Source organism: Lepidochelys kempii, chromosome 1, assembly GCF_965140265.1.
Source record: "Lepidochelys kempii isolate rLepKem1 chromosome 1, rLepKem1.hap2, whole genome shotgun sequence".
NCBI classification, from domain to species: Eukaryota; Metazoa; Chordata; order Testudines; family Cheloniidae; genus Lepidochelys; species Lepidochelys kempii.
This window is the reverse complement of record NC_133256.1, coordinates 124,133,802-124,247,056: the sequence shown is the minus strand read 5'-3', so window position 1 is coordinate 124,247,056 and position 113,255 is coordinate 124,133,802. Positions and strand designations below refer to the sequence as shown.

General features: G+C 44.0%; 2 protein-coding genes and 1 long non-coding RNA gene across 5 annotated transcripts; 2 read left to right on the top strand and 1 right to left on the bottom strand.

Annotated features, from left to right (window-relative positions):
- The first annotated feature begins 29,853 nt into the window (after positions 1 to 29,853).
- Positions 29,854 to 81,032, top strand: ASMTL (acetylserotonin O-methyltransferase like). 2 transcript variants are annotated; one of them, XM_073353970.1, is made up of 14 exons: positions 29,855 to 30,068; positions 33,310 to 33,441; positions 36,106 to 36,153; positions 36,903 to 36,967; positions 40,106 to 40,167; positions 45,156 to 45,264; positions 55,415 to 55,841; positions 59,498 to 59,660; positions 61,878 to 62,062; positions 67,048 to 67,180; positions 68,584 to 68,727; positions 69,603 to 69,725; positions 72,505 to 72,734; positions 80,781 to 81,032. In XM_073353970.1, exons 1-13 carry the CDS (start codon positions 29,976 to 29,978, stop codon positions 72,720 to 72,722), a joined length of 1,902 nt encoding a protein of 633 aa, XP_073210071.1. In that variant the 5' UTR covers positions 29,855 to 29,975; the 3' UTR covers positions 72,723 to 72,734; positions 80,781 to 81,032. The 2 variants fall into 2 exon arrangements, with proteins under 2 accessions (XP_073210080.1, XP_073210071.1); XM_073353979.1 differs by lacking the exon at positions 68,584 to 68,727 and having other exon boundaries at positions 29,854 to 30,068.
- Positions 81,033 to 82,563: 1,531 nt separating this feature from the next.
- LOC140914945 (uncharacterized) lies at positions 82,564 to 94,869 on the bottom strand. 2 transcript variants are annotated; one of them, XR_012160049.1, is made up of 5 exons: positions 94,024 to 94,869; positions 85,682 to 86,344; positions 85,352 to 85,473; positions 84,917 to 85,158; positions 82,564 to 82,967 (listed from the first exon to the last, which is right to left on the bottom strand). It is a non-coding gene; the product is annotated as an uncharacterized lncRNA (long non-coding RNA). The 2 variants fall into 2 exon arrangements; XR_012160048.1 differs by having other exon boundaries at positions 85,352 to 86,344.
- Positions 94,870 to 95,705: 836 nt separating this feature from the next.
- SLC25A6 (solute carrier family 25 member 6) lies at positions 95,706 to 101,020 on the top strand. Its single transcript, XM_073353943.1, has 4 exons — positions 95,706 to 95,903; positions 98,294 to 98,780; positions 99,711 to 99,851; positions 100,354 to 101,020. Exons 1-4 carry the CDS (start codon positions 95,793 to 95,795, stop codon positions 100,509 to 100,511), a joined length of 897 nt encoding a protein of 298 aa, XP_073210044.1. The 5' UTR covers positions 95,706 to 95,792; the 3' UTR covers positions 100,512 to 101,020.
- Positions 101,021 to 113,255: the final 12,235 nt, after the last annotated feature.

Below are 113,255 nucleotides of genomic sequence, written 5' to 3'. Positions count from 1 at the left end.
CAGTCAATGGGACTATTGCTTTATGTAGTTTATGGACAGTATTTTTGCTTTCCTCTAGGAGCTAGTTCAGATAATGGTTCAGAGTCTCATCTGGTGTAAAGGGGAGTAATCCCATTTATCTCAATTGCATTACGCCAATATAACAAGCTGAAGATTTGTCTCCTAAATCTTGGCATTACCTCATTTGCTTTTGATACTTTACATATCTGGACTACAGGTTTTACAGACAGACAGACAGAAAGGCAGGCACTGGGCAGTTGAAATTTACCAACCTTCCTGCAGCTAGCTCATGTATTATTAGTGCAGTGGCATGTTCAGACCCTCAGTATCCTGTCCCAATGTATTGCATCATACCATGCTTCTCCTCATATCCCAGCAATTGAATGGTTGCTTAGAAATACAATAAAACAGCATCTACATTTTTCTTTTTAATCTCAAAACACTTTTTTTCCTATTTTTTTATTTGAAATTCTGCATAATTTCAACACTCATTAAAATGAGGAGCTAATGACACTTGTTAGAGCCAAGCAAGAGTTTGGCCCTCACCACTGGGCCAAAAACCTCAACAATACTTCTAATATCCTAGAGCTTGATCTAACTCTCAGTGAACTCAGCAGGAAACTTACCACTGACATTGATATGACATCGGATCAGGCCTCAAGAAATTGGCCAGCCTGGAGGAGTGACGGCCAGCTATGTGAACTGTGTGGTAGCTCCGTAACATGGACAAAAATATTTAAAAGGTACTAGATTAGACCACAAAAATTTATCTGCCTTTTCATCTAAAGTATGATTCAAACTCAGCAATCCAAATGTTATTAGTTCCATACATTAGCCTTGTGCACCATCTACCTTCTAGCCTGTGCTTTGTTACAGTCACTGGATAACCAAAAAATATGTTTGAGAATTTATAAGGATTTTTCCTACCTATTATCCTCCCTGTCAAATAGTCAAGTACTGATGGAGATTACAACCAAGATGAAAAGCAATGCATATTAGTGATTTATGGTGGAACCTCAGAGTTAGGAAAACCTTGGGAATGGAAGTTGTTTGTAACTCTGAAATGTTTGTAACTGTAAACAAAACATTATGGTTGTTCTTTCAAAAGTTTACAACTGAACACTGACTTAATACAGTTTTGAAACTTTACTATGCAGAAGAAATAAGCTGCTTTTAACCATCTTAATTTAAATGAAACAAGCATAGAAAGAGTTTTCTTACCTTGTCAAATCTTTTTTTTAAACTTTCCCTTTATCTTTTTAGTAGTTTATGTTTAACACAGTACTGTACTCTATTTGTTTGGGGGGGGGGGTTTGTTTTTTGTTTGGTTGGTTGGTTTTGGTTTTTTGTGTGTGTCTTTGCTGGTGCCTGATTGCCTACTTCTGGTTCCAAGGAGGTCTTTGCTTGACTGATCAGTTCATAACCCTGGTGTTCGTAACTCTGAGGTTCTACTATAGTTCTAAAGTTAACTGAAGTGTTTTATGTCACTTCTCAGTAATATTTTTAAGCAGTCCATGAAAACTCTGCTTATCTTTAAAAAATACACTGCACATTAACTTTCTTTAAGCACATGGGAACTTATCTGATATGGAACCCACTGAAAGAAAGAAAGAAAGAAAGAAAGAAAGAAAGAAAGAAAGAAAGAAAGAAAGAAAGAAAGAAAGAAAGAAGATAAAAGTACTAATTTTTACTAATAAAGTACACAATGAAAGCACAATATTTTTTAAAAATTAATACTCAAAAAAGGGAGGACACACATTATGTGAATTTGAGGCATTTGGATACGTACTCTATTTACTTACAGTGTCTGAGAAGATTTTCAGAGCAGATTCTCTTTAACCCATCCCACATTCATCATCTAGAAATTCAGTGAGTTTATTTATGTCTTGCAAATGTGCTTAAGGTTTATTAGCACATGGTTTCACTTTGCTATTTGAGTTATTCAGCCATCAGCTTTTAAGAATTCCAGCATTCTTGTTACCAAATTGGTGTTCTATACTTAAGATGCCAGCAATTTTGCTCTGGATTACATATTTAAATATTCAGGGGGTTTTAAATGCAAATATTGTCCAATTAAAAATTGGTAATTTCCCCTAGCTCTAGGGCAGATTTTTTGATGTGCTTTAGTTAGGGCCCAATCCTGTCAGAGACTGAATGCTCTCAACTGTCACTCACTTCAAAAGGAGTTTGACGGTGCAGAAACTTTGCAGGATCAGACCCTCACAGATTTATGGTTTCAGAAATGCTGAAATGGTCTTTCTGAAATAAAAAAGGTCAGTCCCAAGTGACTGAAAATGCTCTGTCCCTCATCCCCACACAGCCCTGCAGACCATTCCATCTTTCTTCTGGTGCTACCTGACAATAAATCAGAAGGATGTCTCAGTCAGGTGCCAGGACAGTTGATTGTTCACCACATTATCTATTAAATAACCACTATGGGCTAGATCTTGGACTCCCTGTTCAGACAAAACTCCCATCAAAGTCAGTGCGGCTGTTGCCTGACTGAAGAACATTGCATCTGGCTCTATGTACATAGTCTTTAGGGCTTGGTAGTGCATGTTGTGAAGGTAATTTGCTATGAAATGTATTTCTGTTTTCATAAAGAGCAGTCTGGGGAGTTGTTCTTTGAACCATTGAAAATATTCTCTTGCCACAAAGTTTTACCTTGTCACCCTTCATGTTCAACATGAATACAGGGCCATTTAGGAGGTTTGTGAGGAGCCATGGGATACATCTACGTTTTGAGCTAGAGGTGTAATTTCCAGCTCAGGTAAACATATACATGCTATCTTTGATTGAGCTAGCACACTAAAAACAGAAGCACAGTGGTGGTGGCGGCAAGGGCAGCAGGATAACTTAGTTATGTTAAGTACCATACCACTTGAGACCCTAGGTATGTGCTTGGGGTGACTAGCCCATCCCACCTTAGCTACACTGATATTTTCAGCTTGCTAACTCAATCACAGCTAGTGTGCATACATCTACACAAGCTCAACATGACATCTGTAGTCTGAAGTGCGGAGGTAGCCCTTGTGTACAGTGCTTTCACTGTGGGGGAATGTAGACTTCTAAGTTGGACCTTTTGTTTATTAATTGTTTGGATAGTTGATTACATTTTGGGATGACTGTATAGGGTTCTAATTTTTTTGTATTTGCTTTATGATATTGCTGTGAAGATGCTTAGGGTAGTTAATAAAATAAAGGCAAACATTTTAAGAATTATTCCTGTGTGTGTGTTTACAATGTAGGAGTTGCTCCCAAACTTGTAACAGGGCAGCTAAATATGAACTAACAGGAGTTTGTTTTCCATTTCTATTATGTTTTTAGGTTATTTTTTCCTTTAAAGCCTTCTCTGTTTTCCCAAGCGCCTTAAAAGCTGAATATTTTGCATTTCTGGTCACTTCTTTTTTCCTTACAGAAACCAGGGCCAGTATTAACATTCACACTTTCCTCAATCAAACTTGTAAAGCAGATTTTAAAAATACCACAAAACTTGACCCTTGCAAAGGCCTGGGCAGTCTCTGCACACCCTCAGTGTGGCACTGCAGGTGCGCCCTACCTTAATTTCCCCTAACTGGCAACACTGCATTCACTATAACAGACTGGGGCAAGGAGAAGCCAATGCATATGAACAAATAGCACCTCCCCTTTTTAATAAGGCTTCAGAACAGGAGCTATTAAAACAATTCATAAGGTCCTCACCTCAGGACTTTGGTTCAGAGTACCCAAGCTTAAGATCCATAAAACAAAGTCTCTGAGCCTGCTCTGCTAGAGCATGAGAGACACACTTCCCACCCCCTCTCCCCCATGCATAACTTCTACTCTCTTCTCCCTAACTTGGCTTCCTCTGCCTATTTATATAGCCCAGGCCTTCTTGATTACACCCCAGGCTGTCCCAGCTATAGGCTCCTGTCTGTTCCTTAAAGGGGTAGTATTCTCTTGCGCAAACCTACATTCAGATTTTCCTCACTTGTATGGAAGCAACGCTCCGGTATCTTTTTTCTTCATTTCATTGCAGTTTGCAAATAAATATTAATGTTCAGTATCTGTGAGTTTTTGATGTTCCTTAGTGGTCAAGAGTCATCAAAAATACATTCAGCTATATGTGTTAATTTATATTGTATACATTGTTCAATGTATCAAATGCAAAAAGGCTTTATAGATGACACTGTTGCAACCTGGTCTAGTCCCATTCTCCAAACCAATACCAACCTTGTGAGTGAAACCACTCAATCCCTAAGCCCCCCGGGTCTGGGCAGTGACTGGTCACTCTTCCTAGGTGAGGGTCACGCAGGTGCACACTACAGGTGCAGATTACGTGTCTGACATCCTTCTTGGCAGCAGGACCCTGCTGATCAGCCACCTAAACCCTGGAACCAGTGCCACAGCCCCCCGTCCCCAGTTACTTAGACATGTGCCCCACGAAGTCCACCTAGCTGGGTGATCCCTAGTTTCTCAAGTTACTCTGTTCAAGGACCACATGGCAGGTAAAGTAAGGGACACAGCCTTAGTTTCTTAAACCCACATTTTACTCTTAGACTGCACAAAGCAAAAGATCTAAGCAAAACAACAAACACCTGAATGCAGTCCCCCACCAGACTGATTTAATCTCTGCTCTTGGTCCAAGGTCTGTCCATGTTCTGGCTAGGAGAGACTCCCTTTTCTCCCCTGCAGCAGTGGTCACTCCCTTTGCTTTACTTTTAAAAGCAATTTCTGACACCTTTTCCTGCTTCACTTCTTATGCTAGGCTTTTCCATTCTCCAACCCGCTTCTCTGGGCTGCTGTGCATAAACATTGCTAACAGTTAATGGTTCCGCTAGTAGCCCCCTATTGCTCCTCCAGGGTAGGGCTATTCAAGATAGATGGCACTGTTTCAGCTTCTCAGACATCAGCCTGGTCTACACATACATTTTGCTGGCATAGCTATCTTGGTCAGGTATGTGATTTCTCCCCCACCTCTGACTGATGTAGTACACCAGAAAAAGCCCAACTGTAGATGCAGTCATGCCAGTAAAAAAGTCAATTTGCTAGTATTGCTTACTTTTTCGGGGAACTGGTATTAAAGAATTCTTTATCCAGTATAAGTTAAATCTCCACTAGGGAGATTTGTTGGTATAGCTTTACTGGCAAATTCTTTCAAGTGTAGCCAATTCTATAATCTGTGTTCTGTCCCAAAATGGAAGTTCTAATTCACAGTGACTGTCACAGCTCCAACTAGTGTTCATAAAACCAAATGGCATTCATAACTGGACACAGACATATTCCCCAAACAGTCAAAGACACCCTTTGATAATTGATGTCAAAAGAGAGACTAAGCATTGTAAGGTTCTCAGACTTGCTGAACAACTTTGTCCAACCTCCCCCTCCCTCCCCCACAAAAAAAACCCCAAACAAAAGTGATGGTAGCCCATGAAGTAATTTTGTGACCATACATTAAATATGATGTCATTTTTATAATGGTCAGGAAAGCAAAGCTTCTGCAACTCTCAGATAATTCAGATTTAATGTCACCCTGCCATAATGAATATGACCACAGAGCTCCCATTTGTTCGACTTGCCACCTCAGAAAGCAGAGATTTGGGTTAATATTTTAAAAAGTCCAAGATGGAGTGGGAAAGGTTCTGAAAGATAATTGGAACATTTTGTGCACATCCACACTGATAAACAATAGGATGTTCTCATACCACAATTATGCTGCAGATACCGGGCCTTCCAGGGGTAACTCTGGATTTATGCCAATGTAAGCAAGAGCAGAACATGACCCACACTATACACTTCCATGTATTCACAAAGTGACAAAGTGGATTTTGAACTTCACCTTGCCAAATGCTGCCAAACTCTGCTGCCAAACCTAATTAACAAGTCTTTAAACTATATATCAGTAAATATTTGATGAGTAAATATAGTTCCACTTTGTATTGTGGCTGACATCAGGTGAACAAACACTAAAGCAGACATAATTATTATCAGAGTCCCCTATCTGGTATCCCTCAATGTTGCCAAATTTTGTGATTTTATTTTTTGTGATGTTCAGTGTTTTTCTTAAAGCCCCCAGAATTATGCTGAATTATGCTACTACCCAAAAATCTTCAACTGTCATTTAAAATTCTTTTAGCTCTTCTGGTAGAAGAGAAAACCTTGAAAATGTGAAGGATGAAAAACCAGAAGGCAAAGAAAAAAAACCCAACATTTATTATTTCAAACAATCTCATGATTTTTGAACATTTTTGATTGTCTGCTGTTATCTGTAAGGCCTGTACATTACCATAGCTGGTATTCAAAATGGGACCTTCATGGTCCACAAGCAGTTCTGATAGGTGAGCCAAAGAAATCCGCACTTTGGTTAATCTAATTAAAACTGTCCAAAGTTTGTCTGGCCAGCCATTAGCATTAAGACTCGCTTTCTAAATTTGGGGGAAGAAAATTATACTCTGGTTCAGAAGGAGCTGCTGGCAATTGTGTTCAGTTCTCACATCATAGTTAGAAACAAGCCAATTGTGGTGAAGCAGAGGAACCACCCACCAGCATGGAAGGGGTTAAGAAGAGCCTTTGGGCCCAGCTAGCCCTGCTCCGTTATATCTGCAGCCAGTGTCAGGCCTGGATGGGAGCTTGGGACTGACTGGTGAAAAGGCAGGAGCCATCTGCCACCCTGCCTGAGGAAAGTATCACAAGCTTGCGGACTGAGGCAGCCACCAGGGATGAAGCACTGTCATCTTGGCTGAAAGAGACAGAGAAAGAGGCCTAGGAGCACCCGGCCTGAGAGGAACTAGGGTGACCGAAACACAGAGACCTTGTGGGGGGGTTCGCACCCCACCAAACTTATGGCTGCCCTGCCTGGAGAAATCTGGGGACCACAGCAGGATACCACCCAGGGTCCATGAGGCGACATTACTAAGAGACAAACCATAAGGACCATGCCCCAAACAAAAGGGAAACAGTAGGAAGTAGCCCTGGGCAGTGAATGTTGACTCCCTGCTGTAGACTCAATAGTCAGAGTGAAATAAACAGGGCCTTGAGCTGGGACCATAGGCATAGTTTGACTTCTGTATTTGGAGCGGCAGCTTCAGTCAGGCCAACTGCGTGGGCGGGGGAGGGCACAAATTCTGTACCTGCCGGACATTTGCAGTTTGGGGGGAGCAATGCCTCCCCTGCCCCGCAAACTATGTCCATGGCTGGGACCTGGTAGAGTGAGAGGGCCTTAAAGATTGAGGCACCTTGATCACAAAAGCAGGGGAAGGAAGCCAGGTACTCCAACCACTAGACCGGTTGGCCCTCCAAGCCCCACATTATGCCACTGAAATGACTTGGTCTCTTAGACCCACTGAAAATCTAAAGTATGATGAGTAAAGCTGGTCCAACAATTCTGAACTTCAAAGTTTTTCAACTAAACGAGGGAATATGGTTTTCACAAAAAGAATTTGTGACAAGTTTTCTCATTTTTGGAGCTGGTTGAAAATGTCAGACTTTGAAGTTTTTCAGTGAAAAAAGGGACACTTCTGGAAGTGCTGTCTCTTATTTCAACCATCCCAGTTCCTTTTATACCTACGCCAGCCCCATCTCCCTTGCACTCCAGCCACTCTATCAGCCTCCATTCCTGATTCCCAGCCAACCTCCAGCCAGCACATCATCCCAATTTCTGCTTAAGTGCCTCATTCTGCTGCCGCCTCCCACTAACTGGCCCAGGACTGCAGGACAAGGTCACCAGCCTGCCAGCTTTGCCAGTTTGAGAAGATGCCTGTCCAGTGATGCTAGGAGTTCCACTGTCAACATAAATTTTGCCTCAGTTTTTTTCCTGGCCCCTAATTGCTGTTGCTGGGCCAGAGATGAGTGAGGAGGTAGGATTCTGTGGTTAGTGGATGTCCTAAGACCAATTGGGAGGCCTGATCAGCCTGGCATTCTCTTCAGCAGGACTGTGGAAGGAGAAGAGCAATGCACGTGAGGGAGGTATGAAGGGATCCAAGGTGAAGGGCTGGAACCATGGAGCAGGGCAGACTGTGCAGTGGTCAAGGCAGGGAGCTGTGATCAGCTGAGGGGCTGGACATGGACATTGGAGACTGCCTGGGGCAAAGGAGCTAGCTGGCATTACTTTATCTATTGGCTTCCTTTGCATAAACAGAAAGTTAAACAGTACTGATGAATAATGCAATTTGTCTATATTTTCACCTTGAATACCAGTGTGCATGGGATTTTGTGGGGAGATAAATGTATCTAAAGTTTTCAAGGTCAAAACCAAGCCATTTGTATATTAGAGGGATACAGAAATAAAATGTTAGACAGCAGGTGACATATTTTTTTAAAAAGAATTTTTTAACTCCTTCATATGGATAAGATACTGAACAGATTTACTACTAACTTAGAAGACTGTCTGTGCACTAAGAGTACGTAGTGTACGTTTTGTTTTTAATCTTCATATCTAATAAAGGGATTTAGCCCTTGATATGGGACTACTCAGATACTTAAAAGTTATGCACATGCTTAAGTGCTTTGCTTGATTATGTCCTTAATCCTTGTTACAGCTACAAATCTCAACACAGCCTAAATATGAAGCTATTAACTATGCCCCTTTATGTCCTTCATCCTGCAAACACTTACATACATGCTTAACTTCTCATATGTTTAAAGTCAAGCATGTGTATAAATGTTTGCAAGAATGGGGCCTTAAACTTTAAAGAGAAATGAACAAGAAATTATAGTTATGCCACGATTGTTACTTGAAAGCTAAGCCGCTTGGGGGATATAGAGAAAAGTGAAGTAATTGACTGCCATCTTGTGGCTAACTGAATGAGTAGATATTTAGAAAAAACAAAAGAACATATTGGTGGTATGCATAAGTGTAGGAAACTATTGAGTTAGGGCTAATAATTAATTTTACATTAGTGTTAATATTTTGCCTGAACTGACAAACGTTTCGTCACCAATATCCTTTGCAGAAGACCTTTACTGGAGTTACACTATTTTTCTTCCTATGACCATCACAGCGTGCAAGGTAAAAGTCTTTGAGGAACTTGAGGAATTCTTTTAAAATTTAAATAACTTCTTTGTTTCACAAAATACCGAATCTAGACTGTTTTATGGACTAATTGCTGTGCAAATTTTAAGTTTAAACAATGTTTGTTTCATTGGTTATACAGACAATAATTTGATTTTGCCAAATTATTAATTTAATTTGTTTCTGAGTAGGAGCTGTATTTTTTCCTCATAGTTCATGGTTTTCATTCTGGAAAACACAAAGTTACATTTATAACAATTAATCTGATAAGAAGAAAAGAAAAAATCTGAGTCATTTTGTTTTAAGGTTTACACTATTTTAGTGACTAATGCTGGAATCCTTTGTCCTTGAAGACTAGAAAGATGAGTCACTAAAACAAGAAATATATTTAAAAACATTGGGCTAGTTTCAGCTCTTAGTTTTACCTGTGTAAAGCTATTAACTTCAGTGTGGTTGCAGAGGTCTAACTGAGAAAACAGAATTTGGCCTATTTTCCTGATGTCTGCAGAATTAAAGGCTTGTTGATGGTTTGGTTTGGTTTTTGGTTTGGGGTTTTTTTCTTTACAGAAATCAGTGTAACTCTGCAAGTACAGTTAAAGTATTGCAACATTTGTGGTTACAAATGTCACAAACAAACTGCTTTGTAGTTTCATGAAAAAAATACCTCCAGCACTTAAAAAAAGATATTTGTAACATACTTTCTCCATTGTTCATAGTCGACATTCCCAGGTACACTGCAAAATGACCATCTGAAGCCCTCCTGAGTACATTTTATAACATTAACAGGACAAACAAGAAAAAAAGTATAGATCTGTTAGCTTAGCTGCCACTCACCAATGCTATTTTCTCCTTACATTACTATATTTCTATGGCTAACCAGAATATTAACTGGACCTTCAGATAAAATGTATTTGGTCTGTCTTGCAAAAGACCCATAACATGATTGAAACCCTGTCAGAATTAGCATGAGCGTGAGGGTTTATCTTCATTGCAGAGTTAACTGAAGTTACTGTTAACTTAAATGTTGTAGTCTAGCTTGAGTGAGAGCAGTCACACTGCAAAGTATGTAAAGTATTGGATTAGCAGCACAGAGCAGCGTTAGCATCTCCACTGCAATACTAGCCCAATATCAGCATCCTGCAAGCTTTAACCCATACAAATGCTAGAGATTTTGTGTGTGCGCAGCCGTCAGGTTGGGGCAACACTTGAGTTATTATATAATTCAAGCTAACAATGGAGTGAAGACAAGTCCTGAACGTGACTATCAAACAGATGTTGGAAGACTTGGGAGAAAAAATACAGGGGTGTGGGGAATACAGATATATTTACACAAAGAACAATTTGGAGGAATTTCCAAATAGGGGAACTAAAACATTCCCACCAATAGGGATGAAAGTAGTGGAAACTAACTCTTTAAGGCGAAATGTCTGTCACAGAGAAGTGGGAGAGAGTTGAGATAATATTTCTCCTTCCTGCCAACCCATCAGCAGCCTTGTGCACACAATATGCAGTTGAGCTTCCCTGTCAGTTTGGGAGGAGTGGATTGGTGGGGCGGGAGGGCAGAGAAAGAGGTGGTAGAGCTGAGGTAGAGTCCCTCACCGTAACCTCTCAGCCCCTGGAAATCTGGGGGAATTTTCCCTAAGTAAGTTAATGTTGACAGTATTGCCCCAGAAAGAAAACACAACACACTGTCAACTTGTGGAACTTGTTGCCAGGGGATATTGTGAAGGCCAAAACTATAACTGGGTTAAAAAAATTAAATAAGTTCATGGAGGATAGGTCCATCAATGGCTATTAGCCAAGATGGTCAGGGATGCAACCCACCCCATTCTCTGGATGTCCATAACCCACAGAGTACCAGAAGCTGGGACTGGATGACAGGGGATGGATCATTTGATAATTGCCCTATTCTGTTCATTCCCTCAGAAGACAGGATACTGGGCTAAATGGACCTTTGGTCTGACCCAGGATGGCCATTCTTATGTTATGTTCTAATATCATTGAGATAATGTGCTAGCCAAGGCAAGTCAGGCTTCCTAGCTACTTCCCACTGCAAGAAAGTGCTCACAAGCCTTGAAAGCTATAAAGGACTGTGACGGGGCAGCTACCCCACACTGGCTGGCAAAGGGTTAATAGCAGCCCTTGGAATGGCTGTGCAGAACCCAGCCAACCAGAGGAAGGCTTAGAAGCAGCCAATCAGGGCCAGGCTGGGTCCTATAAGAAGGGCTGCTAGGCAGAGAGGAGTTTAGTCTTTCCCTGGAGCTTGAGGGAGATGTACTGGCTGCTTGTAGAGAGAAATACCTGGGACAGAGCAGTTTTGGGCAGGTCAGGGGAGATAGCGGAGCCCCAGCCTGGCTGGCTCCCAGACTGTGGCCTTGATAAAGGGGCTGAGTAGGGGTCCTGGGGCTACGGGGAAGTGGCCCAGGAAAAGTAGGTAGCAGCAGAGGGGAAGGAGAGGCAGTGAGTGACTGTCAGCTATAGGGTCACTGGGTTGGGGCCAGAGTAGCAGGTGGGCCTTGACCCCCACCTTTGCCCCACTGGCTGCCAAGGGAAGTGGCCAGCCAAAGAATTGCAGTTTTCCCCTGAGCGAGGGCTGGACTAGGGGCTGCAGTTTGCCACTGTGGTGAGACGCTGGGAGAAGGACTGCCGATCCCCCTGGAAGGGGGGAAACAATTGAGTTGGGGCACAGCCAGTGGGCTGTGTCCTGAAGAGGATGCTGTGGTCCAGGAGCGACATGGGTCCCCACAGACAGTGGAGATGCTGGAGAAGCAGTGATGGAGAGTGAGACACCACAAGAGGAGGGCGCCCTGCTGATGGAGAGAGCTAATTCCCAGAGCAGCCAGTAGGAGGTGCCATGGTGGTGAGCACAACCTATTACAAGGACACTGAATGACTCTCTCACACATAGAGCATTCCCCTTGGACATTCACCAGGTGGTTGTGTTTGGGACCCGTATCACCAGGCTCCTGTGTGATCTTGAAGCTTCTTGAGCCTGAACAGAGTCCAGGCACTGCCCTGGCTAGGATCTCTAGGCATCTCTCAGGGTGTAGATCCTCTGTCTAGCACCTTCTGAGAACTGAGACCCAGTAGTTCAACTGCCCAGGCCCTGTGATTAGTGCTGACTCCTCCAGACTCCTCAGAAGTTTAAGCACACCACTGGCAAATCTTCACCCTTGTTGGTACCCTGGGTTTACACCTTACTACTTCAGGGGAATGTGACAGTGCAAGCCAGAAGATGCAAAGTCAGACTTTGCACAGGATTCTAAAACAATTACTCTTTACATTAACTAGCACAAGAAATACAGGGATCTAGACCTGCAGTTCTCAACCGGGGGTCTGCAGCCCGCTGGGGGGCTGTGATCAGGTTTCAGGGGGTCCACCAAAATAAACCAGAGAGAAGGGCTGGTGTTAGACTCGCTGAAGCCCGAGCCCCGCCCCCTGGGGCTGAAGCTGACCCATGATGAACACTGACCATGACATACACGTATGCTTGTTGAAGATACCCTCCATGTCTTCACAGAATTGTTGACCAGCACCAGCAAAAGTTTCTCACTAAGTAAAACAAAAATAATATTCAGTTTTCTATTTTTGTACCTATATATCCCTTTCTTTTTTATATTATATATATGTGTGTGCTTAACTGAATAACTATCCATTTAATACAGCTTTTAATCTATTGGATATAAAGAAAAACAGTTGTTGTGTCACAGGTTGGTCATGAAGTTGTTATATGTTGGTGGAGGCCTCAGAAAGAAAAAATTGAGAACCCCTGATCTAGACCAAATAAACACACCTGTACATATTTTTCTGCCTCAGTTTCCTCATAGCTCTTAAGCATTCTTTGGGCTTAGGGTAGAGACCTTTGAGGAGTCTGGGCACCCCCTCTGTCTGTGGCTCTCGTCCGAACCATAAAAAGAAAAGGAGTACTTGTGGCACCTTAGAGACTAACCAATTTATTTGAGCATAAGCTTTTGTGAGCTACAGCTCACTTCATCAGATGCATAAAGTGGAAAATGCAGTGAGGATGTTTTATACATACAGACCATGAAAAAATGGGTGTTTATCACTTCAAAAGCTTTTCTCTTGCCCCCCACCCCACTCTCCTGCTGGTAATAGCTTATCTACAGTGATCACTCTCCTTACAATGTGTATGATAATCAAGGTGGGCCATTTCCAGCACAAATCCAGGGTTTAACAAGAACATCTGAGGAACAGTGGGCAGGGAGGGGTAGGAAAAAAACAAGAGGAAATAGGTTACCTTTGCTTAATGACTTAACCATTCCCAGTCTCTATTCAAGCCTAAGTTAATTGTATCCAATTTGCAAATGAATTCCAATTCAGCAGTCTCTCGCTGGAGTCTGGTTTTGAAGTTTTTCTGTTGTAATATCGCAACTTTCATGTCTGTAATCGCATGATCAGGGAGATTGAAGTGTTCTCCGACTGGTTTATGAATGTTATAATTCTTGACATCTGATTTGTGTCCATTTATTCTTTTATGTAGAGACTGTCCAGTTTGACCAATGTACATGGCAGAGGGGCATTGCTTGCACATGATAGATGTGCAGGTGAACGAGCCTCTGATAGTGTGGCTGATGTTATTAGGCCCTGTGATGGTGTCCCTTGAATAGATATGTGGGCAAAGTTGACAACGGGCTTTGTTGCAAGGATAGGTTCCTGGGTTAGTGGTTCTGTTGTGTGGTATGTAGTTGCTGGTGAGTATTTGCTTCAGGTTGGAGGGCTGTCAGGAGACAGGCCAGTCCTTGCCTACAAAGATTTGTGAGTGATGGGTCGTCCTTCAGGATAGGTTGTAGATCCTTGATAATGCGCTGGAGAGGTTTTAGTTGGGGGCTGAAGGTGACGGCTAGTGGCATTCTGTTATTTTCTTTGTTAGGCCTGTCCTGTAGTAGGTGACTTCTGGATACTCTTCTGGCTCTGTCAATCTGTTTCTTCACTTCAACAGGTGGGTATTGTAGTTGTAAGAATGCTTGATAGAGATCTTGTAGGTGTTTGTCTCTGTCTGAGGGGTTGGAGCAAATGCGGTTGTATCGTAGAGCTTGGCTGTAGACAATGGACCGTGTGGTGTGGTCTGGGTGAAAGCTGGAGGCATGCAGGTAGGAATAGCGGTCAGTAGGTTTCTGGTATAGGGTGGTGGTTATGTGACCATTGCTTATTAGTACCGTAGTGTCCAGGAAGTGGATCTCTTGCGTGGACTGGTCCAGGCTGAGGTTGATGGTGGAATGGAAATTGTTGAAATCATGGTGGAATTCCTCAAGGGCTTCTTTTCCAAGAGTCCAGATGATGATGTCATCAATATAGCGCAAGTAGAGTAAGGGCATTAGGGGACGAGAGCTGAGGAAGCGTTGTTCTAAGTCAGACACAAAAATGTTGGCATACTGTGGGGCCATGCGGGTACCCATAGCAGTGCTGCTGATTTGAAGGTATACATTGTCTCCAAATGTGAAATAGTTATGGGTGAGGACTCCCTTTTCTTTTTGCGAATACAGACTAACACGGCTGCTACACCATCACAGGGCCTAATAACATCAGCCACACTATCAGAGGCTCGTTCACCAGCACATCTACCAATGTGATATATGCCATCATGTGCAAGCAATGTCCCTCCGCCATGTACATTGGTCAAACTGGACAGTCTCTATGTAAAAGAATAAATGGACACAAATCAGATGTCAAGAATTATAACGTTCATAAACCAGTCGGAGAACACTTCAACCTCCCTGGTCACGCGATTACAGACATGAAAGTTGCGATATTACAACAGAAAAACTTCAAAACCAGACTCCAGCGAGAGACTGCTGAATTGGAATTCATTTGCAAATTGGATACAATTAACTTAACCATTCCCAGTCTCTATTCAAGCCTATTTCCCCTTGTTTTTTCCTACCCCTCCCCCGCCCACTGTTCCTCAGATGTTCTTGTTAAACCCTGGATTTGTGCTGGAAATGGCCCACCTTGATTATCATACACATTGTAAGGAGAGTGATCACTTTAGATAAGCTATTACCAGCAGGAGAATGGGGTGGGGGGAGAGAACCTTTTGAAGTGATAAACACCCATTTTTTCATGGTCTGTATGTATAAAACATCCTCACTGCATTTTCCACTTTATGCATCCGATGAAGTGAGCTGTAGCTCACGAAAGCTTATGCTCAAATAAATTGGTTAGTCTCTAAGGTGCCACAAGTACTCCTTTTCTCTTTGAGAATAGACTAACATGGCTGCTACTCTGAAACCTCCGAATCATACACTCTCTCACTCTGACCTCTGCAATCAGTGCCCTTCCACTCTCCTGCCCAAGCTTTCTCTAACTCAGGGGCTGGCAACCTATGGCACGCGTGCCAAAGACTGCATGCAAGCCCATTTTTAATGGCATGCTGCTGCCTCCCGGGGCAGCAGCAGCATGCCATTAAAAATCCTGCCCTGCCCAGCCCGGCCCGCTCTTCTCCGCCCTTCTCCCCCCTCCCATGGGGGCAAGGGGCAGGTGGCAGAAGCTTGGTTCTGCTGGCTTCCCTGACTCGTCCCGCAGTGTGCTGGGTTCCTGCTTCTCCTCCTCTCCGTCCGTCCCTCCCTAGCGCCGATCAGCTGATGGCCCTTGCCAGGGGGCGGGGGAGGAGCAGGGTCAGCGTGCTTGCTGCTCCCGGTGGAGGCAGAAGTGGGGGCAGGGCCTTGGAGAAGGGGGGGGGGGGGTAGAAGCAGGGCATACCCCCTGCTGTGAGCACCCCATGGACCCCCACACACACACACACCCTGCCCTGAGCCCTGTACCCCCCTCACACACACACACAGCCCTCTGCTTGACTCTTTCACACACACACCCTGCCCTGAGCCCTGTACCCCCCTCACACACACACCCAGCCCTCTGCTTGACTCTTTCACACACACACCCAAACCCCAGTCCTGACTTTGGCACCCCCACATATACCCAGGTCCCCCACACCCCCAAACCCCAGTCCTGACTTTGGCACCCCCACATATACCCAGGTCCCCCACACCCCATGCCCTGACTCTTGCACCCCCCACAGCCCATGCACCCCCCACATCCTGACTCTTGCATCCCCCCCCCCCCTCACCAAATGGGAGCTCCTGCACCACCCACCCCACATTCCTACCTGCACCCCTCCCACCAAATGGGAGCTGCCCAGGTAAGCTCTCCATACCCAAACCTCCTGCCCCAACCCTGAGCCTCCTCCCTCATTCTAGCTCCTGGCCAGACCCTACACCCCAACCCCGGGCCTGCTTCTTCACCCCTCAGTTCAGTGCAGAGAGAGAGGAAGATAATGGGCCAGAACCAGGGAGAAGGTAGGTACCCACTGTATGTTGGCAGGGCTCGGACCCCAGACTGGCAGTGGGCTGAGCGGGTCCAGCAGCTGGGATCCCAGCTAGCAGGAGCTGGCAGATGGAACCCCTGAGAAGCAGCGGGCTGAGCCACTCAGCCCACTGCCAGTCTGGGGTCCCAGCCACCGGCCCCACTCAGCCCACTGCCAGTCTGGGGTCCCAGCCACCGGCCCCACTCAGCCCACTGCCGGTCTGGGGTCCCAGCCACCGGCCCCACTCAGCCCACTGCCGGTCTGGGGTCCCGGCCACCGGCCCCGCACAGCCTGCTGCTGGCCTAGGTGAATGGAACCCCAGACCAGCAGTGGGCTGAGCAGGCCGGCGGCATAAGATCAACATTTTAATTTAATTTTTAAATGAAGGTTCTTAAACATTTTGAAAACCTTGTTGTAGTGTCAAGAATCAGGGCTCTTCGTGCCTAGTGCCTAAGGTGCCCTCTCCAGTCTAGTCTCTATTTTAGCAAATAGAAGCTTGCAGGTTTCTAAGCCAGGCTCAACTAGGTAGGAGACAGTGCAGAGGGGCCTCCTGAGAGAGACACATACCAAGTTAGCCTGGCTTAGAAACCTGCAAGCTTCTATTTGCTAGAATAGAGACTAGACTGGAGAGGGCACCTTAGGCACGAAGAGCCCTGATTCTTGACAATACAACAATGGTTATATAATATATAGACTTTTATAGGGAAAGATCTTCTAAAAAACATTAAAATGTATTACCGTCATGTGAAACTTTTAAATTAAACTGAATAAATGAAGACTCGGCACACCACTTCTGAAAGGTTGCCAACCCCTGCTCTAACTCTTTGCAGGCTGAGTGCTACATGGGGGAGGAGAAGAACCAACCCCATTGCTCACAGCAGGGTAGGTGAGAGGTGGGAACAGAGCCACCCTGAGATGCTGCACTCTTTAGCTCCTTCCTCTCCTTTCCCCTCCTGTGAGAACGGCTTCAGGCTGCTGAGGGAAGGGAGACAGCTTTCTGTAACTCTAATTGGTTGCTCTGCCCCTGGAGGTGGGCAAGTGGGGCAGGTAATGAAGAGGGGATTTCCCCCCAAGTAGCACTCAAATTCACTAGTGGACCGGATGTTATTGTGTCACAGTGAGGCTGGCTCCAGCCACAGCCAAAATCCTGTCACTTGCAAAAAAATCAGGAGAGTTGGTAACATTGGCCCCATCAAGATTTCATGACCCCGTTAGCCCTGTGCCACCATTCCTTGGAGGTAAAAGAACAACAGAGAAGGCAGCAAGCCCCTCATTCAAAATTGAGTCTGCAGTCTGACACAGATACACATAAAGAGTCCCCCAATGTCAAACAGAATTCAGAAGTTGTACACAGACAGATCCCCCCCCAAATTATTGCTGTAAAGGAGATTGAACAGCCAATGCCCATGGCCGTGTCAAGATAAAATTTGCCTTCAAAAGCAAACCCAATGCTTAAAAAGATCCTTAAAAGAGAGTGACTATATTACCTTTTGTGAACAGATCTATTCTGGTGCACAACCTCAGCAGTTCAGCTGCATGGTTAAATGACTTTAGAGCAGACAGTATCAGACCATTCACAGAGAGTCACCTTTGGGATAAGAAAGGTAATAGATTAAGCACTATTCACCCAGAGCCTTTGGGGAGTACTGTTCTGAGCAGGGAAATCCAAGAAGAAAGGGCCTACAACTCTTCAGGCTGTAAGATCATACGCAATGATTTCCTTGGCTTTTTGGGAAACAGATTGTAGGCTATGAAAGGAATGATTGGCCCATCCATTGCAGTATGGGATTCTGAACCCTGTTTTTGAAACTTACCATAGGTCAAAAAATTCCAAATATGGGTGCCTAAAATTAGGCTCTCACATCCAGACCCTCAAGCTATTTAAGCACCTAACTCTCATTGGTCTCAATGGGAGTTAAGCCCCTAAATGCCTTTGAGGAGCTAGACCCTAAATCCATATTTAGGTACCTATTTATGGCCCCCATTCCCAAAGTATCTAAGCATTTCACAGTCTCTACTGTAGGGAAGTAGTATTGTGCTCATTGTACAGATGGGGAATTCACACACAGAGACTGAGACTTGTCCAAGATCACACAGGAAGTCTGTTGCAGAGTCAAAGGTTAACACCCTAATTATTTGACCATCCTTCCTCTTGGGGGCTTCTCCCCTAAGCGTGGAATGACTTTCAAATGTACTAACTTTAGGCACCCATCTAGGACCACATTTCTATATATACATGTGATCAACTGCAGCAACTAGGTAGGAGACAGTGCAGAGGGGCCTCCTGAGAGAGACACATACCAAGTGAGCCTGGCTTAGAAACCTGCAAGCTTCTATTTGCTAGAATAGAGACTAGACTGGAGAGGGCACCTTAGGCACTAGGCACGAAGAGCCCTGATTCTTGACTGGAATCCCACATGGACTCAAACAACCACCACTATTTTTCACCTTGAACTGTCACTGTTTAAATCTTTGTACCACTGTATTTGCAATCTTTCCCTTTCCTGCCAGCCCTAGTAAACTACCCTTTCCCTTAGCCCTGTATCTGAGTGGTTATGGGACCCACCAGGGCTGGATCCTACAACAAGGCCTAACTGCCAAAGCATCTACAGTGCGTGCCTGCAGGTGATGATACACCTGGCACACTACTGGTATCTTAGGGGTTTGGTGTTCTCTAGCACAAAGCAGTATAATAATCCCAAGAGAAATGGGAGCTGCCGCTTTGAGAATGCAGTAGGGTGAGCTCTTAAAAGAAGCTCTTACCAGGCAAACATTTGGATTCCCAGAATAAACAAAGTTCTCATTGCAAAGCTGAGTCTTGTGGTTAACAGTGTAACACATACAGTAGAACCTCAGAGTTATAAACACCTCAGGAATGGAAGCTGTTCGTAACTCTGAACAAAATGTTATGGCTGTTCTTTCAAAAGTTTACAGCTGAACATTGACTTAATACAGCTTTGAAACTTTACTGTGCAGAAGAAAAATGCTGTTTTTAACCATTTTAATTTAAATGAAACAAGCACAGAAACTGTTTCCTTACCTTGTCAAATCTTTTTGGTAAATGTTCCATTTATTTTTTTTAGTAGTTTACATTTAACACAGTACTGTAGTGTAGTTGCCTTTTGTTGTTCTCTGCCTGATTACATACTTCTGGATCCAAATGAAGCGTGTGGTTGATCATCAGTTTGTAACTCAGGTGTTCGTAACTCTGAGGTTCTACTGTATCTCCCCTTGTAGCACCTCCCTTGGCATCCTGCCATCTCTGTGTAGTGGAACTGCATAGTTCTCCTGATAAGGAAGTTTCAGTGTTTGCAGAGACACTGTACCCAAGTAAAGTAAATCCAGTAAATCTAAGTCAATGAGGTTACTCTGAATTTACACAGGTGGAAATGAGTGTAGAATTTGGCCCTTAAAACATTCTCTGATATTTCACAGTTACACAATGCTTATCATTGTGGTAAGAACACAGGCAAAAAGGAAGAGAGATAAAACTGCAATACCAATCTTACAGTATAGCAAAAGCCTTTACAATTCAGAACTTTCCATTCATCTCTAATTCTTACCTTGCTTTTTCCAAAATACAGTAGGTATTTGAAAAAGTTGACAGTTTCACAACTAACCTTGGATGAGCTAATCTTTGACCAGCATATCTAGAGTAGGCAGCCATGTTTCCAATAACTACTGCTGTCAATGTTCTTCATCTCAGTCAATTCACTAGAATCTCACACACTTATACCTTTTGATTTCTGAAAATCTGCAACTGAGTTTTTTTTAATGGTTACCTGTCAATAATAAATTTTCAGAAATCAAAAATGTAAGTGTGAGACTCATCTACTTCTCATCTCTGTGTTAGCTTATGTGACATCGCTTAGCTTGTTCTCATAGGGATATTTGAACTTTGCCACATATACACAATCATAAGTAACTATGGAGTCAGGTTGATTAGCAGTAGGGAGGAAAAGTCTTTCAAACTTTTGATTAATACAAGCACTATTTAAACAACTCCGCACTCTACAGCAGCACAGCACCGAAATACAATATCATATCCTGAAATCATATGGGGTATTGTGTGAAATAATGACTTTGGATCTGTAATTATTATGGTCCAAATCCCAAGAAGAACTGATTATTTGAATTCCATTAATTTCAATGGGGAGTTGCAGCAGCTCAGCAGATGCTATGCACTTATTAGGATTTGGTCTGATATTAATACTTATGGGCATGGGGATAGGGATAGAGTATTCTTTCAAAAGTATCTTGGTAGCAGCCTTGACAGGGCTCTTATCAGGTATAATTCTTTCATGTGATACCATTACAACTGCAAATTAAAAAACATTGTGCCTTCTATTTCTGCAACACCTCTTTCAAGTATTATTATTATTATTTTATTTGGAAGTGTGGGAAGAGGTGTCACACTCTACAATCCTGAAGTAGCAGCCATGGTTTTGGACCCAAAACTCATGGCTCTTACAAGATCTGTGTGGATTTCAGGAGATCTGTGGCAGGCACAGCACCTACGGCCTTCTTCCCCACATTTCTCAGACCTTCTCCAGTCCTTTGGCTTTATAGTTCCCATGGAACTGCCAGGGTCTCTTCCCAAAGCTAATACTCCCTAAATGCTTTTCTGTGGGGTAAGTTTGACAGAGCGAAAGGAGAATCCATTGCTTCCATTGCTTTTAGTAATGTAGGTCTAGGATAACAATTGAAGTGAGTCTGGGCATTTTCTGTCCTTTTTTAATTCAGTACAAGTTCCTTAGAGTGTTTTCTTTTAATTGCTGTTTTTATTTTAAGGTTTGAGCTAAAGCAGCTTTAAAGTCAAACACTAATCTTTCTAACTACAGTCATTTATCCTTTCTCAAACACAAGTCACTCATTGCTGTCATGAAAAGAAATCTCCCATTCCCATATTATTTTGTTCTGATGTTTAGAATTGCATTACCCACTGATAATTCTTAGCCCAGGAATACTGAGACACTGCTCTTGGTTATGAAACCCTTTCATAGTTACAGTACAAACTGATATTCTAATTTACTGCCTGGAGGGTGTATGAATTTTTTAAATAAAAGTGGAATATTTAACCCTATGACTCTTAATAAGCCCATTAAGAAAAAGGACACAGCATCGCTGCTTGAAAGTTATTGAGGATGAATCTGAACTTCAGTGCAAAACTTTCACCTACCTATGGGTATGTCTACACTACGAAATTAGGTCGAATTTATAGAAGTCGGTTTTTTAGAAATCGGTTTTATATATTCGAGTGTGTGTGTCCCCACAGAAAATGCTCTAAGTGCATTAAGTGCATTAACTCGGCGGAGTGCTTCCACAGTACCGAGGCAAGCGTCGACTTCCGGAGCGTTGCACTGTGGGTAGCTATCCCACAGTTCCCGCAGTCTCCGCTGCCCATTGGAATTCTGGGTTGAGATCCCAATACCTGATGGGGCTAAAACATTGTCGCGGGTGGTTCTGGGTACATATCGTCAGGCCCCCGTTCCCTCCCTCCCCCCGTGAAAGCAACGGCAGACAATCATTTCGCGCCTTTTTTCCTGAGTTACCTGTGCAGACGCCATACCACGGCAAGCATGGAGCCCGCTCAGGTAACTGTCACCCTAAATCTCCTGGGTGCTGGCAGACGCGGTACGGCATTGCTACACAGTAGCAGCAACCCCTTGCCTTGTGGCAGCAGACGGTACAGTACGACTGGTAGCCGTCATCGTCATGTCTGAGGTGCTCCTGGTCGCCTCTGTGAGGTCGATCAGGAGCGCCTGGGCAGACATGGGCGCAGGGACTAAATTTGGAGTGACTTGACCAGGTCATTCTCTTTAGTCCTGCAGTCAGTCCTATTGAACCGTCTTATGGTGAGCGGGCAGGCGATACGGACTGCTAGCAGTCGTACTGTACCATCTTCTGCCGAGCAGCCATGAGATGTGGATGGCATGCAGTCCTTCTGCACCGTCCGCTGCCAGCCAAAGATGTAAAAGATAGATGGAGTGGATCAAAACAAGAAATAGACCAGATTTGTTTTGTACTCATTTGCTTCCCCCCCTCCCCTGTCTAGGGGACTCATTCTTCTAGATCACACTGCAGTCACTTACAGAGAAGGTGCAGCGAGGTAAATCTAGCCATGTATCAATCAGAGGCCAGGCTAACCTCCTTGTTCCAATAAGGACAATAACTTAGGTGCACCATTTCTTATTGGAACCCTCCGTGAAGTCCTGCCTGAAATACTCCTTGATGTAAAGCCACCCCCTTTGTTGATTTTAGCTCCCTGAAGCCAACCCTGTAAGCGCCCCTCCCACCGTCAGAGCAATGGCAAACAATCGGGCATCTGAGAGTGCTGTCCAGAGCACTCACAATGGAGCACTCTGATGGGGCTAAAACATTGTCGCGGGTGGTTCTGGGTACATATCGTCAGGCCCCCGTTCCCTCCCTCCCCCCGTGAAAGCAACGGCAGACAATCATTTCGCGCCTTTTTTCCTGAGTTACCTGTGCAGACGCCATACCACGGCAAGCATGGAGCCCGCTCAGGTAACTGTCACCCTAAATCTCCTGGGTGCTGGCAGACGCGGTACGGCATTGCTACACAGTAGCAGCAACCCCTTGCCTTGTGGCAGCAGACGGTACAGTACGACTGGTAGCCGTCATCGTCATGTCTGAGGTGCTCCTGGTCGCCTCTGTGAGGTCGATCAGGAGCGCCTGGGCAGACATGGGCGCAGGGACTAAATTTGGAGTGACTTGACCAGGTCATTCTCTTTAGTCCTGCAGTCAGTCCTATTGAACCGTCTTATGGTGAGCGGGCAGGCGATACGGACTGCTAGCAGTCGTACTGTACCATCTTCTGCCGAGCAGCCATGAGATGTGGATGGCATGCAGTCCTTCTGCACCGTCCGCTGCCAGCCAAAGATGTAAAAGATAGATGGAGTGGATCAAAACAAGAAATAGACCAGATTTGTTTTGTACTCATTTGCTTCCCCCCCTCCCCTGTCTAGGGGACTCATTCTTCTAGATCACACTGCAGTCACTTACAGAGAAGGTGCAGCGAGGTAAATCTAGCCATGTATCAATCAGAGGCCAGGCTAACCTCCTTGTTCCAATAAGGACAATAACTTAGGTGCACCATTTCTTATTGGAACCCTCCGTGAAGTCCTGCCTGAAATACTCCTTGATGTAAAGCCACCCCCTTTGTTGATTTTAGCTCCCTGAAGCCAACCCTGTAAGCGCCCCTCCCACCGTCAGAGCAATGGCAAACAATCGGGCATCTGAGAGTGCTGTCCAGAGCACTCACAATGGAGCACTCTGATGGGGCTAAAACATTGTCGCGGGTGGTTCTGGGTACGTGTCGTCAGGCCCCCATTCCCTCCCTCCCTCCCTCCGTGAAAGCAAGGGCAGACAATCGTTTCGCGCCTTTTTTCATGAGTTACCTGTGCAGACACCATACCACGGCAAGCATGGAGCCAGCTCAGGTAACCGTCACCCTATGTCTCCTGGGTGCTGGCAGACGCAGTACGGCTTTGCTGCACAGTAGCAGCAACCCATTGCCTTCTGGCAGCAGACGGTGCAATACGATTGGTAGTCGTCCTCGTCGTGTCCGAGGTGCTCCTGGCCACGTCGGCTGGGAGCGCCTGGGCAGACATGGGCGCAGGGACTAAATTTGGAGTGACTTGACCAGGTCATTCTCTTTAGTCCTGCAGTCCTATTGAACCGTCTTATGGTGAGCGGGCAGGCGATACGGACTGCTAGCAGTCGTACTGTACCATCTTCTGCCAGGCAGGCAAGAGATGAGGATTGCTAGCAGTCGTATTGTACCATCTTATGCCAGGCAGGCAAGAGATGAAGATGGCTAGCAGTCGTACTGTACCATCTTCTGCCAAGCAGCCATGAGATGTGGATGGCATGCAGTCCTTCTGCACCGTCTGCTGCCAGCCAAAGATGTAAAAGATAGATGGAGTGGGTCAGAACAAGAAATAGACCAGATTTGTTTTGTACTCATTTGCCTCCTCCCCTGTCTAGATCACACTGCAGTCACTCACAGAGAAGGTGCAGCAAGGTAAATCTAGCCATGTATCAATCAGAGGCCAGGCTAACCTCCTTGTTCCAATAACAACGATAACTTAGGTGCACCATTTCTTATTGGAACCCTCTGTGCAGTCCTGCCTGAAATACTCCTTGATGTACAGGCACACCCTTTGTTGATTTTAGCTCCCTGAAGCCAACCCTGTAAGCCGTGTCGTCAGTCGCCCCTCCCTCCGTCAGAGCAACGGCAGACAATCGTTCCGCGCCTTTTTTCTGTGCGGACGCCATACCAAGGCAAGCATGGAGGCCGCTGAGCTCATTTTGGCAATTAGGAGCACATTAACCACCACACGCATTATCCAGCAGTATATGCAGCACCAGAACATGGCAACGCGATACCGGGCGAGGAGGCGACGTCAGCGCGGTTCCATGAGTGATCAGGACATGGACACAGATTTCTCTGAAAGCATGGGCCCTGACAATGCATGCATCATGGTGCTAATGGGGCAGGTTCATGCTGTGGAACGCCGATTCTGGGCTCGGGAAACAAGCACAGACTGGTGGGACCGCATAGTGTTGCAGGTCTGGGACGATTCCCAGTGGCTGCGAAACTTTCGCATGCGTAAGGGCACTTCCATGGAACTTTGTGACTTGCTTTCCCCTGCCCTGAAGCGCATGAATACCAGGATGAGAGCAGCCCTCACAGTTGAGAAGCGAGTGGCGATAGCCCTGCGGAAACTTGCAACGCCAGACAGCTACCGGTCAGTTGGGAATCAATTTGGAGTGGGCAAATCTACTGTGGGGGCTGCTGTTATGCAAGTAGCTCACGCAATCAAAGATCTGCTGATATCAAGGGTAGTGACCCTGGGAAATGTGCAGGTCATAGTGGATGGCTTTGCTGCAATGGGATTCCCTAACTGTGGTGGGGCTATAGACGGAACCCATATCCCTATCTTGGCACCGGAGCACCAAGCCGCCGAGTACATAAACCGCAAGGGGTACTTTTCGATAGTGCTGCAAGCTCTGGTGGATCACAAGGGACGTTTCACCAACATCAACGTGGGATGGCTGGGAAAGGTGCATGATGCTCGCATCTTCAGGAACTCTGGTCTGTTTCAAAAGCTGCAGGAAGGGACTTTATTCTCAGATCAGAAAATAACTGTTGGGGACGTTGAAATGCCTATATGTATCCTTGGGGACCCAGCCTACCCCTTAATGCCATGGCTCATGAAGCCGTACACAGGCAGCCTGGACAGTAGTCAGGAGCTGTTCAACTACAGGCTGAGCAAGTGCAGAATGGTGGTAGAATGTGCATTTGGACGTTTAAAGGCGCGCTGGCGCAGTTTACTGACTCGCTTAGACCTCAGCGAAACCAATATTCCCACTGTTATTACTGCTTGCTGTGTGCTCCACAATATCTGTGAGAGTAAGGGGGAGACGTTTATGGCGGGGTGGGAGGCTGAGGCAAATCGCCTAGCTGCTGGTTACGCGCAGCCAGACACCAGGGCGGTTAGAAGAGCACAGGAGGGCGCGGTACGCATCAGAGAAGCTTTGAAAACCAGTTTCATGACTGGCCAGGCTACGGTGTGAAAGTTCTGTTTGTTTCTCCTTGATGAAACCCCCCGCCCCTTGGTTCACTCTACTTCCCTGTAAGCTAACCACCCTCCCCTCCTCCCTTTAATCACCGCTTGCAGAGGCAATAAAGTTATTGCTGCTTCACAGTCATGCATTCGTTATTCATTCATCACACAAATAGGGAGATGACTACCAAGGTATCCCAGGAGGGGTGGTGGAGGAGGGAAGGAAAATGCCACACAGCACTTTAAGCACAGCACTTTAAAAGTTTACAACTTTAAAATTTATTGAATGACAGCCTTCTTTTTTTTGGGGCAATCCTCTGTGGTGGAGTGGCTTGTTGGCCGGAGGCCCCCCCACCGCGTTCTTGGGCGTCTGGGTGTGGAGGCTATGGAACTTGGGGAGGAGGGCGGTTGGTTACAGAGGGGCAGCAGTGGCAGTCTGTGCTCCAGCTGCCTTTGCTGCAGCTCAACCATACACTGGAGCATACCGGTTTGGTCCTGCAGCAGCCTCAGCATTGAATCCTGCCTCCTCTCATCACGCTGCCGCCACATTTGAGCTTCAGCCCTGTCTTCAGTCCGCCACTTACTCTCTTCAGCCCTCCACCTCTCCTCCCGGTCATTTTGTGCTTTCCTGCACTCTGACATTATTTGCCTCCACGCATTCGTCTGTGCTCTGTCAGTGTGAGAGGACAGCATGAGCTCGGAGAACATTTCATTGCGAGTGCGTTTTTTTTTTCTTTCTAAGCTTCACTAGCCTCTGGGAAGGAGAAGATCCTGTGATCATTGAAACACATGCAGCTGGTGGAGAAAAAAAAAGGGACAGCGGTATTTAAAAAGACACATTTTATAAAACAGTCGCTACACTCTTTCAGGGTAAACCTTGCTGTTAACATTACATACATAGCACATGTGCTTTCGTTACAAGGTCGCATTTTGCCTCCTCCCACCGCGTGACTACCCCCTCAACCTTCCCCTCTCCCTGTGGCTAACAGCGGGGAACATTTCTGTTTAGCCACAGGCAAACAGCCCAGCAGGAATGGGCTCCTCTGAGTGTCCCCTGAAGAAAAGCACTCTATTTCAACCAGGTGACCATGAATTATATCTCACTCTCCTGAGGATAACACAGAGAGATAAAGAACGGATTTTGGTTGAATGCCAGCAAACATACACTGCAATGCTTTGTTCTACAGTGATTCCCGAGTACGTGTTACTGGCCTGGAGTGGTAAAGTGTCCTACCATGAAGGACGAAATAAGGCTGCCCTCCCCAGAAACCTTTTGCAAAGGCTTTAGGACTACATCGAGGAGAACCGCAAATGCCAGGGCAAAGTAATCCTTTCACATGCTTGCTTTTAAACCATGTATAGCATTTTAAAAGGTACACTCACCAGAGGTCTCTTCTCTGCTTGCTGGGTCCAGGAGGCAGCCTTGGGTGGGTTCGGGGGGTACTGGCTCCAGGTCTAGGGTGAGAAACAGTTCCTGGCTGTCGGGAAAACCGGTTTCTCCGCTTGCTTGCTGTGAGCTATCTACAACCTCATCATCATCATCTTCTTCTTCGTCCCCAAAACCTACTTCCGTATTGCCTCCATCTCCATTGAAGGAGTCAAACAACACGGCTGGGGTAGTGGTGGCTGAACCCCCTAAAATGGCATGCAGCTCATCATAGAAGCGGCATGTTTGGGGCTCTGACCCAGAGCGGCTGTTTGCCTCTCTGGTTTTCTGGTAGGCTTGCCTCAGCTCCTTCAGTTTCACGCGGCACTGCTTCGGGTCCCTGTTATGGCCTCTGTCCTTCATGCCCTGGGAGATTTTCACAAAGGTTTTGGCATTTCGAAAACTGGAACGGAGTTCTGATAGCACGGATTCCTCTCCCCAAACAGCGATCAGATCCCGTACCTCCCGTTCGGTCCATGCTGGAGCTCTTTTGCGATTCTGGGACTCCATCATGGTCACCTGTGCTGATGAGCTCTGCATGGTCACCTGCAGCTTGCCATGCTGGCCAAACAGGAAATGAGATTCAAAAGTTTGCGGTTCTTTTCCTGTCTACCTGGCCAGTGCATCTGAGTTGAGAGTGCTGTTCAGAGCGGTCACAATGGAGCACTCTGGGATAGCTCCCGGAGGCCAATACCATCGAATTGTGTCCACAGTACCCCAAATTCGAGCTGGGAACGTCGATTTAAGCGCTAATCCACTTGTCAGGGGTGGAGTAAGGAAATCGATTTTAAGAGCCCTTTAAGTCGAAATAAAGGGCTTCACTGTGTGGACGGGTGCAGGTTTAAATCGATTTAACGCTGCTAAATTCGACCTAAAGTCCTAGTGTAGACCAGGGCTATAAGGCCTGATTGTGACTCCTCTGTTCCCACTGGTGAGAAACTGGTCAGACTAAATGATGATAATAAACCTTTCTGACTTCAAAAATCTGTGAAAGTACTCACATGGACAGTTCCATTCACTTTGGTGAGACTAATTGTATGAGGAATTGCTCATCAACAGGAGTGAAGAGCTCAAAATTTGGCCCTTAAGAAGACAGATGAGGGGCTGCGATATCTGGACTCCATCATTTACAGCTGTTTCAGTCTCACTTCTGGAAAACAAGGGATGCACATTTTATGGTTGAAGAAATTTTATCTTTTGTCTGAATTTCCTATAATTGTTGCCAAATGAAAATTCTACCACTTTTGTACTGATGCTTATTTTGAAAGCTATTTCCCTGCTTATTTATGCATACCTACAAGTGGTCTTCATTTGCAATTTTGATTAGTTTCCACCTGCATAAACCCTTTAATAATTTTCTATGATTATTTGTAACTGAGTTGGCATAAGGACAGATAATGAAAATATTAATCAGTTCCATGTCTAGAAATTTCTTGCAAATGTATGTTTAGGGGTTTTATTTTGAAAAAAAAATATATATATATAGGGTGTGCAAACCCTCACATTCAGCATCATGTGACATAAGAGTCAAGGATGAAGATAAAAAGAAAAGGAGTACTTGTGGCACCTTAGAGACTAACACATTTATCTGAGCACAAGCTTTCATGAGCTACAGCTCACTTCATGAAGATATTATCTAAAGATGTTAAATTCTACACCTTCTAAAGTACCCGAACACTGGAAATAAGTTGGGAAATGAAGAGTTAAAGATCAAACTAGTCCCTTACTGCCATGTATCTTGATCACCCCATGGGCCTCAGAGCAGGCTGATACTTAAGTGCTACAGCAGCTTTTTTAGTAAAGACACTCCTACGTGAACAGGACAGGAGAGCTTCTCCCATCAGTGTAATTAAGCCACCTTCCTTTTCAGGGTTGAGCAACATAGTTTTACTGAAGTGTGTAGTGTAGACCAGCTCAAAGGAAAACGTCCTGCAGACATTGCAGTATTGCTAACTCACAGTTTCATCAAAAGTCTCATGTGATTTGGCATTTTTCTGCAAGCCTCAGCAGCTGGAATCAAGAGTTTGCAGGTGAAGGTCAGCATTCATTAATAAATAAATAAATAAATACATAATAAATAAAATCTAGCCCTTGTGGTGTCAGAGAAAAGGCTGAAAATGCAAGGTGAGTGTACCCTAAGGGCTCCGAAACCAGAAAGCAACCCTGTATGTATTTTCCTTTTAATCGCACACGTTTTAAACCAGGCTCTTGATTTTGGGGCCTGAATAACGATTTTTAAGCACCTGAGGTTCCCAATACTGCAGGTGGAAGTTGAAAACTGCAGGACTGACGCCCCTGGACTAAATCCGCCCCCGTATCCAACTTTCCAGCCGTCTGTCTCTCCATTCCCGCCAGCTACCTGGCAGGAATATTTTGTGTAGCTAAGTGTCTGTCTGTCCGTCCGTCCGTCCCATTTCGAACGTGCCCAGCTCGCCAGGCCAGCTTCCCCCTGGGCCCCGCCAGGAGCAGCGCGCCGGGCCCGCCTTCGCGGGCCGGGGCGGGTCCCACCGCCCCGCTCCTCCCTGCTCGCCGCGCCGTATAAACGCGCCGCTCCTCGCTCTCCCGCCCCTGCCCCGGCGCTGCGGGTTTCCTGGCGCTGCTGAGCCTCGGGGCCGTGCGGGGGAGATCCCGGGCCTCGCCGCAGCCATGGCGCTGAAGCCGGTGATCGGGAAGCTGGTCAGCAAGAGGGTGGTGCTGGCCAGCGCCTCCCCCCGGCGGCAGGAGATCCTCGCCAACGTGGTGAGTCCGGGGCAGCGCCGCCCGGGCCCCCTGCCGCTAGCGGGCGATGGAGGGGCGAGGTCACTGGGGGTACGTCTACGCCGCAAAGTCCGCACGGCGCTCAGACACCGGCGCTGGCGCCGGGCAGGGGCTGTTTCATTGCCTGGGGCTGCACCCGGGGAGGTGGGAGGGTGCTAGAGCTGAAGTCTACACAGCAGCTGACCAGCCCCAGTCAGCTGGCCCCGTCGGCCAGCCCCGGTTGTCTAATTGCGGTGGAGACGTACACTTCCCAATGCTCGAGCCCCCCCCACCCCATCGCTCCGTGGAAATGCCCCTGCAGCAGCTGGACTCTCTGGGCACAGACAGGAGAGTGGTTTAACAGTCTGCCAAGGGGCCGCTATTCCCCCCTTCCCTGTTGTTGACGTCTTGACATTTTTAAAGTTGAAAGACGTGTTTGTGGGCTTATGTGACCAGAAGAACAATATTTTTAAAGGTTTCAGAATAGCAGCCGTGTTAGTCTGTATTCGCAAAAAGAAAAGGAGGACTTGTGGCACCTTGGAGACTAACCAATTTATTTGAGCATAAGCTCTCGTGAGCGCCAATTTATTTGAGCGTAGCTTACGAAAGCTTATGCTCAAATAAATTGGCTAGTCTCTAAGGTGCCACTAGTACTCCTTTTCTTTTTGCGAATATTTTTAAATAAATTGCACTTGAGCAGAGTCTTGGGGCGGGAGGTAGGTTATGCAGCTGGGAAGTAGCCTGCTGGTGTGGCTGGGGCAAGGAAGCTGAACAAAATGAAGTTCTTAGGAACATGCCATTGGGTGATGCCAATTCCCAGATATAGGATGTGAAACTTGTTAGGTCAAGCTATGAGGTGGTCTCAATACATGCAACAAAGGACAGGGGGGAGGGATGTTTGCGGTAGGGAATGCAGCTAAAATAGTAACATGCAGAGGTAAAAGTAAGCTGGTCCAGTCCGGTTCAGTGTACCGGCAAAAGCCAGTATGCCATGCTGGACCAGATCGGCTTCCCCAGGCTGGTGCTCTAACGGGCCGCTGCGGGGAGCCCCAGGCCCTTTAAAGTGCCATCCGAGCCCCGCCGCAAGAGCTCCCGAGGTAGCAGCAGTAGGGCTCCAGTGATGATTTAAAGAGCCTGGAGCTCCGCTGCGGTAGCGGCGGCCGGAGTCCAGGGCCTTTAAATTGCCCCCGAGCCCCGAAGCTCCCAGCCGCCTCTGCAGCTTGTAGCTCTGGGGGTGATTTAAAGGCCCCGGGGCTCCCAGCCGCAGCCCTGGGGCCTTTAAATCTTGATTTAAAGGGCCCGGCCCCGCCTCTTCCAGTCGAGGCCATTTCCCCACCCCAACCCCCCACCCCCTCCCAGGACTCTGGAGTACCAGTAAGTCCTTTAAGTTACTTTCACCTCTGGTAACATGTTTTATCTTGTTACTGTTGTCAGCTGTCAGTGAAAAGGGTGCATAAGGTGGGGAGAAAACATGGATTTGTGCTGGAAATGGCCCACCTTGATTATCATACACATTGTAAGGAGAGTGATCACTTTAGCTAAGCTATTACCAGCAGGAGAGTGGGGTGGGGGGAGAGAAAACCTTTTGAAGTGATAAACACCCATTTTTTCATGGTCTGTATGTATAAAAACATCTTCTGTATTTTCCACAGTATGCATCCGATGAAGTGAGCTGTAGCTCACGAAAGCTCATGCTCAAATAAATTGGTTAGTCTCTAAGGTGCCACAAGTACTCCTTTTCTTTTTGCGAATACAGACTAAAATGGCTGTTACTCTGAAACCTAAGAATAGACCAGTGCTTCTCAAGCTATCTGATGTGGGGGATCAACAATTTTTTTTTCCAATGTGCGTGCAGACCGGCAGCCGATGGCTCACGGACCGGCACCAGTCTGCAGACCACCACTTTGAGTAGCACTGGAATATAATACGCGGTGCCAGAGTCTCAGCTGTGTTAACTGGTGAATTTACAGTTGTGGCCCTGTGTATTGGTTTTGCATTGCTGCCCTTCAGGACTTTTGGAAAAACCCCATTAAGTGTTAATGTTAGTCATACGGTGTCATTGTATCCATGGGACTTATATTTTTTTATTTTTACACTTCATATAAAGAATTGTGTTACACACATTTTGATCAATACTTCACATTAATGGTGATTGGTAGAAGTAAAAACACAAACAATGCTAGTGTTTTATTTGCGGGGGAGGAGGGTATGTTTGCACTAGATCACATCACATAATCCAAAACAACTTTTTCACTTATGCTTTTTCTCAGCCACACTTTCTTCCCCTCTATCCAAACATACCATAGATTGTGTCCGAGGATGAAATCCTGCTTTCATTTAAGTCACTGGTGAAACAAGATTGAACCTGTAGTTTGGAGGCTGGAATTAGGGGAAAAAAATCCAGAAAGCTAACCAGGTTGCTGTGACAAATCTAATATGTATATTTCTGGCTACATGAGAATATTTACATCTAAGCATACATTTGATAGTTGTGTTTCATTTAAATGTAGTGTCGCAAAACTCATACCGATTTATCCACAGAGCAGCACAAGTAAATGCCAAGTCTATAGTCACTGAAGACTTCACCACACTGATCTAATTTACGTGAGAAGCCCACAGATACTACAATGATGGGTGTAATAGAAAACCCTAAAGGAGAGAGATGTCATGCATTTGTGGTTAGGTGGTTACATGCAAGAGTAAAATGGTGATAAGTACTCCAAGTGTAAAACTTGTTTTTCGTGGATAGATTTTCTTGCCTTTATTTTGAGATGTTTGCATATTAAGAGTAAATTCAAAACAATTCAGTGCAACAGGGTTTTTTCTTCTCAGATGAAATGCACACAATGGGAATTTAGGTTTGTTATTTGTTTCGGTTTTAATTTTGATTGCATATTGCTGATAGAATGAGTGAAGTCTGCAATATTTGGACTAGATTGTAATGTTTGCAATAGTTTTGTAATTCTACAGTTTGTTTATATGTTGTTATTAATATCTATCTTTTTCTTCCTCTCTTGAAGACACATGGCATTTTACAGTAGGTTAATTTTTAAAAATAAATAACTAGATAGTTTTCACTGATATTTCTCAGATTAGCTTCCATTCTATTCTGATTTACTTTTTGCATAATTAAATGTAATTTGTACTGTAGAGGAAATAGACCTAAAAAAAGAGCAAAATCCACTTTAATTTTCCAAAACATTTGATGATGCTCACTACATTGCCTTTCCTTTGTATATTTTAGGGTCTCCGATTTGAGGTAGTTCCATCCTGGTTTAAAGAGACACTTGAGAAGTCATCTTTTGCAGTCCCTTATGAGTATGCCATAGAAACAGCAAAGCAGAAGGCACTTGAAGTGGCAAATAGAATGCATCTAGTGAGTCTGTCAGCTATTTCAATAGTCAAATCTTGTGTTTGTGTGGTGTTCTCACTATTTATTACTGTTGCGTGCACTTGTAAGGTAGTAAATATACAGATGTATTTGCATCCTTTAAGCAAACAGACACATTTTCCCCTATGTCACTGTTGTGGCAACTATCAGTTGAAATGGGCTAGACTTGCTAAAAGGTGCTCCAGTGCCTTCAGTTTGTGAAAGGCCAAAACAGCGATTACAGACAGCTCTGACAGCAGGCAGAAGCTCTAAATTGAGGTATAATCGCCAAGTCCTGCCAACAGCTAACTTTCCAAATTGAGTCTGAGATAGTTAGACTTTGTCCAGGATTTCCAGGCACTTGGTGAGCAGAGATGCAATTCTATTTAGGTCCTATGAGGAGATACAGATCTGACTGTCATCAGCATGCCAATGATACTGTAACCCATAATGCCTTGCAATCTGTGAGTGGCTTCAGATATTGTGTGAACAAGAAGTGTGACTGGAGTGAGCAGTGTGAGCCTTCATAAATGAAGCAAAAAACCAGCTGCCCAGCAGACAGCCCTCTGACCTCTTTCTGAAAACAATGAACTAAGGCAGGGATCGGCAACCTTTGGCACGCGGCCAATCAGGAAAATCTGCTGGGGGCCGGGATAGTTTGTTTACCTGCAGCGTCCGCAGGTTCAGCTGATCGCAGCTCCCAGTGGCCGCGGTTCGCTGTTCCAGGCCAATGGGGTCTGCAGGAAGCGATGCGGGCCGAGGGATGTGCTGACCGCCGCTTCCCCCAGCCTGCATTGGCCTTGAGCAGTGAACCGTGGCCAGCGGGAGCTGCAATCGGCTGAACCTGTGGATGTGGCAGGTAAACAAACCGTCCTGACCCGACAGTGGATTTCCCTGACGGGCCGCGTGCCACAGGTTGCCAATCCCTGAACTAAGGCAACTTGGTCTGCCTCTCCACTAGTCTTATAGTCAAGCCAATAGAGCCTTGTGATCAATGTTGTCGAAATCCAGTATTAGATTTATCAGCATAGATATTAGACTTCTGCCTACTGCCCTAATGTGCTCCACCACAGTGATTAAGGCTGGTTCTGTGCCACAACCAAGCCTGAAGCCCAAATGATTAGGTTTTAAAAAAAATTCTTATAGGATGTCATTTGCTATTGGTGTAGATCTGCAAATATTTTCTTAATGACCTTCCTCTGGAAGGGAGGAATAGAGACTAATCCTTTTCTGAGATCGATTCACCTATACTGAATGCGCCATACCAACACCGTTGCCAAATGACACTGTCTGTCAGAGCAAATATTGAATTATATCCTATGTAAATGATTACACAGATTCATATCTGTTTCTGTCACTTTCTTCTTCAGACTATGGTGTAATATTAGGGCAGTGGATTTCAAACCTTAACAAGAATATAGTGGACTTTAATTGTGGAATACTATTAAAAATTTTCCTGCTACTTCATAGTTTTCTTAAGTCTATCCAGAAGGATTTTGAGTGCTTCCTATATACAGGATTTCGTTAGGTAGCATATGGATGTAGCTCAGTGGTTCTCAAACTTTTGTACTGGTGACCCCTTTCACATAGCAAGCCTCTGAGTGTGACCCCCACCCCTAAATTAAAAACACTTTTTTTGTATATTTAACACCATTATAAATGCTAGAGACAAAGCGCGATTTGGGATGGAGGCTGACAGCTCGTTACCCCCAAGGTAATAACCTTGCAACCCGCTGTAGGGTCCTGACCCCCAGTTTGAGAACCCCTGATGTAGCTGTACCATTTAAAACTAATCAGTATGTTAGCTCTGTCACTTTTTATTATGATATCAAATCTTACACTGTTTCCCAGTAGAGTTCCTCCTCTCATTTGCTGTATTAACTCTTACCTAATATATTAAGACTAGAGCCTTCTCTATTCATGAAAACAAGCTGCCGTAAGAAGTAAGTTTATATCAACAGTCATGTCTATCACGAACAATGAATAAATGTAAGTCTCAGCCATGTTACATCATTCAATGATAAACTGTAGGGTTAGGGTCAGAAAGCATCCAAATGAAATGTAGGCAAGCAAAAAATCCTGGACAATCAGAACACTTTGCAGTTTGAGAGCAGGGAGAGGGAAAAAGGAAAGGGCTGAGAGAATTCTATAAAACGAAACCTTAGAACTCCTATTAATGTCTGGATATGTTTAAATTCAGGTGGTTGAGGGGTATGCAAGTACACTTAAGGACATCTGAATAGTAACTCCATAAAAATGGCATTTTGGGACTCATTGTTAATGTGTTTCAATGATTTCCATATCCAATACACTTGGCTTATTACAAAAAAGGGGTTTTTTTGTAACTGGCAGCCTTGAAACTCAACCTGTGCTTGAGAGTTGAGTTGGGTTCTTTCCTGGGTGCACTTCATCATCAGTACAAGTTCTGCAGGCAAAATCATACCCTCAGTTATTTCTGCCCACAGTCCTTGCTTTCCTTGGTTTTTCACAGATGTAACTGATTACAATTCTGTTAAGGATGCATAGACTTCAACTCCTTTCTAGATATATTTGGATCAATACCTTCCAAGCGGTAAAGCTACAGTGTCTTGAGTTGGATATTTTGGGGGTTTTTGTTTGATGGTTTGTTTTTTACTTTTTTTCTTTTTTTTTGTCTCCTTATCTTTCCAGAAACACCTTAGAACTCCAGATATTGTTATAGGAGCAGACACTATTGTGGTAAGAATTTTCGTGTAGTTTAGCAGTAGTTTGAATCATGTTTGACCAGTGCTAAAACTCCCTTATTGGGGTCTAACTTCCTAGAAATTTAAAGATGGAAAAGGCCCGACTAGTCATCTAGTCCATCCTCCTGTCAGTGCAGAATTGTCCCTACGGTATATTTTCTAGTACTTAGTCTGGTTTGAAATATCTCAAGTGACAAGGTTTCCACCACTACCTTTATTTTATTTTTTGTATACATACTCCATATTCCATAATCCGTATCGGGCTCTCTAATATGGTGGAAGAGACACTCAGTTATTTGACAGCTGTGAGAATCAGGAAACATGCATCGCCTAAGCAATGCCATTTAAGACATTTTTAACAGCCAACACAAATGGCACTCTTACTGGTAGCCTCACAAAGAGGGCAAAGAATGAATTATGATAGACCCTGAATTAGCCACTCACCTCTGCAGTTTCTTCTAACAGCCACCAGGTGGAGGGGAAGCTTGCACTGATAGTATGTGCTCTCTTAATAAATAGACGGCTCATGTCTCCAAGGTTCTTATTTAGTGCTTTTTATCCATAGGTCTCAAAAAGCTTTACAGAGGAGGTCAGTATCATTATATGATACTTAACATGATACTTTTCAGTAGACTAATGTTGCTGGCAGGGCTGGCTAAAATCATGGTTTGAAAAGTCTGTTCCTGATCTCAATTTCAGCATATTAGAGATACACAGCAGAGTATTTTTCTCTTTCCATTTCAGACTGTGGGAAAACAGATTCTGGAGAAACCAGTTGATAAACAAGATGCATATAAGATGCTGTCAAGGTTCGTAGTTTTAAATAAGGTTAAATGAATTAATCAGGCAATTCTACAACCAGGCAATGTTTTCTGCAGCAATTGGAACTGCAAAATTCTATAACACTCACGCACAGAGTTGCATAAAAGATAACAACATATGCTCCATGGGGCAAGGACCGTCTTTTTGTACAGTGTGTAGCACAGTGGGGACTTGGTCCATAACTGGGACTCCTAGGCAGTACAATAATACAAGATTATAAATAAAATATTTTTACAAATTACTAATCTGTAGAAGGGATGTGAAATATGGTGTGTTTAGGATCCATTGCTTGGAATTTCCTGACTTGTGTCCTTCCAGAGTCTCAATCACAATGTTGCATTAGTATCATTAGGATAACTTCTTTTGCATTTGCATTGCAATTGTTTTATTATTAAGGAAGTCAATAATAAAAGTTCTTTAACTGTACAGGCATTTGGTATTGGTCCTTTGCCTCTCCTCAGGTGCGGTTTGCATGATGTGTGTATTAGGAGAAAACTAATCAGGAATTCCTTTTTTGGAGCCATATTGTGCTCTCCTTTACAGTATAATTTTTTTTTTTATAGAAGTACACTGAATTTACATTGGTGTAACCAAGAACAAAAGTTTTGCCTTTTTTTACTATCATATCTTATTCTCCTGTCATACATTGGGGTCCTTAAGTCATCTCAGGCTTCTATTTTTCTTCTTTGAAGGTGGCTCAACCAAGGGGGAGGGATAGCTCAGTGGTTTGAGCATTGGCCTGCTAAACCCAGGATTGTGAGTTCAATCCTTGAGGGGGCCATTTAGGGATCTGGGGCAAAAATTGGGGATTGGTCCTGCTTTGATTGAGCAGGGGGTTGGACTAGATGGTCTACTGAGGTCTCTTCCAACCCTGATATTCTATGATTTGAGCTTAATGATGTCCTCTTCCCCATGTTTCAGACTCATTCTGTTGCTTACCATATGTGAGCTATTTAATTAATGCAATTATTTCTTTCTGCAGCTCATCATTTTTAATAAGCGCCAATTACACAATACTGTAGCCTGTTACCAGGCTAGAACACTTGAACTGATTGTCACTCAATCTCCTAACTTTCTAATGCTGTTAGGCTGTTATCCTGTCCTGAGGCCTGAAGGAGAAATCAGATTGTATCTCAATCTGAAGAAACCACATTTGCCTTCTAGGGGCAACTCACTTACCTACCTTTTTTTCCCCTTAAAGGTTTGCAGTTCTGAGATCATGGCAATAAACATTTAAGTAACACAGTAGAAAAATGTCATCAAAGCAAATGTGTTTATGTGCCAGTTTTGTGGGATGTAAGCTTTTAGTGTAAGACAAATCTCAAGATAAGAAGTACATAGTAATAATTCATAAACTAAGAAATACTTGCCTACAGTAGTCATGTGTAGGAGGAATGCAGCTCTGGGTTATTCAGGTGGGACCATTAAGTAGGAGGTTACACTGTCACATTTTCTCAAGGCTACCATTGTACCACTTTTAAAATAAAATGGTGTCTTTGTTAAAGAATGATATGTGAAAAGTCTGCTGATCATTATTCTATTGTGTGGCAAACTGCCAGTGACATACAACTTATTGAATATGAGCTGATGAAAGAGACAAACTAATTTAGGAAAAATTCACTGGACAGAACACATTGCATATGGCTTTCTGGTTTTTTTGCTTTGTGGCTCTAATTTAGATTTTGTGCTGATGAATTAGGTTTCTCCATTTTGATGGAGCCATAAAAAGTAATGGTTGTTCAGAGCGAATGAGTAAGAGCAGAATGTGATATTTTCAGGAGACCAAACATATCCTGCCAAACTCACGAAGGAGTCTGACTGCAAAGGGTCTTCTCATTTAATACATAACTTTGCTTGAAATTGTACCATGGTTCGGTGACTTCCAGAAAATAGTCACTTTTGTACTAAATGTACAAAGATGTTTGTGGATCAGAATTAATATAAACTGTCTTGTGAGTTACATTACTCAAAAAAAAAAAAAAAAGGTCATCCCAAAACTTTTAAAACAAGATTTTGTTACACAATATTTTTCAGTCCTTAAACGATTAAAGCAACTAGAGTAATTATAAGCGACTTACAATTCTTAGGATATATTACTTGAGAATTTGGGAAGGAGGGGAGGGAATTTGAAATATTTCCCCCCCACCACCATTTTGCATCCAGTGCTAGCAATGTAAACTCTTGTCTCTTATCTCTGTGTTAATTATCGAATCAGCTACACAGACTTCCAAGGGGTCAGAATGGATGATTTATATTGAGTAGTTTAATGCTTCACAAGTAGTTTACTTCAATGGGACTACCTAGGGTGGGAGGTATTATCTGATATGAGTAAGGGTATTACAATTCAGGTTTAGGATCCTATTTCATAATCAGACTGTCTGATAAGTTAAGCTGTCTTGCCTCAACTTACACTGGTTCTGCTTACACACCTATGAACTGTACAGTTTTCTCTCTGTGCTCAATGTTCCATGCAAAGAGGGTAGTTAACTACTCAGGAGAGTAAAATCCGTTTCATGACAAAATAAGTAATAGCAATTCAAGCTTCCCCCACTTCCCCGCTGATATTTCTGAGCCATTCTTTGAAAGCACCAGTTGAAATGAATGGGAATACTGGTGTTGTGAAGTACCAATATTCCCATTCAGCATGAGGAAAGGAAAGGTACAACCTAGCCCTCCATGGATTATCCTTTTGCTGAAGCTTCCTATCACGGTACCATTTATTATGGTGATGTTCCTGTTTTGCTCATGAGACTGACACTTCTCCTCTAGTACAGTAAAATAAGAACACAAAACCAAAAAACCTAATTTTACTTCAATATAAATGAACATATTGTAGGCCACTGAGCAGCCAGCAGGTGTTACTATTTTGGGGACACTAAGCATTGAAAGATTCCGATGACTGTGCCAATCCTTCTGCACCATTTTGTGTTTTAGCTCTTCACCTTTGTGAAAGAAAAATCAAAACCCAATGTCTTGTGTGTAAGAATATGAACCAGAGCTGGTATTTTTCTGTGGTGTCCATTGGCTTATTTGTGGAACTCTGTAAACCTGTGAAATAGTAATGCAATGATGCATTAATTAAGAAGAAAGAGACTTTATAAAACTCTTCATTTTTTCCCTCCTAGTTTGAGTGGGAAGGAGCACAGTGTCTTTACGGGAGTGGCCATTGTTCACTGCAGCAGTAAAGGTAATTGCAGAGAACTGTACAGATACCTATGTGGTAAAGTCTTATGTTCTTATAGACGTATGTTATCTAATTTTACTCTAATTGTGAAGATGGAACCCTTTCATACAACATCTGATTCTGCCACCCTTTCCCATACTGAGGAGTGGATTATCTGTGTGGAAGCAGAAAGAGGAAAAAGGAGGATCTGGGGGTAAATGTCTTAGTCAGATTTAAGGGTAGAGTGACAGGAACCCTTACCCTAATAATGCGAGAGTTGTAAGAGATGCTGTTTTCGCCTTGTTTTTAGTTTTTAAAGATGGAATGCCGACTTAAGCAGAAACCTTGAGATATGGTAGTGTCTGGAGGGAATTTGCATAAACAAAGGATAACTGTTAGTCGTTGATGTATATAACAGGAAAGTATAAATACTTGTCTTACAGTGCTTGTAGGGGGAAGATCTGCCTAAGGTCAGGAGACCCCCCCATCCGACCGCAGTCTTCCTTTGCAGTTGGTCGTAATAAACTCTCTCTGACTTGTTGCTCAGAAATGCAGTGTCTTCCACACCTGTAATTAAATAAAATAAGCAAACATTCCTACAAACTAAACATTGTGCTGCACATAAAGGATGATGAGAGAATGAACCATGTGTGACAGATGTTAGTTGCATCACTTAATGCATTGCTGAAGGGTACTCAGAAATTAGTGTTAAGAGTGGTATAAGAGCCTATTAAGAATAGAATAGGCACTTCATTGAAATCAGTAGGGCTACTGAAAGAGAGCCTGATCCAGTCCCCACTGAAATCAATGGGAGTATCTCCCTGCTCACTTCAGCGGACATTGGATCAGGCCCAGAGTAAACATGAGAAAGGTGGCAGAATCCAATCCATACTCATTTTTTTTGCTGGGCTTTATTCAGGTGAGAATGAAGTGGCTATGCTGTTCAAGTATGGTGAAGATTATCACATGTATGGGTCCTACTTAGTTTCTTAATATCTAGGTTGTAAAGAGAATGGCTTTCTAGAAAATTACTTTTCCATTATTAATAGCGGTTCTAATAAATCTGTTGGGTGGTAAGTGAAAAAATGGTTTGTTCATTAACTTTTAACTGTGCAGTCCTGGGTTTGAGATTGACCTGGACCATATTTTGTTTCATAAATAATTCATTAAAATGTATGGGTTTCTGACCAGTAAGGGATTTCTCCGTCAAATTATGCTGACCAATATGGTCTCATTGTTTCCTTGTACTCCCCCATTGGTCTGTCTATATCCATCTGTTGTCTCACATCTTATACTTTAGATTGTAAGGTCTTTAGGGCAGGAACTGTCTTTGTTCTGTGTCTGTACAGCAACAAGCACAATAGCATCCTGGTTCATGACTAGGGCTCCTAGGTAGTATAACAGCAATAATAAATATTATGGTTTCCTACCATCATTCCACACATGGGGTAAAATCCCAGCACTCTTGAACTTGATGGCAAAGCTCCCACTGAGTTCAGTAAAGTCAGGATTTCACTCAGGGAACTCCCAGAAGTATCAGTTGTCTGAAATTTGTCCAAATCTCTTGCCCCTCTTTCTGTGTTTGCAGATGCCATACAACTCTCTGAAAAGCTTTTTTCAGAATAAATGCTTTTACCTTTAAAAACCAAACCAGTTGTCTCTGCAGCCTAGTACCCATATAAAAAATGTGCATATGCAGTGGTGGGAGAAACTACTGTAAAAAAGTTGTCCAGTGGTTTTCAAAGGGTAAACAGTAATTTAAAATGTATAGACTCTTCTTTTGACTTTTGCAAGCAAGTAAAGAGGAGCAATCCGGTACTATTGAGAGTGTGACAGCAGATTCCATTTTGAGTATATGCACTTAAGCCAAAGCAGCATTTGATGAATGAAAAGTATTCCCCAGAATATTGCAATTAACAGAAAAGTTCCTGGAGTGCACCATTTTTCTGTTAGCAGATCATTAAAAAGCCTGTTACCAAGCATCGTGTTACAGAATGACCACATTGTCATCTTGAAAGGACATTGTCAATTTATGTTTTAATCACTTATGCATAATTGTTTTTACTCACTGTTTGTAACCTTCTTGATGAAATCTGAAAGTTGCTTTATGAGAAATGTTAATGTTTTCCATCACTCACACTGTAGTATTTGGATAAAACTCTTTATCTCTGATCCATACTGCAGTTCTCTGAGTATTCTGCCAAGAAACTTCCACTGCTGTCAGAATATTAAGATGGAGGGAAACATAATGCTCTATCATTCATTTGGGCCTACTTATAGAGCATTACGTTTCCTTCCTTCTTCCCTACCAAACCAAGAGCAATATTCTCCTCTTATCTGCACGCAGATCACTAGTTAAAATATATATATATTTGACAGTATGCTTCAGATCCCTTGGAGCAACCCACATGGGCTCTAATTCCAGCACTCAAAGGCTTTTTTTCCATGCAGCGAAATCTGCACAACTCTGCATTGCAGGTTGCTCAAAACCAGCTTCGAGCTACAGAAACCAAAAGTGCTTGTGTCGGCTTAAATGGGATGTTACAGCTCAGCACTGCTCTCTACTGCTGCAGAGGAAATGTTAGGATAATAGGGATTGCTGGATGACACAGACTGCTGCTTGCAGCTATTGTATGTGCTTATATGCACTGCTGCAGTTTTATGCTGTGACACATTGCTAAATATAATGGCATTTACAATGTTAGGGGGTTGGCTACTGCATTTCTTTTACTCTGTTTTTGATTGCATGTCCACTGAATCTGATTTTGAGCTAGGCAGATTGCCTGCCAGTGCAGGCAATCAACCAGTAGTCATGCAATGACAGAATTAATTCTGGGAGCATTCCATAAAGGGGGAATAAGCTCTTCCTATTCAAATTTCATCCTACTATGATTCTCTCTCTCCCTCTCCACCTGGGTAGAGAGGTACATGCTGTGACTCTGCAGAATTAGACAATGTGGGGTTTTACTCACTTTGGCTTTCTTGAATAGATATTCCACTTGCACTTGGGAGTAAGCCCTTGTCTTGCTTACTTCTGGGGGAATTTTGCATCACAAAATTAAAAATTCTGAGCACAATATTTTAAAATTCTGCATAATTTTTGTCAAAATAACACAATATAATCAAGCTGGTTTCTGTTATTTTGGTAATTTATTTAAACTAGAATACAAAGAATGGAGAATGGTAGCGAGGAGCACTAGAGGAAATCGCCAAAACCCCTTTGTCTAATAGTATATTGCTAGTATTAATCCTTTACTTCTAGTTATTAGTCAACAAATATATGCAGCCGTATGCTGAGTGCTACATCATAGGCAACTGAAGAGGAAGTGAGGGCTGGGGACTCAAACTCACAATTTTTACTAGCTACTGACCATCTCCAAAAAGGTCAGTAGCAAAAAGTTAATGGAGCACATTTTGACAGGAAACTTTTTCAGTCCAAACATTTGGACCAGTTCTAATCACTAAAGCACTATATGGTCCTTTACAATACAGCTCCTTTAGACCACTCTGGCAATGTAAAGGAGCCTTAAAATTTTTACACCTATTTTATACTCCTGGGGGAATTCACTAAGCAGGCAGGCTTCTGCATTCTGCTCTGCCTGAGGGAACAGAGCCTGCTCCGCGCCTACCTCTTCAGAAACACCCCAGAGCCCTGCCCCTCCACACTGAGCATGCTGCAGTTGCAAGCAAGAGGGACAGAGTGTCTCTCTTGCACGCCACTGCCCAGCCCCCTACCCCCCGGTGGTGATTTATGTCTCTACCAGCTGCTCTAGGTGCCCAAACCAACCTGTCTGCATTACTGGGGATGGGTCGCATGACCTCTCTTGCAGCTTCCCTTTGCTTCCCCTTTTTCTGCGGGGAAGCAAAGAAATCTGCAGGGGCCATGAATTCTGCGCAAGCGCAGGGATGCAGAATTCCCCCAGGAGTAGCGTGTGTGTGTGTGTATGTATATGTATATACACACACACAAACACACATCTATCTATATATATATACACATACAGGAATCTGGACCTTTCAGTGACAAAGGCCATTAATAAGGGAGGCAAAGAAGTAGGTCAAATTTTTGAGCCCACTAACCTTAAAAGCATCTCTTAAATACATCTCTTCCTAAAATAGAATCAAAAGTCTGCCTGTATAACTGTTTTCTCGGGTGAACAATGTCAGTTGCAGAGTATTCAAAATGTAAACCATTTATCAAGATTTATTTTATCCTTTAGTGTCATTACTGGTTTGCCAAAGTCTCCCTGTAGAACGTGAAATTAAAGTGCCTGAAACCACTATGACTTATTGCTAAAAGCAGCCAAGTCAGTAGGCTGTAAATTGGCCATTCAGCAGTCTGTTTGACCAAGGCAGGAGGGGAGGGAGTTTTGGATGCCACAGAAAGGGCAGCTTGACCCCATGTCCTTCCTGATAAGAATTGTGTTGAAGTTGCTGATACATGCATTTTTAGAAGAGCAGGATGTGCCCCAGGAATGTCTATTGGGGCCTCAAGGCTGCAAACTGGAAAAACCCACACATGGTTAATCAATAATCAGAAGGAGCTTCTTGCTTGCTCATTGGAACTGCTTGCTTAACAAGTTTTCTTTAAGGGACATGTAATTCTATTACTAATGTGTAAATAAGGGGGAAAAGTTTGAGGTAGGGGGACTCTTCGGGACTGGACTCTCCCTCTGGATTCATCTTGTGTTCCCCCACTGGCAAATGGGCTGCCGCTGTGCCACTCGAGAGCCACACTCAGCTTCGGTAATTATCGAGGGTTGGGGGTGTTTTACTAACCTGTTGCGGAGGTGTGTAAGTGCTTGAGACTAAGTAAAGTGTAGCTTTAAAAGAAAGCACTGTTGTGTTGTCCTGTTTGTGCCAGCCATCTATCATTCGGATGGCCATGTCTCCCCTGATTTATTTCCTGACACCACCTCCCACAGAGTAAAAGTTACCGAGAGCCTTGGGTTGAAAAAACCCCAGGTAACAATGTTACAATTCTTTGTTTACAGTGGGATTTTTTGTTGTAGATAATCGTCTGGAGACTGAAGTCACTGATTTCTATGAAGAGACAAAAGTTAAATTTGCTGAACTATCTGAGGAGCTTTTGTGGGAGTATATTCACAGTGGTGAACCAATGTAAGTAGGCTGCTGAACGCAGCACATCTAACTTGAGTTTAGGCCTTAAGACATTGTTGGCCTCAAATACAAAGGAAGCAGTATGCCACATTTTGGGGGGAAATTGGCCATGTGTATATGCAGTTGTTGATGTGCTGTGTGAAACAAAAAGGAAGTTAATGTTGCATTCACAACATTGACTAGATTTGAATTCCCAGGGTGGAAACTCTGAACCCAATCTTTTTAAGCGTGCTAGCAGTCTTTTTCTCAATAGCCCCTTAATTTGAAAGTTCAGGCAATGGATGGCACAATGGAATTGTGCAGTATTCTGTTTTAGGCCCAATTTTAGTTTAATTATTGCCTGATCCCAATGAAGGTAATTGGAACCCATCTAGTGACTTCAGCAATGAAACAGATTGTTAGTGAGAAAAGAATTAGGCCCTCAATGGATATAGTATGGAAAGTTGGAAGAGCCTTAGCTTATCCTTACACTTACAATGAACTCTATTCTGTATTCTGTGAGGCACTTTCAACTCCTACTGACGTCAGTTGGTGTTTAGGACATGCAGCAGCTCACAGTAGTGAGGATATAGAGCCAGTTATCATTGCATGTTCCAGTTATGAGTGCACTACCTACAGCAGAACTCTTACAAAGTGGAGAAAACACTTGCATTTGTTTGGTATTAATCAGCACTAATAAATGTCCATGTTGATACTAACAGCTTAATCAAGATATACAGAGAGCTGGAAGGAGTCTTTGCTTAGATTTATCTATGAGTTGAGTCATTAACAGCTACAGGCTTCTACCTGTAAACCAATAATGGGGCAGCGGCTGCTGAAGGGACTGTAATGTTAAAGCTTCTCATCTCTATGGAAAACTGTGCAAATACATACAGAATCAATACAGAAGTGGCTGCACTGCCTTCAGTGGAAGACAGGCCTGGAATTAGCAGGGTTACTGTCCATAAGGGTTACAGTGTGCAAATTACATGGGGAAATTGACAGACTATGTTCCCACATTAGTTTGACTCTAGCCACTGCTACTGGGGAGGGATAGGTAATAAAAAAAAAACCCACTAGACTGTAAATCTAATTTAAAAAAAATACAGGAGAAGGTTTTATATTGCTACAGAGAAAGATGCAAGTTTTTCTGTTGTATGGATTTGTACTCCTCATGATTCATAGATTCCAAGCCCAGAGTGGACCATTGTGGTCATCCAGTCTGACCTCCTGTGTAACACAGGCCATAGAACTTCCCCAAAATAGAGCAGATCTTCTAGAAAAACATCCAATTTTGTTTTTGAAATTGCCAGTGATGGAAAATCTACCATGACCCTTATGTCTACACTACGAAATTAGGTCGAATTTATAGAAGTCGGTTTTTTAGAAATCGGTTTTATATATTCGAGTGTGTGTGTCCCCACAGAAAATGCTCTAAGTGCATTAAGTGCATTAACTCGGCGGAGCGCTTCCACAGTACCGAGGCAAGCGTCGACTTCCGGAGCGTTGCACTGTGGGTAGCTATCCCACAGTTCCCGCAGTCTCTGCTGCTCATTGGAATTCTGGGTTGAGATCCCAATGCCTGATGGGGCTAAAACATTGTCGCGGGTGGTTCTGGGTACATATCGTCAGGCCCCCGTTACCTCCCTCCCAGCCTACCCCTTAATGCCATGGCTCATGAAGCCGTACACAGGCAGCCTGGACAGTAGTCAGGAGCTGTTCAACTACAGGCTGAGCAAGTGCAGAATGGTGGTAGAATGTGCATTTGGATGTTTAAAGGCGCGCTGGCGCAGTTTACTGACTCGCTTAGACCTCAGCGAAACCAGTATTCCCACTGTTATTACTGCTTGCTGTGTGCTCCACAATATCTGTGAGAGTAAGGGGGAGACGTTTATGGCGGGGTGGAAGGCTGAGGCAAATCGCCTAGCTGCTGGTTACGCGCAACCAGACACCAGGGCGGTTAGAAGAGCACAGGAGGGCGCGGTACGCATCAGAGAAGCTTTGAAAACCAGTTTCATGACTGGCCAGGCTACGGTGTGAAAGTTCTGTTTGTTTCTCCTTGATGAAACCCCCCGGGCCCCTTGGTTCACTCTACTTCCCTGTAAGCTAACCACCCTCCCCTCCTCCCTTTAATCATTGCTTGCAGAGGCAATAAAGTCATTGCTGCTTCACAGTCATGCATTCGTTATTCATTCATCACACAAATAGGGAGATGACTACCAAGGTATCCCAGGAGGGGTGGTGGAGGAGGGAAGGAAAATGCCACACAGCACTTTAAGCACAGCACTTTAAAAGTTTACAACTTTAAAATTTATTGAATGCCAGCCTTCTTTTTTTTGGGCAATCCCCTGTGGTGGAGTGGCTGGTTGGCCGGAGGCCCCCCCACCGCATTCTTGGGCGTCTGGGTGTGGAGGCTATGGAACTTGGGGAGGAGGGCGGTTGGTTACAGAGGGGCAGCAGTGGCAGTCTGTGCTCCAGCTGCCTTTGCTGCAGCTCAACCATACACTGGAGCATACTGGTTTGGTCCTGCAGCAGCCTCAGCATTGAATCCTGCCTCCTCTCATCACGCTGCTGCCACATTTGAGCTTCAGCCCTCTCTTCAGCCCGCCACTTACTCTCTTCAGCCCGCCACTTACTCTCTTCAGCCCGCCACTTACTCTCTTCAGCCCGCCACTTACTCTCTTCAGCCCGCCACCTTTCCTCCCGGTCATTTTGTGCTTTCCTGCACTCTGACATTATTTGCCTCCACGCATTCGTCTGTGCTCTGTCAGTGTGGGAGGACAGCATGAGCTCGGAGAACATTTCATCGCGAGTGCATTTTTTTTTCTTTCTAAGCTTCACTAGCCTCTGGGAAGGAGAAGATCCTGTGATCATTGAAACACATGCAGCTGGTGGAGGAAAAAAAAGGGACAGCGGTATTTAAAAAGACACATTTTATAAAACAGTGGCTACACTCTTTCAGGGTAAACCTTGCTGTTAACATTACATACATAGCACATGTGCTTTCGTTACAAGGTCGCATTTTGCCTCCTCCCACCGCGTGACTACTCCCTCAACCTTCCCCCCTCCCTGTGGCTAACAGCGGGGAACATTTCTGTTTAGCCACAGGCAAACAGCCCAGCAGGAATGGGCTCCTCTGAGTGTCCCCTGAAGAAAAGCACTCTATTTCAACCAGGTGACCATGAATTATATCTCAGTCTCCTGAGGATAACACAGAGAGATAAAGAACGGATTTTGGTTGAATGCCAGCAAACATACACTGCAATGCTTTGTTCTACAGTGATTCCCGAGTACGTGTTACTGGCCTGGAGTGGTAAAGTGTCCTACCATGAAGGACGAAATAAGGCTGCCCTCCCCAGAAACCTTTTGCAAAGGCTTTAGGACTACATCTAGGAGAACCGCAAATGCCAGGGCAAAGTAATCCTTTCACATGCTTGCTTTTAAACCATGTATAGCATTTTAAAAGGTACACTCACCAGAGGTCCCTTCTCCGCCTGCTGGGTCCAGGAGGCAGCCTTGGGTAGGTTCGGGGGGTACTGACTCCAGGTCTAGGGTGAGAAACAGTTCCTGGCTGTCGGGAAAACCGGTTTCTCCACTTGCTTGCTGTGAGCTATCTACAACCTCATCATCATCATCTTCTTCTTCGTCCCCAAAACCTACTTCCGTATTGCCTCCATCTCCATTGAAGGAGTCAAACAACACGGCTGGGGTAGTGGTGGCTGAACCCCCTAAAATGGCATGCAGCTCATCATAGAAGCGGCATGTTTGGGGCTCTGACCCAGAGCGGCTGTTCGCCTCTCTGGTTTTCTGGTAGGCTTGCCTCAGCTCCTTCAGTTTCACGCGGCACTGCTTCGGGTCCCTGTTATGGCCTCTGTCCTTCATGCCCTGGGAGATTTTGACAAAGGTTTTGGCATTTTGAAAACTGGAACGGAGTTCTGATAGCACGGATTCCTCTCCCCAAACAGCGATCAGATCCCGTACCTCCCGTTCGGTCCATGCTGGAGCTCTTTTGCGATTCTGGGATTCCATCATGGTCACCTGTGCTGATGAGCTCTGCATGGTCACCTGCAGCTTGCCACGCTGGCCAAACAGGAAATGAGATTCAAAAGTTCGCGGTTCTTTTCCTGTCTACCTGGCCAGTGCATCTGAGTTGAGAGTGCTGTCCAGAGCGGTCAGAATGGAGCACTCTGGGATAGCTCCCGGAGGCCAATACCATCGAATTGTGTCCACAGTACCCCAAATTCGAGCCGGCAGCGTCGATTTAAGCACTGATCCACTTGTCAGGGGTGGAGTAAGGAAATTGATTTTAAGAGCCCTTTAAGTCGAAATAAAGGGCTTCACTGTGTGGACGGGTGCAGGTTTAAATCGATTTAACGCTGCTAAATTCGACCTAAAGTCCTAGTGTAGACCAGGGCTTAGTAAATTGTTCCAATGGTTGACTACCCTCACTGTTAAAAACATGCATCTTATTTCCAGTCTGAATTTGTTTAGTTTCAACTTCCAGCCCATGTTTCATGTTTTTCTGTTAGACTGAAGAGTCTATTATTAAATATTTATTCCCCATCTAGGTTCTTAAAGACTGTAATCAAGTCACCTCTTAACCTTCTCTTTGTTAAGCTGAAGAAATTGAGCTCCTTGAGTCTATCACTATAAGGCATGTTTTCCACTCCTTTTAATAATTCTCATGACTCTTCTCTAAACCCTCTCTAATTTATCAACATCCTTCTTGAATTGGGGACACCAACTCTGAAAACAGTATTCCAATAATGGTTACACCGATGCCAAATAATATAACCTCCCTGCTCCTACTTGAGATTCCCGTTCATCTATCTCAGGATTGCATTAGTCCTTTTGGCAGCTGATTATTCACCACAACCTCCAAATCTTTTCCAGAATCATGGCTTCTCAGGATAGCGTCCCCGACCCTGTAAGCATTGCCTACATTTTGTTCCTAGATGTATACATTTACATTTAACCATATTAAAATGCATATTTGTTTGTGCTCCACTTACAGAGTGATCTGGATCATTTGGTATCTGTGAACTGTCCTCCTTTGTTATTTACCAGTTCCCCCAATTTTTGTCATCTTCAAACTTTGAGTGATGATTTTATGTTTTCTTCTAGGACATTGATATAAATGTTAAAGAGCATAGGGTCAAGAACTGATCTCTGTGGAACCCTACTACAAATACACCTTGATAACAATTCCCCATTTGCAGTTACATTTTGACGCCTGTCAGTTAGCCAGCTTTTAATCTGTTTTAGTGTGCTCCATGTTCATTTTATATTGTTCTAAATATTTAATCAAAATGTCATGCAGTACTAAGTCAAACACCTTGCATCAACACTATTGTGTTTATCAACCAAACTTGTAATTCATTAACTTTGACATGGGTTGAGTAAAATCCTAAACAATTGCACTTAACTAGAGGTAGTTTTTTGTCTCAAAAATGTGATCTGTTTGTTTTTTATTCTTCTGGGGAAAGTCAGACCATTCAAGTAGTGCTTTCTTGGTGTTCTCAGTAAAATAAATGGTAATAATCATGCAGTGGATCAGAGTTTGAGACTAATGGAGTCTTTCATCTCCAAGTCAGCATTGGCTGAATCCTTTGGTGGTGTGGGGTTGAAAAGTCTTTCTGGTGCTGAGACCCTTCTGAGTCATGTAATAGGCTTATTGACAGCTCTGAAAAGAGCAGCATTGCTGTGCTGTGGAGGAAGTTTTTTCCAGCCATCTTGGGATACATGGAATATCGCACAATGTGGGATCTTATAGGATGTAAAAAACGGAAGGGAAATAAGAGATGAACCTTCTTGATTTGGAGAATAACCCTTCATATTTCTAAATCAATTAGGTCATTTTGTCTTATTCAGCTGATGTTTTAAAATTCATTTTAATCTGTGAATGCCATTAACATTCCCTCGAGAGAGAAGATGTTAAATAAAATTGAACCTAGCACAAATCCTTAGTCTTTACAGTCCATCAAGCACTATCAGGCCTTGTGTGTCCTCCCTTTTATCCAAGCCTACTTGAATGATGTTTTCAAGAAGATTTCAGGAGACACTTACAACTGAATTTTAATAAAGCATTTATTAGATTTGCCATGTTCCCTCTTATTCTCCCTCCACCCACCCCGGCCTCCACTAATTAGCCAGCATTCTCAGAATGTCATGAGCGTTCATGGAGACAGGTGGGTTTGTATAAAACTTAAGTAGCACTAATCAGTCCAAGGCTGGGGAAGTGAGAAATCTAAGGAAGCTATGGAACTTGCACATTATGTATCTTTAAAAGAATTGCCAGATCTGTCACATCGCCCAGTACTGCGTGATTTTGTAATCCATTATATTGCATATACTCTACACCCAGCTGTAGACCAGATCATTGGCCCCTGCTCCACCCTTCTTCAGCTACCTCTGCAGTACGATGCCCAGGAAACTGTGTAGTGCCAGATCTATACAACTAGCTCTACACAATCTATTCCAGCCGTCTTGTAGCATAGGAGCTGTGTTGAAGGTGAAAGGGTAAGTCTCCAGAGTGCCTTACTAACTAAGTAAGTTAGTGCAGCCTTAGACCTTGTGTTAGGAACTGAGCTGGCCTCCAGCTGACTCTGAGATCAGGAGAGTGCAAAGGTGATTTTGAACTATTTTTGTCCCAGTCCCCTAGGGTGCTGCAATAAACATAGCTCTGCTGGATCTGAAGATTTGGCTCCATAACTCTTAATTTCCTGTCATGTTTAAAACCTCAACCTTCATGTTCCATTGGCCTTGCTTTTGGCTAATAATAATATAATCACATTTAGTAGGATAAGAGGAACCAATGTAAATTCGACCCAAACAAGAATAATTAAATCTGGGGCAGGAGCAGTTTGTTACAAAGAATAAGGTGATCACTTGGGCTGTGTGGGGGAAAAAAATACTTTTTTTTTTTTTTTTTTTTAAGAGTACACATTAGCAGAGAAATTCCCAGTATGCTTTTGGGAACACTGATTTAGTGAACTAATCTCCCTCAAGTATGCAACTGATGAAAAAGATGAGATTTGAGGGGCAAACTATTGGGATTTTTAGATAGAATTTAAAGTTTAGCATGGGAAATCCAGGTGTTGTGATTATGGCCTCTGGAAGAGTGAGAGAGCATTGCTGAAGCACAGCTGCAGCAGAATCACAGTTGGGAGGAACTGGACAGCACATCTTAGCTGTTCTTTCTGCTACCAGACTGTTAATTAACAGCGAGAGACCTCTGGGGGTCAAAAGTTCACATAATCTATTCTGCCCCTGTCTGCGACAGATCAGACTGAAAACTGTATACCTGAGAGGAGGGGAAGCATCTGCCCTGGGTTGATGTGGGAGTAATTGAGAATACCAACCTACAAATTACATGCAAACCAATGTGTGCCCTGGGAAGAGGAATTATCCTTGCTTCACTGACTGCCCACCTTAATTATGCACATTGTAGGGAGAATGGTCACTTTGGATGAGCTATTACCAGCAGGATAGTGAGTTTGTGTGTGTGGTTTTTGGGAGGGGGGTGTGGGGGTGAGAGAACCTGGATTTGTGCAGGAAATGGCCCAACTTTATTATCATGCACATTATGTAAAGAGTTGTCACTTTGGATGGGCTATCACCAGCAGGAGAGTGAATTTGTGTGAGGGGGTGGAGGGTGAGAAAACCTGGATTTGTGCTGGAAATGGCCCACCTGATGATCACTTTAGATAAGCTATTACCAGCAGAACAGTGGGGTGGGAGGAGGTATTTTTTCATATTCTCTGTGTATAAATAAAGTCTGCTGCAGTTTCCACGGCATGCATCCGATGAAGTGAGCTGTAGCTCACGAAAGCTCATGCTCAAATAAATTGGTTAGTCTCTAAGGTGCCACAAGTACTCCTTTTCTTTTTGTTTATGTGGTTGTTCTCTCTTGGAACTGAGAGAGGCCAGACAGAAACCCATCTTCTCCTCCAACCCATCCTAATGCAAGTCTCCAATATTGCAACCAGTATAGGTAAGCCAGGCAAGGTGGATTAGTTTATCTTTTGTTTTATGTGAATTTTCCCTGTGTTAAGAGGGAGGTTTATTCCTGTTTTCTGTAACTTTAAGGTTTTGCCCAGAGGGGGATCCTCTGTGTTTTGAATCTGAATACCCTGTAAAGTATTTTCCATCCTGATTTTACAGAGATGATTTTTACCTTTCTTTTTTTTTTTTTTTAAATAAAATCCTTCTTTTAAGAACTTGACTGATTTTTTTCCCATTGTTCCAAGATCTAGGGGTTTGGGTCTTTGATGATTTTGTAAAAAATTGGTTAGGATATTATTCTGAGGCCTTCCCAGGAAAAGGGGTGTGTAGGGCTTGGGGGGATATTTTGAGGGGAAGACGTCTCCAAGTGGTCTCTTTCCCTGTTCTTTGTTTAAAATGCTTGGTGGTGGTAGCATACTGTTCAAGGACAAGGCAAAGTTTGTACCTTGGGAAGTTTTTAACCTAAGCTGGTAAGAATAAGCTTAGGGGGGTCTTTCATGCAGGTCCCCACATCTGTACCCTAGAGTTCAGAGTGGGGAAGGAACCCTGACAGGGGTTCTCTCCTGAATTCCAGTGCTGACTTTTTATCAGATCTTCCCTAGCAAAATAATGTGCTTGCTGTGGGTGGCCACAACATAGCTCATGCATGTCCCCTCAGTGAAAGTCAGAATGGCATTATGCTAGTGGAGTGTTAGTCTGCTTACTGAAAAAAATCTGTTTGTATTAATATATTCATACATAAATAATACTTAGTATTCATATAGCACCTCATGACTTCAAAGTGCTTTACAAACATTCACATTTTCAAAAAGGAATATTTTTGTTGAATATTGTCTCTTTAATAAAAAACAGTTATATACTGTTAAAGTCCAGATAAAATGCAAGATTTAGGAACCAGCATAATGCTATAATTCGTAATAACTGAAAATGGCATATCTGATTTCTCCCCTATTGTACTGGTGCAATAAGAAACTAGTGATTGTAGGAGTGGGGGCAATTCAGAAATCAAATGTTATGGGCTGTGAGAAGGAGTCTATTCTGATTAGACTTAAGGGCCAGATTCAACCAAGCTTACTCTTGTTGAGTAGTAACTTACTCTGCTGGAGGCCCCCAGGACATGTCTACACAGCTTTTTGGAGTGAGCCTCCCAGCATGGATTAACAGACTTGGCTAACGGGGCTCACACTAGCTCTCTAAAAGTAGCTATGTAGACAGCGCTCTGAAGTTGTGGCTGGGACTGGAGCTCAGGCTTTGGAGCCCATCCACCTCCATAGGCTCCAGAGCCCAAGCTCCAACCTGAGCTGCAACTTCAAAGCACTTGCTACACTGCTATTTTTAGAGCACTAGCACAAGCCTGAGTTTGTTGACGTGGGCTGGGAGGGTGTAGTCTTGCCCATTGACCCCAAAGGGTAGGGTAGTACTCCATGTAAGATTAGCAGAATCTGGCCCCATGGTTTTAAACCTTCAGTCTTCAATGGGCTTTGGGATCTGAAAGTTGTGAGGCTGTGATGTAGAAAATGTAGTTCCAAGCAATAGGTTAAACTTTTCCCTTAGACATGTACACAATTCTCATTGAAATCTTTGGCTGTAATTCACCCTGGTCCATGTGGGTAAAATTCCATTTGGCCCAGTGGAATTTGAACGTGTGTGTTTGAAGATATAATGATCCAAAGAAATTTGCAACAATACCCAGTGACTATTGAATCTGGATCTCCAAAATCAGTTTATTTAGGATATATGAAATAATTGCACCAAATTCTTAATTATTATTTATTTTTATATGACTGTAGCACCTAAGAGCACTAGTCTTGGACCAGGATCTCATTTATTTCTGTAGAGTTACACCAGCGTTGAATATGGACTAGTGGGTAAGGATGGCTTTCTCCTTTGAACTCAATTATCTAGAGTTATGTAGTGAAAGAGCAAGCGTTACTGTTGTGATTCAAAAGTTGCAGTGTTGAACCAGGACCGTCACAAATCGGTTTAATCCATCTTTAGCTTTAGCACACTAGTTCAATCAAGGCAAAGTTCTGCCATTTCCATTCTTATAAAACATGTTCATACTCCTGGATTTACAATCCGTACTAAGTGGTTACCACTTTCCTCCATCCCGATATTCACTCTTAACCATTGTCTTAACTAAATGTCTGTATTTTTCCCCCCGCAGGGACAAAGCGGGTGGTTATGGAATCCAGGCCCTTGGTGGAATGTTAGTGGAATATGTTCATGGAGACTTCCTGAACGTGGTCGGCTTTCCTCTGAATCACTTCTGCAAAAAGTTAGCAGAGTTGTATTATCCGCCCCTCAAGCATACTATACAGCATGTCAAGCATGACTCTATCCCCTCCGTCGAGACTTTTGAGAACCTCAGTGATGGAGAGAGTGACTCCTCAAATCCCATGCAGCATAAAAGTGCTAACAAATTAGAGAGGAATGGAGTGCCCCTCTCAGGAGCCATTCATACTCCAGTAAACAGTGGTAGCATCCAGCCTGTTTGTACAGTGGCTGTGGAAAATCAGAGTGGAGTGATGGAATATCCAGCTAAATTCCCATCAAAAATTGTAGAACTTATGGATGGCTTCAGAGCTTCAAAGGTAAAAAAAAAAAAAAAAATACTGCTCCTTGATCTAATCTTCTCTGCACTGGTGAGCTAATACAATTCAAATTTGTATTTTTAAACATTTCTGTGTAGTCTGGAGGTTCTAACAATAAAGGCAGTACAACAGCACTACGCATGTCTATGGGGAACAGCCCCATTCAAACAAATGATCAAATGCATTTATTTTACTCTAATGTTCATTCTGATTCTGTGTGTGTTATGCAAGAGAATGGCATCTCCCAGCCGCTGCACCAGTGACCCTGGGTGTAGTACCAGCGCACCTTCCAGTAAGAGGCTCCAAAACAACAGTAGCCTCGGGGATTTACTGCACTGGGCTAACAAGGGCACCAGAATGCCTAGGGCATTTTGAAAAGTACCTTTTAGTGATGCCAATACTGTCTGTGCATGTTTCCTCATGACCTTCCAAAGCAGCAGCCAGTCATGTGCGGAATAAATTTTGTTATGTGCACCAATGCGGAGGTGAGGTGTGACTCCCCACAGCTCTGTCTCCCCGCAGCAGCACCTGGGCTGGGGGAAATAAGCACCTCTTCCATTGGCAGCTCCGGGCCAGGGCTCGGTTGGGGCTGCGGGAGGGCCACCTCTCCCCCAGGCCATCTCTGCCCCCAGCCACACCAGGTCTGGGGCTGGGCTGGAGAGGGGCGCCTCTCCTGGTCATGGCAGGTCCAGGGCTGGCCCTGAGCGCCTGTGCGGCACTTAATAGGTTACTGCGCAGCTGTGCAGCTTAGTGGGAACCTAGGCAGCAGCATGGAGGGACATCTTCAGAAGTGCCCTTAATAACGAGCACCCTTAGATTTAAGGCAAGTGGCAATGCCCCACTGAAACATAGACCTAGAATGGCACTGAATAAATTCACTAGAGCATTTTACTTCAGATCTGATCCTAACAGGTGCTGAGCACCTGTATCTCCTGTTGATTTCAGAAAGTGGGGGAACAAAGGTGGGAGAGAGGAGGGGCAAGGATCAGGATGGGACAGGGACTGGTATATAAGAGGAAAGAGGTGATTACATAACTGTTAAAATATTATATGTATTTGTACCATTTATTGAGAGAGGATGTAAGACCATTCACAAAGTAACATTTATTTCATAGTAATCAGAAATATTATCTAAAACAACATGTAAATGGTGAGAGAAATATATATTATGGAAATGTCCATAGTGACTCATCTGTGTTGAGATTTGCACTTGAAGTAATATTAAAATTCTTTTTCATTGTAATTATTTGAATTTAACCTCCATGTTTGGCACAATAACACTTCAGAGGGAAACTGAACTTTCTACGTAACTTTTTTTAGTGAATGCTCCCTGTTAACTTCTGCAGAGGAAATACTTCAAAATGCCCCCATTTAAAACAAATATTTTTTATATATATGTATATGTAATGTCTATTGTGCTCTGCCTCAATCCTTTTTCCTTCCATGTATTTGTATTGTAGGTTCCTGTAAGAACCTCCTTCTCTTGATTGCTCAGATGTTGTGTTTTATCTCTACTTTTCACAGAAATACTCTAAGAATCTCTTGTGCGTGAACCAGGCCTGTAGCTTATGATCACAATGCAGTAGCTTGTATCAGAAGGGTAGCCGTATTAGTCTGGATCTGTAAAAGCGGCAAAGAGTCCTGTGGCACCTCCTAGACTAACAGACGTATTGGAGCATAAGCTTTCGTGGGTGAATACCCACTTCGTCAGATGCGTGTAGCTTGTGTTGGGCCTTCATGAAGACATGTACATAGAAGCTAATATTTATGTGCACTCTAGCAGTCAGCTGTGCCTGGAAACAGATAAATGGATAATTTTGAATCACTGCCAGGTTTCCTTCTCAGAGCCAGACTAGTGCAGCTAAAGAAAAGGTGACAGCAGTAAAGAAAGAGAAGATGAAATAAATGCCAAGTATTCTAACTAGAAACAGAGAGAGATGTGGTCTCTTCACAAAACTCTGAACCAGAAACTCCTGGGGTGAAATCCTGGCCCCACTGAAGACAATGGGAGGTTGCTGTTGACTTCACTGGGCACAGGATTGGATTGTTAAAGTCAAATCCCAATTTTGACTCTGACTCTGTGACCTTGGGCAAATCTCATCCTATGTCTGCCTGCACTGCCCCTTCTGTAAAATGGAGACAATAATGTTGTGAAGCTAGTTAGTTTGTAAAATGCTTCGAAGACTGAAAGTGTAAGATAAACTGTAATTAAATTCAATTTAATTTGACCTTTACGTAGGTTCAGAGCCCTCACAATGCAGGCTGAAATCAACTACAAGTGAGAAAAACCTAATAATCATCTTTATTAAAATGATGTCTAGGAACTTTTTGCTTGGTCCTGCACTCAGTGAGGTCAATGAAAGTTCAGGGTTAAATTTGGTTTGGTTTAGTTCCTCTGTGGCTGTACAGAACCCAGCACATCTTGAATGGGACCGTTGGGTGCTCTCATAATATAAATACTGGCTCTATTTGCTAATGTTATGCCAATGACCTAATTTTCAGTCCTGACTTACAACTCAGAGGCCTTGAGCTGGCCGTTAATCATCTTCCACTACTACAAAGAAACTGTTTAAACACCTGCTGTGAACCTTCCCTCTCTCTGGTTAAACCTAATAACTTTTTTACAAAACAGTGTACATTTTTGAATGCCGCAATGATTTGGAACATGCATTAAAAACAAGAATCATATTGTTAAATTTAGGCAGGCATGTTAATTTTTGTGGCATTTTGGAGACAGTCTCAATTGTATATACCACCTTCACCCCCAAAATAATAAACATTTTAAATATAAAAATCACGAATAGGAAGCCCCTAAATTTCAGCTGCAATTTTTCCATCTGATTTTTAACAGAATTTCAACTCTTTTCTTCCCTCTCCACTCTATGTTGATTTTTTTTTTTACTTTTATAATTCCTCAGAAACACTATTAATTGAAGGCACAGTATTGCAACCTAATCTCAGCTATGAAGGTGCATGTTGCATAATATGAAAATTCTTCTCCAATACAAGCATGTACTGTATAAGTTTAGTTAAGGTGTTCAAGGTACACAGATATATATGCTTGTGATTTTCTGTTTTTGTTTTGTTTTTAGAAAATTAGTATGGCATGAATTATAGCTATTAAAATAAAAAAGTACATTTTGAAGAAATTTCAAATTATTGTCTTAGGTAAATCAACTTAGATTTGATGTGTTTTCTCTATGGCCTCAATTCCGAAGCATACTTAAGCACACGCTGACTTCATGAAACATGCTTAAAGCTAGTCATGTGCTTAAGTATCCTGATGAATAAGAGTCTAAGACACAAAACCTGAAGTAAGCATTTCAGGTTCTTTCAACCAGTAATTTTTTTTGTTTTTCACGTAACATTGTTGGCAAAGATGCTGATATCTCTCGTTTGATGCCGGGAACAAACTGTCCCAGAAGTAGCAGGGCTGAACTGAAATTTTCTGCAGGAGAAAATTCAACAGACTCAAGCAATTCTTAAGTTCTTTGGCATGGGTTTGTCTTCACACAACTACTATATTCTGAACTTAATTCATACCTCTAGAAAGTTTTCCAGAATATTTGTACTTTTGTTTTAAAACAGACGTGTGTTATTTTTTTAGTTGTAGTAATTTTTAATTTAACTCACTAATGCATATTTCATATACACAGGCTTTGTTTGTGGCCTCTAAACTGAAAGTGTTTGATCTTCTGAAAGATAAATGTATACTGAAGCCTGTGGATGTTGCCAATAAGATAGAAGCCTCTGTGTGTGGAACAGAAAGACTGCTCGATGCTTGTGCTTCTCTTGGATTGCTGGAGAAAACCCATCAAGGTGACTTTTTACTGTAAAACAATTCATGTGTAGGGGGACTGGGAGAGATGGAAGAAGGAACTTCTAATGTATTATTGTCCATTGTGAAACTAAGCTGTTTGTACCTGTTCACTGGGGCTGTACAGGAAACTTCCATTACTAGTCCTTGGCAAATTAAACTGTTGTTAATTATTATTAATAATAATAATTTTGTTTATTATGATAGTACTTACGAGCTAGTGAAGATCGGGACCCCATTGCACTGTGCAAACACAAAGAAGTAACCTCAAAGCGCTTGAAATCTAAACAAACAAGACAGACCGTGTAGGAGAAGGGGTCTAACACAAAAGCAGTGTGAAGGCAGCAAATGGCATGTTCCATGACTTTTTTGGAGGGGTGTGTAGGTTTAGTTAGGAGGGGATCAAAGTCAAATCAAAATTTCCCCAAGCCAATGACTCGTTTTGCTGAGGGGATCAGCTCAGTGGAAAAGGGAAGGGGAGCTTAGGGGATGGAGCAGAGGAGAAGAGAGGCAAGTGTGGAGTGAAGTTGAGGTGAATAGACTGTTACGGAGTGGGAGGAGGAGAGGCCATGTTAGAGTAAACACCCAATCAGCACAGGGCAGAGACAGTCAAGTCAAAATGTAGAACTATCCTCTGCATGTCCAGAGATTCCTGCTGTAGCTGCTTCTGCCCCTGCCAGGTGGGGTGTCTGGCTGGCTTCTCTCTGCAGCTTTCCTCCAAAGCCATTTGCTCCCATAATGGGGGAAGAGAGGTTTCCGCTGCACAGTTATGGGTCCAGGAGGATGTTGGGAGGAGGGGTGGCCCTGGTTGTGTTGCATTTTGCCACCCTCACTCCCTTTGCCCCAGTTCCTGTTTTGGCTGCCTCTGCTCCTGCCTGCTGCTGTCTCAGTGTGGGTCAAACAACAAGGGACAAATTTTGCTCTGAGTTTACACTCTTGCAGAACCACTGATTTCTGTAGTGTAGCCATGGATGTGACGGAGAGAAGACTTTCAGAATGTGGCACTGAAACTGGACAAGAGTCAACTATTGCAGCTTATAATTGCCAATATTTTAAGATACAAACAGGTGATGGAACAATTAAGAAGTTCAGCCTTCCCTTTTCAATCTGCACTACATAATTTCAAGCTCCCAGATATACATCACTTAATAATAAACCTTTTAAAGATGATGAAAAGGTGCCTAGCAAAGGAAACCCTTGAGCAACTCAACAACTGATTTTTGTTAAGAACAAAGCCCTTAAGGAAGAATGCAGATGGAGAGAGGCTTAACTGCATATGAATGAAGAACAGTGTGGAAAGGGGAGGAATAAGATTCAAAGGCAAGTGTATCATGGGGACGGGAGAATCCCACGGGGGGCTTCTCCCGCTTCTGGGAGCCTGTGAGGCAGCTGCTCTCCAGGCAGGGAACTGCTAGTGGAGCTGACAGACAGGACCCTCAACCCACCCCATCAACTCCCCACACACATACTACCTGCCTTAGGTCGATGGAAGTGCTCCTGGCGAGGATACACACCACTGACCCAAGGAGGATAGTGTGGACATGCACCACCGCAGAAATCACTGCAGAGGCTGTAAATCGATCTAATATAGGTCATCTTAGGTTTGTAGTGTAGATATACCCTATGCTTGTACAGCCCCCAGTACAGTGACACTCCAATCCTGATTGGGGCCTTTGAGAGTTGCCATAAAATAAATATTCACTACTACACGTTACTTATTGGCTTTTAAAATCCAATTTAAAAAAGGGAGCACTTTTCATTTCACAATCAGAGACACATTACGAGCAGGGAGGTGGGCTTTTCTCAGTAATAACTTCTGGTTTGTGTCACATCTGTAACGTGAAAAGCAAGAACATCTAAATGTATTCTTTGGTATTTTAACTGCAAACTGCTGTTTTGTGTTGAACTTGCTGTGATGTAGATAACATATGACTATGCAAATCAACCGGACAGTGTGTACAGACTGAACAAAGCAAATGTAATTTGATTTTTTTTTAAAGTAAACATGTTGCAGATCAAGAGGCAGGTCTTCAGCTGGTGTAAATCTGCTAGAGTCAGTGGAGCTGTCCATCCTACACCAGTGGAGAATCTTACCGCAAACATTTAACTGAAAATCATACTCATTTGTATAGCAAAACTAGTCACTAGTTACATGGCTGCTGCTACAACACTGCAAAAAACTAGTTAACAGGTTTTGGGTTTTTTATTTGCCACTTAAGGTTACAGTAATACAGATTCAGCGAACACATATCTGGTGTCAGACAGAGAATATTCACTTCATGGCTACATTATCCACTCTAATGATCGCCTTTGGCATCTCTTTACACACCTGGAGGTTGCTGTCAAAGAGGGGACCATGCAGACCCATCAGGCTTTTGGAAAGGAAACAGAGGACTTGTTTCAGGTAATGCGGACTCTGGTCCTTATTTTGTCTTTATGCTACTTGTGCACTGAAGAACAGGAAATAATTATCAAGTTGGAAAAACCATAGGGCCCAGAAAAATTGACTAATGAGAATTGTAGATTGAGCATGTCATCACACAGATTATCATAATCTAGGAATGTAAATAAACTATCAGAACTGTCTCAAATACCAATGACAGGTTTCAGAGTAACAGCCGTGTTAGTCTGTATTCGCAAAAAGAAAAGGAGTACTTGTGGCACCTTAGAGATTAACCAATTTATCTGAGCATGAGTTTTTGTGAGCTACAGCTCACTTCATCGGATACATACTGTGGAAACTACAGAAGACATTATATACACAGAGACCATGAAACAATACCTCCTCCCACCCCACTCTCCTGCTGGTAATAGCTTATCTAAAGTGATCATCAAGTTGGGCCATTTCCAGCACAAATCCAGGTTTTCTCACCCTCCGCGCCCCCCCCCCCCCACACACAAACTCACTCTCCTGCTGGTGATAGCCCATCCAAAGTGACCACTCTCTTTAATATATTCGACTCTTTAAGGTCCTGCTCCCATTGAAGTCAATGGCAAAACTCATGAAGTGAGCTGTAGCTCACAAAAGCTTATGCTCAACTAAATTGGTTAGTCTCTTAGGTGCCACAAGTACTCGTTTTCTTTTTGCAAATACAGACTGACACGGCTGCTACTCTGAAATGTGCAGGATCGGGCCCTGGGGTGCTGAGGCAATTGGAATGTCACAGTACAGTTACCAAAACCCAGAATTAATATCTACAATGTATGTACTTCATCTCTCCTGAAAGCTTGTCATCCAAAACTGATTTCAGCAGAAAACCAAAAATATTTCAGCATTTTTATAGTTGAACTGAGATAAGAGCTTAATTTTGCTCCTGACCAGAATCTGCTTAGACACCAAACTTATTCTTCCTTTATCTGAGCATGTCTATAAATCTGCCTTGCTTTGATTCAAAGATTTTCACAATTCTCCATCCCTTGACTCTCCCTCTTAAGTATTTGTCTCATTTATTTCCATCTCATGTACAATTTGGGTCATATGTATCATGCCGTTTGTAGCTTTGCAAGGACTGCACAATTTACCCCTTTGCCAATATTCTCTTTGCACTACAAACATCCTAGAAAGGCCACTCCCCGGGCATATTTTCTCTCGCACTTTGTGCGCCTGTCACAGAAGGGGGCTGTAGTTGATGGGGGATGGGAAAGCAGAGTGCATGCAGCAGAATGGGTGGCAGAGGTCCAGGACCTAATGGATTGTCTGTGTAGAAGAAGCTTGGAGGAGTGTAGGGACTAGGAGATTCTTTCTGCAAGGAGCTGAGCTCCTCTTGGGAGGCGTTGGACACCCTCAACTCCCACAGACCTCAGGGTCCTGAGGTTGCGAGGGCCTAAAATGTATAGGGCCTTGCAATCAATGAACACCTGGATTTGAACCTAGAAATGAATAGGGGGCCAGAGTCTCTGGGAACAGGTGTAACACGTTAACACTGCTAAGCAAATGGGCTCATACATTCTTTGCTGGCTGTATAGTCCAAGCAGTTTTCGGCATAGCCCTATACAGAAGGTATTAAAGCAATCTGTTCTAGAGGTCACAGTGTCATGCGTAACTGTAGCAAGGGCCATATGAATGTGGGAGACAAACAGCTGCTTGCTCTAAGTGGCTCAAAAGCTACAAAAGTGGGAAGCAGGCACACTGTGCAGTCTCCTCAGCCAGTCCTATGTTGTGGTCTTCCTCTTCAAAGCCTTCAGCCAACCTCCTAAGGACTGCCCTGGATGGGAGAATATTGACCTGAAGACACTGAGCAGCCCAATCAGGTGCTTGCATGAACTTGGGAGATCAGAATGCACTTCTTCCCTGTGCACTGTGACAGCAGTAGAGATCAGTTGATGCACTGTCATTTCCAGGCTCTAGATTTGAATATTGGGAAGCCAGGGGCAGCTATTTCCATTGAAAAGCCCTCACCTCTGGAATGTGCTTCCTACATTCACCTGGTACACTGTGCCAAGGTCAGACTCTGATAAAGCCCAGCTGTTTGCTCAGGTTTCACCCATATGTTTGAAGGGTAAGACTGAGTCTGTTTGCTTTCACATCAGTCAGTTACTCTTGTTCTGTGTGTAACATTTATGTAGGTGTGCTTAGAGGGATGGTGAGAGGCTTAGTTCATGATTTTTAAAAATGTGCCAATCTCCTCTCACCCAAGAAACTTAGCGTTTTATAGGCATTAGCTAATTAATGCTGCCAGCGTCATTTAGGTAAGTATTCTCATTTTACAGTTGCACAAACTGTGGCATGCGTAGGGTAAGTGACTCAGTTCTGGTTTCACAATGAGTCAGTAGCAATGCCAAGACTAGCACTTCGATCTCGTCTGGTCTCTATCTACTAGGCATTTATTTATTTTTATTTCATTTCCCTATAATAGTCTTCCCAAATTCCTCTTTTCTAAACTTCAAGGAATCAGGAATGCTATAGCCAAACTTCTCTCTGCCTCAGGAAGGAGATCATATTCCTTCTTAGATGGCCTAGAATTCAACTGCAAACTGCCTTCCTGGTTTTCCAAACTCTTTGGGCTTTCTCCACACACTTTAGCTGCCTTTCTCTAGCCTGATCAGTAGTCTGCTTCTATCTACACTACCATCTTTTCTCTGTCTCTTCTCAGTTGAAAGGGTGGGACACACTCGCTTCTTCAACTGTCTGTCTGGGATTTCCCCGCCCCCCCTTTCGCTCAGAGCCAGTTAGCCTCTCTGAAATGATAGATTAATACCAAAATGTACTCTGTTCTGCTGGAGCCCAGGAAAGCAATCTGTTAAGAAGCCATTTCTTTTCTTTGTATGACTTCCAGTTACATAATGCCTGCTAAGAAGTTCCTGCTGACAAAGGATTATAGATATAAATAAATGTCAGCATTCAGTGAAAACAACTGGGAAACATAGCAGGAAAAATACAACCCAAAAACAATTTAGAAGCAAAGATTCACTCCTTTCTCTCAAAATAAGTTTACAGTATAAACAGACAACTAACTCTCTGGAATGGAGCTTAATTATTGTATAAATTCATATGCCACAGGTATAACTGGTTAAAGAAAGCATTTTGTTATCCCCTGATGGATTGCCTCTTTCTCTGCCATAGTGCCCTAGCTCCAGCCAGCAGGGGTGCTCAAGCTGGATTCCCATAGTTATAAAAGAGGGGGACGTTGGTGGATCATTTTTTGGACGGTCTCCAGGACTCTGAAGCTTGGTCCAAAATAATTAGCATTTGGTGAACTTCCTAGCATGCTAGAAAAGACCTTTGTTTGATCATGTTTTTGGAGTGGGCGAGGGTATGCTTCCCGCAATGATGAAGGGGTGGAAAGCACTTGTAGATGGCTGGCTGGCTAGTTCCTATTGAACTGATCATTTAAAATCTGCTTAGACTGAGTTATTAGAGAGACTGGCTGGGTGAGGTAATATCTTTTATTGGACAACTTCAGCTAGTGAAAGAGAGAAGCTTTTGAACAGCACAGAGCTCTTCTTCAGGTCTGGGAAAGGTACTCAGCGTGTCACAGCTAAATACAACATGTAACAGATGTTAACTACTTAAGCTAAACAATCTATTATTATTAAAGAGACCATTCAAAGTGAAGTGAACAGGTAATACCTCTGCAGTCATATGACAAAAAAGGGGGGTTACAAATTGTTGTAATAAGCCATATATCCAGTGTCTTATTAAGACAATGATTTTTAAGGTCTAGCAAAGTTACAAACTTAAGCTCCCAGGCTCATGGTTTTCAAGGTGTTGTGCAGGTCCCTTTTGAGGATGAGGGCTGAGAAGTCAGATATGGAGTGATTTCTTCTGTGAAAAGTCTTCGCCCACTGGTGTTAAGGTGTGTTTGGCTTTTTCCTGTGTAGGTTCATTTGAGAGCGTGGTGATTATCTGGTTTCACCCACAGAGGAGTTGTTGGAGCATTTGGTGCACTGGATGAGGTACACCACATGTTGTGATAGGCATGTATAGGACCCATGGATGTTGAAAGGCGTGTTGTGGGGGTACTGATCATCGTAGCAATGGAGGTATGGCTGCAGGTTTTGCACCTGTTCTGGAAGGATCTGGTGCCACTTTAAGTTTGTGGGTACTGGTCTATGGGGAGCTTGTTTCTGATGTTTAGCGTGGGTTGTAATTGATACCCCATACAAGTTCCAGTGTTTGGTGGTAGGTGACAACTAAGGGTGTGCGGTTAGAGGGTTTTTTCACTTCTGTATTGAAGCAGGTTCTCTTAGGGTATTTGGGTGGCCTCTTCGATGATGCAACTTACTTTCCTGGTGGAATGTCATTATTTGGTGAAGGTGGCTTTAAGTGTGCTAAGGTGTGTATCCCGGACTTTCTCCTCGGAGAACATTCTGTGGTATCTGAGTTCCTGGCTGTAGATAACCCATTTCTTGGTATGTTTGAGGTGGTTACTAAATATGTGAAGGTAGGTGCGGTGATTCATGGGTTTCTTGCGTGTAGCTGTCTGTAGGGTTCCATTGCTGAAGCTGATCGTGGTGTCCAGGAAGTTGATGCTGGTGTAGGAGTGTTCTAGAGAGAGTTTGATGGATGGGTGGTGGCTGCTGAAGTTGTGATGGAAATCTGTTGTCAGCAATGTGTTAACTAGTTTTGCGAAACAATCTGTTCCACCTTGTATTTAGCTGTGACACTCTGCATACGTTTCCCTGACCTGAAGAAGAGCTCTGTGTAACTCGAAAGCTTGTCTCTTTCACCAACGAAACTTGGTCCAATAAAAGATATCACTTCACCCATCTTGTCTCTCTCCTATTCTGGGACCAATGCAGCTACAACAACACTGGCAAACAACATAGATTGAGTTATGGTGTTAATGGTGTGGTAGAGCACCGAGACCCTTGGATAGGCATATTTTCCGTTGTTTAAATCGCAATAAATTAAGTGCATAAGTAAAATCTTTGTATTCTGTTTTTAAGGATTCCAGTTATCACAGTGTGGAGGCAAAGCAGCGTTTCATGACTGCCATGCACAGCATTGCCAAATTGACAGCAAGAGATGTGGCAACAGCTTTTGATCTTTCACAGTTTAGATCTGTCTGTGATTTGGGAGGTATTGCTACTACACTGACTTTTATGCAAGTTAATGACATTTATGTACATCATAGTTTTAAGAAAATCTAATCAAAAATTACAATTGTTGCTCTCTAACTGGTAAATTTTCTGCTGTTATTAGCTCTGATAAAAAGCTCAAATGAAGTTAAATGGAAGTACACTAGCTTAAAATATTGTTCATTTACTTTGAGTATGGCTGTTAAGACGGGGGAGGGGGGTCCCCCAGGAGAAGCAGTGTGGTTCAGTAGCTGGGACTGGGAATTCTGTTTCCAGCTCTTCCATTTCCAGCTCTGCCATGTGATCTTCACATATTAATTATGTCAAGATTTCAGAAATGATTATTGACATTTGGATGCTGCTATTTTTGGTGTAAAACTTGAGTCATTTTAAAGAGGCCTGCTTTACAGAGGATTTACAGAGCATTTTCTAAAATCCGGGGCCCTTTCAGGTGTCTTATATTGGACACCCAAAATCACAAATCACTCTTGAAAATTTTGACCTTGGTCACTTGTAAAATGCTTACCCACCCGTGTAAAGAACTTGGAAAAGCACTATGGAAGTGCTAAGTATTAAACTGATCAGAGTGAAAATTGTAATTGAATTCAGAAAATTTAAAAACTTTCAGTGACAAAATCTCTAGTGGGATAAAAATCCAAGATGGCCCCCACAAGTATTTGGTATTGTTTTGTAGCTTAGCACTGCAGTGTCCCAGTTACAGTCCTCAAGGGGATCCAAGTGGAGAACCGCGATTCTCCAGGGCTCGCTGTGTGTAGGAATCAGCGTGGGGTTAATGCTGTTCCTAGCTGTGCCTCCACCTCCACTGAGAGGGTGTGTAATGCAGGCGAAAGCTTGCCGAGAAGAGAGCTGCTGAGAGAACGGTGCTGCCCAGGGGGTGGGAGGGTGGACAGCGCATAGGGACCAGCACACTGCACGGTTGGAAATGCTTTTACCAGTGAACTTCCACAGAGTTTGGAGCTCCTACTCCTTTGCTTGCGTCCTTTGCCCCCCAACAGGAGCACTATTCAAACTATACAAGAATTACCTTGCAGTGGTAATAATGCCTAGCTCTTCTTATAGGACTCTTCATCCATAGATTACAAAGGAGGTTTGTAATATGCCATTAACCTTGGGGAAACTGAGGCACAGAGACAGGAAGTGACTTGCCCACATTCATCCAGCAGGCTAGTGGCAAAGACAAGAATAGAACCTAGGTCTCCTTAGTCCCACTCCAGACCTGTGTCCACTAGGCCACACTAGCTCCCAAGTCCCTTTATAGAGTCTCTTGGCTACCCCCATCCTTAACTGAGGGCTGTTGTGTTCAGGTAAGGTACAATATGAACTTGTAAAATGTCTGCAGATACAAAGGAAAAGGTTCACTTAGTTATTTTTTACTTACTACAGGTTGCACTGGAGTTCTGGCCCATGAGCTAGTACAAAAAAACCCAAACCTAAACGTCACTGTATTTGACCTTCCAGACGTTATTGCAAATGTCTCTTGCTTTCAGCCTTCAGGACAGCACATAACTCCAGTGGCGTTCACAGCAGGTAACTAACCATTAGGCTGCCAATCCTGGTTCACTGTGCAGCATGGAGGGAGCACACTGGTCTGCTCCAGCGAAAGTGTGAGCAGAAGCTATGTCTGGGGGCAAGCAAGGTTAAGCACAAGGCAGAATCCTCCATGTTGAGTGAAAGTCTTGGGTCTTTGCATGTTCCTTCATTTCCTCATAAGATGGCAGGGTAAAAAGAGACAGGGTGAGAGTGGAGAATAGTGGTGACTGAGGAGACATGGCTTAAGCAACACCAGTGAAGGGCCTGGCTGGACACTCCTCCCGTCTATGCCGGATTAATTTGCTTGAGGATACTTCCATTACCATCACAATTCCATTTCACTTCTTGACTCGGGCTTCTACACGGTTCACAAACTACAGCATTCTTGATATGAATTGTCCTTCTCTCACTATGTCTTCTGTAACTGCAGATCAAAATATTACATGTGTAGCACAGTGCATAACCTGTGCTGAAGTCTTTATTCATGACTTCATGTCTTCTTAACTATTGAAATTCCCTTTACTTTGGCTCATCAGTTCTGAGTTCTGAATTCCAGCAAATGTAGGAAGCTGCATACAGAAAAACCTGTCCCCATCACCTCTACTGGCTCCCTATTTATTTTAGGATGCAAGTTTTGGTTCCCCTCCTTGTTTCTAAAACGTTTCATGGACTTGCTAACTGGAGCAGAAGAAAGTTCAAAATCAAATGTACATTAAAACTAAACTGACACTGAAATGATCTTACGTGAAATTATCTTGTATGTTCTGCACCCTAAACTACATCCATGCTATAAATAAACATAAATTTCCCCCTAAATATCTTTCACTTTACTTCATAGAATTGTATCATACCAAATATACATTTTCTAACAGGTGATTTCTTCAAAGATAATCTTCCAGAAGCAGATCTTTACATCCTTTCACTAATTCTACATGACTTGAATGATGAAAAGATTCACATATTGTTAAGCAAAATATCAGCTATTTGCAAACCAGGTAAGGGTTTTTCATCTTGTGGGTTTTTTTTTTTTTTCCTTAGAGCATGTCTACACTGGCAAGTTTCTGATCGACAAGTTATACCACTTTTATTAAAGAGCTAGAATTAAACCATTGTTGTGTGTCCACGCTGTGCTCCTTGTGATGGTGGAGCGCATCCACATTAGCAGCTCTTGCAATGGCAAAGAGAGCAGTGCTTGTGGTAGCTATCCCACTGTGCAACTGGTATCAGGGTACTTTGGGAATGGTTTGCAATGCCTCATAGGGGCAGGCACAGCATGTGCATCCTACTACGTTGCCAGTTGCTTTTCAACTGAAGTGGGGAGGGGGGCAGAGTGTGTGACAGGGAGTGTGTGTGTGTATGGAGGGGGGGAGGGAGAGAGAGAGTGTGTTTTGGGAGACAGAGAGTGTCTCAGCATGCTGTCTTGTAAGTTCAGTCCTGAGGCAGGGGGAGGGGGAAACCCCCGCCTCCCTCCCCAGCTCTCTGCACAGCAACTGCCTCTGTTCAACAGCAGGAGCATTCCACATTAATGGTTTGCTTTGTGTCCCAGAGCAGATCAGAAAGGGAGCTTTGAAATGGGAGAGGCACATGTCTCCATTTCAAAACAGTGAGTAAAGCAGCCACTTGTGGGATTATGGGACACTTCCGGAGGCCAGTTGAGTGCTTTCTGCACAGTAATGTGTTTACACTGCCAATAACAGCGCTGGAGCCTTCTGCACTTTAAGGCTTATGACTCTCATGGAGGTGTGTTTTTTTTTTTTTGCAACGCTGCAACTGAGGAGTTTCTGCACACTAAGGGGCTTGGCAGTGTGTACACCTCAGGAGTTACACCGCAGAAAGCTGCTTTACTGCGCAGAAACTTGCCAGTGTAGACAAGGCCTTAGTGTTTACAGTATAGTGCTTAATAGCAGAAGGATTTTATGGGTAGTGGGTTACAATGTCTCCAATTAAAGATGAACATGTCTGTCATCAATTTTTTCTTCCCCATCTTAAAATAGAATCCTTTACAAATTGTGTTATGGCACAACTTACTAAGAAGTGTAAAGTTATCAAGGCTGTCATTGTACAAAGGAACCATCAATTCACTTATTTATATTTAACTTCTAAATCGATCATCTATATAAAAAATTATACCTATTTTGATGGTGTCTCTCTCCCACCCCCCCATGTTAGTGTTGCTTTCCATCATCGACCTGAGCCTGTAAACACTTACGCATATGCTTATATTAACTCATGAGCGTAGTGCCATTGAACTCAATGGGATTACTCATGTGCATAAAGTTAAATGTGCATAAATGTTTTCAGGATCAGGGCCTTTGATGGTAAACTCTTCAGGAGACAGGCTGTTTTTGGGGGAGGTGGGGGAGAGCTTGGGCAGTTGTGCTCTCGGAGTTTGGGGTGGCAAAAAACCTAGAGCCAGCCCTGTCCAGAAATAGGAATCTCACATATGCCCAGAGCTGTCCCTAGGGTACAGCAAATCGGGGCGACTGCCCCAGGGCCTGGGCTTTGGGGGCCGGGTGCTTCATGAGGAGGCAGGAGGGGTGATGATGCGGGGGGGCGAAGAAGAGCCCCCCTACCAACCTCTCCCTCCCCCAGTGTCTCCTGCTCACTGGCAGGCTCCGCCGATCAGCACCTCCCCCTCCCTCCCAGCACCTACCACCGATCAGCTGTTTTGCCATGACTGGAGGCGCTGAGGGGGAGGGCAGAGGAGCGAGGGCGCCACACACTCGGGGGAGGGGGCGGAACTGTGTGGGGAAGAGGCGGTGAGGGGGCAGGAAGAGGCGGGGCAGGGGTCGGAAGAGGTGTGGTGGGGTGGAGCCTTGGGGGAAGGGGTGGAGTGCGGGCAGGGCCATAGAAACTCAGCGCCTATGTCCTGGGCCCTGCACTCACCTAGGGACGGCCCTGCACTCCTGTAGGGATGGCCCTGCATATGCTGTACCATATCATACGCAAAATATAAAAATACCAAAGGAAGGAGGGAACTAGTAGTAGGACTGAGGTGGGGAAAGGTGATAACCAAATAACCTCATTTGTCAGTAACTCTTCATGTAGGATGGAGAACAGGAGACATGACAAAAAATCCTTGCAAGCAGTGGACATAGAGAGCAGTAAGAGAAGAGCAGGGCTGCTTGCTTCAAAGGGCAGTTCAGAATACCTTGTGGCTAAATGTTGCCGCAAAGGAGTCTCTGTGATTGGCTGATGACATTTATAGTGGGAGGTCTTAATGATATCATTAGCTGATAACTTTTACTTCAAGTAGTAAGGATGCTGTTTGCTGAAACACCCCTGAAAACCAAGGGAAGGAATGCCTGCCTTCTCGTATACTTTACTAACTTCCTAATCTAGCAGGAAATGGTCACTATATTGGCCTTGAACCCTTTTCTATGAAATAGAATTACATCTGGGCTGTATAAAATACTTTAAGACAATTCTCCAACACCTTCCTGTTTTATACCTTTAGAATAGTCTCTTGTTAGCTTGAAAGAAGTGCTTTGACCAGCGGATAAAACAATAGGTTATTTCACATAGAAATCAGAAAACGTAAGAAAACTCTCAAGGCTCTCATGTCCTCCTAGCATGAAATAACTACCTCTCTGCTTCAGGAGTGAGAAATGAAAGGGAAATGTTCTCCAAAGGCTCACACAGTAAACTCAGTAACACATCAATCTTAGGTACACATCTTCCCCATTTATAATAGCATTTGAACCAACAGCACTGCAGTTTGGAAGCTAAGAATATTTTATTGAACTATTTTTGGTTGTTGTTTTGGAAACACAGGAAGTGCCTTGCTACTGGCAGAAATTGTGCTTGATGAAGAGAAAACACACCCTCCTAGAGCAGTATTACAGTCCCTCAGCATGACTGAAGGCAAGCAGAGAAGTGGCTCAGAGTATAAGCAACTACTGGAGAAATATGGATTCACCAATGTGCAAATTAAGATTACAGGAAACGTTTTAGATGCGATTTTGGGCTTTAAGAAAACTTCTGCACATTAGTTTGCACTGCAAGTAAGTGTGGCACTGAGCTTTTGTAACTTAACTTTCATACAACCATCAACCAGCGATAGTATGGATTGCTTCGGTACAGTATGAACTGTATATAAAGTTCTCTGCAAAATGGTCTAAAGCTGCAGGAATTTTCTTGCTACTTAAGCAATTATTTAGTAGTTATTAATCATTGCATTTGTCTTTACAAAAATGCACTTTGTACAACTTTGGCAATTTTGGGGTGCTCTCTCCTTTTGCTCATTGGTCCTTAGTGCTTTGCTCAGAAGCAGAAGAAGGAAACAACCTTGAAATGCATGTTTTTGCAAACAGGAATAAAAAAGAAAAAGGTGGGATTTTTAGAAGGGTCTTAGGATCATAGGCAACTACCCCTTCGTCACTTAGGTGTTCGTGAAACTCCCACCCATAGCTGTCGTGTCACAAGGATCTTTACTACTGTAGACTCAGGTCCTACAGTGACCATAATTTCACTGCAGCCCCTCTAGAGGCTGTCTTACAAATGAATTGGCCACCCACATGCTCTCAGACTGGATCATACCGCTCAAATACAGCTGTTCTCGAGAGAAGAGTCCATGTGGTAAAGGGTTAGATGGTGACATCCTCTTTCTGTCTGTTACAGTAACTCCTTACTTAAAGTCGTCCTGGTTAACGTTGTTACGTTGCTGATCAATTAGGGAACATGCTCGTTTAAAGTTGTGCAATGCTCCCTTATAACATTGTTTGTCAGCTGCCTGCTTTGTCCACTGCTTGCAGGAAGAGCAGCCCGTTGCAGCTAGCTGGTGGGGCTTGGAACCAAGGTGGACTGGCAGCCCCCCTATCAGCTTCCCGTTCCCCTATGTTCCCTGTGCAGCAGCCACTTAGCAGACTATCAATTGCCAGGCAATTCCCTTCCACCCACTGCCCTGTACTGCTCCTGCCCTCTGCCTTGGAGCTGCTCCTAGGAGCCTCCTGCTTGCTGTGCAGAGGGAGGGGGGAAGAGGGATGCTAATGTTAGGGTGTTCCCCTCCCCCCGCTCCTGTACCCCATCTCCATAGAGCGGGACGGGGGGAGCTTGCTGGCAGCAGCTGCTGTCTCAACTTGCTGATCTACTTAAAAAGGCAGTGTACTTAGAGTGGGGTCAGCATACTTAAAGGGGCAATGTGTGTCTGTCTCTCTCTCACACACACTCACCACCACCACCAGTATGTCTCTGTCTCTCTCTGCCATGCTGTCTCCCCTCCCTTCATGCATGCTGCCTTGTAGAGTGTGAGGCTACATTAACAACAGTGTGTTAACGCTTGAGGGTTCATCCAAGTGCTAGTTCATTATTTAACAGAAAGGCATTCCCTGGGAAATATCCCACCCTCTTCCACCCTCTGACTTCACCACCTCACCCAAACTTCACAAGGTAGGGATAGCTCAGTGGTTTGAGCATTGGCCTGCTAAACTCAGGGTTGTGAGTTCAATCCTTGAGGGGGCCATTGAGGGATCTGGGGCAAAAATTGGGTTTGGTCCTGCTTTGAGCAGGGGGTTGGACTAGATGACCTCGGTCCCTTCTAACCCTGATATTCTACGATTCTATCATTGCTGTGTAGAGTATTAAATTGTTTGTTTAAAACTTATACTGTGTCTGTGTGTGTGTGTATATATATGTATGTATATATATATAGTCTTTTGTCTGATGAAAAAATTTCCCTGGAACCCTCCCCCCCCCTTTTAAATTAATTCTTATAGGGAAATTGGATTCACTTCACTTAACATCGTTTCGCTTAAATCAGCATTTTTCAGGAACATAACTACAACGTTAAGCGAGGAGTTACTGTATTTCCTTACATAAATACTAGTGCTCTTCCCTTCTTTCCAACTATGCTGATAGAAGAGGAATATAGAAATGTCAGTTTTTCATGCTGTGATTTTTAATTTGAGGGATAAGTATATATTGTATGTCCAGATTATCAACTAATTTGTCAATCTGGTTTTCCCACTATTTCATGCGATATTTTTTTCTGATAACTCTTCAGTCGTGACTTTTTTCATATAAAACATATTTTGCTAAAGCTGTAGTGGAACCCCTCCTGCCTGTAAATAAAGCTACTGTTTTTCATCTCTGGGAAGTTGAGTTTACTGGCTGCAGCAGATTTCCATAGCAATATCCCTCCACTCAGACAGGACAAAAGAGGAGAGGCTGTACTTACTTTCAGCTGCTGACATCAGCAACTTTCAAAGATACTATAGTTTTGTCGGGCAGAGTTTGTCTTCTCAAGTGCACCATAAATGTCTGTCATTAGCATAGGTTTCAGAGTAGCAGCCGTGTTAGTCTGTATCCGCAAAAAGAAAAGGAGGACTTGTGGCACCTTAGACACTAACCAATTTATTTGAGCATAAGCTTTCGGGAGCTACAGCTCACTTCAAATAAATTTGTTAGTCTCTAAGGTGCCACAAGTCCTCCTTTTCTTTTTGTCATTAGCATAATTACTTTTCTCTTTGAGCACTGAGAAGGGTAAAGGGGCCCTGATGAGTTAAATTATCAATGAGGGACATTTTTATTACAGTATGTTTCAACCATTCAAATTCATCATGAAAATTTGTCACCCTCTACTTACCCATGTTTTTTGCTATAATAATAATAATAATGATGACAATTTTTATTTACCTTTAGCAGTTTCTTGCCCTGGATGAGTAGAATTTGGTAAGATTGTATATCCAACTACTGAAAACTTAATAAACCAAAAATAAGTTTCTCTCTGTTTTGGTACAAAAAAAGGCCTCTTTCTACTTTTAACTGGTCTGCCTTATAAAAGAGAACATTATTATTTCAACAGATGGAAGTTTTGCTGTTTGATTCTGTCCCACCAAGCATGTGACAGATTTACATAAGCTGTAGAACTGTCATATTCTACCATACTGTCAAATTAATGTTATGCCCTCTGATTATTTTGTAGTCACTTATTGTTTGTAAATCTTATAGAACACAATTGGCTAAAACATAAACTCTGTGTCTTAAACTAGAAAAGCACAACATTATATATTTACTCCACCTTAGTCCCTGGAGCCTGGGTGTCTGCATTAACTTTAGCTTTGCAAACTTAGGTGTGTGTGGAGGGGGAAGCTTACCTTTTGAAAACTCCATATAAGACATGCATCTGAAGTAGCTGTTGAAACAAATAACATTCTTTGTGAACGGGGACAGCTAAAATCATTTTTTGCAAACTGGTTTTGAATGTCTCGCAAAGGGTGGCTAATGAGCTGCAGGAGAATGTGCTTTGCTCAACAGCGGGTGTCTGTGTGCTGTTCGCTTGTCTCCATACTATTTCAGAGAGATTTGCTGACATGCAGAAAAGATCAATGCTGTATGTCTTTCAGAGAGCAGAGGGGAAAGACATTTGCAATATTTTCACTTGCTGTTCACAGGTGTATTCCTTCCACTGCCAAGACTCCCACTGAGTTCAGTGAAAGTATAGCGTGTGCAAGGAATTCAGGGCTGGGTAGGGCAGGGAGAGGAGTTTATGATCATTTTAAATACTACAGAATACTGGAAGAGTGATAGACATTCCAAATACTAGATAGACCAATAATCTGATTTTTATAAAGGTACAAACATTAATATGCCACTTCCCTGGACAAAATTTGTTTCTATTCACTATTGTTATAATGACTGGGTCTTAAAGTTTCCTTATTGGAAAAAACTGTCTGTACAATGTTTTAAGTCAAGGATAATTTTGAGCCATTAAAATTAATTATCTAAATCTGCGTAATCTTTAATGAGGGATTATTTTGTATCCTCCAGATGTCTGAACTGTCACCAATACTAAAGCCCGCTTGTTCACTACTTGCTGTTTGGTGGTAGGCTGCTTCACATTAGTAGGAATGCCCGTGTTGATATGAGTAACTCCACCCACTGAAATAAATGTAACTATGTTTGCGTCTGCATATCTGATTTCATATGGATGAGATCAGTTCACTTATCAGAATTTCATCCAACACATTTATTTGAATGTGGGATCATTTGCAGATGTCTGTATAAATGGCATAGAGGAAGTCCAATGTGGACAAATCAGGTAATGGAACTGTTGTGTCTGAGTAGATCACCAAATGAATGGAGAAAAGGTGTAAAATATTGGGGATTAAAAGATCCGTAGACACAGGGTGGGAAATAAGAGAAAAGAGAGCTCAGATGCTCACTTACTGAATGATGAGTTGAATAAGAATCCTTGAGGGCTGGGGGGATGTCTGGTAAAACAAAGCAGAGGTTTGTTTGGATTTTTTCCCCTAGCCCAATAGTAAAATGACAACCCTAGTGCACTCACTACAGATATTAACCACTTTCTGTGCTTGGGAGAGCAAAGGGGCTGTGGTGTGGCTCAATATGAGCCCCAAGTGCAGGAGTTTAGGCAGTGTTGTCTAAAAGGCTGTGCCCCTCATCCCCTTCTTGGCTGCCAGTTCAGTTTTGGATCGGTTTGTCGTTGTGCTGGGTTGGAGCAGGGGGGCTTCCAGGCTCCCTCGTTGCATCCCCTGCTGTCTTTCCACCATGATGGGTTGTTAGGAGAGGCACCACCTCCTCCCTGACATTTCCCATGTCTCCAGCTGCCTGATTGGGGATGGAGTTAAGGACTCCCATTTCTGAGGCTAGGTGTTGGGGTTGGTCCACTACAGAGCAGGTTTGTGGCTGCAGCCCAGGCAAGCCTACCCATACACTTTCAAGCCCTGCCTGCTGAGACGCAGTCTAGCAATAGCAGCATCCCTGGCCTGCAAAACTTTTATCAATGGGCCTAAACCTAGTACCATGGAAGTCAATGGGAGTTTTGCCATGTTATACTTGAAGTGAGGATTAAATTAGTTGATGGAGGGAGTGGGGGGACACCAGGTAGCAGCAATAACTTCCCTCACTTTTGGAGTACTCCAACCACCAGGAGCCAAAGACAACGTTCATGGTTCCAATTTATCCCATTTGATGAAGAGAGAGAGAGAGAGAGAGAAAGTACAACATTGCACTTGCACAAAACCAGCCTATTAAAATATATGAGGATTAGGGGTAATCTGTAACAAGATTATATTCTCATTTCTAAGAATGGCAACTAATCTGCAGTGGCCCTGACACACAGATCATCGTCTTGTTGGATCATATTAAAGAAGTTCTGTATTAAAATCACAAATGAGTTTGATTCCCCAGAGTTTAAATTCCAGGGTATTACTAATTAAGAGGTCTCTTGGTTTTTGGTACTGTTTCTTTCCCTCTCTGTGTGAAACTTGCAAGCTGCTAATTGTGTTAGTACATTCTAAGACAGAGTCTGTTCTCAAAGCAATTCACAGAGAGAGAGACTCAAAGCAATACTCTATAACAACAGAAACAGCACCCAGAGACTCCCCGCCCTTTTGTTGTATTCATCTCGCTTTGTTAACAATTGTGATTAAAATAGAGAGAGAGGATGTATGTGGATGATGCTTGGTGTGGATAATAACTGAATGATCAGGGAGGTGCCAGCCTAAGAATCCAGTGTCCATCGGCTGAAGAAGGCATCAAGTGGAAATAATCAGAGGACCCCCCTCCCCCCCACCCCCGGAGGGCAGACTGGAATCCACCCAACAGCCTCAAGGATGGGAGAACTAAAGAACAAGATAACATCTGACAGCACGGAGCCGTCAGGAATGTGCCATCTGCTGATTGATTCAGCAACAGCATGATGAAGCAATTCCCATAGACTGGCATAGGAAGAAATTCCTATAAAAATGGACTCTAGAAAGTGAGAAGTTTGGGGTCTGATTCTGCAAACCAACTTCCAGGAGCATCAGATGAGCATCTGACAAGGCCCTGCTCCCTCCTTATGTCCAGGCCACCTGGCCAGTGGCTTGGCATGAGCAACTCTAAGGCTGGTAACTATGATAACAACCTTGCAGAACCTGTGTGTGTGTATGAATGAATGTGTGAATAAATATGAGATTGAATGGAATGTTATAGCTATAACTAACTGCTTACTATGATTTTTTCTGTATTCACAATAAATGTGGTATTTTACCTTTTTCCCTTTAATAAGATCCTGCTGGTTTTTATTTTATTGGTACAACAGTCTACTTTTACTTGAAGCATGTAAACTGTGCAACACCAGACTTACCTTTTTCTTTTTTCCCCCCGCCCCTGCCCTTGCGGTCACGGTGTAATATATGGGCCCATTGCTATTTTCCCATGTTCTTAAACTATTCTAAATGGAAGCCGTAATGTATTATTGCTTCCTTGCTGCAAGAACCTTTACAATTTATTTTTTATAGGGCTGTCCTATACACTCTGATTTCTCTCTGCAGCTTTCAAAACATACAATGCATGATCCACTGCTACGTCGCTCCTGTTTTATAGCAATGTAACTTAATTAATTTCATTTGAGTTACACCAGTGTAGAATTGGGCTAATGCAAGGACCATTACAATAGTTTCCTCCTGAACCTTCTGCAAAGAGATCAAATAATCTCCCCTAATATTTGCCGCTTCTATAAGGATAAGGCTGAAAAGCCTTGAACCCAAGTTAAATTCTGTCTAAGCCTTTCTCAAGAAGGATCTTTGTTCCTACTATAAAATACTAATTACCTGTTGTTGTTTTTTTTTTTCTTTTCTATGCTAATCATAACTTGCTCTCTGTAAAGTACATGGGCATCCTTCCCAGACTGGCAGTGTTTGATTCCCGTGCATATGTTTTGTCCATGTTGTGTTCATGTCATTCAGATGTCCCCAATGTTTGAGTGATTTTCTGTAGCGTATTAGTTGCCTTGCTGTTCATGTTTTCCCTTCAAAGTGTCCAGGAGGACCCTTCAACCATTGTGATACAAGGTTGGCTCGGTGGCCTAGAAGTGCTCACCTTGCTTTGCTCCACATAGCAACACTTGCAGTGTGATCAGGAGCAGCAGTTCTGCCTGTGCAGGTGGAGGAAAGTTGTTGGGATGTGAGGAGGAAAACCTTCTAATACAGAATCTGTCTGTATTCAGGCTGTATGACCAAATGAGCACACACGTATTTCAGAAGGTGTACATTTGCCTCTGTGTTCTACAGCTAAATTCTCTGCTGGTGAGAATGTGGCAGGCTGTATGTACACACTGTAAGGCAGGGTTTGGGACAGAGGACTTTATCCATTCCCAGCCAGAAGGAATTGCATGTCTCCAGATGATTTATGGTATTCTGTATTGAACTCCAGCAGCATGCTCAACCCCTGACAGAAAGGGGATTAGGTCCCTTAAACCCATACACCAGAGCCCTGGGCCATCCACAAAGAAGCTATATGCCTCTCAAAGCTTCTCATCTGCCAGTAGGAGCCATACTGTCATGAGTGCCTCTGAGGTAATCATCTCAAGGGACAGAACATAGCTATGAGATTCGATTCACTGTTGTTCTGCACCTTGTGCAGGCATTTATATCTGTACAAAATGAGTAAAATGTTACCCGTTGGTCTGATTCGTTAGCATTTTACACCCACTTTGCACTGATGTAAATGACTGTACACAGCAATGGAGAAGAGCAAGTAAAATAATGTTCATTTGATCAGCATTATCTTACTCTGATATTCCGTACTGGGTGGAAGAGGTAGGAAGATGCAGTGGAAAATTGCACCATCGTCTCTTCCCTCTATTCTCACACCTGGGCCTTCCTCACCACAAAGAAACCTATCCCCACAGAAGAATTGTGGAGGGGCTTCTGTAGGATTGTCATTTTCTATGTTTGGACAGTGTGGAGCACAATGCTCCCCCATCCTTAGTTCTCTGAAGATTACAGCAATATAAACGTAAATAATAGGTTTAAGAGAAGATAGGGACAATGAGTGACACTGAGATGGGATTACCTCTATTTCTTCCACGCACACACACGCCACCTCTCACAGAAAAAAAGGTGATCTAGCCCATGGGCATTGTATTTTCTACAAGGAGCTAATGTGTACAGTATGTATATAGTCATTTTGGTCTAGTAACTTGAGAGTACATCTGAAATGCAAAATTAGACCCTAGTATTATATTTTATGCATTTTTATATGGCAGCCGTAATTTTTATTAATCTGATTGCAGATTAGTATAATTTTTCTTTGTTTTAAATTAGGCTGTGGCATTTTCCTGGCTGAAATGGTGTTGGATAATGAGAAGAAAAGGAGTACAGCTTTGCTGCAGTCCTTGAACATGCTTGTCAGACACAGGGAAAGGAGAGGAGTAGCTCCGAATATAGATGTTTACTGGAACATCTTGGCTTCACAAATGTAGACATTAAACTGACAGGAAATGTGTTCGATGATGTCTTCTACACTAAGAAATAAAGAAATTGTATTTGGCAATAAAAACGAGAACACATCAGCAATCACATCTGATGATTTTTATTATAGGATTGGTTTCCCATCAGCCGCTTATGCAAGAGATATGTGACTTTGGAAGCTTTCTGAAACTACTTCAATAACTGAGAGAGATTATATCCGTTCCGAAATATGAGTAAAATGCCAGAAGCTACGCTCTTCGCTTGGCAGCAGTAATGCTCGGGCTGCATTGACTTGCTAGTACTTTTTAAAGTTACCTCATACTCAGAAAAAAGAAAAGGAGTACTTGTGGCACCTTAGAGACTAACCAAGACACATCAACAGTCATACAATAATGTTGGCATTGCTAATGAACTGCTTTGTTTCTTTGTGTTGGGTGCACCTAGGCTGGCCTTATTTCTAGACCAAAATACGCTGCCCTTTTCCCCCCCCACCCCCGACTCTATCCCTGGGATGTTAGTACGGCTCTCCGTGTTCAAGTGCTTGCTCAGGTCGAGTCCATTCCAGGGGTGTGCACGCCCATGTGCACAGTCGTTGGGGATTTTTGCCTTAGCAGTATCCATAGGGCCGCCAGTGGGGCCCTCTGGAGGGCCGCGCACACGCGCCCGTATACCAGTTGCCACTGGCCCTGCGCCCTGTCCGTTCCTTCTCACCACCCGTGACGGTTGGTCGAAGCGCCTTCTCTTGCATCGCAAGAGCGCTAACGTTTCTTAACAGCCCAATATCTATCCTCATTGGGTATAGTTCTTAGGAATTTACTTAGCCGTTAAGTGTTAGTTATTTCCCCATCCGAAAGCAAAAGGGGGCCCGCGACCTGTGTTCCATCTAAGGCGCGTGCCTGGGCGGCTGCGCAAGAGGGCATGGCTCCACTAATTAGGTGCCTGGACCCTGGAGAGGATGCACATGTAAGGTGAGGTGGTGGCCTTGGGGTGGGGGGCAGTGGGGTGAGGTAGGTGGGATGAGGTGGGGGGAGTTTAGGGCATACAGGGCTGCCGCTGCGGGGTAGACACACCCCACCCCTTCCCAGCCGCAGCCGCGGTGGAGGAAAGATATATCCCAGGACAAGCCAAATACAGCACCTAGGAGGTTCTGGCTTTAAAATAACTCTAAGGCCTGGTCTACACTGAGGGCAGGGGATCAATCTAAGTTACACAACTTCAGCTAGGTGAATAACGTAGCTGAAGTCGACATACTGAGACCTACACACCGCGGTGTCTTCACTGTGGTGAGTCAACTACTGCCGCTCCCCCGTCGACTCTGCCTGCACCTCTCATGGCGCTGGAGTACAGGAGTCGACAGGAGAGCGCTCAGGGGTCCATTTATCGTGTCTGGACTAGATAAATCGACCCCCACTGGATCAATCACTGCCCACCGATCCGGCGGGTAGTATAGACATACCCTAAGGAATGTAAATCAGATAACAATTTGGTAGACTTTTTAGCTACAATGTATGACTGGGGTTAATAGTTAATGCACAAAAAAGACACTGCTTAAATTTCAACCATAGAAACTTGGAAGACTTTGTCAAACTTCCAAAGTTCCTCTATATGCAGAAACAAATTCCATAAAACACGTGTATGGTGTATTATACATGCAATCGTTGTAGGTTTTATTTATACAGGGGGAGGTTGGAGTAATTATCAATTGAGGATGAAAAACAAAATAGCAAACCAAAAGGAAGGAAAGGGTCTGAGATGGCAGAACCCTCTCCCATCCTTCCCAGCCCCAGCTTGGTGGCTGCCGTAGTGGGGGAAAGACACCCCCTCCCCCCTTTTTCTCAGCTTCAGCTCTGGGATTGTGGTGGCCGGGGAGGGACGCCCCTTCTTCTCAGCCCTTCTGCTCCTAACATCCAGCCATATATTTGCCTTCCTGTTCCTGCCTTCTTCCTCCCTGTGTCCATGTCTTTGTTTTCCTCACAAAACAGAGTTCAGTGGATTTCCTGTACTTCTTCTCAGGCTGTTGTGACAACAATCAGGACCTCCCTCAAAATAAGGAAAGCAGTAGGGAATGAGACAAGAGCAATTACAGGCAGCCGGGGTCTTCTCTTGAAAATGGGCTTTAGGGCTCTGATGGGGAAGGCATGCAGCAGCTTCTGAGCTGTTTACCAACCCCTTGCACTTCAGTCTTTTCCTCCCATCCTCTGTGATTTGTCCAGAGATGCCTCTCCCCCAGCTCCAAGGCTGGGACAGTGCGGGAGAGGTGCCTCTCCCCCAAAAAATTCTAAAACAATGGAAATCACTTGTCCAGACAAATGATTCCCATTAAGTTTTAGAATTTGTTTGGGGAGAGGTATTGGAAACCATTAAGGCCAGATCCTTGCTATCTGGTATAGTTCTGGCTCTTCAGGTACTCCCATTGACTCATAAGTAGCAAGTAGCACTAGGTTTTTTGTAGGATAAAGACCTTATTTGCAAGCTCTTTGAAGCAGGGAAGTATCTGCAAACTCTGAAGCCATGTGTTAATGTGTAAAAACTTAATGAGTCTACTCTGAGTTTTTGAGTTGGTGACACACAATCTGAAACCAGGAGAACTTTGCCCGTTTCTACAGGGCTCTGTTGCACTTGCACAGCGTGGGTCCTAAACACTCATTTAAAATACCCATAACCAATCACTTGATGTTTTACTTCCCTTCATATTTTCAGTGTTCTCACTTGTTTGTTTGTTTGCTGTTTGTGTCACTGTATTACTTATTTTTACTGTTCTCTGTGTGTGAAGTATTAATTAAATTAAGAGCTGACATCCCAGAGAAATTGTGTAACCTGAGTGAATACCTTTTACTCTCCTTTTCAGTATCAGAAAATATTGTATTAATATTTGCGATGAGAGCATGACTATTTCTAGTTGACTCATAGATTTGTTTAGCATCTTAAAGCTGAGCTACAGGTGCAGATAATATGCATGCAAGAGGGACAGTTTTGTGACCTACAAAAGTCCGTAGCATGTTAGTGTTTTGGCAGATGCTTCATTTTTCAAGAGTAGCTTTCCCTGAAGATTTAGTGGTCTATGATAAAAGTAGGTTATTAAATGGGGACTCGGGTGCATATTTTGTATGCTTTCAATTAATGGCCATGATTTTGTTTTATTTATATAGCTGTTTTCACTATGCCACATTTTGGTGTGCTATATCTAGGTTTTTCATTTGTACTGGTTGTGCACATCCGCACATTCCCTTGATATTGGTGCTGCACATAACAAAATTCATTCTGCACATGGATGGAAAAAATTAGAGGGAACATTGCCTGAGACGCATCCTGGACCTGTGACACCTCAACAAGTATATCAAAAAGTTGATGTTCCGCATCATGTTCCGCATGATTTCCCTGGCCTCCATCATTCCCTCCCTGGATCCGGGAAACTGGTATACCACCCTCGACTTGAATGGTGCATATTTCCATATCTCCATCTTCCAAGGACATGCATGGTTCCTCCATTCCGTGTTGGGCCAGTGCCATTTCCAATTCATGGGATTACCCTTTGGCCTCTGTCATGGACTCACAGGTCGTGCCCACTCTTGGCCCCGTGCGGTCCCTGGGGGGAACCCCCTTCAATGAGACAACCCTTCTCGGGGGTCCACTCTCTCTTGGGGGTTAAGCCCCTCCACCTCCTAGAACCGCACCTCTCTGAGCCTTAGCGCACCTGTTTCTCGCCATGGGCCCCCTCAGGGAGTCCACTCGCTCTGGACCCCCAGGGCCTCCACTCTCAGAGGGAATAATGCAACCCTGATCTTTAGACCGAAGTGACTCTCAGCCAGCATAAAACAGGAGGGTTTAGTGAGTGTCTGAACCTAGCACAGGAAACTCTCAGACCCCCAGGCCTGGACTGCATCAGCACAGCATATCCAAGTCTCCCCTGCATTCAGGTGGGCTCTGCCTGCTCTCTCTCCCCTGCGCTTTCCAGCTGGGCATCTGATATCACCTCCCCCAAGCCTCACCTCTGTCTATTGTCTTCTCTCCAGGTAAACAGGGTTGCCTGGGCCTCCTTTCCTCTCTTCTGTCCTCTGGCCCCCTTTGGCTGGAACTGGCTGGTCAGGTCACCAGGTGTCCTCTCTCCACGGCCCATTGTCCTCCCACTGGCCAGAACCGGCTGTGACTCCTGAGCTGGGCCTCCAGTTTGCCAAGTCACCAGTTGCTGGGGTATCCATTGGCTGGGGTCCCAAGTTCCATCGCTGGACCTCTGTAACAACAAACTCCCTCTCCCATCACCTCATTAAACCACTAACACCCAGGGAAACTGAGTCCCTCCCCCTCTGCATCCAGACCATTGGAAAAACAAGGAGAAACCAAGAACCCCCACACACACACTTTGTCACAGCCTCTCATCAGCACCGAGAGTGTTTACAAAGTGCATGGCACCAGTGGTTGCTTACCTGAGCCGGAGGGGTGTTCAGATTTACTAGTACCTAAACGACTGGCTAATCAAGGGCCGGTCCTTGGATCAGGTGTGGTGGCACCTCGATCTGGTTCTCTCCACGTGTTGCGATCTGGGTCTCTTAATAAAAGAGAAGAAATCAACTCTAGTGCCGATGCAACCCATACAGGTAATTGGAGTGGTCCTCAACTCCACTTGGGCCAGAGCCTGACTCCCCAAAGCCTGATTCCAAGCCATGATAGATCTGATCTTGTGCATGCAAGCCCACTCTCTCACCACCACTCACATGGGCCTGAGGTTGTCGGGCCACATGGCAGCCTGCACTTACATGGTCTGGTACATGTGGCTCCATCTCAGTCCCCTACAGGCGTTCCTGGCATCAGTCTACGTCCCCAACAGATACAACATAGACCATGTGATCAAGGTACCGGGCCACATACTGTCATCAATCGCATGGTGACTGAATCCCTTATTGGTGTTGGAGGGAGTCCCCTTTGTGATCCCGTCCCCGTCAGTTACCCTAGTCTCCGATGCCTCGGATCTGGAGTGGGGAGCCCACCTGGACGATCTCAGCCTGCAAGGTAATTGGTTGAGTCACGATCGCTCCCTACACATAAAGTCAGAGAGGTACTCTTGGCCTGCCACGCTTTCCCACGTCATAAAAAGGGCAGGATGGTTCAGGTCCTGGTAGACAATACCGCCGCAGTATTCTATATCAACAAGCAAGGCAGAGCCTGATCAGCAGCCCTTTGCCAAGAAGCTCTCAGGGTGTGGAACTTCTGTGTTCAGCAAGCCACTCATCTCGTAGCCACACACCTCCCCGGGGCCAGAAATGCTTTGGCAGATCGCCTTAGCAGGGCATTCTCATCTCGCCAGGAATGGTTGCTCCATCCAGAGGTGGTCAGTGTCCTCTTCCAGAGGTGGGGGACAACCCTACGGATACCACTAAGGCAAAAATCTCCGATGACTGTGCCCATGAGTGTGCACACACCTAGAAAGGGAATGGTCATTAGCAACAAATCTTGAAGAACAGTAGTTATGAAAGGTAGCAAAAAGAAAAGGAGGACTTGTGGTACCTTAGAGACTAACCAATTTATTTGAGCATGAGCTTTCGTGAGCTACAGCTCACTTCATTGGATGCATACTGTGCAGTCAGAATAAGCTCTGTTCTACCTCATTCTATGATCAATAAAGTTGATAGCAAAAACACACACAACCAAACAAAACCCTAAACACAGTTGGCTCAGGATCCATTAGAAACATGGCAGGGGAGTCAGGATGGGCGAGATTCAGTGTAATGACTGGGAAAAGACAAAATCAAGAGAAAATAAATTATATTCTCAAACAAGCGTAAAAATATTAAGTAACCAAATTCAGCAGTTGGGGATTCTTGTTAACAAGCTATAGGGTTTGCAGAGAAACAATTCAAGACGAATGACCTGCCCACTGAGATAAGAAGGGTCTCTTCTAGGTTCTCTTCTCTCTCATTTCTGGTAACTGTCCTGAGGTAGTCTGGCACTTATTGAAAAAGGGTAGGTACTAAGCCTTGGTGTCCTGTCTAACATTGCCTCTCTTAATAAAAATAGGTTCTAATGTCCAGTGTTGTGTGTGAGCAATTGCTGACAATAATGGTCACTGCATCTGCCTCCATAAGCACTTTGTTGTGACTGTTGTGTATATATACAACTGTGGACAAATTCATCACTGGTGTAACACCACTGATGTCAGATAGAATGATAATTAATATCCCTCATGTCCTAAAGTACTCTAGGAAATGTACAGTATGAAAGTCACTTATACAAAACTACTTTGTATTACATTCTGTAACAAATTGACTGTGTTTCTTTTTCACTGCAGAAACAATTTTCTTGGAATATCTGAATCTCAACAGTTAATTTTCATCACTGGATGGCTCAGCCTTCTACCAGTTTAAACCTGCCCTTTTTTAAAAGATGAAATATCTTCTAATCTTCAGTTGTGATTAAAAAAGCAGACTACAGTTGATGGGATTTGCTAAATTCAGAGATCAATGCCCTGATTCTGAAGTTTTAAAAAAAATTCTACACAATAGTTTAGTCATAAATCATAATTGCTGGCCTAGTCTTATCAACAGTACTGAGAAATAGATGTTGAAAGGGGTTATCTACTGTCATGTGATATTTAATTTGATTAATTAAATCATGAGAACAGTATGGCCCTAGAGAAGCAAGCAATTGCTCTCTCTTCTCATTCTTTATATAGTCACAAGCCCCTCCACTGATAACACAAGAAGTTCTCACTACTTTCTGTTTCCCCTGGGCCCTTTTCTTAGTTCTTGGTGAACTACAGGTTATGTATAACTGAATGTATATAACCACCTAGGGAGGTGGTAGAATCTCCTTCCTTAGAGGTTTTTAAGGTCAGGCTTGACAAAGCCCTGGCTGGGATGATTTAACTGGGAATTGGTCCTGCTTCGAGCAGGGGGTTGGACTAGATGACCTTCTGGGGTCCCTTCCAACCCTGATATTCTATGATTCTATGAATGTGTTCTGGTTTAAGAAAGTTGGAGTTCTTTCTTTATCTACACAGACTGTTTTTACAGACAGCTGGGAGCTTTGCAATCACTCTGGCAATTATTCTTCACCTTTTTAAAATTACAGTTGTCATATTAAACACAAAGGGAAATGTTCATCCCTGGTATAACTTCACTGAAGTTAATGATGTTATTATTTATTACTTGTATTACCGTAGCACCTAGAAGCCCTACTTATGGACCAGGACCACACAGTGGTAAGTGCCATTACCATAAGGATGAATTTGGTACAAAATCATTGGGCTAAATTATGCCTCAGTAAAGCAGAACTGCTTAAGTGACAGTGCCAGAAGACTCTATGCTTGTGTAAGGACTGCAGTAGACCAGGATTGGCCCTCAGAGAGGGACAAGGAGCCATCTCTCTTCTCTGGAGAATCCTACAGCACAGGTGTAATTTGACCCTTTTCCTCTTTTATTCATTCCTGAGTGTTTCAACATAAGTAGCATTTCCATTAAATGGTGCAGAGATGCATTGTTGAAGAAAAGTGATTAAAGATACCCTCTGATACACCAAGTTTCAGAGTAACAACCGTGTTAGTCTGTATTTGCAAAAAGAAAAGGAGGACTTGTGGCACCTTAGAGACTAACCAATTTATTTGAGCATGAGCTTTCGTGAGCTACAGCTCACTTACACCAGTGTTCTCAAATCATCTGGTCACAGTTCTGTAAGATTCATCAATCATGTATCTGCTACTCTCCACAGGCTACTTTCCAGAAAGGAAATTCCCCAATATATACTGTGTTGGATCATATTAAAGAAGTTCTGTATTAAAATCACAAATGAGTTTGATTCCCCAGAGTTTAAATTCCAGGGTATTACTAATTAAGAGGTCTCTTGGTTTTTGGTACTGTTTCTTTCCCTCTATGTATGAAACTTGCAAGCTGCTAATTGTGTTAGTACATTCTAAGACAGAGTCTGTTCTCAAAGCAATTCACAGAGAGAGAGAGAGACTCAAAGCAATACTCTAACAACAGAAACAGCACCCAGAGACTCCCCACCCTTTTGTTGTATTAACAATTGTGATTAAAATAGAGATAGAGGATGTATGTGGATGGATGCTTGGTGTGGATAATAACTGAATGATCAGGGAGGTGCCAGCCTAAGAATCCAGTGTCCATCGGCTGAAGAAGGTGTCAAGTGGAAATAACCAGAGGACCCCACCCGGAGGGCAGACTGGAATCCACCCAACAGCATCAAGAATGGGAGAACCAAAGAACAAGATAACATCTTGGAGCCGTCAGGAATGTGCTATCTGCTGATTGATTCAGCAACAGCATGATGAAGCAATTCCCATAGACTGGCATAGGAAGAAATTCCTATAAAAATAGACTCTAAAAAGTGAGAACTTTGGGGTCTGATTCTGCAAACCGACTTCCAGGAGCATCAGATGAGCATCTGACAAGGCCCTGCTCCCTCCTCATGTCCAGGCCACCTGGCCAGTGACTTGGCATGAGCAACTCTAAGGCTGGTAACTATGATAACAACCTTGCAGAACCTGTGTGTGTGGGTGTGTATGTGTGTGGGTGTGTGTTTGTATGAATGAATGTGTGAATAAATATGAGATTGAATGGAATGTTATAGCTATAACTAACTGCTTACTATGATTCTTTCTGTATTCACAATAAATGTGGTATTTTGCCTTTTTCCCTTTAATAAGATCCTGCTGGTTTTTATTTTATTGGTACAACAACTGTACATGGTTGCTAAAATATTGTAAGTGTGAAGTTATTTAAGAAAATAATGAAGTCAAAGAGCAGCAGAATAATCCTATCGAAGCTGGAAACAGAAGAACTAGGACAGCAGTTCTCTAAAGCAGACTCCAGAGAAACTCTTCTGCATGCTATAAGATTACCTGGAACCAGTGGTAGAACAAAAATTATGTAGCTACAGTGATCAGATGACAGAAGGGGTCATAGGCAGTTCATTTTGCTTAAAGACAGTCAGCTGCTCACCTCCTGAAGTGCTACTTAGTATGCGCGCTGTTGTGAAGGTGGAAGGCAGAGCTGTATTGTGAAAAGTTAAATATGTGAAAGCCTTTTTGCTTTTAAATAACATCTTGCTCTCTCTCCTCCCCCACTTCTTCTCTGGATTTGTTTTTGTTTATATATTTATTAGGGCTGTCAATTAATCCATTAACTCAAAAAAATTAACCACGTGGGACCGCTGTGCCCCCTTAACTCTCTCCAGCCTGGGCTGTCTCTCACCATGCCTTGCTAGTGACCGGAGGCAATCCCTCCAGGTGCTGTTATCACTCAGCACAACCACCTGTGGAAACCCCCCACCCAGCTAGCTTGCATGAATGCTCCCAGAGACACTCATGAATCACATGGAGAAAGGCACCAGAGCCAAATCCCCCTAGCTCCCAGCACTGTACCCCAGGAATATACCATCTTGCACTGCTCAAGACAAGCAGTGCAAATTTATAAATTGGTTCACCACTTCAACAATAGAAAGTGGATATACACTAACCTTTGTACCCTGAGCAAATTCGCCCCACACTTCATACAAACTCACTGGTAAAGATAAACAGTAAAATAAATTTATTGACTATAAAAGATGGATTTTAAGTGAGATTAATCGATAAGCAAAAAGTCAGAGTTGGTTACTGAAAGAAATAAAATATAAGTACACAGTCTAAACTCTCAACCCTATTAGACTGGGCAACATCTAGATAAAGCAGTTTTTCTCACCCCACTGGATATTGCAGCCCATAGTATACAGATTTCACCTTTGAAATCTGGACCAGTCCCCTCAGTTGGAGTCTCAAGTCTTCAGCGTCCTTGTTGCTTGCAGTGTAGGTGGTTGAAGGAGAAAGGCCCTGCATGGGCCCCTGTGTTTGGTTTTTATACCCTTAGTCCATGTGCTTGGAGAACAGAAGTTCAGGCATGTTTGGTGAGTCCCTAAGCAAGGTTGAGCAATTCCCTTGGTGTGGCCTCATGCAAGTGAGTCACTGAATTGTAGCCCCCTTGCTGGACAATGGCTGGTGATTTCTGTTCAACAGCACCCACCTGGGTGTTGGTTACCTCCCTTGTCATTGTCTCTGTAGAGTCAGTATCTGGGTGCCTCCCAAACCCACAGCATGTTTTAGTGACAACCATACAACACAATTATCATAACTTCATATGCGTTGATGATACACATATTTAGATAGAATAATGACTTTCAGCAAATCATAACCTTTCCCCAGACACCTCACATGGCATGCGTTATATGCAATATCACAATTATATACAGATGAGGAATACAGAGGTTACAGGGGGCTCCCCCAAGGTATAGAGTGTCACAGTATGTATATATGTGCATATGTGTATATGTATGTGCGTGTGTGTGTGTATATAAACAGATACACAAATACAGAGCAGAAAGGGGGGAGAAATCAGGACCCATTCAATGATGTCACATTTTAGGCATGAGAGACTCCACTACCATGATGCTTACTGACCATGCTCTGAGGTCTGAGATCTTTGTGCTGAGAGCAATGGAGGCTATGATGGCTCCTCCTTTATCACAGTGTTAGCTTGGGAACATCTCAGATCCACCACCACTATCCCCCTCCTCCCATTTAACAAGAACCCACTTATCCATTATATCCCTAATTCTCTCCAAAAACATACATGCCAGTTCTGTACATATTCCCTGTTGCTCCCAAAGCCTTTCGTGAACCTAAACTTCTTTATCCCACCTCCGAACATGCCAGCGTAACAGGTAAAGGAAGGTCACATAGTGAACCTTAGATCTTCCAAGTGTGTGTGGGGGAGGCGGCAAAATCAGGCTGTCAAAGGCCCCCCCAGTGACTTGAACCAGCACTGGGAGAAGACTAAGGAAGGTGCAGAAATAGAAGGGAACGAGATCCCAGGGTCAGAAGTGAAAAGGGGAAAATGAGAATGATAAAAAGTGTGACAAAATGGGGAAAGAAAAAAGAAAAAATAAAGATAAAAAAGAGGGAGTAAAGAAAGTGATAGCTCTAGAGACAAATATACTGAAACAGTGCAAAAGGGTGAAAAGTATACAGAAACATGCTGATACAAAACATTACATGGTGTGACCTTTGTAAGATTTGCAAGAGGCTGGAGCCCCAAGCTGATGTATCTGATCTCCTAAGGTGCATAGAACAGGATACTCAGTTGTGTCTAGCTAAACAGTTCCAAATCATAGAATTGGCATATGCTATTCTCCAATTTCACAAGTCAACATAACTTTTAAGTCCTAGAAATTGAAGTTGTTTAAATATGTATTTCCCCGCCCATATTTATTCTAAAAATCTAATAAATTCCATATAAAACATTATATTAGAAGAAGTTAAAGTTGCATGCTTAAGCAACAGAGCAAGTTTTTGTTTTCCTTTGGGGGGGGAAGGAGGGGTTGAATGGAAAATGCCAATTTGATGAAACCAAAACTTTTCATGGGTATGTATCAGTTTCAATTAAATTTTCATTGGAAAGGGGTCCATGGTCCAAGATGAACTTTCTAGTCAAAGTATGTGTGGGTTCCCCTTCCCCTACCATAGCTAATATCTCGATTGTTAGGGGTTTAGCCGTGAAGTAGAAGTTGCAGGTTCAGGTCCCTGCTCTTCTTGAAAAAGGTTGCACGTGCCACCCTTGTGCATGTGTATTGATCCAGCATCAACTAGATCTGTATGGGTACGAGAGTCTGCTCCTGTGAATTTAGTAACAAGAGCAGGTCCTAAAATAGCATATAATTTCCGCACATCAGAGGGGTAGCCGTGTTAGTCTATATCCACAAAAATCTGAAGAAAAATCTGCATCTGAAGAAGTGGGTTTTTTTACCCATGAAAGCTTATGCCCAAAATAAATCTGTTAGTCTTTAAGGTGACACCTGACTCCTCCTTGTTTTTATAATTTCTTCAACATTCTTAGATGCATATGTAGAATCTTGTTATATGACATTTGAGGATAAAAGGGAACTGTCATTTTGAAATGTAGTCAACTACATAAATGAGTTAACAGTTCTTTCATGGGCTGCAATTTTTGTGATTACTCAATCATACTTTCCTGGTTTTAAAAATATTTTTCTTTGTTTCATGTTGTAGGAAAGGTCAACAAAAAGGACAACTAAAACTTATTAGAGGGGAAAGAATTAAACTAGCTATATACAAAGTACTGTCAAATGCACAGCTGAAAAAATAAACTTTTTTTGTCTAATCTTTTTCAGATGTAATCTAATTTTACATGTTACTTTTAAAAATAGTAGGTATAATGTCAGACAGAAGTGTGGCTTTTAAATTTGCAATATCACTTTCAGCATACAATAAAGAGTAACATGGGAATTGATAGCATGTACAGGGTGCATAAATTTGCAGTAAAGGCCCAGCCCTGGTCTACAGTACAAACTTATGTCAGTATAACTACATTGCTCAGGGCGACACAATGACACCGACCGAACTCCCAACGTAGACAGCGCTGTGTCAACGAGAGGGCTTCTCCCGTCGACACAACTACTACCTCTTGGGGAAGTGAAATACCTATGCCGATGGGAAATAATCCCATTGGCATAGGCAGCATTTTCAGTAAGCACTACAGCAGAGCAGCTGCACCAGTCCAGCTGTGCCACTGCAGGACTATAAGTGTAGACAAGCCCCAGATAGTGCAACAGGCTCTATGGAGGCAGATCTCTCCTGCCATGTAGAACCCACTGTGTTGTTTTATATTCAAGTAATCCACAAGTCTTAATAATAATTCACTGGTAGTAATTTAACAAGTCTTTCTTAGATACATTGTTAACATATAAACAGAGCATTTTAACCAGGGGTGGCAACCTGTGGTACGCGGCCCATCGGGGTAATCTGCTGGCAGGCCGCCAGTTTGTTTACATTTGCACATCCGCCAATGGGAGCTGCGGGAAGTGGCACGGGCCACAGGTTGCCCACCACTGATCTTAACTCAAGACAATCTATCAGCCTAACCTAAAATCAACTGCTTTGTCCAACTGTCAGTTCCCACATCATGAAGAATCTATTCATTCTCTTAAAACCACAGTAACGCCACACCCACACACAGTTCACTCCAGGTTAAACCTTTAAATTAGCTTTCTGGGTAACTGTCTCATCTCTGCACTGAAAAAAATATTCACAGCTCACCTAGTTTCACAGTCAACTGGATCATCCTCTGAATTGAATAACTTTCCTGATAAAGCCTATCAGATATATAGTTTACCGCCTCATCCTTGAATTGCATCTAAAGCTGTGCTGGTGGTGGAAAAGAAAAAGTGTATACTACATGGCTGCTGACAAAACTATTACATTTCATATCTTGGAAAGAAAAAAGGTTATCAATTGCAAAGTATAATTTAATACATAATTGACCTTTATGACACTTACATTAATGTAGGTATTTAATGTTATAGAAAAAATTGTATATTGTATTTTTTTTAAAATAACGTGATTAAAAATTGCACCACAACATACATGCACAAGGAGAAAGAATTAAGGTTGCATGTGCAACCTTAACATCTAACTGTGCAGCTTACCAGTCTCACAATGAAGCACTTTTTTTCTTCAATTAAATAAATACATAACATGATGGTCAGATTTCTCATCTGGCTGTTTTGTTAAAAATTTATATTCTAACCTCTGGTGACACCGAAAGGCATGGGCAATGAGAAATCTAATGAGGCAGAAGAGTCATGAAGACAAAAGGAGGAGCAAGTGGAGGGGTTTTTTTTCTTTTGGCATCAAAATGCTTCTCTGCTCCACCTGTTGCCCCATAAATCAATGGGGCTGCTCAGCATGGTTAAAGCTGGCAGAAACGGGAGCTACATAAATAACGGAGGAAGGCTTCCTAGCCCCTGTTTAATATGAGATTAGAAGCAGCCAGCACGTTGTCACGCTTTGCTAGCTCCGCAGTCACTCTGTTGAGACCCGTTTCAGAGTAACAGCCCTGTCAGTCTGTATTCGCAAAAAGAAAAGGAGGACTTGTGGCACCTTAGAGACTAACCAATTTATTTGAACATAAGCTTTTGTGAGCTACATCTCACTTCATCGGATGCATACTGTGGAAAGTACAGAAGATCATTTTATATACACACAAAGCATGAAAAAATACCTGTGTGTGTGGGGGGGGGGGTGAGAGAACCTGGATTTGTGCTGGAAATGGCCCAACTTGATTATCATACACATTGTAAGGAGTGATCACTTTAGATAAGCTATTACCAGCAGGAGAGTGGGGTGGGAGGAGGTATTTTTCTTGCTTTGTGTGTATATAAAAAGATCTTCTACGCTTTCCACAGCATGCATCCGATGAAGTGAGCTGTAGCTCACGAAAGCTTATGCTCAAATAAACTGGTTAGTCTCTAAGGCGCCACAAGTCCTCCTTTTCTTTCTGTTGAGGCCGCAGCGTTTCACACGGAGAGATGGGGAAACTGCGCATCCGGCGGACGGGGGAAGCCGCCTTCCCCGTGTGTCACACTAGGGCAGTGGGCGCCCAGCGGCTTGTGAAATGCGGCGCCGGTACCGGCACCGAAGGAGGAGGAGCCGCAGGCGCGGAGGCGACTGCCGAGCCGGCAGGGCGCGGGGGCCAGGCCGCTGCTGCCTTAGGGCGGGCGGGCGGGTGGGGGGGGGGGGAGCGAGCGGGGCCGGCGTCTGCCAAGACCCGGGACAGGGCTCGCGCCGGCAGCTTGGAACTGGCACGTCAGGGCAAGCGCGCGACGCGACCGGAAGCGGGGGCCGGGGCAGAACTCCCGGGCGGCCCCGCCTCTCTGCGGCCGGGCGGCCAATGGCGCGGCGGGGGCGGGCCCGGCCGGCCCGGGCGTTTAGCTCATGCGCGGAGACCATCCTGCCCTTTTTTTTTCTGTCGGTGCGTGGGCACTGCGGCGTTTTTTCCCCCCAGCGGCTGCCGGCTCAGCACGAACATGGCGGACCAAGCCCTCTCCTTCGCCAAGGACTTCCTGGCGGGCGGCGTGGCCGCGGCCATCAGCAAAACCGCGGTGGCGCCCATCGAGCGGGTCAAGCTGTTGCTCCAGGTCAGCGGCGCGCGGGAGCCGGAGGGGCGGGGGTCTGGCCGGGGCCGAGGCGGGAGAGAGCGGGGTGGCGGCGCGTGGCCTCGCTTCCCCACAGCGCGCGTGGCCGAAGGGGCGCGAGGCTCTGGGCCCGCCGTCGACCCAAAGCGCGCCCGCCTCGCGCCGTTGCCGCGGTAGCAGCCAGAGCGGGCTTGGAGCGCGTTCGCCCCCGGCCACTCCAGTGCTAGGAGCCGGTTACGAGAGCGGGGGGGGGGGGGGGGGGGGGGCGGGCGGGCGGTCACGTGGAGGGAGGGCGCGCGGAGGAGCGGCAGCCCCGGTCTTCCGCTGTGCGACGCGAGAGGGGGGGGGCGGGGCCTGGCGCGCGTGTCACGTGGGGAGGCGGCTCGCTGTGCCCTCCTCCCCCTCGCCGCCCGCCCGCCCGCTGGGGCGGCGGCCACTCCTGCTGTAGCGCGACCCTCACGTGACGGCGGGTGGCGCGGGCCGCGGCCCTCGCGGGACGCCTCTTCTTCTCCGCGGCGGCGGATTCCTCCCCTGCCCCGGCTGTCGCCGGAGCCCTGGCGGCGCGTGGCCTGGCCGCGCCCCGGCCCCGCGCCCGCAGGGGTCACGTTAGTGCCAGGGACAGCCCTCCCCAGGGCCGCTGTGGGCGCGCGCCCGTAGCCCCCTGACCCCCCCATCCCCCCAATCCCCCCGCGCTGCCTGGGGGGAGCGAGCCCAGTGGCCGCGTGGGGGACCGGTGGCCTTGGCGCGCCCCTGCCGGCAGACCGATGCTCGCGGCGTTTGCCGGGGAGCGGCCTCTTGGTGACAGGAGGAACCGGTCTGGCTTCGTTGGGATCCAGCGCCCCAGCCTGGGGCCGATCGCTTCGCCCCGGTTCCTCCGCCCCCATCTGTAGGACGGGTCAACAACGCTGGCCTGAGGCACCGGGAAATTAGCGATGGGGCCCTAGAGCTACCAGGGAGACTGACTAATGGAGGAAGGGGGCTCCCCTTATTTGGAGTCAGTCACTTACATTAAATGTTGTAACTTTAAAAAAAAACCTAACAATCCCAGTCCTGGCCAGTCCTTGACTACAGACAGCCCCTCAACCTGAGGCAAATACTCACCAGCAACCACACAACAGAACCACTAACCCAGGAACCTATCCTTGCAACAAAGCCCGTTGCCAACTGTGCCCACATATCTATTCAGGGGACACCATCACAGGGCCTAATAACATCAGCCACACTATCAGAGGCTCGTTCACCTGCACATCCACCCATGTGATATATGCCATCATGTGCCAGCAATGCCCCTCTGCCATGTACATTGGCCAAACTGGACAATCTCAAGAATTATAACATTCATAAACCAGTCGGAGAACACTTCAGCCTCTCTGGTCACGCGATTACAGACATGAAAGTTGCGATATTACAACAAAAAAACTTCAAATCCAGACTCCAGGGAGAAACTGTTGAATTGGAATCCATTTGCAAATTGGATACAATTAACTTAGGCTTGAATAGAGACTGGGAGTGGCTAAGTCATTATGCAAGGTAACCTATTTCCCCTTGTTTTTTCTTATCCTCCCTCTTCCCCCCCACCCCCCCACGTTCTTGTTAAACCCTGGATTTGTGATGGAAATGGCCCACCTTGATTATCATACACATTGTAAGGATGGTGATCACTTTAGATAAGCTATTAGCAGCAGGAGAGTGGAGTGTCAGGAGGTATTTTTTCATGCTTTGTGTGTATATAAAAAGATCTTCTACACTTTCCGATGAAGTGAGCTGTAGCTCACGAAAGCTCATGCTCAAATAAATTGGTTAGTCTGTAAGGTGCCACAAGTACTCCTTTTCTTTTTGCAAAGACAGACTAACACGGCTGTTACTCTGAAAACTTTCCACAGTATGCATCCGATGAAGTGAGCTGTAGCTCACGAAAGCTTATGCTCAAATAAATTGGTTAGTCTGTAAGGTGCCACAAGTACTCCTTTTTTATTTTTCTTATGGCGTTCACCTTTTAAATTTTCTTTATGAATGTAAATGTCCCATCCTCTTGAATTACTGAGTTGTTTTGACGGGGAGGAACTTCCAGTATTATGTACAAGCAGAAAGTTTCTATTAAATTGTACTAATGAATAGAAAACTCTATCCATAGTCTCCAGTTATGAAGTAATTTCTGATTTATAGATATTTACAACCACTTTTGAAAATGTACAGTAAAGTGATGGGTGAAGGGTTGTATACATTTTGATAAATGATCATTTGGACCAGTCTTTCAGACTTAGTGATGTCCCTTACTTCTGTTCTAGGATGAGTATAGATAAACAGTCTGAACTACTAATATTGATTTCCACCTGCAGTGTTTATTGGATATGTGATCAAAATAATAAATGTATTAAATACATTTTTTATAGGTACAACATGCAAGTAAACAAATTGCTGCTGACAAACAGTACAAGGGAATCATTGATTGCGTGGTGCGTATCCCAAAGGAGCAAGGAGTGCTGTCCTTTTGGCGTGGAAATTTGGCAAATGTCATCAGATACTTCCCCACTCAGGCTCTCAATTTTGCTTTCAAGGATAAGTATAAGCAGGTGTTCTTAGGAGGAGTGGACAAGCACACTCAATTTTGGAGGTATTTTGCTGGTAATCTGGCCTCTGGTGGTGCAGCTGGTGCCACTTCTCTCTGCTTCGTCTATCCCTTGGATTTTGCAAGAACCCGTTTGGCTGCTGACGTCGGAAAAGCTGGTGCTGACAGAGAATTCAGAGGTCTGGGGGACTGTCTAGTCAAAATTACCAAATCTGATGGTCTGCGTGGCTTATATCAAGGGTTCAATGTGTCTGTGCAGGGTATCATCATCTATAGAGCTGCCTACTTTGGAATCTATGATACAGCAAAAGGTAACTTATAGGGGGAATCTGGAAAGTTGCACAGGCAACCTTAATTTTGGCATTTCATAACTTTGGGGTGCTTGACTGCAACATGAAAGCTTTAATGTAGCTTTTTGTATTTCATTTCATTTAATGCTATTGCTTTGGCGATGAATATAAGACTGATCATTTGGTTTTTTTTAATTGGAGCCATTACTATCACCCTACTTCTAGTTACTGACACCACTACTTGTTGTATTGTTAGTCAAACTACTTTCCAGCATTAAAAAGCTAAGTGTAGAATCTTGCTATCCTGTCAGTGTTTAGTGCAATGCTGGAGAAAATACTATTTACATCTTTTAAAAATGTAGAATGCTGTTTGTGGATTGACAAAGTATTTGTGGACTACATATGGTGATAGAGCAGCTTACCACACTTCTAGCAGAAACAAGTTCTAATAATGAGATAGAGTAGCTTCAATGTTCTTGATTTGATGGATTACTGAGGCATATCACAGTAATACAGGTTATAATTTCACTTAAACAAGTTAGTGTTTTTATGGGCTATTTCAGCAAATTTTACTGTAAAGGCTATGTGTATTTAACTGCCCCTCCTTCCCCATTCTATTTCTCAGTCTGCAAAAGTTTCCAAGATACTCTAAAAACGACATATTTCAAATCCTTGGGCGATTCATTGTTAAAAATACTTTTTCTAATCAAAGTTATAAAAACAAAAGCACTTTATCGTTAATCTAAATTTCTGAAACAGTATATTAATTATCTTTGGAAGAGAGATGTAAGTGTGGTCATGGTGTAACATTTCATGCATTGCCATCCTTGCAGGAGACTGAGTTGCTTTCTTTTGTAAAACTTTGAATGATGGCTGCTTTTCTAAAATGTGTGAGTCTGAGGAGGGATTGGATATAAAACTAAAAGTTATTTTATGGTGTCTTTATTGCAGGCATGCTCCCAGATCCCAGAAACACTCACATTGTGATAAGCTGGATGATTGCACAAACAGTGACTTCTGTGGCTGGTGTTGTCTCCTATCCTTTTGATACAGTGCGGCGTCGAATGATGATGCAGTCAGGACGTAAAGGAGGTACAGTCTTGATATTTATTAGTCTAAAACTTTTGTTCCGCACTTTAGCAGTGGTACCGATACTTGTCAGTGCTTTTGACTTGGTGCAAAAGCTGGTAACTCCAGTTCAGTTTATTTTTTGAGCAGCTTTTAATTTTCTTAGAACAAATCCATCAACACATTTTATATAGTGTGAAACCAATTGTCTTAAGCAATGATTGTCATAAGCATTTCAAATCACGAGACTAGCTTTTAGGGAACTAGTATTTTGTAATATTTACAAATGAGTTTGGTACTTGTATTGAGGGTGCTGTTTTTATGTAGGGTAGTGCTTGATCTTTATGTGGCATGGGTAATTGGCAAATAGGTAACACCACATGGACAGTTACAGCTTCATGATCATTTACTGTCTCAATTAGGTTTTAATAAAATTGAAGTTTTTCCATTATGACATTAAGTTGCAGTTAGGAAAATACTGAAGCAAATTATCTAAATTGGGGGGAAAATTTTCATTTCTCCACAGCTGACATCATGTACTCCGGAACAGTTGACTGTTGGAAGAAGATTGCAAGGGATGAAGGAGGAAAAGCTTTTTTCAAGGGTGCATGGTCCAACGTTCTCCGAGGCATGGGTGGTGCTTTTGTGCTTGTGCTGTATGATGAATTAAAGAAAGTAATTTAAAAACAGCCTAACTAGAATTGGAAACCAAGTTGAGCAGATCATGTAGAATAACTTTACCATTATGGACCATTGACCTCCAAGAAATTCCTGTGTTGTCTTATTTATCGGGGCCAGATCACGTTGGTAGATGGGGCTAGAAACTTATCAAGGGAACTGATCCATTTCAAGATTGCCTTTTTTCGCAGACACTGAAACTGACAGTTCATCATACTGAATTTTCTGTATCAGTGTTTGGATATCCGTGGCAGTAGTTCTGGGCCCACAGAAGCAGTTTGGGCAAAGAAAGTTGTTTTGGTTTTTTTTCTATATTTGCCCTCTGATCATTCTCTAGTTTCCTGTCTTATAGGACCATAAAATAGTTTGCATATTTGTTTAACAAATCATGTCTATTCCACTTGTACTTAAGCACTCTGTACCATTTTGCACAGCTGACCCTTTAGCAAGTATGTTCTTTTAAATTGGGGCATTCTGCTGTAAAACAATAAACATATTTACTCTGTTGAAACTAATTATATCGAAGTGTTGGCTCTCCTGGGGAACTTTTGCAACCATCTTTTCATAAGAACATTCCAGTTTCACCTTATACCTTCACTGCTTGAACCACCACATTACAACATGGTGCATTCATATTATCGCTATAAACAGATTTAGGTCTGGTAAATGCTTGGATGGAACATTTCCATGGAAGATGTAAAGGTGTTGTACACAATGGTGTCATGAGCTGGCAAACGTCCATCACTCATTCAATTCTCCGTGCTTGATATAAAGAGTATACTGTGCAACGGGAGGAGTTTTTTTGGATGGGTTTGTCTTTGCTTGGTTCTCAGCTACCTGGTCCCTAGTGTAAAGTCATTTCTGTGGTAGCAGCTTAAAGGTTCCAAACAGGGATTTAAATTCCATTCTACTTGTAAATCACTGATCCGGAGTGATCTCAAACTATACTGTAATTCTGGCTCTTTCACATATACTTTGCATGTTGTAAATGATGGCAAAAAGTGCAAGGCAGCTAAGAACCAAGGCCTAAAAAATAAAAGGCAAGGGCGTATTAGTTTTTTGCGTGTGTTTGTTTTTTAAATAACCAAGCTTTTCACCAAGACCTAAATATGTTTTAAGCTGGGTGACCTGTCCACATTTCACTGAAAAGGCATTACTGCTCCCTGTAAGCAATGACTGCTTGAAAATACATATGTATGTTCATAGTATCTAGTATTGCTCTTGGATTAGTTTTGGTCAATGAATGCTTCAGAGGAAGGTGAAACTTAAATTGAGCTTAAATTTTGTTTTGGGATAACAAATTTTAGGGGAGAGAGAGGCTTGATTTCCGTAGTAATCTAAAGGGCTATGTAGTTTAGAATACTTGAAGTGGAGAGGCTATAAAGGAGCTGTAACAGACAGACTTAATTTCCTTGGTGGACAAGCTGTGTATGGCCAGCATAAGCCATCTGTACTTTAATTGCCCTCTATTGCTGTAATGGTTCAGCCCCTGTAAAACACTCTACAGCACAGAAGTAATTTAGATTCTTCGTTCCCCTTGCCATCCAGGCTGTGCTTCTCTGCTGAGCCCTGGGCTAGGTGCAGCAAAGAATCTACCCACAGATCTCTGTAGTCTTGTCATTCACACCACAAGTTTTTGTTTTTCTTAGTACAGTGTATATATAGGTTTTTTTTTTGGGGGGGGGGGGAATCTGGTATCAACAGAATGGTTTAGTAGTCAATTATACTTGTCCAAATATACCAAAGGCAATTTGTGTTGTGCATTATTATTGATGACGTAACTTACATGTGTGACAAGCAAAATTGTTATACCAATAAAATAAAAACCAGCAGGATCTTATTAGGGGAAAAGGCAAAATGCCACATTTATTGTCAATACAGAAAGAATCATAGTAAGCACTTAGTTATAGCTATAACATTCCATTCAATTTCTTATGTATTCACACATTCATTCATACACACACACCGGTTCTGCAAGGTTGTTAGCGTAGTTACCAGCCTTAGAGTTGCTCATGCCAAGCCACTGGCCAGGTGGCCTGGACATGAGGAGTGAGCAGGGTCTTGATGCTCCTGGAAGTTGGTTTGCAGAATCAGACCCCAAAGTTCTCACTTTCTAGAGTCCATTTTTATAGGAATTTCTTCCTATGCCAGTCTACGAGAATTGCTTCATCATGCTGTTGCTGAATCTTATCAGCAGATGGCACTTTCCTGACGGCTCCATGTTGTTCTTTGGTTCTCCCATTCTTGAGGCTGTTGGGTGGATTCCAGTCTGCCCTCTGGGGGTCCTCTGGTTGTTTCCACGTGATGCCTTCTTTGGCCCATGGACACTGGATTCTTAGGCTGGCACCTCCCTGATCATCCATTTATTATCCATGCCAAGCGTCCATCCACATACATCCTCTATCTCTATTTTAATCACAATTGTTAACAAAGCGAGATAAATACAACAAAAGGGCGGGGAGTCTCTGTGTGAGTAGTTGTTACAAGGTATTGCTTTGAGACCAGACTCTGTCTTAGGATGTACTAACACAATTAGCAGCTTGCAAGTTTCACACAGAGAGGGAGAGAAACAGTAAAACCAAGAGACCCCTTAATTAGTAATATCCTGGAATTTAAACTATGGGGAATCAAACTCATTTGTGATTTTAATACAGAACTTCTTTAATACGATCCAACAAAATAGAGCCTGCGTGGTCTTTACTCCTTACACACTATTGTCCCCAATAATAAAGAACCTACAGGGCTGTCAATCCCATGTTGGCAGTTGTGGAAGGCAAATACTCCTTTTCAAAACTGGCAGCATTGATATAATAAGGATAAACATGGAAACCTCTTTTTGTTCCTCTTACTGAGAAATACTTTTTTTTTTTTGCGATCAGCTCTAAAATGGGTTGACCTTTTACATTTTTATAATGTACAGAGGCCTGATGTGTTTTTTCCCCAAAACTGCTTTGTGAAGTAGAGAACATAGGAGGGAAACAGGAAAAAGAAAATAACATCCCCCACCTCCAAAAGCCTCAACCAGCTCCCCCTTTCACAAATGGAAAACTATGTTGGGGCATGGTGTGAGGTCTTTTAGGACACAGGAGCACTCCTCCAATGGGAAAAGGTTGGGAACCATTAGTATAACCCAGGGTTGGGCAATAATATTTGCAGGGGGGCCACTCCACGAATTTTGATATGTCATCATGGGCTGCACATTTCTGCTATGTTAATGGAGGGGGTTCGGAGTCTAGGAGGGAGTTTGGGTGCAGGGGGGAGCTCTGGGCTTGTGCAGTGTTGGGGTGTGGGCTCTCGGAGGGAGTTTGGTGCAGGAGGGGGCTCTGGGCAGGAGATTGGGTTGTAGGAGCAGGTGCAGGATCTGGGAGGGAGTTTGGGTGCAGGAGGGGGTTCTGACCTGGGGTTGGGGTTTGGGAGGGGGTGTGAGGTGAAGGCTCTGGCTGGGAGGTGCTTATACTGGCGGCTCAGGCCTGCAGGCCATGGCCCCATGTGGCTGCTGGCACCTTAGCATGACTCTGTGCGTCCCCGTGGGGGGGGAAGCGGGTCTCTGTGCATTGCTGGTGGCTGCAAGCAGTGCCCCCACAGCTCCCATTGGCCAGTTTCAGCCAATGGGAGCTGTGAGGATGGGGGTGGGGGTAGTACACCGAGGCATGCAGAGATATGCCAGTAGCAGCCGGCCACTTCCAGGAGCGGCGTGGGGCCACAGCAGTCAGGCAGCCTGCCTGAGCACACTGCTGCACCACGGACTTTTAGGGCCTGGAGATCGTGAGGGGGCAGCCAAAGGGCCTGGTGGGCCGGATAGAAATATTAGATGGGCCAGATTTGTCCCGTGGGCTATATTTTGACCACCTCTGATATAACCTTTAGTATAACCCTAGGCACTAGGTGCTCAGGCCACTTGGTCTATGATTTGGCTAATATTTCCTCTGGAGGCTTGAGGTTCACAGACATTTGTCAGAGTTGAAGCTGGATTTCTTCCAGTAGCAGTTAGCCATTGATTTTAAGGTTTTTATGTAATGTAATCACATTCCTTAGATACATGGTGCATCTTCCAATAACACACATGGTTAACTCTTGTAGGTATTACTGCTAGCAGGTATGTTGGTTCTTATCTTCAACATACTCAATGGTGTTATTTCTCATACTACGTAGTTTGTGCAGGGCTGGCAGCTCCTGTGGTGTTTGTTTTTCAGCTCAAGCTGCTGTTTCAGATGTCAAGACTACTTATTAAAGCAGTTAAAAATAAACAGGATCCATCCTAGTTTCCTCCTTTAGGAGCCATTGGTACATGAAGATGGAGAGAATACAATAGGTACACTTAAGTAATTGTCAGCACTCCACAGTAAGGGTATGTCTACACTACGAAATTAGGTCGAATTTATAGAAGTTGGTTTTTTAGAAATCGGTTTTATATATTCGAGTGTGTGTGTCCCCACAGAAAATGCTCTAAGTGCATTAAGTGCATTAACTCAGCGGAGTGCTTCCACAGTACCGAGGCAAGCATCGACTTCCGGAGTGTTGCACTGTGGGTGGCTATCCCACAGTTCCCGCAGTCTCCGCTGCCCATTGGAATTCTGTGTTCAGATCCCAATGCCTGATGGGCCTAAAACATTGTCGCGGGTGGTTCTGGGTACATATTGTCAGGCCCCCGTTCCCTCCCTCCCTCCGTGAAAGCAAGGGCACACAATCATTTCGCGCCTTTTTTCCTGAGTTACCTGTGCAGACGCCATACCACGGCAAGCATGGAGCCCGCTCAGGTAACTGTCACCCTATGTCTCCTGGGTGCTGGCAGACGTGGTACTGCATTGCTACACAGTAGCAGCAACCCATTGCCTTGTGGCAGCAGACGGTACAGTATGACTGGTAGCTGTCCTCGTCATGTCCGAGGTGCTCCTGGCCATGTTGGCCAGGAGCGCCTGGGCAGACATGGGCGCAGGGACTAAATTTGAGTGACTCGACGAGGTCATTCTCTTTAGTCCTGCAGTGAGTCCTATTGAACCATCCTATGGTGAGCAGGCAGGCGATACGGATTGCTAGCAGTCCTATTGCATCATCTTCTGCCGGGCAGCCATGAGATGTGGATGGCATGCAGTCCTTCTGCACCGTCTGCTGCCAGCCAAAGATGTAAAAGATAGATGGAGTGGATCAAAACAAGAAATAGACCAGATTTGTTTTGTACTCATTTGCTTCCCCCCCGGCCCCCGTCTAGGGGACTCATTTTTCTAGGTCACACTGCAGTCACTCACAGAGAAGGTGCAGCGAGGTAAATCTAACCATGTATCAATCAGAGGCCAAGCTAACCTCCTTGTTTCAATAAGAACAATAACTTAGGTGCACCATTTCTTATTGGAACCCTCCATGAAGTCCTGCCTGAAATAGTCCTTGATGTAAAGCCACCCCCTTTGTTGATTTTAGCTCCCTGAAGCCAACCCTGTAAGCCATGTCATCAGTCGCCCCTCCCTCCGTCAGAGCAACGGCAGACAATCGTTCCGTGCCTTTTTTCTGTGCGGACGCCATACCAAGGCAAGCATGGAGGTCACTCAGCTCACTTTGGCAATTAGGAGCACATTAAACACCACACGCATTATCCAGCAGTATATGCAGCACCAGAACCTGGCAAAGCGATACCGGGCGAGGAGGCAACGTCAGCGCAGTCACGTGAGTGATCAGGACATGGACACAGATTTCTCTGAAAGCATGGGCCCTGCCAATGCATGCATCATGGTGCTAATGGGGCAGGTTCATGCTGTGGAACGCCAATTCTGGGCTCGGGAAACAAGCACAGACTGGTGGGACCGCATAGTGTTGCAGGTTTGGGACGATTCCCAGTGGCTGCGAAACTTTCGCATGCAATAGGGGCACTTTCATGGAACTTTGTGACTTGCTTTCCCCTGCCCTGAAGCACATGAATACCAAGATGAGAGCAGCCCTCACAGTAGAGAAGCGAGTGGCGATAGCCCTGTGGAAGTTTGCAATGCCAGACAGCTACCGGTCAGTTAGGAATCAATTTGGAGTGGGCAAATCTACTGTTGGAGCTGCTGTGATGCAAGTAGCCCACGCAATCAAAGATCTGCTGATATCAAGGGTAGTGACCCTGGGAAATGTGCAGGTCATAGTGGATGGCTTTGCTGCAATGGGAATCCCTAACTGTGGTGGGGCCATAGACGGAACCCATATCCCTATCTTGGCACCGGAGCACCAAGCCGGCGAGTACATAAACCACAAGGGGTACTTTTCAATAGTGCTGCAAGCTCTGGTGGATCACAAGGGACATTTCACCAACATCAACGTGGGATGGCCAGGAAAGGTACATGACGCTCGCATCTTCAGGAACTCTGGTCTGTTTCAAAAGCTGCAGGAAGGGACTTTATTCCCAGACCAGAAAATAACTGTTGGGGACGTTGAAATGCCTATATGTATCCTTGGGGACCCAGCCTACCCCTTAATGCCATGGCTCATGAAGCCGTACACAGGCAGCCTCGACAGTAGTCAGGAGCTGTTCAACTATAGGCTGAGCAAGTGCAGAATGGTGGTAGAATGTGCATTTGGACGTTTAAAGGCGCGCTGGCGCAGTTTACTGACTCGCTTAGACCTCAGCGAAACCAATATTCCCACTGTTATTACTGCTTGCTGTGTGCTCCACAATATCTGTAAGAGTAAGGGGGAGACGTTTATGGCAGGGTGGGAGGTTGAGGCAAATCGCCTGGCTGCTGGTTACGTGCACAGACACCAGGGCAGTTAGAAGAGCACAGGGGGGCGCGGTACACATCAGAGAAGCTTTGAAAACCAGTTTCATGACTGGCTACGGTGTGAAAGTTCTCTTTGTTTCTCCTTGATGAAACCCCCGCCCCTTGGTTCACTCTACTTCCCTGCAAGCTATCCATCCTCCCCTCCTCCCTTTAATCATTGCTTGCAGAGGCAATAAAGTCATTGTTGCTTCACATTCATGCATTCTTTATTCATTCATCACACAAATAGGGGGATGACTACCAAGGTAGCTCAGGAGAGGTGGTGGAGGAGGGAAGGAAAATGCCACACAGCACTTTAAAAGTTTACAACTTTAAAATTTATTGCCAGCCTTCTTTTTTTTGGGCAATCTTCTGTGGCGGAGTGGCTGGTTGGCCGGTGGCCCCCCCACCACGTTCTTGGGCGTCTGGGTGTGGAGGCTATGGAACTTGGGGAGGAGGGCGGTTGGTTACACAGGGGCTGTAGTGGCAGTCTGTGCTCCAACTTTGCTGCAGCTCAACCATACACTGGAGCATACTGGTTTGGTCCTTCAGCAGCCTCAGCATTGAATCCTGCCTCCTCTCATCATGCTGCTGCCACATTTGAGCTTCAGCCCTGTCTTCAGCCCGCCACTTACTCTCTTCAGCCCGCCACTTACTCTCTTCAGCCCGCCACCTCTCCTCCCGGTCATTTTGTGCTTTCCTACATTATTTGCCTCCACGCATTCATCTGTCCTCTGTCAGTGTGGGAGGACAGCATGAGCTCAGAGAACATTTCATCATGAGTGCATTTTTTTTTCTTTCTAGTCTTCTCTAGCCTCTGGGAAGGAGAAGATCCTGTGATCATTGAAACACATGCAGCTGGTGGAGAAAAAAAAAGGGACAGCGGTATTTAAAAAGGCACATTTTATAAAACAGTGGCTACACTCTTTCAGGTTAAACCTTGCTGTTAACATTACATACATAGCACATGTGCTTTCATTACAAGGTCACATTTTGCCTCCCCCTACCGCGTGGCTACCCCCTCAACCCTCCCCCCTCCCCGTGGCTAACAGCGGGGAACATTTCTGTTCAGCCACAGGCAAACAGCCCAGCAGGAACTCTGAGTGTTCCCTGAAGAAAAGCACCCTATTTCAACCAGGTGACCATGAATAATATCTCACTCTCCTGAGGATAACACAGAGAGATAAAGAACGGATGTTGTTTGAACGCCAGCAAACATACACTGCAATGCTTTGTTGTACAATGATTCCCGAGTACGTGTTACTGGCCTGGAGTGGTAAAGTGTCCTACCATGAAGGACGAAATAAGGCTGCCCTCCCAGAAACCTTTTGCAAAGGCTTTGGGAGTACATCCAGGAGAGCCGCGAATGCCAGGGCAAAGTAATCCTTTCACATGCTTGCTTTTAAACCATGTATAGTATTTTAAAAGGTACACTCACCGGAGGTCCCTTCTCCGCCTGCTGGGTCCAGGAGGCAACCTTGGGTGGGTTCGGGGGGTACTGGCTCCAGGTCCAGGGTGAGAAACAGTTCCTGGCTGTCGGGAAAACCGGTTTCTCCGCTTGCTTGCTGTAAGCTATCTACAACCTCATCATGATCATCATCTTCTTCGTCCCCAAAACCTGCTTCCGTGTTGCCTCCATCTCCATTGAAGGAGTCAAACAACACGGCTGGGGTAGTGGTGGCTGAAGCTAAAATGGCATGCAGCTCATCACAGAAGCGGCATGTTTGGGGCTCTGACCCGGAGCGGCCGTTCGCCTCTCTGGTTTTCTGGTAGGCTTGCCTCAGCTCCTTCAGTTTCACGCGGCACTGCTTCGGGTCCCTGTTATGGCCTCTGTCCTTCATGCCCTGGGAGATTTTGACAAAGGTTTTGGCATTTCGAAAACTGGAACGGAGTTCCTGTCCCCATACAGCGATCAGATCCCGTACCTCCCATTCAGTCCATGCTGGAGCTCTTTTGCGATTCTGGGACTCCATCATGGTCACCTCTGCTGATGAGCTCTGCATGGTCACCTGCAGCTTGCCACGCTGGCCAAACAGGAAATGAGATTAAAAAGTTCGCTGTTCTTTTCCTGTCTACCTGGCCAGTGCATCTGAGTTGAGAGTGCTGTCCAGAGCGGTCACAATGGAGCACTCTGGGATAGCTCTCGGAGTCCAATACCGTCGAATTGTGTCCACAATACCCCAAATTCGACCCGGCAAGGCCTATTTAAGTGCTAATCCACTTGTCAGGGGTGGAGTAAGGAAATCGATTTTAAGAGCCCTTTAAGTCAAAATAAAGGGCTTCATCATGTGGACGGTGCAGGTTTACATGGATTTAACGCTGCTAAATTCAACCTAAAATCCTAGTGTAGACCAGGGCTAAGAAAAGACCAAAATCTGCTGCTAGCACTGGAGCAGCCACTGTGATTGGTATGGTATTGAAATGTTTATATATACACATGCAAACTGGACGAGGGGACCCAATTTTTTTTAAGGAAGTGTTGATGGAACTTGCATCCCCTTCATCTCTGCTGTAAATTACAGCTTGTATCACTTTTCATGCTTTCTATGGTTCTTTATCATCTTTAGCAACAGCAGCTTTGTGTGATTATACAGTGTGGGAACACAGAACTCAATAAATGAGACATTTAACAATTTTTGTTTTCTGTATTATTGCAACAACCAATTTCTATTCAAACGTATCCAATCACAGTTTAAACTTTTTTTTTTTAAAAAAAGCCCTAGGAAAATAGGCAACATTGAGATGTTCAGAAATTTACACCCAAAAAGAGTTTTTAATTGGAACGCCCAAAAGACTGACTAATGGCAGTAGTAGGTACCAGTTGTACATGCTGAATAATGGAAAATTTCAAAAAGTATAAAAACTAGCCAGTTTTCACAAAGCTAGCCCTTAAATATATCAACTGTTTGCATACTGAATACTTTCCTCCCTCTTAATTTTCACAGATGTGTTTCACTGAACATTATGAATCATTTTTTTACAATGGTTATGTATATGCCAACTCAGTTTGATAGCAATAGGACATGTACCCTGAAAAATCAGGCCCTAAACATCTCAAGTTGGGCATCCAAAATTAGTGGACATGTGACCATTTTAGCCTTATTATTTTCTGCTCTTCAGTTGCACTTATGTAAAGGGGTGAATAATACCTCCTTTCTTCACTGGCAGGTTGTGAAGATAAATTTGTTAATGTTTGTGAAACAGATGTAAGCATATGTTTAGTACTGAGTTTAAAAAAAAAGTTGAATACCATATCAGCTCAGTGAGCAATATCTGTCTTATACACCAAATGAAGCTGTGGTCTTGTGGGAAGAAAATAGAATATGATCATGTCATTAAAGAGTATAACAATACTTATGTACAAGGGGTCAAATTTAGGTTTCACATGCAGCCTTTATTCAGGCATTTCCTTATGTATGAGTGCACTTTGTAATGTATGTTAATTTTAACAGTTTTGTATGAATATCCTAGGTTTCAAAAAGAAAAAGAAAAAAACAAACTGAAAATAAACTGAATTGTGTGGAACCATATAGACCCTTTACATGGGTTATCAGCAAAGACTGTAACCTTTAGATCCAGAACACTGATTTCTACCACTTAAAATACAATGGAGTAACTGATAGAAAATAACCACCAGCTACTGCTATGTGGACCAGCCACAAAAGTAAGATAAGACACTTTGCCAGAGGGTTTCATAAATATTTGCTAGACAGCAGAAGAATGATCAGACTCAAAAATCCTTGATTCTAGTCCAGGCTCAGGGAGGCTGGGGGCGGGGGGGGGGGGGAGAAAAGGGGGGATTGTTCTCTAGTGATTACAAATACTTTCCCTTTTCACTCTATCTGCCCCTGCCCTTAGAATGCAGTCCTGGTCTCAGCCCTTATCCCCATCCCTCCAAAGCCTGCCCCATTTCAAACCTGCTCCAGGACAGGCTATCTCTGCCCTGGCCTAGCCCTTCCTGGAGCCTGTCTCTGTCCCCTCTGCATTCCAATCAGGCTGATTCCTCCTAGATGTCACAGAGCACAGGAGAGTCTCCCTGCTCTCAGTTCCTGTGTCAGGCATCACAGTGTCTCCTGGCTGCCAGGAGGAAACTTATAGGAAAAGGCTGATGGAAGTAGAGCCACTCTAATAATTTATAAATACTGTATGTTGACCTAGTTATTAGGCTTAACCAAGAGATATTCAATGACCTGAAACTGGAAAAAGAGTGATACAAAGAGTGGAAACTAGGTCTAATTACAAAGGATGAATATGATGTAAGCAAGGTCTGAATGAACTCTCCCCTGACAGCTAGCTGGGAGAGAGAGAGACTTCAGGAGCAAATTGTATTTGCATGAGCACACCTACTCTGCTTAGATATCAAGCAGATAGTGCGGTGTTGCTCAAAGTGATCAACTTTGGCTGGTGTTGGGTTACAAATCACTTTAGTACTGAATGCAGGGGAATGAAATGATGTTATCAATATTGTTGTCTTTGCTGTATGAATAAAGGGGAGCAGAACTGTGCTTAACCTGTCCCCAATGAGGGGGTCACCCTCAGCTGAAAGGACCTCGTTAAGCCAGGTGCTCGATGGCCAGAGCCTTGTGAAAGTAAGAGGCATGGGGATAGGTATCCCAGATGGTAGGTGTGGACTTTTCTTAAAGGTCCCTGGTCTGGTTTACCCTGTTCCTCCCCGGTGTTTAAAGATGAAGCTAAATAGGCATCATTAGGAGCCTTTTGTTATGTTAAGTACTCAATGAGAGCTGAAATCACTTGTGGTAGAGCAGTGTTTCTGCCCATCCTACTGAGAGCTTAAAAAAATCACTAAGAGACTGACCTACAGAGGTTACAGTCGAGAGACAAGTGGCAGTGGAAGGTGACTGATGGGTGGCCGGTGGGAGCAGCCAGTGAAAGTGGCAAGCAGTCAGCCGGAAAAAGTGGTAAGCAGTTGGCCGGCTGCAGACAACGAGAAGCAGCAGTTGGCAGGGTGGCCAGCCAGAGCAAGTGCTCAGATGGCGGAGCAAGCCAGGTGTCTTTTTCACCGGGTGGGAGGTGGACTCACACAAATATATTTCTGAACCCTGGGTCCTCACTGACCAAGGACAACTACTGTGAGTGGGATATGGTGAGGGAGCAGAGGTGGGCACAGTAAAGGAACTTTTGGAACTTACTTTTAAAGCCCTGGCTGGGATGATTTAACTGGGAATTGGTCCTGCTTCGAGCAGGGGGTTGGACTAGATGACCTTCTGGGGTCCCTTCCAACCCTGATATTCTATGATTCTATGATTCTATGGTTGTAGAACATGAGGCAGAAGGCACTGCCCCTCCCACTCTGGGGTGGGTGTCCTGCTCACAGTTTTAGGTTTATGAATCCTGCTTGTGGCATTTTCCCTAATTAATGTTGAGTGACTTCTCTCCTTTCATTAAAAGTTTCTTTTCTGTGCTCAGACTCCATGCTTGCGAGTGGGGAAGTATTGCCTTTCAGGCGCCCTGGGGTGATGTGTAATTTTCCCATTTATTGAGTGGAGACTTGAGCCGGTTCTGTGTTGTATTGTTGAAAAGGAACCCCTAGATATTGAACCTGGCCCTGGCTGCTGCCAGCTCCACCTGTCGGAAAGGTTACAATTTAAAAAAACCAACACAAGCATATAGAGACAAAATTAGAAAGTTTAATCTCATTTTGTTCCTTGGCCTAACTAGGGACATAAAGTGTAACAAGAAAATATTTTACAAATAAGTTAGAAGCAAGAGAAAGACCAAGGACAGGGGTCGGTCCTGGGGCCGGTTTTGTTCAACATCTTTAATAATGATCTGGATGATGGGATGGATTGCACCCTCAGCAAGTTTGCGGATGGCACTAAGCTGTGAGGAAAGGTAGATAATGCTGGAGGGTAGGGATAGGGTCCACAGTGACCTAGCCAAATTGGAGGATTGGGCCAAAAGAAATCTGATGAGGTTCAACAAGGACAAGTGCAGGGATTCTTCCTTCCTGCACGTAGGAAGGAAGAATCCCATGCACTGCTACAGGCTGGGGACCGCCTGG

Bases quoted from the DNA above. Each gene is read 5' to 3' on its own strand.
- SLC25A6 (XM_073353943.1), top strand. From the start codon at position 95,793: ATGGCGGACCAAGCCCTCTCCTTCGCCAAGGACTTCCTGGCGGGCGGC. The intron at 98,781-99,710 runs GTAACTTATAGG...TCTTTATTGCAG, and splicing joins AATCTATGATACAGCAAAAG to GCATGCTCCCAGATCCCAGA. The intron at 99,852-100,353 runs GTACAGTCTTGA...ATTTCTCCACAG, and splicing joins GCAGTCAGGACGTAAAGGAG to CTGACATCATGTACTCCGGA.
- ASMTL (XM_073353970.1), top strand. From the start codon at position 29,976: ATGGCGCTGAAGCCGGTGATCGGGAAGCTGGTCAGCAAGAGGGTGGTG. The intron at 45,265-55,414 runs GTAAGTAGGCTG...TTCCCCCCGCAG, and splicing joins ATTCACAGTGGTGAACCAAT to GGACAAAGCGGGTGGTTATG. The intron at 68,728-69,602 runs GTAACTAACCAT...ATTTTCTAACAG, and splicing joins TCCAGTGGCGTTCACAGCAG to GTGATTTCTTCAAAGATAAT.